The sequence below is a fragment of the Canis lupus genome, chromosome 17 (assembly GCF_003254725.2).
Source record: "Canis lupus dingo isolate Sandy chromosome 17, ASM325472v2, whole genome shotgun sequence".
NCBI lineage: Eukaryota > Metazoa > Chordata > Mammalia > Carnivora > Canidae > Canis > Canis lupus.
The window spans coordinates 60,361,792-60,466,562 of record NC_064259.1 but is presented as its reverse complement, the minus strand read 5'-3'; the positions used below and the strand labels follow the sequence as shown (position 1 = coordinate 60,466,562).

The 104,771-nt window shown below is 41.4% G+C and overlaps 2 protein-coding genes across 6 annotated transcripts; one reads left to right on the top strand and one right to left on the bottom strand.

The window, feature by feature from the left end:
- Nucleotides 1-35,311: 35,311 nt before the first annotated feature.
- On the top strand, nt 35,312-83,124 carry POGZ (pogo transposable element derived with ZNF domain). Of its 5 annotated transcripts, XM_035700956.2 has the most exons (20): nt 35,397-35,638; nt 37,943-38,053; nt 52,037-52,161; nt 53,143-53,301; nt 60,188-60,363; nt 61,326-61,434; nt 63,689-63,979; nt 64,060-64,278; nt 66,779-66,885; nt 67,773-68,110; nt 68,466-68,620; nt 74,299-74,399; nt 74,941-75,087; nt 77,487-77,621; nt 77,730-77,902; nt 78,059-78,199; nt 78,642-78,698; nt 78,897-79,009; nt 79,232-79,256; nt 79,391-83,124. In XM_035700956.2, exons 3-20 carry the CDS (start codon nt 52,038-52,040, stop codon nt 81,060-81,062), a joined length of 4,242 nt encoding a protein of 1,413 aa, XP_035556849.1. In that variant the 5' UTR covers nt 35,397-35,638; nt 37,943-38,053; nt 52,037; the 3' UTR covers nt 81,063-83,124. The 5 variants fall into 5 exon arrangements, with proteins under 5 accessions (XP_025308791.1, XP_025308793.1, XP_025308792.1 ...); XM_025453006.3 differs by lacking the exon at nt 37,943-38,053 and having other exon boundaries at nt 35,312-35,638; nt 64,087-64,278; XM_025453005.3 differs by lacking the exon at nt 37,943-38,053 and having other exon boundaries at nt 35,330-35,638.
- Nucleotides 83,125-84,133: 1,009 nt separating this feature from the next.
- PSMB4 (proteasome 20S subunit beta 4) lies at nt 84,134-86,532 on the bottom strand. Its single transcript, XM_025453009.3, has 7 exons — nt 86,354-86,532; nt 85,916-86,122; nt 85,488-85,634; nt 85,230-85,311; nt 84,749-84,865; nt 84,456-84,544; nt 84,134-84,254 (listed from the first exon to the last, which is right to left on the bottom strand). Exons 1-7 carry the CDS (start codon nt 86,491-86,493, stop codon nt 84,242-84,244), a joined length of 795 nt encoding a protein of 264 aa, XP_025308794.1. The 5' UTR covers nt 86,494-86,532; the 3' UTR covers nt 84,134-84,241.
- Nucleotides 86,533-104,771: the final 18,239 nt, after the last annotated feature.

Here is a 104,771-nt window from a genome sequence, read left to right as displayed (position 1 = left end):
CAGGAGGCAGATCTGTAATCAAGGTCAGGGCCCTGGTTGGGAAGACCTGGGACTCTGGTACATAGAATGAAGGTATCGATATAGAGGGGGAGGAGCAAGATGGCGGAAGAGTAGGGTCTCCAAATCACATAGAATGAAGGTATCTAAGTGGTGCCCCCCTACCCACCCAATTTGGGCTCTCACTCCTCTGGACCCTTAGAGCCTTAAGAAGGAGCCCGCATCTCCATGTTAAGATCAAGTGCTCCCTCCATGTGAAAAGACACTACAAGGGACCTCTCTCCTGCCAGAATCTGCCCTGACGTCTCCTGACTGCCAAGACCTTATTTAAGGTTAAGTTACAGCATAGTCCAGCATGCTGAACATGCTGGTCCCGATGAGGGAAGAAAGGGACTATACCCCTAGAACTGCATGTGCTGCCTAAGAACTTCTGTATTCATAAGAACTAGCCAGTATGTACTGGTATGATTTGAGGAGTGTCTATGGGGTTGGTGCTTAATCAAGAAGCTGAAATACAAGACTGGATAAGGGACAGTTTACTCACCGGGGGTCTGCACTCTTGGGAGAGAATTTAACTTCCTGGTAAGGATCTACCCCAGTGCATCCTGGAAACATAGAGGAACCTTTGCTGGGTGAAGTTAATCTGCCTGGATCACCATGGCATTTGGGAGAAGAAAGGATTACATAGCTCAAAGAAGTGGGCATGTGCTAGAATCAATTATAAGAGACCAGAAGCTCTACCAGAGAATGTTCTATGGAGCATCTAGAGGAACTCATTTACTAAGGCCATCAGGAATGTGCTGGTGACTGTTGGGGATTTACCCCAAAGATACAGATGCAATGAAACGCCGGGACACCTGCACCCCGATGTTTATAGCAGCAATGGCCACGATAGCCAAACTGTGGAAGGAGCCTCGGTGTCCATCGAAAGATGAATGGATAAAGAAGATGTGGTTTATGTATACAATGGAATATTACTCAGCCATTAGAAATGACAAATACCCACCATTTGCTTCAACATGGATGGAACTGGAGGGTATTATGCTGAGTGAAATAAGTCAATCAGAGAAGGACAAACATTATATGTTCTCATTCATTTGGGGAATATAAATAATAGTGAAGGGGAATATAAGGGAAGGGAGAAGAAGTGTGTGGGAAATATCAGAAAGGGAGACAGAAGATAAAGACTCCTAACTCTGGGAAATGAACTAGGGGTGATGTAAGGGGAGGAGGGTGGGGGGTGAGGGTGAATGGGTGACGGGCACTGAGGGGGGCACTTGACGGGATGAGCACTGGGTGTTATTCTGTATGTTGGCAAATTGAACACCAATAAAAAATAAATTTATTATTAAAAAAAATAAACATGGAAAAAAAAAAGGCATGTGCTGGTGAGGGCAGTACCAGCATCACTATGAAGTTCAGTGTGGCTTTCTTCTGCAAACCAGAGTTAATATGAGGAGATGTTGTCACAGGGATCCCTGGGTGGCGCAGCGGTTTGGCGCCTGCCTTTGGCCCAGGGCGCGATCCTGGAGACCCAGGATCGAATCCCACGTCGGGCTCCCGGTGCATGGAGCCTGCTTCTCCCTCTGCCTGTGTCTCTGCCTCTCTCTCTCTCTCTCTGTGTGACTGTCATAAATAAAAAAAAAAATTAAAAAAAAAAAAAAAAGGAGATGTTGTCACAGCTTGGCTCTTATACAGCAACAGAGATAAAGGAGTCCCAAAGCAATAGCAATAGAGACCAAGTGGCAGCACTTAAACTTAACTGCCAGAAGCCCAGGGTTACAATTATCCTAATGATTGGCAAGGTCATAGTGACAGCCCAGGGAGCCTGACACAGAGTTGTGGAGATGGTTAATAGAACATGGCATCCCAAGGGGCAAAATAGATGGGAAGTCAAGGTATGGGCATTACTGAATATATGTCATTGGAAGAAAGCAAAAAATAGATAATCGGGAACCTAAGGATGGAAGTCCCAGTAAAAAAAATCCTGATCTCATCTAGTTCCCCAACCGGAGTCCATTTTCAAACCCAAAATGCATTGGTTAAAGAGGTGGCTAGGTTTCCAAGACTGGGAATACCACGGTGAGTATATACTATTAGTAATTCTCCAGTCTTTCCAAAAAGAGATTTATGATGGTTTGCTCAGGTGACTATAAACAGAGGAGAGAACAGGTCAGGCATTTTGAGAACTGTTGGACTCTTGGACACATGATCTGGGTTGATTCTGATATCTGGAGACCCGAAGCATTGTCTCAGCCCCCTATTGGGTGGAGTTTATGAGGGCTGGGTAATAAGTAGAATTCTGACTAAAGTCCAGTTTACAATGGATTCAGCCCATCTAGTCAGAAATAGTCTGGACTGTTGTTGGAACATCCTACAGAAAATCTCTGTGATCTATTAATGACGTCATGCTGATCAGTCAGGAGCAGCAAGAGTAGCTTGCCTACTCTAAGCTTCAGTAACTTTATGTGGGGACACATATGCTCCAGAGTGTGAAAGATAATCCCTACAAAGATTCTGGGGCCTATGATGTCAAAACCAGAGAAGTTTTTAGGAGTCCAGTGTTTAAGAACATGCCAGGACATCCCCTCCGAAGTAAAAGACAAATTGCTACATCTTACATCTCTTATGACAAGGAATCTCAGCACTTAGGAGGCCTCTTCACATTGTGAAGGCAACACATTCTACTCTAGAAACACTGCTCTGGACCATGAACCAGGTTGACCCAAAAGATATCTACCTCTGGAGCAGGAAAGGAGTAGCCCCACTGTCTTACTCAGCTCATGCTACTATAACAAAATACTACCAACTGAGTGACTTATAAACAATAAGCATTTATTTCTCATAGTTCTAGAGATTGGGAGGTCCAGGATCATGAGGCCAGCAAGTTTGGTGTTTGGTAAGGACTTCCTGGCACATAAAAGGCTATCTTTTCACTGTGTTCTCACATGGCAGACGGAAGAGGGGATTTAACTTGGTCTTCTTGTTATAAGGTCATTAATCACAGTCTTGAAGGCTTTGCCCTCATGACCTAAATACCTCCCAAAGTCCCCACCGCCTAACACCATTACATTGGGCTTTAGAGTTCAGTCTATGAATTTTGGAGGGACACAAACATTTAGACCAAAGCATCCACTTACCATCACTCTCAGTGACCTCCTAGTGGACTTTGTGTTCCCTGTACCTGGAACCCTGGGCTCTGCAGGATTAGAATCTCTAGTCCACAAAGAGGTGTGCTCTTTCCACAAGGACCACATTAAATTACACACTACGGCTGCCACATTGGGCACTCTGGGCCTCTTATATATGTACAGGGAGCAGCAGGCAGAAACTTACTGTGGTGTCAGAGATAACTGACCCTGATCAGGGAAGAGATAGGATGGCTCTGACAAAGCTAGGAGCAGGATGAAGGTCCAGTAACTTAACGGCATCCCAGTAAAAAAGTGTTGTGGTGATCTATCTGGGCACCTCTTGATCCTCCCTTGTCTAGTTGTGACCATGAATGAAAAAGCACAGCAACCTTGACCTGCCAAGGGACCTCAGACATCTCCAGAATCAGGGCTTGAGCCACAGCACTGGGAATGCCACTGGGAACAGTAGAACCCATGGCTGCAGGCAAGGGAGGATGTACAGCAGTGAGGAAAGAAACAATGAGTACTGGTTGCAGCCCTGCGACTAATGGCAGCAACAAGGACAGTGGTTTATCCCATTAACTGCCCTGTGCTTTCCTCCTTAGGAAGAGAGGCCCACAGACACTTAGCCAATTTGTAGGGAGAAGTGAAGCCACAGGACACAGGGGTGGGCAGTAGGCCATGGAGGTGCCCAGTTGGATTCCCTTCAAGATAGTACTTTCTTTCTCTCTCTCTTTCAAAATAAATAAGTGAAATCTTAAAACAAAAAAGTGGAGGAGGCACGCCCAGGTGGCTCAGTCAGTTGAGCATCTAACTCTTGATTTCAGCTCAGGTCAAGATCTCAGTATTGTGGGATTGAGACCCATGTGGGGCTCTATGCTCAGTGGGGAGTCTGCTTGAAGATTCTGTCTCTCACTCTCCCCAACCACCCCCTCAACTGGCGAGCACACACATGCTCTCTTTCTCTCAAAATAAATAAATGAAATCTTTAAAAGAGAGAGAGAGAGAGAGAATAGCAAAGAACTTTTTGTTCAGCTGTCAGAAGTACAGCCATCTCCCCCCTTCCAGCTATAGCACCTTCAGGATTCACTATTACATTCAAGTTGAGAGCACCCTCTTTCCTAGCAACCCCAGCCAATGATGGAGCATGATTGGGCATTAGGATCTGTCCATTTCTGCTCAACATGGGACTCCTGTACTGGCAGTGTTTGCCCCAGGCCTCTGCCCTGGGCATGGTGACTGGAGGCTCTCCTTTGCCCCGTCCTGCATCCACCCTCTTTCACAGGTGTGACCCTTAATAAATTCCTTATATTCCTTTTTTAAAAAATATTTTATTTATTCATGAGAGACACAGGCAGAGGGAGAAGCAAGCTCCCTGCAGGGAGCCCAACATGGAACTCAATCCCACGACCCTGGGATCTCAACCTGAGCCAAAGATAGATGCTCAACCACTGAGCCACCCAGGTGCCCCAAACTCCTTAATTCCTAATTTTGTCTCAGCATCTCTTTTCCCAAAGGACCCAAACTAACACATCCAGGCAATAATGTTAAATAGAAAAATGAAAACTATGTATATATGTGTGTACAGATACACACACATTACAGTCACAAAGATTGATTGATTGATTGATTGGATTTAAGGTGGCAGCAGAGCAGAGGAAGAGGGAGAGAGAGAGAATCTTAAGCAGGCTCTATGCCCAGCTAAGAGCCCAATGCAGAGTTTGATCTCACAACCCTGAGATGATGACCTGAGCTAAAATCAAAAGTTAGGTGCTAGCCTACTGACCCACCTAGGCACCCCACAAAGATTTTTTAAATGTGTATTTATGTAGATGAAATCTGGAAGAAGACATAGAAAAGGTTTTATTTTAAGTAATCTCTACACCCAACATGGGGCTAGAAGTCACAACCCCCAGATCAAGAATCAAATGTGCCCCTCAACTGAACCAACCAAGTGCCCCAGTATTATTTTTATTATAGGCTGGAGTCCAGATATAAGGAAGTTGATCAATAAACATACATTTATGCATCAGATACTATGTATTAATTTCCTATGGCTGCTGTAACCAATTACTATAAATTTAGTGGCTTTAAACAATATAAATTTATCATCTTACAGTCCTGGAGATCAGGAATCCTAAAATCAAGTTGTTGGCAGGGCTGCATTCCTTCTAGAGGCTCTCAGAGAGAATCTATGCCCTTGTCTTTTCCAGCTTCTAGAAGCTGCTTGCATTCCTTAGCTCATGGCCCCTTCCTCCATCTTCTTTGTTTTTTAAGATATTATTTATTTACTCACAAAAGACAGAGAGAGAAGGAGGGAGGAAGAGAGAAAAGCAGGCTCCCTACAGAACGGGAGCTCTATACAGGATTTGATCCCTGGGATCACGACCTGAGCCAAAGGCAGACACTTAACCAGCTGAGCCACTCAGGCACCCCTTTGTCCATCTTCAAAGCCAGCAACGAAACATATTCAAGTCTCTCTCCCACTTTCTGACTGCTTCTTGTGTTGTCACATCTCCTTCACTGACAGTAATTCTCCTTCTTCCACCTTAGAAGAAAACTTGTGATTACATGGAGCCCCTTTGGACCAGAATACTTTCCCACCTTTGGGTCCCTATCCCTAACTTAATCACATCTGCAAAGTTGCTTATGCTATGTGAAGTAACATATTTAGGAGTTCCTAGGATAAGGATGTGGTCACCTTTGGGTGACATTCCTGCTCCTGTGTCGGGGGAGACAGAAACTAAACAGGTAAATTAGTTGATAAACAGATACTGAAATGTGCTATGAAGAACATTTTCAGGGCAGCCCCAGTGGCGCAGCGGTTTAGTGCCTGCCTTCAGCCCCGGGGTGTGATCCTGGAGACTCGGGATCGAGTCCCACATCAGGCTCCCTGCAGGGAGCCTGCTTCTCCCTCTGCCTGTGTCTCTGCTTCTCTCTCTCTGTCTCTCATGAATAAATAAAATCTTAAAGAAAAAAAAAAAGAACATTTTCAGAGGGCATCATGATGCTGACTAGGTATGATGAGTAGTTGGAGAAGTCTCTCTGAAGAGATGGCTGTCTAGCCAAAGCCTGAAGGATTAGATAGCAATTACTGGCACCTTTGCCTCCGTGGTCCCCCTGAAATCCTTTGGAGATTTTTAGTAAATTTGGGGCCTTTTAGAGACTCTTGGATGGCCCAATGGTTGAGCATCTGCTCTTGGCTCAGGACGTGATCCCAGGGGGTCCTGGGATCAGGCTCCCTGCAGGGAGCCTGCTTCTCCTTCTGCCTATGTCTCTGCTTCTCTCTGTGTGTCTCTCATGGATAAATAAAAAATCTTAAAATCTTTTTAAAATCTTAAAAAAAAAAATTGGGGGTCTGTTAGCTCAAGAAGTGAGTTGACTTTTACCCTCCCTACTGATGAATGCACTCTGTTAAGCAGACTAGTTCCAACTCACAAATATTGATTGTCACCTCTGCCTCAGGAATTCTAGTCTTCAACCTTTCTGAATCTCAAAGTCAAGACCAAGATCCAATCCTGCCTCTTTGGGATTAAGAACAACACCCAGCACTGTTTTCTGCATATTGTCTGGCATAAAAGCCCTAAGAGTGCAATGCAATGGCAGAGACCAATTGGTAATAATACATTTTTTTTATTTTTTAAAAAAAGATTTTATTTATTTGAGAGCTTGCGTGCATGCGCACACACAAGCAGGGGGAGGGGCAGAGGGAGAAGGAGAGAAGACTCCCTGCTGATTCCAGGATCCTGACCTAAGCCTAAGTCAGACACCTAACTGACTGAGCCACCCAGGCACTCCCAGTTTGGAGCAATTTAAATCCTTAGCCACTTAAATTTGATTCCTGTGGACATAATTTCCAAAACCTTTTTAGAAAAGTTTAAATTAGATGGGCCTCAGCAAGAGTGTCATTTATCACTGAGTCCTGGGGACAGGGAGACTGGGTCATTGATACATCCATTCAGTGAACTGTACTGGTATCTCTCAAGTTCTGTTCACCACAGGAGGACTAGGACATGAGACCCTGGGACCAGCAGAATGGCAGAGCAACTGACACCCCTAAGGAAAAAAAACATCTTTCTCTTTAGGTTGTAAAAGGGAGGGTTTTCTGTATATTGATGGGGACAAGGAGAGCATGATCTCAAGGAGAGAGTCAGCCAGCTAAGTAAGGAATTACAAAAAGAACACAACATTCTCACCCCAGCTAATGGAAGACTTTCTCCTCTTCAGTTCTTTACCCCCACCCACAACCCACAACCCCAGAAAGTGGTTGGTTTATCCTGGTGTGTGGCTCTGGGATTCCTACAATGACACTCTTTGTATAGATATATGGAAGTAAGCATGCACAAATTAAATACCCTAACTCTGTAATTATAAAAAAATTTTATATGAGATTTTGTTTTCCTTTTTCTAAATAGCTTTATTGGGGTATAATTGACATATAGTATACTGCATAAATGTAAATGTACAATTTGATAGTTTTGAGATATATAGGCAGGTATTTATTTATTTATTTATTTATTTATTTATTTATTTATTTTAAAGATTTTATTTATTTATTCATGAGAGACACAGAGAGAGGCACAGACACAGGCAGAGGGAGAAGCAGGCTCCATGCAGGGAGCCCCATGTGGGACTTGATCTTGGGTCTCCAGGATCACGCCTTGGTCCGAAGGCGGCACTAAACCGCTGAGCCACCCAGGCTGCCCTAGACAGGTATTTATATATATATACCTGCATCTATATCTGGTTTTTTTTTTTTTTGCATCTATATCTGTACCCATGAAATCCTTGCTACAATCAAGGTAATGAACATGTCCATCCACCAGAAATTGGAGGTGAGGAGATGGGGGTGAATATATTCTCCTTGTTTTTTGGGGGTTATTTTTAAAGATTTTATTTATTTGAGGGGGATCCTGGGTGGCTCAGCGGTTTAGCACCTGCCTTTGGCCCCAGGGCATGATCCTGGAGTCCTGCATCGGGCTCTTTGCTTCTCCCTCTGCCTGTGTCTCTGCCTCTCTCTCCCTCTGTGTCTCTCATGAATAAATAAATAAATAAAATCTTTTAAAAAAGGATTTTATTTATTTGAGAGAGAGAATGAACAGTGGGGAGGGGCAGAGGGAGAGAGAAAGAGAAGTAGACTCCCCGCTGAGCAGGGAGCCCAATGCAGGTCTCAATCCCACGACTCCCTCCCCGACAACCCCCCCCCCCCCCCCCCCCCCCCCGCCGGATCATGACCTAAGCCAAAGGCAGATGCTTAACTGACTGAGTCACCCAGGTGCCCCCCTCCCTGGGTTTTAATCTCTTGTTAACAGGTCACAAATTTGTACTCTGGGTAATGAGACAAGATGAATCATTCATTAAAAAACTTTTTCTACAAAAGTGGACAGAAAAAAAACAACTTCCCATTCACTTGGCAGGTGACCAGTGGTTCATTAACCAAAATCATGTCACTGCACTGTCAGTTTGCTTTCTTCATTGTGCACAGGACTCAGCAGGAATGCACAGGGCTGGGAAAAGAGCCCAGCTGGTGTCCTAGGCCAGCTCTTGGTTGCCCTGGATGGAAGCAGGGGAGATTTTTGCCCTCAGTTCCCTGACAAGCCTGCAATCCGTCCTCATTTGGTACCATGTCTGCCAGCCCAGGGCTTCAGGCATGAGTTCCTTATCTATCCCCAGCTCAATCTTCCCTGTGGTCTCAGAGGAAGAGATACATGTGTTCATTTATGCTTCGTTCTTAAGCCAGTGTCTCTTTCCAGTGTCCAGACTTAATAATTCCCATTCTCCCCTGTTCTTCAGCAATGTTTTTTGAAGACCCACCAGTTGTCAGGCACTGTTCCAGGCTCTTGGCAATATTGCAGAAGTCAAAACAGACAGAAATCCTTGCCTTTGTGAGCTTACATCCCAGTGAGGCAGGGAAACAACAAGGATCTAAGTAGAACCTGCCTTCCACCAATTTCCCTTTTCCCCTCTATTGTCTTCATTTATTCACTCTCGAAATACTTTCCTTCTGCCCTCAAAGATGGAGAGGAGAACCATTTACCCTTCTTTTTGCAACTTGTGGCTGCTGCCCTATCTCTTTCCTTTCTATTCGCCACTGCCTGCATCACTTTATACCCCATGGCTCCAAGTCCCCTTGTCCTCCCTCTACAGTTGAGCTCAGAAACTGAAGACTTCTTTTCAGAGCTCCTTCTACTGGATGTCTACTGGATGTTTACTGTCTGCTGAGAAAATTAAGGCCATTCCACCGTCTCCTTCCTCTGCTTCCTAGTCTTCCTTGCTCTCTCCTCCATGGGTGTCCACACCACTGCTCCAGTCCCTCCCCTGTCTCCATCACAAGCCCTCCGTCCCAGTCCCCTAATTGTGGACCAGGCTTTCTCCTCTGCTCTCCACTCTCCTCCCTCATCCTCATGCTTTCTACTGCCACCCTCAAAGGAAGCTCACTCTCCCATCTCCGCATCTCTGCTGTAAATGCTGACCTCTTGTCAGTGTGCAAAAGCTAACTTGCTTTAGGACTTCTGCACTTGTGCATCTCACAAGTCTTCGGACACGTACCAACCAGGGTCATTAACTTCTCCAGTCCACCACCTCCTCTTTTCTGCTTCCCTGTCTCTGTGTCTCCAGTATCTGAAGAAGAGACTCCTTGCTTAGAACCTTACTACAAACTAGCTACCAAGAAAACCAGCTAGCTACCCTGATTAAGGGGATAAAAACAAAACAAAACAAAACACACAAACGAATAAAGCAAACTTATGCGAATATGTGGGGGTGACCCCAACCTCTTGCAAAGAAGGCTAGAAACCAGCCTTTTACTTCAAAGGAAGACTTACCTTCAGTGTGTTGAAGTCAGAAGGCAAAGGAGGAATGAATGGGGTGCTGGACTGAATGTATGGGGAGGTGGGAATGGCTGAGAGCCTCAGGGTAAGGGGGTTGGAGGCAAGACGGAGAGCAGAGATCAGGATCTAGAGTCAGCTTTTTGCTAATTCTGTATCTTGGGCATAGCTGGCTCCAAGAGGGTTTTGCTCCCATTAGCCATGAATTGATGTGGGATGACAATGATAGAAAGCAGGAAACAACTGTCACAGCCAAGAGGAGCCTAAGTAGACATTATGAATAAATATTAAATGGTGTCCTGGAACTGAAACAGAATATGAGACTACACACTAAGGAAATCTGAGTAAAGCATGAGATTTAGTAATAATAATGTAGCACTGTTGGCTCACTGATGGTGATAAATGGACCATACTAATATAAGATGTTTAATAGTAGGGAAAACTGGGCGTAGAGTATATGAGAACACTTACTCTTATGTTTTTTTGTAACTTTTCTATAAATCTGAAACAATTCATATATTGTTTATTAAAAAATTAAAAGTAGGAGTGCCTGGCTGGCTCAGTCAGTAGAGCATGTGCTTCTTGATCTCAGGGTCATGAGTTCAAGCCCCACATTGGGGGTAGAGTTTATTTAAAATAATAATAATAATAAATAAAATAAAAACAGTAAACTAATAAATTCTTAGTTTTTAAAATATATTTTATTTATTTATTCATAAGAGACACAGAGAGAGAGGCAGAGGAAGAAGCAGAGAGAGAAGCAGGCTTCACACAGGAAGCTCGATGCAGGACCTGATCCCAGGACCCCAAGATCATGCCCTGGGTCAAAGCTAGGTACTCAACCACTGAGCCACCCAGGCATCCCTAAGTTCTTGATTTTGAAACTTTTTCTCCCTAAGCTTATAGGCTTATGGGTAGGCGAGGAACCTACCACTCAGAGGGTCCCACTGGAAGAGCCTGGGAAAGACACTATGTTACCTTGATGTCTTCCTCTCCCAGCTTCTCTACATCAAAACTGTCAACTAAAAATTTAAATATCTCTCATTGACAAGGTTCTCAACCTATGCGTCCATTTAGAGGTGAATGAATAAGAAAGATGTGGTATATGCCTGCAGTGGAATACTATGCAGCCACAAAAAGGGTTGAGATCTTGCCATTTGGGGTAACATGAAGGGACCTAGAGGGTATTATGCTGAGTGAAAGAAGTCAGACAGAGGGGAACCTGGCTGGCCCAGTCAGTGGAGCATGTGACTCTTGATCTTGGGGTTGTAAGTTTGAGCCCCACATTGGGTGTACAGATTACTTAAAAATAAAACTTTTAAAAAAATTTTTAAAAAAAGAAAGAACTCAGCTGGAAAAAGATGAATATCATGATTTCACTTATTTGTAGAATCTGAAAAACAAAACAAATGGTGGTACCTGGCTGGCCCAGTCAGTGGAACATGAGTTCGAGCCCCACACTGGGTATAGAGATTACTTAAAAATAAAATCTTAAAAGATAAAACCCAAGTGAACAAACAAAATAAAACATAAAGAAGTTCATAAATACAGAGAAAAACTGATGGTTGCCAGGAGAAATAGGTGAAGGGGATTAAGAAGTACCCCCCGAGGGGCACCTGAGTGACTCAGTCAGTTAAGCATCTGCCTTCAGCTCATGTCATGATCTCAGGGTCCTGGGATCAAGCCCCACATCAGGTTCTCTGCTCAGTGAGGAGTCTGCTTCTCCCCCAGCTCATGTTTATGCTCTCTCTAAAATAAATAAATAAAAGCTTTAAAAAAGTTCCCCCCAAAAGCTGCAAATAAAATCAAAAGACTCATAAGTCAGAGATAATATAGTTATAACTCATATAATAAGCAAAGGGCTAGTTAATATTGAAGGCAAACAACCTCTAGCATTAGAACAAAGGATAGCAACAGGCAATTTACAACAGAGTAAAGGAAAAACGACTAATACATAAACAGGTTCAACTTTACACATGATTACATAAATGCAAATTAAAACAACAATGAAAAATAAATAAATAAAACAACAACGATCAGATTGGCAAATGTTTTAAAGTTTGGAAATGTACAGAGTTGGCAAGCTGTGAGAAAATATAGTCCTCAAATATCCTTCCTAGGAGTGAAAATCAGTACAAACTTTTTGGAGAGCGACAAGGCAATAATGATCATTATTTGAAATACAAATATCCTTTGGCTTAGCAGCAATGCTACTGTGGATATAGTGTCTAACAGTAATGTCAAGATATGCTGAAGTGTTTGTGTTTATATATGTAGCTATACCTATGCAAACTGGATGCAGCTCTGTGTGACTGCACAGGTCATATGGCCATGAAGCCAGTCCTCTCTCTAAACACAGTTCACCCTCATTATTTGTGGGTTCTATATTTGTCAATTTGCTTACTTGCTAAAAGTTACTAGTAGCCCCCAATCAATACTCATAATCTTTTCATGGTCATCCATAAACATGTACAGAGCAGCAAACAATTTGAGTCACAGGACAGGTTAGTTCTCAGATGAGGTCCAACAAAGCAAGTGTCCTATTCTTGGCCTTTGCAGTGTCATGTTTTTCACTTTTTTTTTTTTTTTTTTTTTGGTTTTGTTGGTGATTTCACTGTTTAATGTGGCCCCCAACTGGGGCATCTTGATGGCTCAGTCGGTTAAGTATATGCCTTCAGCTCAGGTCATGATCCCAGAGTCCTGGGATGGAGCCCCTTGTGTGTTTGGCTTCCTGCTTATCAGGGAGTCTACTCCCTCTCCCTCTACCCCTCTCCTCATCCCCATCCCCGCTTGTCCTCTCTTTCTACTCTCTCTGTCTCTCTCTCAAATAAATAAATAAAATCTTTAAAAAAAATAAACATAAAATAGCCCCCAACTGTTATGCTGAAGGGCTATCTAGCATTCCCAAGCCCAAGAAAACTTCAGTGTGTCTTATAGAGCTTATATTAGATAAGCTCCCTTCAGGCATGAATCATAGTGCTCTTGGTCATGAGCTCAATGTTAATGAATCAATAATACATATTAGGGGATCCCTGGGTGGTGCAGCAGTTTGGCGACTGCCTTTGGCCCAGGGCGTGATCCTGGAGACCCTGGATCGAATCCCACGTCCGGGCTCCCGGTGCATGGAGCCTGCTTCTCCCTCTGCCTGTGTCTGTGCCCCTCTCTCTCTCTCTCTGTGTGACTATCATAAATAAATAAAAATTAAAAAAAAACATATTAAATAAGGTATCTTTTTTAAAAGAATTTTTATTTATTTATTTGACAGAGAAAGAGAGAGAGAGCATAAGCAGGGGGAGTGGCAGAGGGAGAGGGAGAAGCAGGCTCCCCACGGAGCAGGGATCCCCATGTGGGACTCCATTCCAGGACTCTGGGATCATGACGGGAGCCCACAGGACATGCTTAACTGACTGAGCATCCCTCTTGTTTTGTTTTTAAGTAGGTTCCACACCCAGCATGGAGCCCAACGCAGGGCTTGATCTCATGACCAAGATTAAGACCTTAGCTGAAATCAAAAGTCAGAAGCTGGGGCACCTGGGTGGCTCTGTGGTTGAGTGTCTGCCTTTGGCTCAAGTTGGGATCCTGAGATCCTGGGATCGAGTCCTGCATCAAGCTCCTTCTCCCTCTGCCTATGACTCTGCCTCTCTCTGCATGTCTCTCATGAATAAATACATACAATCTTAAAAAAAAAAAAAAAGTCAAAAGCTTAGCCAACTGAGCCACTCAGGCACCCAAATTCTGAATTCTCTTGGAGCTAAGCCACACAATGAGTGTTATTATATGTTATCTAGAAATCTCTAATTACATATGTTTATTTATTTAAAAAGCACTGAAGCACTTATTATATACCTGATTCTATTCTAATTACTTTTAAAAATTACCTCATTTAATCTTCATGATGATCTTATGAGGTAGGTAGCATTATCACTCCTATTTAAAGTATAGAAACTGAAACTTAGAGAAGTTAAATAAATTACCCAAGGTCACACAGTAAGTAGCAGAGCCAGCATTCACATCCAGACAGTCTGACTCTAGAGTCATGCTCTTAACCATATATAATATTGCCTGATGATTGCTCCAATGGATGTATTCCATCACAAGTTCCTTGAGGGAGGGGACTATGTTCCCATTTCTTCTCTTGAGAGGCCCTTATCATACTTAGGAAAGTCTTATCAACCTCCTAGAGTTTTCTGGACCTCATTTTTATGAGAGGCTGACACACCTAGCTCTGGGGATGGACTTGGGACTTAGAAATTAAGCTAAGTTTGGTTCCCTTGAACTTGCTAACAACCTTCCTTCTTCTCGAATACCCCAGTTTCCTACCACAGATGGGATAAGCTAAGCCCTCTGGGATAAGCCAAGCCCTCTGCTGACTTTAGCCCTCTGCTCCAGCTTCCTCCTCACTCCTTGCCAAAGCTCAGAGTGAGTCTTGTGGCCACAAGAGGGAGAGATGGATGTTGGTTCTTTTAGGAAGACTCGACGAGGAACACAAGTGCAAAAGGCTGAATTTAGTTAATCCATCTGGCCCTGAGATGAGGCCCAACAGGTAGGAAGAGCCTGGAATGTGAATGACCTTACGGGATTTTTATGACAAAAGTCTAACTCAAGTCTGTAAATGATGGGGAATCATGGAAGAGTAACATAGCAAAGTTCACTTTTTTTTTTTTTTTATTTCAAAGATTTTATTTATTCTTGAGAGACACAGAGGCAGAGACACAGGCAGAAGGAGAAGCAGGTTCCATGCAGGGAGCCCAATGTGGTACTCGATCCAGGGTCTCCAGGATCACACCCTGGGCTGAAGGCAGCAGTGCTAAACCACTGACCCACTCTGGCTGCCCTTAAATTTTATTTTAAGTACAGTCTACCCCACAACATGGAGCTCAAACTCACAAACCGAAAGTCAAGAGTCTCATGTTCTACCAACAGAGCCAGTCAGGTGCTTTAGTTTGGGGTTTTTAAAATTTGAGTGTGGCTGACACATAATGAATACTAAAGTATTCCTGTCGTTGCTCCTTATTCTGCAGGATATCATTCCAGCATAGAATTCCATTTGGGAAAAAGTTGAAGAGTTTCTCTTAGGCTCAAATATTAAATAGTAGAAAGATGCACCCTATGTATAGTATTTATTCAACAAATGTTTGTGGATTCTGAATCTGAATGCCCAAGCCTTTCAGGGTTGGTTGGTTTTTTTGTTTGTTTGTTTGTTTGTTTGTTTGTTTTTTGTTTGTTTTTCCTGTACAGAAACATCTTTTCTAGGATGAGATCCTCCCTCGTTTGTTTTGTGTTGGTGTCTACTATGGCTTGGCAGCAGGAAGTCTTTCTTGAATTATAACTTCTTTTCTTCCTTCTGTAATTACATGATTTCTTCTTGCTCTCACTGGAGATAGAAAAAGTGATGGCACCTGGCAGAGTTCTCTATATTGGAGACATAAATCCACTTTCTCAGAAGTAAAAGGAAGCAGCCCATACGCTTCGGTTGGCTGTTCCTCCAAACAAGGGATCTAGTCCTCCAAAGAAAGGGTGCAAAGTTGGGCAGTCCGGGTGGCTCAGCGGTTTAGCGCCACCTGCAGCCCAGGGCGTGATCCTAGAGACCTGGGGTCGAGTCCCACATAGGGTTGTCTGCATGGTCCCTGCTTTTCCCTCCGCCTGTGTCTCTGCCTCTCTCTCTCTGAATAAAAAAAAAAAAAAAAAAAAATCTATTAAAAAAAAAAAAGAAAGTGTGCAAAGTTAAGGAAACTACTGCAAGCTCTCAGTACCCTGAAGGTTTAATTAATTGGGGATTTCATTTATTTATTGACTTTTACAGACACTGAATTATTATTATTCTTTAAAGATTTTATTTATTTATTCATGAGAGAGAGGCAGAGACACAGGCAGAAGGAAAAGCAGGCAGCGAGCCCAATGTGGGACTCGATCCCAGGACTCCAGGATCATGCCCTGGGCTGAAGGCAGGGGCTAAACCACTGAGCCACCCAGGGATCCTCCCAACACTGCATAATTAATTTGCCTCACTGCTCTAAGGCCAAGAGTCAGCAGCAATCTACCTAAAAGAGGTATTGTTGGGGCACCTGGATAGTTCAGTCAGTTAAGTATCTGCCTTTGGCTCAGGTCCTGATACTGGGATCCTGGGATGGAGCCCCATGTTGGGCTCCCTGCTCAGCGGGAAGCCTGCTTCTCCCTCTTGCTCTGCCTGCAGCTCCCCCTGCTTGTGCTCTCTCTTTCTCTCTCTGAATAAAATAAATAAAACCTTAAAAAAAAAAAAAAGGTACTGTGGGGGCAAGTGCCTGGATTCTTCTGACTTGTTTCAAATCACTAGATGATCCTGTTTTAAGTAGCTACACTATTTTCTCTTCTACAAAATGTTAAAGGGGATTGTTTTCTTCCCAGAAGGAGAAGGTGATATGTATTTTTATTTCTTTTTAAGATTTTAATTATTTATTTATTTATTTATTTATTTATTTGAGAGAGAGAAAACGAGAACTCAAGTGGTGAGGAGAAGAGAGAGAGGGAAAGGGAGAAGCAGACTTCCTTCCAAGAAGGAAGCCAAGGTGGGGCTTAACATGGGGCTCTATCCCAGGACCCTGAGATCACAGCCTGAGCTGAAGGCAGACATTTAACCTACTGAGCCACCCAGGTGCCCCTAATATGTATTTTTCTAAAGAAGTCTCTAATCTACAAAAAGAACTGAAGACTATTTTGGGGGGAAAAAAAGCACTTGAATTTAATCCTGACCCAGGGTCAAGCTCTTCTGATTTTTAAGTGAAGAACTTGAACCACAGAAGTAAATAACATAGCACAAAATTTTAACCCCATTTAAATTTAAATTCTATTGGGATCCCTGGGTGGCGCAGCGGGTTAGCGCCTGCCTTTGGCCCAGGGCGCGATCCTGGAGACCCGGGATCGAATCCCACATCGGGCTCTCGGTGCATGGAGCCTGCTTCTCCCTCTGCCTGTGTCTCTGCCTCTCTCTCTCTCTCTCTCTCTCTCTCTGTGACTATCATAAATTAAAAAAAGAAAAAATTTAAATTCTATTTAAATTCTACTAAAGCAGGAGGAAGAGGGGTGGCTGGCTGGTTCAATCTGTAGAGCAGACGACTGTTGATCTCAGGGTGGAAATTAAGCACCATGTTGGGCATTGAGCCTACAGAAAGAAAGAGAGGAAGGGAGGATGGAAGGAAGAAGGAAAATAAAGAAGGGAGAAAAAATAGAAGGCAAGAAAGAAAAAAAAATCAGCTGATAAGAGACAGTTGGATGATAAAAAGAGGAAGAGGGGCTGGGGCTGAGAGGCAGATGGGAGAAGGAACCAGAGAGGGAAGAATGAGGCAGAATGAGTGAAAGGGAGAAGTAGGGAGAACTGAACTTAGTGAGCAGAACTTGTGTTCTAGGTGCTTTATGCCCATCATTTAACAGTCGTTCACCGGGCTTTCATGTATTTAAGGTTTTAAGCAGTGGAGTGACATGATCACATGCACATGTTTAAAAGGTCACCCTAGGGATGCCTGGGTGGCTCAGCAGTTGAGCATCTGCCTTCAGCTCAGGGCATGTTCCGGGGGTCCTGGGATTGAGTCCCACATCGGGCTTCCTGCATGGAGCCTGCTTCCCCCTTGCCTCTCTATGTCTCTCATGAATAAATAAATAAAATCTTTTTAAAAAAATGTTTTAAAAGGGCAGCCTGGGTGGTTCAGCAGTTTAGCGCCGCCTTCAGCCCAGGGCCTTATCCTGGAGAGCCAGGGTCAAGTCCCAGGTCAGGCTCCCTGCATGCAGCCTGCTTCTCCCTCTGCCTGTGTCTCTGCCTCTCTCTGTGTGTGTCTCTCATGAATAAATAAAATAAAATTTATTTAAAAATTTTTTTAAAAAATTAAAGGTCATTCTAGCCACAGAGAAGCACATGGGTGGATGCAGGTAGACAATTTTGGAGGCTGCTGTGCAAGTCTGGGAAAGAGAGATGCTGGCTTGGCTTAAGAACAGCTACAGGAAAAATGCAGAGCTGCACAGAGAATTATGAGATTCGGGATGAACTGAAGGGACTAAGCCCTTTGTATATGTTCACTGTACCTTATACTTGTCTTATCATAGCTTTTGCTACATTTCACTGAAATCACCTGTTTATTCATCTGTATTTCCCTCTAGACCTGGGGTGCCCCATATGGTAACCGCTGGTGATGTGTGGCTTTGAGTAGCTGAAACATGGCAAATATAATGTGAGATGTGCTCAAAGTGTAAAATACCAAATTAGAAAAACTGGATTCCAAAGAATTATTTAATTAATAATTTCTAAATAGGTCATGGGGTGTCAGTTCAAGCCTCACATTGGATGTAGAGATTACTAAAAAAAAATGTTTTTAATTTTATTTTTGTTTATTTATTTTTTTTTTAGAGAGAGGGGTGAAGATGGAGAGGGAGAGAGAGAATCCAAGCAGTTTCCATACCCAGCATGGGGCTGGATCTTATGACCCGAAGATCCTGACCTGAGTCCAATCAGGAGTCAAGGCTTGAGGTGCCTGGGTAGCTCAGTCAGTTGAGTGTCTGCCTTCGGCTCAGGTCATGATCCTGGGGTCTTGGAGTCAAGCCCCACATTGGTCTCCTGTTCAGCAGAGAGCCTGCTTCTCCCTCTCCCTCTGTTACTCCCCCTGCTTGTACACACACTCGCTCTCAAAAGAAAAAAAAAGAGATTCTAAGCTTAACTGAGCCACCTAAGTGCTCCCCAAATAATTAGTTATTAAAAAATAGTAATTTTGGGGTACCTGGGTGGCTCAGTTGGTTAAGCATCTGCCTTGGGCTCTAGTTAGGGTCCTGGGGTCCTGAGATGGAGCCCTGCATTGGGCTCCTTACTCAGTGGGGAGCCTGCTTCTCCCTCTCTCTCTGCCCTTCTCCCTGCTTGTGCTCTCTCTCTCAAATAAATATATTCTTTAAATAATAATAATAATTCCTGTATCAGTCACATACCAAAATGACATTTTAGACATATTTGGTGAAATAAATATAGTATTAAAATTAAATTTATTGGAATGCCTGGGTGGCTCATTGGCTAAGCATCTGCCTTTGGCTCAGCTTGTGATCCCAGGGTCCTGGGATCGAGTCCCTCACTGGGCTTCCTGTGGGGAGCCTGCTTCTCCCTCTGCCTATGTCTCTGCCTCGCTCTTTGTGCCTTTCATGAATAAATAAATAAATAAAATCTTTAAAAAATTAAATCATGGACCCCTGGGTGGCTCAGTGGTTGAGTCTCTGCCTTTGGCTCAGGCCGTGATCCCAGGATTCTGGGCTCGGGTCCCACGTCCAGCTCCCCACAGGGAGCCTGCTTCTCCTCTCTGCCTGTGTCTCTGCCTCTCTCTATCTGTCTCTCTCCCAATCCAGGGATTCCAGGATTACACCCTGAGCCAAAGGCAGAGGCTCAACCACTGAGCCACCCAGGCATCCCAATAAATAAAATCTTTTTAAAAAAATTATATTAATTTTATTGGTTTCTTTTAATTTTCTTAAAGTGGCTACTAGAAAATTTTAAATTACATAGGTGGTTCAAATTATATTCCTATTGAACAGCACTGTTTAGACTATAAGAACTGAGGCATCTCCAAAGTCTAGCACTTAATAAATATGTGTTGGATGAATATGTTATATTTAACCACAGCATATTCAATTTCTGAGTACAGGTATATATTAATGATGATGGCTTGCAGCTTCAATATTGGCTGACATTTTTGACAGTGCTGACTTCATTGTTGTCTGAAAAAGAATGTACTTTCTATACCAGCTGGGACCAAACACTGGTCAAAAATTTTAGAATATTCTGCAATTCATCTACTTGTCTCGAACATTCCAGGGATATTTGTCTCCTTGCAGACATAGTCTGCTTTCAGTTCAGTCACTCTGGAAACAGTGGCACAGATCTGGCTTGACCACTGAGGGCTAGCTCCGGGTGTGCATTCCAAAAGTTAACAACTAAAACATGAAACATAACACCTACTCATCAATATCTGTAAAGCTCTTCTGTAGTCCTGACTTCATTTCACCAAACAGTCTAGCACCTTGACTTTGGTTCTAATGAGCTCAGGTGCTTGAGCAGAAGAAAATGAGCATGGGGCCCAGGTGACTCCATTGTCATGGCCAGATGGAGCTGAGCACTAGCATGTCTCTGAACACATCAGCACTATCCTTATTTTATTCCCCTGCAGCTGGACATGAACTGTGCTCAGCTGTCATGTCACATCAATAGGAAAGAACAATTTTATAAGCCAGTAGGGGTCTGACATGTTTTATCTCTCAGAACCTTTTAAATTAATTCACTAAAGTCTTTCAACTAATTCAACAGCTCAGTAAATCTCTTCAAAAAGTTTCTACCACTTAACAGTCTGACAGCATTAAAGTAACTGGATCTCCACGTTCTGTTTTCACCTTTTCCAAATATACAAAAAACTGAATATGGCTAAGGGCAGAAACACAAAGAAAATCCAGTCAATTCCTTCATTAAATCATGTGACTTGCAGAGCTCCCAGCCATCACTCCGCTAATGAGTGATGTTATAATGGAAACCAGGGTCCACTAATCGATTTTGACATAACTTGAATAATACATAGCACACACACACACCCCACCCCACAATCTGTGTCAAGTGAGCTTAGCTTTTCCATATTTAAACAAATTTCTTAAGTTCCATCCTGACAAGAGGTTAGGTTCTGCTAGTTAATTAGGCCTGCTTATTTCTCCCTGAAAATTTGAAGTGCTCCACATTCCAAGGTTAAGAGACCCTGCATCTGGTAAAAGGATTGCAGGATGGATACCTTCATACCAAGCTTCAGTGATGAAATGAAGTCACTGTGCTAGAGGGCTCCCATCCTGGTATTTTTCCTTTGTATAGTATGGGACATGGCATGTTAATTCATTCAACCAGTACTTTTTTTTTTTTTTTAAGATTTCATTTATTCATGAGAGAGAGAGAGAGAGAGGCAGAGACATAGGCAGAGGGAGAAGCAGTCTCCATGCAGGGAGCCTGATGTGGGACTCGATCCTGGGACTCCAGGATCATGCCCTGAGCCGGAGGCAGGCACCCAACTGCAGAGCCACCCAGGCGACCCCAACCAATACTTATTACCACATGCAAAGCACTTTGGAGGATATCAAGATAAACAATATGAATAGCTGACATTTAATGAAGCCCTATTACATCTAGACCCTTTAAAATGCATAACACAAGGAGATTAACTCCATTTCACCGAAGAATAAAACAGAGCCCCTATGTTTTAGGAATTTACATTTCATAAAGATTTATTATATATAGCAAGGTATAGACCATATACATGTGAAATTCTAAATGCTATTTTTTTTTAAGATCTATTTATTTGAATGGGAGGGAGAGGGACAGATAGTGCCCTGAGTACAGGGAGGGGCCGGGGGAGAGGGAGAGAGAGAATCTCCTGCAGACTCCCTGCCTAGCATGGAGCCCTCACAGGACTTGATCTCATGATCCTTATCATGGATCATGGATCCTTAATCCATGATTAAGCAAAGCTTAATCAACTGAGCTACCCAAGCACGTATAAATGCTATTTTTTCTTTCTTTTTTAAGATTTTATTTATTTATTTATGAGAGACAGAGAGAGACACAGGCAGAGGGAGAAGCAGGCTCCACGCGGGGAGCCCGACGCGGGACTCGATCCGGGGACCCCAGCATCGCGCCCTGGGCCGAAGGCAGACGCTCAACCGCTGAGCCACCCAGGGATCCTCATCATTGCACCAAAATCTTATTCTAAGTGTCAGGTGAAGGCGGGATACAGCCTTGGAAAGCCTGACCTTGGGGGCTTTCCACGTGTGACTTACATCTACAGTCGTTTGAGGGAGAAAAAGGAAGTAGGAAACACTATTTTTTAATTTTTTAAAAATTTATTTATGATAGTCACACAGAGAGAGAGAGAGAGGCAGAGACACAGGCAGAGGGAGAAGCAGGCTCCATGCACCGGGAGCCCGACGTGGGATTCGATCCCGGGTCTCCAGGATCGCGCCCCGGGCCAAAGGCAGGCGCCAAACCGCTGCGCCACCCAGGGATCCCCCACTATTTTTTAAATCACGTTTTCCTCCAGGTCACTTCGTTTTCTGCACTCTCAACATGGCTCCCTTCTTGCAGGCTGAGGCCCGGAGAGGACGACGACGAACAGAAATGATCATTAAGAAGAGGCGGGTCTAGGCGACCCGGGACTACACCTTCCCCGCGGGAGGCGTGGGGGGGCCGAAAACGGGGCGGGGGCGGGGGGCGGAGACCTCGGCACCATCCCCCGTTCCCCGCCCGCCAGCGCCCCCTCCCGGGCGGCGGACGCTCAACAGAGGCTGCCCGGTCCGGGACTTCAGGCTTCCTCCTCCCCTCCGCGCCGGCTCCCCCGCCTCGTCCGCGGGCTCCGGCCCCGGCCCCGGCCCCGGCCCCGCCCCCGCCTGCGCGTCGCCCCGCCCCGCTGGCGGTCCAGGGCCTGCGGCTCCTGTCGGAGCAGCCCGCTCGCTCCCACGTCCGACGCCCTCTTTACCCCTGAAAAGTTTCTAGACGGTGGGGACTATTTTCTTCCGAGGTAACCTTCCACCAAGCTGCAGGAAAAAGTTCACCCGAGGCCGAGGAAGGGCCGGAGCGTCGGCTGCAGCGCGGGATCCCGGCTCCCGGGGGGGAGTTTCCCGCGCCTGGAAGTGAATCGAGTTGTGTGTCGGGTTAGCTGTTAGAGGTGCACGGTGGCGCTAAATACTGGACATGGAGACTTTCTTTTTTTTAAGTTAATATAAAAACATAAGATATTGGGATCCCTGGGTGGCGCAGCGGTTTGGCGCCTGCCTTTGGCCCAGGGCGCGATCCTGGAGACCCAGGATTGAATCCCACGTCGGGCTCCCGGTGCATGGAGCCTGCTTCTCCCTCTGCCTGTGTCTCTGCCTCTCTCTCTCTCTCTCACTGTGTGACTATCATAAATAAATTAAAAAAAAAAAAAAAAAAACAAACATAAGATACACTCCACTAGACAAATGTTTCTTGTCCTCGACCTTGCACTTCTGTTGATGCTCCTGTCTGTCCTGTAGGGAAAACGAGGTCCCCTGGGAATGACTTCTTCCATGCTAGAGACGAAATCCGAACCTGGAAGCTGTCCTTCGGGGCAGCTTGCTGAATTCTACCGCATCCTGGACAGTAAACACCCTACGGAAGTATTTAACGATTAGGAAACCCCGCTACACCTATATTTTTTCAACTGCGAGTGGCAAATCAGTTTGACAAGAAATGATGGAGGGAGAAAGCATGACAGGAGGGAGGGAGGAAGGGGAAAATCCAGTGGCAAATCAGTTTGACAAATTGAGGGAGGGAAGCAAAGACCCACAATTAAAATATAAGTATTAGGGGCAGCCCAGGTGGCCCAGCGGTTTAGCGCCGCCTTTGGCCCAGGGTGTGATCCTGGGGACCCCGGATCGTGTCCCACGTCAGGCTCCCTCTGCCTATGTCTCTGCCTCTCTCTGTCTGCCTGTGTCTCTCATGAATAAATAAACAAAATCTTTAAAAAAATAAAATAAAAGTATTACTCAGTAAGGATCGATATTCTTTCATGACAGCTGTATTGTGAGAGGATAACTATGTGTGTTTGCCTGTACCAGGTCGAAATGCAGAATAATTTCTTAGGGGCTTGATGTCAAAAAATGTTTGAAAACCTCTGCACTAGACAGTAGAATTATTTTAGGATGATGAGATTGAAAAGGTTTGAAAAGTCATCCAATTTAGCCTCCATACTTATTTCATTTCAAAGAACACAGGCTTTAATTATCTTTCTTGCTTATCATCTTCCCATCTCGGCATCTGCTATTAATGATTTGTGAATGATTTATTTCCTTAAAACTATTACTTCAGTAAAGAAAGCTGTAACTTAAAATATGAAGGCAATTCTGCCAAGCTACCCCCTTTCTACAGTGCCTCTTCTCTTCCGTGACCCAGGCTTACCACCACATTCCAAATGTGTCTGAAGACCCTGTCTCCAGGGCAGTCCTAGAAAGCTTGGGTTTCTGGGATATTATGTAATCAAATACTCCTTTTTTTTTTGGTTTATTTTAATTTATATTTATTTAAAATATATTTTTTCTTTTTTCCCCTTACTGATTATTTTTAAAGTTTTATATCCTGTATAGTTAATATGAAAGCCTGGAGTGGGGCACCTGCGTGCCTCAGTGGTTGAGTCTCTGTCTATGTCTCTGCCTCTCTCATGAATAAATTAATAAAATCTTAAAAAAAAAAAAAAGCCTGTAGTACTTGAATTTGACTTTGGTCCTTCTCAGTATAGGGAAAGATCTCTCTTGTGCTAACCAGGGGTGTGGTCTGTGACTGAATTTTCTCTTCACTACCCTGTTGCTTGGCATACACATGCTTTATTCATTCATCATTCATTCATGTCATATTCAGTTCAATATTTGTATCAGAAATCCCACAGGTACGTGTGGCTAAGGGTGCTGAAGTCAGGGAAATACTCCTCATAGTCAATAAAGGGGCACTGGTCCAGTAACAACAACAATAAAATTATTATAATAATAAACATTACTCATGGTTACATTAATAGCTGACATTGACTCAACACTTTGCTGTGCTAAGCATTTTACATGCATTAGGTCAGTGAATTCTCTTTAATCCTGTTTCACAGTTGAAGACACAAAGCTTAGACAAGGTTAAGTGAGGAGCTAGTTAGTGCTTGGCATGATTCCTCAACTACAGCCAGACTCTCCTTTCACTTCTTTTCACCAACTCCCAGAGTACTGGGCCTGAACATTTACCCCGGAAGACCTCCTGCCTAAAAGGCAGTTGTGACATCAATGAGATAGTTTATGTTCCTTAAAATCATGCCTTGTTAACCAGCATCTGATGTGCACCAGGCACACTCCACAGATCTTGCCTACCAGGCAGGAGGCAGTCACTCCAAACACGGGCTGAGGAAGAAGAGCTCCTGGGTAAAACATTCTCGAAGCTATACACAGATGTGCCTTGTGAGAGAGGAAGAGCAAACACTGGGAACTTACTTAACTGGTTCTATTTCCTCTATATGTTTATCATGGGTCAGGGATGCTATTCAGCTGATTGTTCAACATTTTGAGTATCACCCTTTGGCAATAAATCACAGAATTTGACCTGTCATGAGGCAATTGTCAGAGATCTATGAAGGAAGGAACAGGGGATGTGGAGAATTTTAGTACAATTAGAAAAGTAATATTTTAAAAATCAATGTGCTCTCCTTGTTCCTTTATGAATAAATGACTTTATCCTTAGTTGGCCCTTGGCATCCATCTGCTTGAGAAGATAAGGACTTGTTAGAGAAGGAAGTGGGGAGGATACTGAAAGATTCAGCTCTGACATTCAAAATAGAATTTTATAGCAAGACAAGTAATTTCTAGGCCAGGTTAGTGGCTTGAAAGAAGACTTCCTACTTCCTAAATTCCTTTCAAGATTAAAAAAAAAAAAAAAAAAAAGGTCTATTTGACTCCTTGAAGATACCAGCTTAACTCAGGAAGTTCTCCCAAAGGGTATGACTGCCAGGCTGTGATGTTTGCTGTTCAGGAGTAGATGGAGACAGACTGGAGGAAAGACAGGAAGCCTATGGTTGTTGGTCCTGCGGAATAATGGGATGAAAGAGTAGGAGAGAGAATAAGGGGGAAAGGAAAAACTGTCAGATGTCCCGATTTCTCCTTTCCAGACTTCTGTCTAGAGATCATGAGATGCATCATGTGATTGGTAGGAACAGCTGGGACTTGCTCCCATCTGAGCCCCTGAGAGGATGCTCTGCATCTTCCTCTGGTATAGCACATCAGGTAAAAGTGTACTCAGACCAAAGGCCCTGAGGTCTGGCTTTTCTGTGATGCTGTCAGTAAGAGCCATGGTATCTGGCTGAGGAACTGGTCGGAGGGATGATCTTAGCAAGCTAGAGCAAGGTGACACAATAGTGAAGCCTACAGAGTGAATCACCTGCCTCCACCAAGCAGGGCCACAGTTAATGGGCCTCAGAGACAGACTGTAGTTTGTAGAATCTGTACAGCCAGAGAGCTGAGGGGAGGCTGAGAGACAGCCATGAAGCCTGAGCAACCAAAGGGAGGCCAGATCACAAGTTATATCCGCATGGTCTGGAATCTTATCTTGCACTTGCAATTACCAGCAGGACAGGCAGTGGCCAGGTGAGGAAGGGATGGTGCCCCAAAGGCCACAACAAAGAACATTGCACTTAGGGGTCTCTTGGATTCTCTCCTTTGTCATACAATTACATAAGCTGTGCTTGCCCCCTAAACCATTTGGGGGAAAACTGGGGAAAAAAGAGAAGGTCTGAGAATACTGAGAAAACCAAGGGTTATTTTCCTAAAGAGAATGAGTGCTACCTAATGGGATTCCTTAATTTATTTGATAAGACTTAACTTTCTTTTTTGCTCTTCTTTAAGTTATTTTATTTTTCTTTTGGTTATTTTAATGAGATAATTGTAAAATATTTAATAACCACAAGAAATAAGAAGTAATATAAGGATCTTGGGATGCCTGGATAGCTCAGCGTTTGGGGCACTGCCTTCGGCTCAGGTCGTGATCCTGGGATCCGGGATCAGAGTCCCACATCGGCAAGGAGCCTGCTTGTCCCTCTGCCTGTGTCTCTGCCTTTCTCTCTCTCTCTCTCTCTCTCTCTCTCTGTCTCATGAATAAATAAATAAATCTTAAAAAAAAAAGAAATAATATAAGGATCTTATGTAATTACCACTCAGTGTAAAAAAGAAAACATTACTGGGGCGTCTGGGAGGCTTAGTCAGTTGAACATCTGACTCTTGGTTTCAGCTCAAGTCATATCTCAGCTCAGGGTCCGGAGATGGAGCCCTGTGCATGGCCCCCACACCCAATGTGAGTCTGCTTGAGAGATTTTCTGTCTCTCTCCTTCCTCATCTGCTCCTCCCCCTCCTCATGCTCTCTCTCTCTTTCTCTCCCTCTCTCTCAATAAATAAATAAAATCTTTTTAAAAAGGAAAACATTACTAATACAGTTGAAACTTCTACCACTCCAAAATGCCACTTTTATTAATTTGAACACAGAAAATTGCCAATGTTGGATTGCTTTTTTTTGCCTGCAAAAAAACCTCCAGAGATTTTGACTAATCAACCTAATATTTTATTTGACTATTATGGGTTTGATCAATACCTTGCTCATTCTGTTGTCCACTTGGACTGCCTTCTTCCTTTTCCTATTTTTTCGTATTCTACCCATGCTTCAAGACAAGATCTGAGCCCCACTCATTTCAAGAAGTTTTCTCTGAAGAATTGAGCCTGCAGAGAGCTTTCTTTTCTCTTTCCATATACTGTCTGTCTCACACAGTTAGCATTGTTTTATATATTCTATTCTGTAAATGTCTGGACCACACAAAATTGTACTTGGTAATATTGTTACTTTCTATGCTGTTTTGTTCATTAATATATGGAAGAAATAATAGGCTTTTACTAAGCATTTGGATGATTAAAGATAATAAACTACTGATTTCCTGGAAATTATTCCTTCTAGCAATTTTATAAAAGATACTTCTGCCCAAGACCCAAACTATTTTGAAGAGATACTTTAAGGTGAGAAATCTGGGAAAGAATCAGAATAGGAGACTGTTATCCATGAATGTAATCAAATTTTATCATGTCCCATCAAATACTTACATTATGATATAGGATATCTTAAGAACTAACAATAAAAGTCACTGCTTATGGAGTTATATAAGCCAAGTATCATCCTAGGCATCTTATATACCTCTAATATTAATAACCAGTAATATCTCTAATAATCCATGTATCTAATAACATATCTCTAATCTAACATGTCTCTAATAATAATAATAATGTCAAGTTCTATAAGTTAACCATATTGACTCCCATTCTTAGCCATAAAAGTGTTCTGGGGCAATTTCTTTTTTTTAAATCCAGTCTTATACCAGTGTATTATCAGTGTAATCAGGGTGTGCTGAATTAACACATTTATCCTGGAATCTCAGTGGCTTAGCACAATAAAGGTTTCTTGTCATTCTGGTGAAGTCCAGGGTATATTAGGCAACTCATGACTTCCTTCAGCTCTCCTCTCTGGGGTTACTCAGGGATCTAAGCTGCTTTCATCTTGTTCTACCATCTCACCAAATGGGAAGAGAGGAGCCACACCAACCTTTAAGTGCCCTGCACCAAGAGTAACCCATCACTTACACTTCTTTTCCCATGTGCCAGGACTCAACGTTGAGGCCCTACCTAATACAGCTGCAAGGGGAGCTAGGAAATGTAGAGAGCACATGAATATTCAATGAGCCACAGCCAATGAATCAGGTGAGGTAGGGCCAGGCATCCCAGGAGGGCCAGTGTATTTGTACACTTGGAGAACTGGGGATAACCTCCTCAGTTCTAGTGGTATTAAGTCAACTGGCTGAGGTAGCTAGACCATCTGGTCAGCTTCCAAGTCTTTGAGGTTCCTGGGCTTTCCCAGATATGAAGAATGTCTTGGGCAAAGATAAAGGAAAAACAAATAAAGACAATAATAATAATAAATGCTTAATAATGATAGTAATAACAAGCCCCTTGTCAGAGTGAGTAGAAGCACACATGTTCATATGATTACTGAGAAATATATCACTTCTCTGGAAAGACAGGGAGTGAAGGATCTTATCCAATGAACCCAGAGCCTGAGATTCTTTCTCTGGGGTTCATATAGAAGCACACAAATGGGTTTCAAGACTGAAAGTATTTCAAAATTTTACATACATGTACCAATGTGCATTTTTCCGAGGGAGATAATCCGTATCTCACATAGAGATTTTCAAAAGGTTCATGATGCAGAAAAGGTTAAGATCCATTTTCCTAGATTAGGAATAAGATCTCTGAATAGGGGACGCTTGAGTGGCTCAGTGGTTGAGTATCTGCCTTTGGCTCACGGTATGATCCCAGATCCTGGGATCAAGTCCTGCATTGGGCTCCTCCTCATCAGGAACCTGCTTCTCCCTCTGCCTATGTCTCTGCCTCTCTCTCTGTTTCTCATGAATAAATAAATAAAATCTCTAAAAAAAAAAAAATCTCTGAATAGGAGAAGCAGAGACCAGAGGCTCCCAGGAAGCAGAGTGCATAGGAAAGGAGAAACTCACATGATTCACAAGGACTTGCACACCAATGCATTTACACACAAATGTAAAAATGAGAACTATTTCCTGGATGAATGAAGGCTAAACCATTTTCCTCCTATAAAATTATTTTAAATTTGTGAATCTTGGCACTTTCACATTTTCAGGTCTTACTATCTTTGTCTCAGGCAATACAAAAGACATTAAAAATGAATCTCTGGCTGTCTTAGGAGACGGCCCTTACTACCTCTAACTCCTACTGTACATATTTGACAACAAGAAGAAACCCCAAGGATGTGATCACTTATCTACACCAGAAACATTTAATACTAGATTCTGGAGGCTATGTGAGTCTCTTCGTCTGTGAAACAATGATATTATTCCTCTTGTCTTTCAAAAGAATGAATCAAGTTGTTTAATGTCTGAGTCGTGTTCTGGAAATTATTCATGACTATAATAAAATACAAACACTGCTAAATTAGAAAAGAATGTATCCTAGAGAAAAAAGGAAATTTTAATTAAATTTTACTTTGCAATCTATTATAGTGAAAAAGCCACATAACGAATGTGTCTATAAAGCAATCCAATTAATTTTTCCATGAAGCTTTATGGAATCAATTTAATTATTTGATAATCATACCTGCTCAACTCCGTAGCAACAACCCAGATGAAACAAATGTAGCTTTGCTTCTGGGTGTCTCTTAAATAATATTAATTAAATTCAAAGTTTAACTAAATTATTACTTTCCATGAAATCATACAGCAACTCACAGAGAAGTCTTGACTGATGAAGTTGCTGCTCATACATTTCTCGCAAAATATATCTGGAAGACAGAGACCTTCAACTGCTTTTTACTGAAACTGATGAGCAACGTTCATCTTAGAAACCCAGTCTGAAAACTTCCTCCAGTTATTTCTCACCTTGTGAGGATTTTCTGAGCCACTAGGAAAACCCTCAGCTCCTCTAAACTTAAGGAAGTAGCAAATAATATTTTTATTTTTGTTTTTTAAAATAAGCTTTATTTATTTATTTTTAAAGATTGTATTATTTATTCATTAGCGACACACACAGAGAGAGGCAGAGACACAGGCATAGGGAGAAGCAGACTCCTCGCAGGATGCTCGATGTGAGACTTGATCCTGGGACTCCAGGATCATGCCCTGGGCTGAAGGCAGGTGCTCAACCCCTGAGCCACCCAGGCATCGCAGCAAAAATATTTTTAAATAAAACCTAGCAGCAGCCTCTGGGTTCCCCATTTTTTATTTGCCACCAGTCAAACATAGATCACTTGCCCTTTGTGTCATGATGATTTCCCCATCAAGTTACTCATTCTTATCCCATCAAGTTATGTTTATATTCCCACCCATACATGTGGACTTCTTTTGCCTCCCAGGTTCAGTACAATCAGCTGTTAATCTTTTGGGGCTGGGAGATGCTCGGATGATGAAAATTTCTCCATTGTTTTTCTAGCTCTTGTGTCTTCCTAAACGAGTAGCTTCTTTTGAGTTCCTGATTTGGACCACCCTGAGTGTATGTTGCAGAGAGGATGATATTCATTTTAAAGAAACCTGGCATTGTTCCCACGAAGCTGTTTTCTGTTGGGACTGACCTCATAATCTTCTCTACTCCCCACTCTGACAAGTACAGGTTAGCTTCACACTGAATCTGAGCATTGGTGATTGGGTCTAGATATTAGCAAAACAATGGCAGAGGGGCACCCATGGATCACTGCTTTTGAAGACATGTTGAAATCATTTGTTTCTCTGCCTTGACACTCTCCAAGCTACAGGTGGTTTCAATTTTCAACTCGTGGCAGAAACCATAAGCCAAGGAAGCAAATTAAGTGTTTCCATAAACTGTAGAAAAGAAGCAGTCTCTGGCTACCTAACTGTGAAATGCCCAACTTTGGACTTCCGTTAACTTTTGACCTTCTTTCTTAGAAACCCATAAGGAGAGGATTCAATTTTTCTAAGTTGGCTATCGAAGACTGGGGTAGTTTTAGCAGCAGTGTTAGGGTTCCTCAATATATCAAACTGGATTGGCTTTCAGACCCCTCCCTAATATGTTGTAGAGGCAAGTGCAAATGGAATTCTAAGGTTTCAATCCAGGTTATTTGCACTGCTGCTTTGGTTTCCCATCATTATCAAGATGGGTCAAATATAAGAGACCACAGCTATGGGTTCTATTCACTCTAGAAATGTGTGTGTTAGCTGAGGACAGCAAAATGTTCTAACACTGTCCAAATTAACATGGGCATTCCCTCTTTAGCATAGGGAATATATTTCTGGAAATGGGAGCACTAACTGTAGAATTCTTTCAGAGATTTGCTCTAGTGTTGCAAGGTGGTGGAGTTCTCTTCATACCCTTTAAAGTTATAAAATGTTTCTACTACTGATTTTTTTCTTTTTTGGGGATTTTATTTTATTTTTAAATATTTTATTTATTTATTCATGAGAGACACAGAGAGAGAGAGAGAGAGGCAGAGACACAGGCAGAAGGAGAAGCAGGCTCCATGCAGGGAGCCTGATGTGGGACTCAATCCCAGGTCTCCAGAATCATGCCCTGGGCTGAAGGCAGGCACTAAACAGCAGAACCACCCAGGGATCCCCGATTTTATTTATTTAAGAGAGAGAGCATGAACGGGGAGGAGAGGGAGAAGCAGACTCTCCGTGGAGCAGGGAGCCCAATGTGGAACTTGATCCCAGGACCCTGGAATCATGAAAGCAGACGTTTAACTGACCGAGCCACCCAGGCGCCCCTATACTATTGATTTCTTACAACAATTAGTCATTCAACAGTTGATCAGTATTCCTGGCTGTTGGCATAGTTAGGACTTCTTTAATGATGTCAAAGAGCTTACTCATTCTCTGATTGTTGATTCTTACCCTTGTTTCCTAAACTCTTTCCTCAAAGGAGCCTCCAGTACCCAAAAGACTTCCATTTTAACATTCAGCACAATGTTCTTCCTTTATTTCTTTGTGGCAGGCAGGGCACCATCACTCACACATTTTGTTAGCCATTATTAGCCAAAACTGTCTCCCAGCAGGACTCCTGGGTTGCTCAGACCTTTGATCAGCCGACTCTTGATTTCACCTCAGGTCATGATCTCAGGGTCCAGGGATCAAGCACGGAGTCAAGTGAGGCTCCATGCTCAGTGGAGTAGGGGGAGGCCCCACTGCAGGATTCTTCCCCACTGCCCTTTCTCCCTCAAATAAATAAATAAGTCTTAAAAAAAAAAAAACCCAAAACTATATTCCAGGGCACAAATGAAATTAGAGACATAGGTCACAGAGAACCAAACCGCACACTACAGAACTCACTCAGTTGAAGTTGTAGCTACACAGTTCCCACCCGGTCCAGGCCACCATCATCTCTCACCTGGATTATTGCAATAGGCTCCTAAATCATCTTCCTGCATATACTCCTTGCCCCTACAAGCTATTCTGTAAAAGCAGTCAGGGAATTCCTTTAAAGTTAGTCAGGTCATGTCACTCCTCAAAATCCTCCAATGATTTCATTTCACTAAGAGTAAAACCTGAAACTGGCTTCACTTTCCTCAGGTCTGCGTTCAAATGTCACCTTAATAATGAAGGCTTCTCCAACTACCCCGCATAAAATAACAACTTTCCCATCCACACCTCTGTACCACACTTCCAATTCCTTCTCTCCTGCCCTTTTCCCCACCCATAGCACCTATCCCATTATCACCTACAATATACTTACTTATATGAAGTGTGGTAGATTATATTTTCCGAGACGGCCACAAGATTCCCTATGCCACAGATGCTTCTTACAATGTGGTATTTCTACTATTCCTTTGAGAGATGTTTCCCACTGGCCTCAAATCGAGGGCAGCCTGTAAGTGTGGTGGAAATGATGCTTTGTGACCTTTGAGGCTAGGTCACAAAAACCATACAATCTCTGCCTGGTCCTCTTGAGGACTCAATCTTGGAATTCACCCACGATAATATAAGGAAGCTCAGGCTACATGGAGAGGCCAACAGCCAGCTGTTCTGGCCAACAGCCATCACCAACTTCCAGCTATTTGAAGAGGCTTTTGAGAAGATTTCAGCCCCAGCCACTGCATGAGACTTCAAGTGAAAACTGCTTAGTTTAGCCTAATCACCTCCCAGAACCATAAGAAATTATAATAAAATTGTTCTTTTTAAAAATTTAAACCTATTTTTTTTTTTAGATTTTATTTATTCATAAGACACACACACACACAGAGGCAGAGACATAGGCAGAGGGAGAAGCAGGCTTCATGCAGGGAGCCTGATGTAGGACTCGATCCCAGGACTCCAGGATCACGCCCTGAGCCAATGGTAGATGCTTAACCGCTGAGCCACCCAGGTGTCCCTATACTTTTTTTTTTGAAAAATGTTTTAAGAATTTATTTATTTATTCATAAGACACACACACACACACACACACACACACACACACACAGACATAGGCAGAGGAAGAAGCAGGCTCTATGCAGAGAGCCCGATGTGGGACTCGATCCCAGGACTTGATCCCGGTACTTCAGGATCAAGCCCTGGGCCGAAGGCAGGCGCTTAAACCACTGAGCTATCCAGGGATCCCCAACTGTTGTTGTTCTAGGCCACTAAGTTTTGGGGCCATTTGTTATCCAAGAATAGATATTGGAACAATTTGTTTATGTAGATATTTCATGTCTCTCCCCACTAGAGTACAAGTTTCATGAGTTCAGGAATTTTGCTTTCTTTTTTGTTGTACTCACCTAGTACACGACCTGAGGCACCTAGACCCGCACCTGCATATTGCAAAGTACTCAATAAAAATGTGTTAAAAAAGTGAATGGATGCATGATGCATTTTCAGTATGGTATGCTAATGGTTATTGGTCAACAGTGCATGGTACAGTCTGCTGGACTAGACCTCATTGGCAGAGAGCATAAGTTGGCACTTTCAGCATGGGAAAATACATTTCAACAAGAATATTTCAGAGGCAAATAACTTTATAATGAATTATAATTATAGTAGGAAAGTATAAAATAGGATTTGAGCTTCTTGTAGAATTTGTCTTCTGGTGATTGATTCCATAATCCCATCTTAGGCTTTTCTAGATCAGGTCTGGAAAGGCTTCAGAAGTATTTTTGGAAGGATTGGTGATTTTTTTTTCAATCCAAATAATAAAGTTCTTGCTAAAAATGACACTTTGAGATCATTCACATGTACTTAGTATGAAATGAGATGAAGTGGAATGAAAATGGACGGCATTGTGTACACACAGGTGCATGAGGGAGCAATTTGTAATGCCTAATTCCATCGCCTATTTTCAGTCTGGTGGTTGAATAAAGTGCACATATATAAAAAAAATGAATAAATATGGTTCTGATTCTCCCCAATCTTGCACAAAGTACTTTGATCTACATTGGCTTGGAGTAAATATTTGTGTATTGCTTAGAGAGCAACAACATACTCACATATCCAAGGAAAATTTTACAATATTATCATCTCTGAAAGTAAAAAAAGGACTAAATTTCTTAGATACCTGGAAAAGAGGTACTTCTTGTTCGGGGAAAAATTACAGGTGGCTGGTCTTGAATAGACTCCTTTCTTTGAGCCAATCCCCCTCAGCCTTGATCGGAGCAAAAAGCACAGATGTAGAATCTATGGTTTCTTAGAATTGAGGATTTGTGCCGAGTCTATTGACAAACGGCTTCAAAGCAGTTTCCATACATGAGTCACTTTGATAAGCAATATATGTGATTTATTTCCAGAATCCAGTAGGGTTCAGAGTAAAAATAGCTTTTAAAAGTTCTTCACTTAAGACTACTGCCACAAGGCTACTTGGCCAAATGCCTCCTGATGAAGAGTATGTGCCATTCTGCTGCCTTTGTTCCAAGGACAGTTGTTGGTGCCATTGGGTCTCACCACCTGGCCTGTGGCATGAGGTTCTCCTCTTGGTTAGGTACAAGACTTGAGTGGAAAGTGAGGAGGTGCCCAAAATTTCTTTGGAAAGTCCAGGCAAGTGAATTGGGCACTATTTTCCTTGGAAATTCCATTTTCCTCATCAAGATTTAGCTGTTGCTTCTGAAGCTAATTATTCTTATTTCATTTTTCTTAAATGTTTTTTATTTATTTATTTATTTATTTATTTATTTGCAGGTCCAGACAAACTTGACTGGAAAAGAAGCCCGGGCAGGGGTTAGGATGAGCCCATGACGTGTCCCACGCCGCAGCCAATTGCGAGGCCACGAGAGGGGGAGGGCGGAAGTGACGAGACGTATCCCTCCGCGGAGCGAGAGGGTCGGTGGGGGGAGTCGGCGTCTCTCTCCCCCGCGCCAGCTCCCGTACACGGAGCCGCATTCCTTGGCCCCCCCACCCCCTCCCTCGGGGCCCCCCCGCCCCCCTCGGGAAAAAAATCCACCCCAAGTCACTGGAACCCGAGGGAGGTTTCCTTTCCCCCGCGGGGAGACGCGCTCTCCACGGTTCCCTCTCAGCCGTCTCCCCAAGCCCCCGTCCCCTCCCCTGCTCCCACCCCCTTCTCCCGGCGCCGGGTGCGAGGTCCCTTTAAGGCGACGGCGCCTTCCTCGGGTCAGACTACCGGCGGCGACGACCACGGGAGGTGAGTAAGCGAGCGGGCGAGCCTTCTTTCTCCCCACCCCCTTCTCCCGGGGGTTCCGTTATCTTTTCGCTCGGCGAGGCGCTCGGAGGCGAGACAATGAGAGGGGGATGGGGCGGGGGCGCGGGGGGTGGGGGCAGGGGCCCGGTGGCGCGCGCCCCTGCTCCCCGCGAGTGCAGCGCGGCCCGGGCGGCGGCGGCGGGCATGGGGCGCGGCTCGCGAGCGCGTGCGCCCCCGGAGCCGCGGGAGCTCGGGAGCCGCGCGACGGTCTGGGCCGGGCGGACCCTGCCTGCCTGCCTGCCTGCCTGCCCGCCCCGCCCCCCCGCCCCCCGGCGTCCTCCGCGGCGCGCGCGCGCGCACTCGCGCCCCACGGCCCCGCACACACCGACGTCCACACGCACGCCGGGCGCGAGGCGTCTCGGAAGAGTGGGCGGGCGGCGGGCGGTGGCCCGCGGGGAGGGGGAGGGGGAGGGGGCGGGGGCGGGCGGCTGCGAGTCGGCGGGCGGGGGGCGAGGCCGCGCCGAGGTGACGTCCCGGGGGGAGCGCTCGCTTCTCCCGCCGCGCCCTCCCGCCTCCCTAGGACTGGGGCGCTGTTCGGGCGCGAGGAGGAAAATGAGGGGTCGCTGTGCCGCTCCCTTGTGTTACGTAATCGCCGCTCGGTCCACTAGTACCTCCCAAGCCGTAGTGCGCTGCAGTTAGTTTACCAAGTCTCCTCCCTTGGCCCTAAAATTTCTCTGCGTTGGCGCCGTGATTTGTAAAATGGAATGGGGCGGAAAACCTTTCTTTCGGCTGATTATATCCTGCCGCGGTGGGCGCCATGTTCCTCCCGGGGACTATTTTGTCTAGATTCTCAGCACCTCCTGGGGAGGACTGATGTCGTTGATCCACCTGCCTCCCCTCCTTTCTGCCACTGACCCTGTTTTCCTCTCCCGCCAGACGCGGGATTCCTCCACGCTGTTCCTAACTGTGGACATAGCTCAGCTCACTTGTCTTGGGTCTTCTTTAGCCCAGAAAAAGAGATGGGAAGAGGCTTGGAAGTCAGTTGGCCCCATCTCCTCTCTGAGATGCACACGGGAAGACAATTTTACCATCTCAGAACCACCACCTTGTTGCGGGTTGTAGCTCAGCCTTCTACATTCTAGACACCTCCCACTGCAGTTCAAAACCCTGCAGAAATGGAGTTTTACTTTCAAAGGAGTTTCCCCATCTAGTTGGAGGGGAAAGAGCGGGGCAGAGAGGGCTGCTCCTTGGTGAACAACATTGAATTTCCAGACCATGATGTGTTGTTCTTGGGACCGGGAGTTGGACTCTGAATTCGAACTCGTTCTCTAGATCTTTAAGTTCGGGATAGCTAAAAAGTACCTTGGAGGTTGCTGAAAGTGCTGTGTTAGGGGCTTCGTCCTCAAGTCTTTTCAGGTGGGAAGGGGAGGGTGTGTGTGGTGCTATCTTCTCTAAATTTTAACCGCCACATAAAGAACTGTTGATTTAGCGTAAAAGTGCTCAAAATACAATCTTAAAACAATTTCATGGCAAATTACATCCTTGATTTCCTTCCCCTTATACTACGGTTATGACACACCGGTCACGTTGGTGATGTATCTCAAACTAAAGGAACTAAGAAGATGAAGACTCTTGGGATGAACAGGATTTTGTTCGTTTCCACCCCAACCTTGAACCAGTGATATAATCTTGGAAAAGGTGACCCACTGACCTCTGGGGATCATTCAGAGCCTTCCAGGGGACCTGAGAGGTCATAACTATTTTCAAAGTAGAAAATACTAAGACACTATTTATCTTTCTTCCAGTGACATTTGCACTGATGGTCCAAAAAGCAAAGCTGAGTAAAACTGGTGGTCCGTTAGCACAAAGCAAGGCAGTTACACGAAACACCGTGTGAAAATGGCCTTGATGAAACAGTAGAAATGATTTTTGTTAAATCTCAACCCTTGGGTACATGGTTTTTTTAAGTTTTAAGAATCTTTGATCGAATAGGAAGGATGCATAAAGTACTTTGCTGACTAAGGAGGTACGGTCCTTCTCATAAGGAAAAGCGCTTGTGAGATTGAGTTATGAGCTGCTTGTTTCATGGAACAGCATTTTCACTTGCAAGAACTGACAAACTACAGTTTTTCACACTTTAAGGTTGCGCTTATATTTTCTTGACAACGAGGCGAGCATGTTATTTTGAGGAAACAATTGACAGTATTTGTTACCAATGATAAAAATTTGAGAGTGAAAATTAGAATTTGTCAAAAGTTGACATCTCAGGTTTAACAGTTTAAATATTTTCTATATTTATATTTGTAGTGAAATATGTCAACATTTGGAGGATGGGCATCGCAGTAAATCTATATTTTCCAAGCGACCAATGCTGATATTTCACAATCATCATAAGTAAATATCCTTTCAGAATGCAAGGTACACTAGTGGATTTTAATGTAATAAAATATGAAAAGTTCATTGATAGGGATTCAGATTCCAAGATGCAACTCTTCTTTAAGAAACTACCATTTGGGGACGCCTGGGTGGCTCAGTGGTTGAGCATCTGCCTTTGGCTCAGGGCATGATCCCAGTTTAAGGATCGAGTCCCACATCGAGATCCCTGTGAGGAGCTTGCTTCTCCCTCTATGTCTCTACCTCTCTCTGTGTCTCCCATGAATAAATAAAAAAACCTTAAAAAAAAAAAAAAAGAAACTACCATTTGTCGAGTTTTAGTATTGTGTCAATATACACAGCTGTCTGAAAAGGTTTTTGAATACTTTTCCTTTTTCCTGCTGTGAGGCCAGATAGTCTACAGCAACAGACTGAATGCATAAACACTATGAGAATCCAGCTGCTTTCTATTAAGCTAGACCTTAAATTTAGGCAAAAATGTTAAAAAAAAAAAAAAAGGTTACTCTTTTTGGGAAAAATAGTAATTTTTAATTGAAAGTGTTATTTATGTCAGCTTGATGCCTCATTGTTAATTGTATTGATAAATACTTTTTTTAAAAAATTTATTTATGATAGTCACACAGAGAGAGAGAGAGAGAGAGAGGCAGAGACACAGGCAGAGGGAGAAGCAGGCTCCATGCACCGGGAGCCCGACATGGGATTCGATCCCGGGTCTCCAGGATCGCACCCTGGGCCAAAGGCAGGCGCCAAACTGCTGCGCCACCCAGGGATCTCTTGATAAATACTTTTGTTTTAGTGTCTAATATGGTAAATATCAAAAGATGTAATCCATATAAATAAAAACTCTCTGAGTTCCTCAGTAATTTTAAGAATGTAAAGGGTTCTCAAGACCAAAAAATTTGGGAATGACTTGGTGTGTCCTATGCGTCTACTTTTGAGATCATCCTAATCTGCTTCCATTTAGGAACCTCTGAAGAATTTACAAAATGTTAGTTGAAGTTAATAATGGAAGAGGCAGTGGCTTGGGGAAGAATTCTAGAGAAAAAGGTTGATTTGAATCTTGGCTCTGGATTACAGTTCTTAACTAACTATAACCTTGGTCAAGTTACTGAATCTCGCTGAGTGAAGTAAGCCAGTCGGAGAAGGACAAACATTATATGTTCTCATTCATTTGGGGAATATAAATAATAGTGAAAGGGAATATAAGGGAAGGAAGAAATGTGTGGGAAATATCAGAAAGGGAGACAGAACGTAAAGACTGCTAACTCTGGGAAACGAACTAGGGGTGTTGGAAGGGGAGGAGGGCGGGGGGTGGGAGTGAATGGGTGACGGGCACTGGGGGTTATTCTGTATGTTAGTAAATTGAACACCAATAAAAAAAAAATTACTGAATCTCTTTAAACATCCTTTTAAATCTCATTTGTAAAATGTAGTACTTATTACATACAACTGTGAGAATTCATTAAGATGATGAGTGTAAATTATATAATAATGTCTGGCAGTATCACGGTAAAATAAAATACATTCCAGGTAATGTTTCAGTCTTTATTGTACGTATATGTCTTTTTGTTGAGGGTGAGGATTGCTGATTTAAATTACAAACCCTAGAGCTAATTCGTGCCTTTGTCATATCAGTATAATAAGATTTTGATTCTTAGGCATTCTGGTTTGTAATATTAAACCCATATCCACAGAAACCCATTTTTACATGTAAGTCAGGAGGAGAAAAGGGAAACATAGGCTAACATATTACTGGTATTCAGCAAAAAATGAAATCGATGGAATAGATTTAGAATTTAGGTAACATAACAACTGTTAGTAAAGAAAAGCTTTTCTTTGGAAAGAGAATCCTGAATATTTAACTGTTTAAAAATAGGGAACTTACTTTTTATTTTAATGGTTTTTAGTAAAGAGCACATAACTTGTATCCAGGTGCTTCTTGATAGATTTGCTCTCTGGTAACATGAAAATATTTTGCATTTGGGAGTATTAGATTATTAACACTATTTAAGAACAGGTTGTGAATATTATATGTAGATTTTACAACTGTTATATTCTGTAAGGGACAAAATAGGTCACGAAAAGACTGGGAAAATAAAAGCTTCTTACAGGTGGTTTTTTTTTTTTTTTTTTTTTTTAAGTCAAAATAGAATTAACTTGAAATCAAATGCCAGTGGTTTTGAGGATTGTTTATTTTTCATGTTGGAATAAGAGTGTATTCTTAAATGTTTTCTTTGTTTTCTAAAATACTTTTCATGTTCCAATTTTTTTTTAATCTTGATTTATGGGCGGGTTGTGTACTAGTGGATTAAAAATGTTAAATTCTGAATTCTTCATTCCTGGTATTTACTTTATGTCTATGAAAGGACCAAATTAAAGAAATTCAAAGCTTCAAGAGCTAAATCTGGAGAGTTTTGGTAGAAAACATGTTTTCTATTACTATTTGAAATGAGGATAGGTAAACATTTGCTGCCATTAAGTATCTCAAATGTAGACTGACAGGTGTATCTGCTGGATTCTTTCTGTTGCTTTTAAATAACAGGTTGTTTGTAAAGATTCTCTTTATATATTGCTTTTCAATATGTAGACTTTTACTGACTAGCTAGGACCTAAGTATAGACCACCATATTTGCCAGCACTTAAGATACAACTCACTTCTCTAGGAAGGTGTATCTGGCATACCAGTATTATGGATGGAAAGATGAATGCCAAAGACTTAAAAGGCTATGGGAATTCTGATAGACCTGTGTGAGTCGCAGTGTTGAGCAAAGCCTACCAAGTACACAAAAATTGTGTTGTCAGTATAATTACTACTATAAAATATAGAAACCAGATAGGTTACCAAGATGTCAAATAATGGATTGGATTAATGGAAGATGGCAAAGTTCATCTCCTCTTAGAGTACCTCCTTGAAATCCTATATAATCCATCTTATTAGACTCATGTCTTCTAACATTATTTAGTTATCATGTACATCTTAAGAAGTGTGTATATACAGTCTATATGAAAATTGCTCCTGGAAATAAGAACAAATTAACAGAAAATTCAATCAGTGAGGCTACCAGTTTTAGTAAGTGACAAAAAGATAATGGCAGAATATGGTAATGCAAATATCACAAGCAAAATATGAATAGGTAGGTTTTACCACTTTTTTCTCTTTTTAAAAATTTCAGCTTTATTAACGTATAACTGACAAATAAAATGTAAGATATTTAAAGCGTACATTATGGTGATTTCATGTACATTGTGAAAGGATTCCCTCCATGTAGTTAATGAACACATCACCTCACATTTAATTTTTTGTGTGAGAACATTTTAGTTCTACTTTGAGCAAATTTCAAGTATATGATAGTGTTATCAATCATTGTCACCATGTTTTACATTAGATCCTCAGACCTTATTCATCTGATCTTCTCAACTTTTGGGGCACCTGAGTGGCTCAGTGGTTGGACCTCTGCCTTTGGCTTGGTTTGTGATCCTGGATCCTGGGATGGAATCCCGCATCAGGCTTCCCACAGGGAGCCTGCTTCTCCCTCTGCCTATGTCTCTGCCTTTCTGTCTATGTCTCTCATGAATAAATGGATAAAATCTTAAAAGATAAGTAACTCTCTCAGAGTCTATTTGAAAAAAAGATCTTCTCAACTTTTTATTAAGAAAATTGCATGCTTGTAAAAGTGAAAGAACACAAGAAATACTGACAATGAACCCATTACCTAGACAAAACGTTTTTTAAGTGTACTAATGTCTATGAAGAAAGCATCAAAATACGCATATGTTTGCTGAATCACTTGAAAGTCAGTCATGATGCTTCCACTAAATATTTCATGCATTTGCTAAGAATAAATATGTTCTCCTATATAACTCTAATGTAACTGTTCTTTTTAAGAAAATTTAAAAAGTAATTCCTAGCTGGTGGTGGTGGGAATCAGTGAAATAAGTGAAGGGGATTGAGAGTACACTTAACCTTGAGCACTGAATAATGTATGAAATTGTTGAATTACTATGTTGTATACCTGAAACTGACAGGATATGTGAACTATCCTGGAATTGAAATTTAAAAAATAAAAAGATTTAAAATTTTAAATTATAAAAAGTAATTCCCAAGTGTCATCTGGTATCTAATCATATATTCACATGTCCAGGTTGTTCCCAAAATGTCATAGCTTTTATATGAACCAAAATCCAATAAAGGTTCACATGTTATATTTGTTACGTCTCTTCAGTTTCTTTTAATTTAGTTTGGTCTCTGTGTGTGTGTGTGTCTGTTACAGTTTTAAAGAATATGTTACTAGTTTTATAGAATGCTCTGCATTTTGCACTTGTCTGATTATTTCTTTATAGAATGTCCCACCTTCTGAATTTATCTTGTTATTTCCTTATAGTGCTACTTATTCCTTTTTTGCTGTTTCCTGCAAACTGCAAGTTAAGCTTGATTGGATTAAGGTTAAACATTATTATTAAGGCTTGTTTGTTGTTTACAAAAGAATATACCACACACCAGTTGATGACAGGCAGAGTTTGGATTATTGGCTAATATTTTTCTATTTAATTATTTGTTTATTAAAAGTTTATTTAATTGAGGGAAAGCTTGCAGGAGTGGAGGGGAGAGGGAGAGGGACAAACAGGATCCCTGCTGAGCAGGGAGCCTGATGTGAGGCTTGATTCCAAGACCCTGGGATCCTGAGCTTATCTGACTGAGCCACTCAGGTGCCACAACATCTTTCTGTTTAAACTTAAGTACTGTCATAACCTTTGTTTTTTGATATACCAGGCTACGTCTATAACTTAAAGTTCAAACATAACAAGACTGAGAAAACGCAGAAAAAGTTTTGCTTCGTATCATTTTGGTTCACTGCCCTCTGAGAAAATGATTTGGAAGTTGGACAGGCAAGAAGGGTTGACATACTTAGCAGAAGCAACACACAGAGGGATTGTGATGGGGTCAAAACCAGAAATTTTAGGGCACCTGGGCAGCTTGGTTGAACATCTGACTCTTGGTTTCAGCTCGGGTCATGATCTCAGTCCTGGGATCCAGTGCTACATGGGGCTCTGTGCTGGGCAGGGAGTCTGCTTGAGAATCTCTCTCTCCTCCTCCCCAAATAAATCTTAAAAAATTTTTTTTTTTTTTTAGAAATGGAGATTAAATTTAGAAATTGGGAAATTCTTTTCACCAAAATTATTCAGCAGTCAATACTAACAACATATGGTTACAAGCAATACTGATAATAACCATAATCTCAGAGAATTGACATCATGATGCTCCTGTTTTATGAAGAGAAATTAGATACTTGGGCGAAAAGAAGAATGGTACAGAAGTTAGGTAAATATGAAGATAAAATCAAGTTTCACAGGTAGATGATTATAAGGTGAAACAAACCAGATGCATATAGATCTTTATAAAAATGTTTTTACTTTGTAAAATGTAACTATCTGAACAATTCATTGGAAAATTGTTCTACTCATCTTTGTTTTTGAGAATATAAATATTTTATAAAGAAATGGCAGTTGCTTATGCATAGAATGTGAGTGATGGTTTTAAAATTTTTCCCCTTCAGAGCATGGATTCAGTTTGATCACATTCTCTCAATCTTGGCACTAGTGATGTTTTAGAACAGATAAATTCCTAGCTGACCTGTGCATTATAGGAGGCTTAAGAGCACTCCTGGCCACTACCCACTAGATAAATGTCAGTAGCACCCATCCCCAACCCCCACTCGTAGTTAGGGCTACCAAAACTGTCTCTAGACATTTCCAAATGTCTTCTAAGGGGCAGATTCCCATTTTTGAGTATCACTGGGTTGGATAAAATCCACTAGCATGTGTGAAGATTCCTTAATATAATGTCCTCTGATTTGGTTTCCCTTTATGTAACCTGTGTACAGCTGTTGAACCCAAATGTCTTCTGCAGATAGGCTGCACAGCTTGGGCTGTGCCTGGTATGTGTTGGAGAATAGTGGGATATGATGAAATATTTTAGCTCTGTTGGAAATTTTATTGAAGGGAGAAATGATCTCTTCATTTATAAGTCAAAGTAGGCCTTTTGCTTTAATCACCCTCCCCCAACTCTCCAGTTTTTTATTTTTATTTTTATTTTATTATTTATTTATTATTTATTAGCTCTATAAGCTTATATGGTATGGATAGTTTTTGTTAGGAATAGTTGAGAGATTGCTATTTGCTATCTGTGAGTGATCTATGTTTATCTTAACATTCAAGAAAAGAGGATCTTTCAAAAACAGTTATTTAAAGGGGTTAAGCTAAATGCATCCTCTTTGTTAACCTTTGTCCTTAAAATTTTTAATAGTCATTTTTAAAATTTTTATTTATTTATTTGAGAGAGAGGGAGTGATTAAGAAAGAGGGCACAAGCAGGGGGAGGGGCAGAGAGAGACGCAGGAGCAGACTCCTTGCCCAGCAGGGAGCCTGTGTGGGGCTCTATCCCAGGACCCTGGGATCATGACCAGAGCCAAAGGCAGATGTTTAACCAACTGAGCCACCGAGGCCCCCCCCCTTAAAATTTTTTTTTTTTTCATTAAAGATTTTATTTATTTGAAAGAGAGATGAGCAGGAGAGGTAGAGGCAGAGAGAGAGAGAATCCCAGGCAGACTCCACATGGAGCGCAGAGCCAGATTTAGGGCCCAATCTCATGAGATCACAATCTAGTTGAAACCAAGATACTGTTAAGCATTCGTGCCACCCAGGTGCCCCATCCTTAGAATTTTTTAACTACAGTTGATCCTTGAACAGTGTGTGGGGGAATGTTAGGAATATCAACAACCTGACACCCCCCCCCCCAGTTAAAAATCTCCATATAACTTTTGACTTTCCAAAAACGTAACTGCTAATAGTGAGAATTGGGAGAGATTACTTTTTACTGTGATACACAATTTACTGGGGAGACAAACTGCTCAAGAGGTGTTTTAAGGGAGCACTGGGATACTCTTGATCTCCCTGCAATAGCAATAGGAAGTGGCTACAAAATTATTGCAGTAGTACAGTATATACTACAGTTAATTTTAAGCAGTTGTTTAATACTGCATCTTTGTTTACATTCCCTCAACTGCAAATGGCACCATATATAGTCGCTAAGTGTGTAAATTTTGATAAATTTGACCTTTTATAATAGGTTTGTGTATATTTTATGGTAGTAAATGGTAAAATAAACTAATATCAACATATATTTTATGTATTCATGATAGAGCTAACTTTTTCTTATTTTTTCAAAATTTCTAGGCTCTATAGTTCTTCAAGTTTTTTTAAAATTGTCACGAATCCAGTATATTTATTGAAAAAAAAATCTGTACAAGTGGACTTGCACAGTTCAAACTTACGTTATTCAAGGATCAACTGTATATGTAAATTCTGCCAATCGGGAAAATGACCCAGGCTGCTTCTTAGGGGAAAGGAAAGGAATTTGGGATAGGGGAATAGTGGAAGTAATAGGAAAGTTTTTGCTCAATAGCATAAGTTACAAGAATGAGAAATCTTAAGAATTTCAGGACAAAGTAGAATTTTTTTTTTTAAGATTTATTTATTCATGAGAGACACAGAGAGAAAAGAGGCAGAGACAGGCAGAGGGAGAAGCAGGCTCTCCTCACAGGGAGACTGATGCGGGGCTCGATCCTGGATCTGGCGATCCTGCCCTGAGCCAAAGGCAGACACTCAACTGCTGAGCCACCCAGGCGTCCCGAGAAAGTAGAATTTTAAGTTTCTAAGACAAATATATATTTTTAAGATTTTATTTATTCATTCATGAGAAACAGAGGCAGAGACATAGGCAGAGGGAGAAGCAGGCTCCCCAGGAGGAGCCCAATGTGGGACTCAACCCCAGGACCCCAAGGTCACGACCTGAGCCAAAGGCAGACACTCAACCACTGAGCAACCCAGGTGCCCTAAGACAAATATTCTTTGTAGATGTGGAATTTTTCTTCCATGTATCATAGGAGTGACATTGAGGATATCTGGCTAATAATCATTTGATTGATAAGGAGATAGTTTTATATTTAAAATGAGCAGAAAGGTCCCTAGCATCTAGACTGGTTTTGGAATACCATTCCCCACCAAAAGGAATCAGACTCTTTAGAGAAATGGATGATTCTAGGTCTGGGGCAGGAAATGTATGAGAAGAGCCTAGAACATCTTGTCTATCATAGCAAGGATTTTATCAGATACTACTAAAGGTTGTGTCAGAAGGACTTGGGAGCTAACTGAAGAAGTTACACTGGCAAAATAGGACACTTTTGAGTATAAGTAAAAATAACTGCAGTTGTTCAAAACACATAAATTATATTACATAAGGGTGCCTGGGTGGTTCAGTTGGTAAAGCATCCAGCTCTTGATTTTGGCTCAAGTCATGATATGAGGGTTTTGAGATTGAGCCCTGCTTAAGATTCTCTCTCCCCTCCCCCTCTGCCCCTCCTTTCTCCTCTCTCAAAAAAGAAAATATGATATCATAATGATAGTTTAACAAGTTTATTGGTCACTTTGAAATGCTATGAATTCTTTTGAAAAAGGGAAAGAAGCTAATGAGATAGAAGGAATCAAGATAGAAGGAATACCCACCACTGGGTAATCAAATAATAAGATATGTTTTGGATTATTGTTTTTTAAATTTTTAAAAAAGTAATCTCTGCGTCCAGCATGGGGCTTGAACTCAGGACCTCAAACCAAGGGTTGCATGCTCCACTGATTGAGCCAGCCAGGCACCCTTGCTTTTTGTTTTGTTTTTAATTCAGTTTAAAGATTTATTTTATTTTTAGAGAGTGTTATGGCGGGGGGGCGGGGCGCAGATGACAGAAGGAGATATATGATAGAGAATCTTAAGCTGACTCCCTGCTGAGTACAGACCTGGGGCTGGATCCCACGACCCTGTGATTATGACCTGAGCTGAAATCGAGAGTCAGACACAACCCACTGAGTGACCCAGGCACCCCTGCTTTTTGTTTCACTTCATAAGTGAAGAAGGAATGATTTAAAATGACTAGATTCAGGGGCACCTGGGTGGGTCAGTTGGTTAAGCATCTGCCTTCAGCTCAGGTCATGATCCCGGGAGTCCTGGGTTCCAGCTCCGCATCAGGCTCTCTACTCTGTGGAGAACCTGCTTCTCCCTCCACCTGCCACTCTTCCTCTTTGGGCATGTGCATGCACGCTCTCTCTTGCTCTATCAGATAAATAAAACCTTTCTTTTTTTTAAAGAATGACTAGATCCAACATTGAGCGTTGCCTCTTTTTTTTTTTTTTATTTTTTTTTATTTTTTTTTTTATTTTTTATTTTTTTTTTTTTTTGAGCGTTGCCTCTTGGTGGAAGAAAACCCCATCTTTGTGAGTAGTTTTTGGGGAAAAAAGTTCAACCTGTATTTAATCATGCCAGTAGATCCAACTGTCAGTTTCAGGATATCCAGGAGACAGAGGCATTATAGTAAATGCTATGGATATGTGGTCAACAATATCTAGGTTGTAGAAACTACAAGAGGTGAGCTGGTTCTTCAATAAATAAATTGCAGGAGAGGGGAAAAAAGATGAAGACCTATAAATTAAAGGAGACTTAAGAAACATCAAATAATCATAATATATGATTTGGATTGTGAATTAGGATTGTTTGAATTAAACAAACTTAAGTGTGGTTTTTGAGAGAATTTGAATTCAATATTGATATTAAGGGACTACCAGTTTTTAGGCATTTAATGTTATTTTTGGTTTTGTTATATAATCTTTCAGGTCTTTATCTTTTATTTTATTTATTTATTTATTTATTTTTTTTTTTTTAAAGATTTTATTTATTTATTCATGATAGTCACAGAGAGAGAGAGAGAGAGAGAGAGGCAGAGACACAGGCAGAGGGAGAAGCGGGCTCCATGCACCGGGAGCCCGACGTGGGATTCGATCCCGGGTCTCCAGGATCGCGCCCTAGGCCAAAGGCAGGCGCCAAACTGCTGCGCCACCCAGGGATCCCAGGTCTTTATCTTTTAGAGCTACATACCAAAACATTTATGAATATAATAGGGATTAGCTTCAAAATAATATGAAGGAGAGGGAGCATAGATAAAACAAGAACAATTTTGGATTGAATATTTTTGAAGCTGGGTGATGGATACATCTCTACTTTTGTATTTAAGTAGAATTTATATCATTTTTAAAATAGAAAAGAATCATGACAGTCTTGATTCAAAGATTCATACTTGTAATATGATGAAAGTTTGCGCCTTTACTTCGTTATAGTATGATTTCCCAAATTTGCTGTCCATCCCAAGTTTTCCTCTTGAATGTGGCACTGTGTTCACTGCGTGCTGGCCTTTATTTTCTGAAATTTACATTTTTACCTGGTAGTTATTTAGAAGAAATGAAAATGCCCCTAAATTGAGTAAGAATTGAATTCCAACTTGTTTGGTAAGTCTGACTGAATACACCTTAACAGCAAAATAGTAGAGAAGATATGGGAAAACATCCAGGTTTTGTTTTTTGTTTTTTTCTCTTTGTGAGAAGTTAAGTTAAAGGTTTGGTATGGAAAGAGGTTAAACATTAGTAGAATGATAGTTTAGGGAGATCCATATATTGTAGTACTGCATATTTAGTAATTCCTATCTTTGATAAAAAATAGTTGAAAGGTGGCTATATGCCATAGATCACTTGAAAGACCACAGAAAATGATGGTGTTTCTTTGTGAGCATCTTGGTAGATAGATTAAATATAGCATTTCATCATATTAATGAAGATTTCTTTTTCATAACTGGGAAACTGCAAGAAGGGTGCTAAATTTGCATTTTTCAAGTTTGTGAAGTATTTAATTTAGGTTGGTATCTATTGTGGTATGTCCCATCTTTTCAACATAGTTTTTTTTTTATTTTATTTTTTTTATCCTAAACTATAGATGCTAAAATGAATGATCACGCTCAGAGATAAGAATTTAGGTCAGAATTGAAGACTATTTGAAAAACTTGTTTTCAGTGAGATGCTGGATATAAGTAGGTGAAGTATGCTGTTAGCACCATTTTGAATCTTTTAATTTACATTGTTTGTCTTGCCACAGCATATACCTGGGGAGTTCTTTTTCTCTCTCACTTGATAAAAAGTAGTTAGGCCACAAACATTTTCCTTAGCCATCTTCTCAGATCTACCCTTGCCACTCTGTTTCTTAGAATATCTTTTTAAATAGGATTTAGCATAGTTTAACTTTGTGATCAAGTGGAAGAAACTGATTATTCTTTTTTTTTTTAAGATTTTATTTATTTATTCATGAGAGACACACACACACACACACACACAGGCAGAGACACAAGCAGAGGGAGAAGCAGGCTCCACGCAAGGAGCCCGACGTGGGACTCGATCCCAGGTCTCCAGGATCACATCCCGGGCTGCAGGCGGCACTAAACCGCTGCGCCACCAGGGCTGCCCTCTTTTTTTTTTTTTTTTTTTTTTTAAGATTTTATTGATTTATTTATTACATACACAGAGTGAGAGGCAGAGACATAGGCAGAGGGAGAAGAAGGCTTCCCACAAGAAGCCCGATGCGGGACTTGATTCCAGATCCTGGGATCAGGACCTGAGCCAAAGGCAGATGCTCAATGGCAGAGCCATCCGGGCTTCCTGAAGCTTTGATTGTTCTTATTACAATTCATTGCTTCACAAAATAAAATGTTCACTCAGTCTCTTAAAATATTATATGGAAATAGTTGAGGTAAAAGACCAGCCGTTTGGATATGCTATTAAAATATCCACAGGCATGACATTGAAAACCACAATTTGCATTCAGATAGCTCTACTTAATCTGAAGGAAAGTTCTCCACAGATTGTGCAGCATATATATATGGGGAGTTTGCTTGCAGCTGGTCAGAGTTGAAAGAAGGTGCTTGAGAACCATCTGTAGAAGTTAACATCCACAGTTCTATTCCTTCTGCTGGGTGTTTAATATTTATGCATTAGTTATCTGTTGGCTATGGGCTCTGAGAAAGTTACGCAGCAAAGAACTGGTATAAAACCAAATAGTTAAAAAAAAAAAAAGTTGTTGGGGCCCCTAGGTGGCTCAGTTGGTTAAGTGGTTAAGCACCTGCTTTCTGCTCAGGTCATGATCCCAGAGTCCCTGGACAGGACCCTATGGGGCTCCCTGCTCAACGGGGAGCCTGCTTCTCCCTCGCCTTCTGCCCCTTCCCTGTCCCCTGCTCGTGTGTGTGTGTGTGTGTGTGTGTGTGTGTGTGTGTATGGGCTCGTTCGCTTTCTCAAAAAAAATCTGAAAAAAGAAAGTGTGTATTATATGTTGGCAAATTGAATTTAAAATATTACCTTATTCAGTGAAACTAGACTGAAAATACACATGTTTGTGTTGTGCAGTCTTTGCTCAAGGAATGCCTGTGATATGGATTTGGCTTTTTAATTCAGTTTCTGGCTAGCATGATCTTACATATAGAAGTTAAGTCTGAAACTAAAAAATTTAAGTTGATACCTTACATGTTTTTTTTCCTTCTTCATATCTTCTCCCCTTTGTGATTTTGGTCTGGGAAGACAGAAATAATTAAAATAGAATATTAGAAACCAGTTAAAATCAAGTTAGGCAATTTACCTATTGAAACTGGGCACTTGGCTATAGCTAACTCACCCAGGGCATTGACCAGATAGTTTAAATTTTCAAGGGAACAACGCCATCTGTTGGGCATCTTCAGAACAAATCCTGTCAAGTTGGATCCAGCTACTTATACTTAGACTCTTTAGTTTTAGGTTGGTGGTTTTGTTTTTGGCTTAGGAGTTTGGTAAAAAAAAAAAAAGTTCTGAGATACTAAGGGCACTGTGAGAAACTTTGCATTAAAGGCTTTGTTTGAACATTGAGCAGGATGCCTGGGTGGCTCAGTGGTTGAGCTTCTTCCTTTACTGCAGAGCGTGATCCGGGGATCTGGGATTGGTCCTGCATTGGGCTCCATTCAGGGAGCCTGCTTCTCCCCCTGCCTATGTCTCTGCCTCTGCCTCTCCCTTTCCCTCTCTCTCTCTCTCATGAATAAATAAATAATTATATGAACATTGAGCAGTAATGCTTCTACAATTCCAAGACAAAGAAATTGACCTTTAGGAACACCTGAGTGGCTCAGTGGTTGAATGTCTGCCTTTGGCTCAGGGCGTGTTACCAGTCCCAGGATTGAGTCCCACATTGGGCTCCTTGGGAGGAGCCTGCTTCTCCCTCTGCCTGTGTCTCTGCCTCTTTGTGTGTCTCTGATGAATTAAAAAAAAAACAAACAAAACAAAACAAGAAAGAAATTGACCTTTAGTCTACTAGTACTGGAGGGACAGAATAGCAAGCAATATCTCTTTGTGTTGCAAAGCTGTGGGCTTTATATTTATAAGAAGCAAATAGTTTAGGCAAGTGCTTTCAAATTAAAGGCTGACTCCAAAATCATGGTGAGGTAAAAGTTTACAATTTAGAGGGGAAAAGAACTACCACCCACTTTCTGAATTCAGGCAATCCAGAATTTGATTGCAGCATTACCTTTTCAAAAGAGCAGCTAACAAGCTTAAGTTTATAAACTGTGACTAGACTGTGACCCTTCCTTCCTTCCTTCCTTCCTTCCTTCCTTCCTTCCTTCCTTCCTTCCTTCCTTCCTTCCTTCCTTCCTTCCTTCCTTCTTAAAGATTTTCTTTCTAAGTCATCTCTATACCCAGAACGGGACTCAAACTTACAACCCCTGAGATCAGGAACCCCAAAACATACATTTTAATTGAAGACCCTGCTCTTGCATGATCTGCCTCACCCTAATCACAGCCCTAGGTGTTACAGATTGAACTTTTATACTCCTACTAATTATGGAATAATTTGCTGTGGGCTTTTTCATAATAGTTTTTTTTTTTTCCAAGAATAAAAATAATTTTGGATCCTTCTAAATGTTGGGAAGGGGAGGTTAGGGGAAATGGTAGAGGGAGTACAAGGGATGGGTTAACTGATAAATTCAAGAATATGATTCCATTTTTTGTATAAAATATTTCTCTTATTCTGAGGTCAGTATCTTAATTTTGTCTTTTTTCCTTATAGCATGGCGGACACCGACCTCTTTATGGAATGTGAGGAGGAGGAGCTGGAGCCATGGCAGAAAATCAGTGATGTCATTGAGGATTCTGTCGTTGAAGATTATAATTCAGTGGATAAAACTACTACAGGTAACAAAAACTCTTGATCTTAGATTATTACTTAAATTTGGTTCAATTGAATGGCGTTTTTGTTAAAGTGTGAGGTGTGGGAAGGACTTTAAGAATCCAGGGATGCCTCATTGTGGCACTGGTGCTTTTTTTTTTTCCAGTGCTCTAGTCTGTAAAAATGCCTACATGAAGCTAGAAACACTATAGTTAATTCATTTAAAACCTTGAGAGTTGAATTGAATTAACCAATGCTTATCAAATATTTAGCAATCCTCTTACCAAATAAGGAATGAATGAAAATGCAAAGTAGTGGTGTGTATCAGTGTTTATTTATGTACCCAGTCAAAAACAGGATCCCATAGTAATTTTTTTCTTCTTTGTTTGTTTTACTTGACCTTGATTTCCTTTGTTAGTGAGCAGAATTTGCTTTGTGTCTGCCTTCATGGAAAGTTTACAAACTTAGGCTTGTTAGCTGCTCTTTCAAAAAGGTGATGTTGCAAGGTCAAATTCTAGATTGTCCTGAATTCAGAAAGTTGGGTGTTAGTTCTTTCCCCCCCTAAATTGTATCCGTTGCTCTCATTTTTATCTTCCCTGCCTTGAGACCTGAAGATGGCATTGGTTTAGGCTGAAACAGGACACAGTTTCAGGATCTTGTGGACATCTTACTATGTATGCATGGTTATGAATACCAATAGTGGTGATAATAAACCTCTGAGTCCTAGAGGTTTGCTTGTGTTTTATAAGCAAAACCTTAAAATACTGGTTCAGTGAGCTTGTGATCTAAATTAACCAGGCAATGTGAGATGAAGGAGTTATTGTGTCTAATTGGTGGAGTGAGGGACAAGTAGGAGGAGAAATCAGATGCACAGTTGTATTTGCAAAGAAAGCAGGAAACTTTTTGGTTATAGAGACCCCCACAACAAGATGAAAAGGGATTAGAACAGTATCCTTTAGTGTCATCTGTCCCTGTCTCCGAGTGACTGTGCCTCCCCTTCCCCACAGTTTCTGTGAGCCAGCAGCCAGTCTCGGCTCCAGTGCCCATCGCTGCCCATGCTTCTGTTGCTGGGCACCTCTCTACATCCACCACCGTTAGTAGCAGCGGGGCACAGAACAGCGACAGTACAAAGAAGACTCTTGTCACACTAATTGCCAACAACAATGGTAAGTGGGATTATCTGGGAAACTCTTCCTGGGCCAGAGGGTGAGAGAATTAAAGAGGTCTTAGGAACAGGTGTACTGGTTTAGTTTTAGGTGCTGATGTGGTTCTACTAGTTGGAGTGAATTTAGTAATGATTCTGTGATATAGAAGTGGTTCAGGAGCGGTGCTGTTCCTTCTGAGTCAGTGCTGAATTGATTCTGGTGTTTCAAGTCCCAGGGTAGCAGTAGGAGAGACAATGTAAACCCCAAATTCCTAACTATTAAAGAGATCTGGGGTTTTGTTTGTTTGATTGTTATTTTTTTTAAAGTAGAAGAGCCCTATTAGTTTGCTAAGAATTCTCCCAGGGCAGCTTTGTTCTGAATTTTTTCTGGCAGATTCATTTGGTTATTGGTTCCTGGGTATGGAAAATAGGATAGGGTTGTTGTCTATTTGAAGGAAATGGTGAAAGAGTAGTGTTTTTAGTGTATTTATTGACCAGAGAAGCTATACAGTATTGGTTTCTATTTATTGGCAAGTTCGGTCTGAGATTCATCACTGGAATAAGCACTTTGTAGAATCATTGCATTGCTGCAAAGGACTTTTAATTATTTTTTAAAAATAAAATAGCTTTATTAATGAGAATAATGTGTATTATAGAAAAAGTAAACTAATAAAAAGGAAGGAAAAAATTTAATTGTAATCTTGCTACCTGGAGATAACTATTGGTAACTTTTATTTTGTATATATATGTACTTTGATATACTTCTGCATGCTATAAATAATGATATACTTTTTTACAAAAATGGATCATACAGACTCTATACTACTCTGTCTCCTTTTTCCCCTTAATATGTAATGAATAGGGATCCCTGGGTGGCGCAGCGGTTTGGCGCCTGCCTTTGGCCCAGGGCGCGATCCTGGAGACCCGGGATCGAATCCCACATCGGGCTCCCGGTGCATGGAGCCTGCTTCTCCCTCTGCCTGTGTCTCTGCCTCTCTCTCTCTCTGTGACTATCATGAATAAATAAATAAAATCTTTAAAAAAAAAAAAAAATATGTAATGAATATGTTCTCAGTTTAACAAATGTATGTCTGTAACATTGTTGATGAATAACTGCACAGTTGACCCTTCAACAGCATGAGGGTCAGGGGTGCTAACTAGCTGCACATTTGAAAATCTACATATGACTTGACTCCCCAGAAACTTAACTACAGATAGACTTCTGTTGATAACAGTTGATTAGCGCATATTTTAGATGTAATGTGTATTATACTGTATTCTTACAATAAAGTCAGCTATAGAAAAATATTATTTAGAAAATCATGAAAAGTGAAATAACACAGTACTGTACTATGTTTATTGAAAAAAGATCCATGTACAGGTGGACCTGTGCAGTTAAAACCTGAGTTGTTCAGGGTCAACTGTATTTCTTGTTGTTTGGTTAACTGTTATTAACAATAGGTATAAAGGCTGCTTTATATCTATGCTGCTACTTTAAAGATCTGTTGTGAGCATTTCTGTATCTTTTGTCACATACTTAGTTCTAAGAATATATTTATAAATTTTAAATTGCTGGATCAAAGGTCATCACAGTTTTTAGGATTTTGATATTTTTCCTGGGTTGACAATCTAGAAATATTACATCAGTTTATATTTCTATTAGAAGTGCATATGGTGGTCTTATTTTTGGCTGTAACCGTTTACTCCTCTATTGTTAGATATTTCTTATAGTCCCTATTTTTTGTGATTACAGTGTTTGGTGAACATGCTCAGGCATTACATCTGTGCCCACTGTGTAAGCATATCTTCAATAGAAAATGAGATTGTTTAGGTCAGACATTTAAAATTGGATAGACAGTGTCAAATTGTCTTAATAGATTGTTCTGAGTAAATGCCCACCAATAGCTGTTTCCCCATATTGCTACTGACCTCACGTACTATTGAACTTAAATCTAATTTCTGTAGGTATTATTTCAGTTTTTGGTTACTGACAATAATGATTTTTATCACATGAAACATCCTTAGATTTTTTTTTTAAACTTATAAATAGGGGCCCATATATATATATAAAGATGAGGAACCACTATCCAGAGGATTCTCTCATTTTACAGATGTGGAAACCAAGTCTTAGAGTCTAAATAATGTGCTTAAGGTCAAATAGTTGGTAAGTGACTAAACTGGATTTGAATTGTCTAGATTTCAAAGTTTATATCCTTTGTGCTGTATTATAATGCTTTCTTATATATATATATATTTTAAGATTGTATTTATTTGAGAGAGATAGAGAACATGAGCAAGGGGAGGGGCAAAGGAAGAGGAGAGAGGGACAAGCAGACTCCCTGCTAAAGTGAGGAGCCTGATGCCTGATATGGGGAATGATCCAAGGACCCAGAGACCATGACCTGAGGTGAAGTCAGGCACTTCACGGACTGAGCCACCCAGGAACCCCTGTGTATTTCTTTTAAAAGAATCTGTCAGAGTGCTGTTAGCAACCATATAGCTAAATTTTTCTTTGATCCTGGGATATTCCAAGACATGCTGACATGACCTAGTCTTCTTGGTTCCTTGAATGGACCCTTGATTTCTGAGCCCACCTAGAGCTGTATACAAAGTTTTAAAAAATACACATATATAAATTGATTTTATTTATGTCAGATACTTCTAGTATTCAAAATGTTAACCCATGCTAATGGAAAAAAAAATGAGTATAGACTGATAATGGCAGTTACATGTGTCATGTGTATCCTTCCAAAAAATTTTTATGCATAGATAAGCATGCATTAATAGATCCAATTTGTCAAGCCACCTCCCTTTTTGCACAAAACAGACAATTCTATAACATTTTTTTATCTTATATTCTTGAAATACCAATATAGGTTTAAGGATGAGACTTCAGAATAAATTTTTTTTTTTTGTAAATTTTTATTTATTTATGATAGAGAGAGAGAGAGAGAGAGAGAGAGGCAGAGACACAGGGAGAGGGAGAAACAGGCTCCATGCACCGGGAGCCCGACGTGGGATTCAATCCCGGGTCTCCAGGATCGCGCCCTGGGCCAAAGGCAGGCGCTAAACCGCTGCGCCACCCAGGGATCCCGAGACTTCAGAATAGAGTGAATTTAAAATGTTTCATCTGGGGACACCTGGGTGGCTCAGATGGTGATCCCGGACTTCCAGGATCAAGTCCCACATCGGGCTCCCTGCATGGAGCCTGCTTCTCCCTCTGCCTGTGTCTCTGCCTCTTGCTCTCAGTGTCTCTCATGAATAAATAAATAAATCTTTAAAAAAAATAAAAATAAAAAAATTAATAAAATGTTTCATCTTCAGGGCATATGGGTGGTACAGTCAGTTAAGTGGCCAACTCTTGGTATCAGTTCACATCATGATCTCAGTCCTGGGTTTGAGCATCAGACTCCGTGTTCAGCAGGGAGTCTGCTTCAGGATTCTCTCCCTCTCTAAAATAAATAAATTAATTATAAAAAAAATAACAAAAAGACCATCTAGTTTCTTAAATAGGCAAAAGATCTACAGAGACATTTCTCCAAAGAGAATAAATGGCCTGTAAGCACATGAAAAGATTCTAAACATCATTAATCATTAAGGAAATGAACATCATAAGCACAATGAGGTACTACTTCATACCCACTAGGATGGCTGTAGTCAAAAAGATGGACAAATAATAAGTGCTGATGAGAATGTGGAGAAATTGGGACTCTCATATATTGCTGGTGAGAATGTAAAAATGGTGTGGCTACTTTAGAAAATAGTTTGACAGTTTCTCAAAACATAGTTATCATGATGCAGCAGTTCTCCTAGCTATATACTTAAAACATGGAAACTGTTCACACAAAATGTCCTGCTCAAATGTTCATAGCATTATTCATTATAGCCCCAAAATGGAAATCTATAATATAACCTAAGCTATTGAATGGATAAACAAAAGGTGATACTGCATGATGGAATATTATTAGCCCATAAAAAGGAAGGAAATACTGATAATATGATATAATATTAATAACCTTGAAAACATAGTGTTGGGTAGCCTGGGTGGCTCAGCGGTTTAGCGCCGCCTTCAGCCCAGGGCATGATCCTGGAGACCCAGGATCAAGTCCCACGTCGGGCTCCCTGCATGGAGCCTGTTTCTCCCTCTGCCTCTCTCTCTCATTCTCTCTCTCTGTGTGTCTCTCATGAAGAAATAAATAAAAATTAAAAAAAGAAAAGAAAAAAAGAAAACATAGTGTTAAAAGTCAGGCACAAAGGCAACATATAGTATGACTCCACTTATATAAAATGTCCAAAATAGGCAAATCTCTAGTGACAGAAAATAGATTTTTGGTTGCCAGGGCTAGGGGAGAAGAGAATGGGGAATAACTGCTACTTGGTGTAAGATTTCTTCTTGGGAATGATGGACATGTTCTGGAATTAAATAGAACTGATAGTTGCACAAACCTTGTGACTATATTAAAAACCTCCAAATTGTATACCTTAGATGAGTAATGTGTATGGTATGCAGATGATACCTCAGTAAAGCTCTTTTTTAAAGAAAGTGTTAGGAATAAAATTTTGGAATGCTTTTACAATTCTTTTTGTTGTTCTTCAGTATCTACTAGCATTTAGAAATTACTTATATAGTTCTGACTGATGATACATTTGGTTTGATTATTATGTAGTAAAACAAACTACTGCTTAATTCTGAGCTATGAATGAATTTAATGTTATAGACTTCTTACTCGATAAGTTATGTTTTTCAACTCCTGTTCAGCTCATTTTGACTCCATTTAGCCCTCTTATCTCTGGGTTTTAAGGCTATGTGAGTAAACCTGGCAGAGTAAAAGAATACATCAAGACCTTCAGATTTGTAAAACAGAACATATTGTGAGAGAAACTGCTGAATCTCTTCCCCTTATTTAATTGGGAACCATTAATGGGGAGCCACGGTTTATGGCTGTGGTACCTAGTTTATTTGAGTGCACTCTTTGAGTCTGGGACTGGTTGGTTAATTCTTTTATAGGCTTTTAAGCCTAAGGATTTTGATAGCCTCTTTCATCCCCTGGAAAGAGAACTTTGTAAAACCCATGAATTGTCAGAATTTCTTTAAGGAAAGATTTAATAAGAATGTAGAAATCATTTAAAATAATTTATTAGAGGGACGCCTGGATGGCTCAGCAGTTGAGCTCTGCCTACGGCTCAGGGCGTGATCCTGGAGTTCAGGGATTGAGCCCCACATCAGGCTTCCTGAGGGGAGCCTGCTTCTCCCTTTCCCTTTGCCTGGTGTCTCTGCCTCTCTCTGTGTCTCTCATGAAATAAGTAAATAAAAATTTTTTAAAATTTTTATTAGAATTATTAGAATTCATTGGGGTTATTAAAAGATTCATAGAATGTGGGTGGGTGGTACAGAAAAAAAACAAAATTGGCCATAGTTAATAATTGTTGAAGCTGGATGATGGGTATGTGGGGTTTCATTATGGTGTGCTATTTTTATGTGTATTTGAACTTCTCCATAATAGAACATTTAACATAGTAAATTGCCAGTATAATTAGCATAGATTGAATTTGGAATTTTTTATCTGTCAGCTGGTCAGCTGGCCTCTTAACTGAGGTCTAGTCCACTGATGGGCACTCAATTTCTATAAAAAAGTGGGACAAACCATTGTTGGCTCATTAATAGCCACCTATATACCGACTCTAGTGGTCTAGCTTTGTAGCTAACTGCAGTGACTCCATCTGTCAAAGTAGGACATACAGTTCATAGGAACCCATCCCATTCTGGCTATTGGAAGTAAAAAGTTGAGGCAGTATCTTACTTGAATCTCTGATTTAAGTATATTGACGCTCAAGTTTTCTGTCTAGTCTTAGAGTATTCTCTGTAGATTAGGAAACTTGGTATTTTTAACTTTTTTAGCCAAATGTAAATAGACTTTAAAACATTTATAAAATTACTTTTCTCGGGATCCCTGGGTGGCGCAGCGGTTTGGCGCCTGCCTTTGGCCCAGGGCGCGATCCTGGAGACCCGGGATCGAATCCCACATCGGGCTTCCGGTGCATGGAGCCTGCTTCTCCCTCTGCCTATGTCTCTGCCTCTCTCTCTCTCTCTCTCTCTGTGACTATCATAAGTAAATTAAAAATAAATAAATAAATAAAATAAAATTACTTTTCTCACAATGAAAAGAACCTAAAATGGTTCAACAATAGCCGATTTATTAATATTTATATATGAATGAGCCATTGTCTTCTGAAGTCATACCATTTTTTACTGGATATTGGTTAGTTTTTGACCAAGTCTTTTCTTTATCAGTTCTGATATCAAAAAGGAGAAAAGATAGCCTGTGAATCTCCATGTTACCATACCTATAAAAAGCAGCAGTTTAGAGAATCTGTTGGATTTCTGAGCTTTGCCTCACTAGGCAGAGGTACCATTCTTTAGATTCTGTGTACTTGCTGAATTAATGTTTGTCATTGAATATGCCTCTTTTGAAAAGATTAAAGTGGATTAGCTAACAGATTACATTCTGACAAAATAAGTTTTATCTAGTTAAAATGTGGAAAAAGAAATGTTACTTTTTTTTGCTAATTTGGCGTGGAAAGATTATGTCAAACCATATATTAATATTGTCAGAGTCAAAATGGTAGTTCTATAAAAACCTTACTACATTAAGACATCGCTAATTAAGATTAATATATGGGGGAGATGTTAGTGAACCTCCCCTATCTACAGTTTTTCTGTTAGTTGTCAATTTGGGTGAAGCTTAAATTTTTGGTGAGTTTGGTGACGATAAAGCTGAGGTGAGTGTGACAGTCTTGGATATTTTTATATCTGAGACACCATTTCTTATCTGAAACCATAACGTTTCTTATAAAATGGGGGTTTGTTTTCTCTTAATTTTTTTTTCTTTCTTCCTTTTACCCTTCAGCCGGCAATTCTTTGGTCCAACAAGGTGGACAGCCGCTCATCCTAACCCAGAATCCAACCCCAGGTTTGGGCACAATGGTTACTCAACCAGTGTTGAGGCCTGTCCAGGTCATGCAGAATGCCAATCATGTGACTAGTTCTCCTGTGGCATCACAACCAATATTCATCACTACACAGGTGAGTAGGACTCTGAATTCTGGGGTTGGGTAGGGAAGGAGAGAAATACTGTGAACTTTTGGAGGCTCTAACTTAGAGTCATTAGCATCATTAGAAATGGTTCTAAGTCCTGTCTTTTGACCTGGCTTTCTTATTTGCTGTATATAATTTGATACCAACTTTTATAGAAAGCCCAACATAACACAGCTGGGTAATTTCCTCTTCCTGTCTTTAAAGGGCTATTAAGTAATTTGAGATCTGGACAGAAATTAGTGGGAAAGCTTAAATTAGGAAGCCTTAACATTTGGCCATTAACACTTTCTGCCCTTTGCTTGGGCTGTTTTTCTTAAAATGGGATGATTTAGTTGACTCTTGAAATCTGTGTGTGAAATTGGTAAAGTGTGGGGAGAACTTTGGAAGAGGAGGAGGAAGATGACTTATTTGACATGTAAAGTGAATGGAAGTTGAAAGCCTAATGCCGAATATGGAACATAAAGGCAAGTGCTTCTCAGCCTGTGGCTTCCTGAGTTATAAAACTCTTCTCCTAAAAATTTGCCAGAGGTTTATGGCCTTTGAAGTGGACTTTGGGAACAATTTCTTAACAATTGTTTTGTGTCGAATCATTCCAGTGAATACTCTTAGTGTCCACCACCACCCCCCCCCCCCCGCCCCGCCTTCTATGCTTTTATCTGTTTGGGGCCAGTTTGTGGATGAGGTATTTTTTAAGCTGAGGTTCTTTTAAGATGGAGTAGGTTTACATTTTTGTTCATATGTACTAAAGCTTATTCTTCAGTTTTGATATTTTGTCACTCAAAAGTTTGCCGAAATTCTTAGAGCTTTTAAATGACTGAGATGGAGAAATCTATCTCTAAAAAAAGAACCACTAGGTAAGAGTGTGAGTTTTTTTGGATGTAGTTCTAATTGCAATCTCTGCTAGTGTTAACTGACCTCCATGTTAAAGATCATTTTGCTTTTTAATGCAGGGATTTCCTGTAAGAAATGTCCGGCCTGTACAAAATGCAATGAATCAGGTTGGGATTGTGCTGAACGTACAACAAGGCCAAACGGTTAGACCAATAACACTAGTCCCAGGTAAGGAAAAATGTCTACCATTCAAAATAAACTGGCATCTAGAAGATTTGTTTTTCATGTCTCAAAATATTCTTGGCCATTTAAAAAGTGTGTTTAAGAAAAATCTAAAAATGTAAAAATCATATTGATTTAAGCCCAATTTATTTATTTATTTATTTTTTTAAATTTTTATTTATTTATGATAGTCACAGAGAGAGAAATAGAGAGAGGCAGAGACATAGGCAGAGGGAGAAGCAGGCTCCATGCACAGGGGGCCCGATGTGGGATTCGATCCCGGGTCTCCAGGATCGCGCCCTGGGCCAAAGGCAGGCGCCAAACCGCTGTGCCACCCAGGGATCCCTTTAAGCCCAATTTAAAAAAAAAACTGTTTCTAACCTTTGGCCAGGGTGGTGGTTTTATTTATTTTTAACTTTTTACCACCCTTCAAACAGGGTTTATATAGTCATTTTTCTGCTTCTGGTGTTTTTTTTTTTTTTTTTTTTTTTTTTTTTTTAATTTTTTTATTTATTTATGATAGTCACAGAGAGAGAAAGAGAGAGAGGCAGAGACACAGGCAGAGGGAGAAGCAGGCTCCATGCACCGGAAGCCCGATGTGGATTCGATCCCGGGTCTCCAGGATCGCGCCCTGGGCCAAAGGCAGGCACCAAACCGCTGCGCCACCCAGGGATCCCATGCTTCTGGTGTTTTAGTCCACTATTAAGTTTGTTATCCTGAAGGAATATTAATGCAAACTCCCAAATTCCTTATTTCTTATGTCTGCTCACTTACACTGTGGGATTATAAAATTTATTTTGCTTTATTTATTTATTTATTTTAAAGATTTTATTTATTCATTCATGAGAGAGAGAGAGAGGCAGAGGGAGAAGCAGGCTCCATGCAGGGAGCCTGATGTGGGACTTGATCCCAGGACTCTAGGATCCAGCCCTGGACAAAGGCAGGGGCTAAACCGCTGAGCTACCCGATGGCTCAAAAATACAAAAAATGTATTTTTCTTTAATTTTACAGCATAGATTTTGGATATAAATTAAAAGACTTACCCTTTGATGATAAATTTGCCAATGATTAGTTTTTTTTTTTTTTTTTAAGATTTTATTTATTTATTCATGATAGTCACAGAGAGAGAGAGAGAGAGAGGCAGAGACACAGGCAGAGGGAGAAGCGGGCTCCATGCAGGGAGCCCGATGTGGGATTCGATCCCGGGTCTCCAGGATCGCGCCCTGGGCCAAAGGCAGGCGCCAAACCGCTGCGCCACCCAGGGATCCCTGTTTTTTTTTTTTAAGAAACTAAATTGAAAATTATTTTTTTAAATCTTTTTTTTTTATGATTTTTTTTTAATTTTTATTTATTTATGATAGTCACAGAGAGAGAGAGAGAGAGAGAGAGAGAGAGAGGCAGAGACACAGGCAGAGGGAGAAGCAGGCTCCATGCACCGGGAGCCCGACGTGGGATTCGATCCTGGGTCTTCAGGATCACGCCCTGGGCCAAAGGCAGGCTCCAAACCGCTGCGCCACCCAGGGATCCCTGTTTTTTTAAATCTTGTAATTTTCTCCCCACAGTTCTTTACTTAGTATCTGTAAGTTTACTACAATTCAGGCCAAAAAATATCTTAATTTAGTTATTCTAAGGGTACCTCCATAAACTTATCTTCCTAAATTGCTGTTGTTCTTAGAGCCCACACAATGTTTTTGACCTTCAGTCTCATGGACTTACCTAGTTCTGATATTTCTATATTTGTCAGTGAAATTGTCTACAACTGAGCCAGGAGATTCACCTCTGGGACATCCTGGTAGAATGGCATAGACAGTCTTCTGTTTGAGTTCATCTTAAAAGGATGGAAGACTACTTTAGTATCCTAAGAAAAGAAATGCTGCTTTTTTTTTAGTACCACATCTGCCCTTTGGCCTCCTATTCTGTACTCATTCATGCCCTTCCAGTATTGAGGTCAAGCTACTCCTGATTGTATTCTTGGGATCGAAAAGGCAGTATGGTAAGGTGTTTGGGGAGGAGTTGATAGGAATCTTCTTTCTTCAGTTTAATAGGGCTCATTCCTTAGGATAAGTGCTTTTATCAATTCGGATATATGTTGTCTTAGATATCAGAGTCTGTGCTATTCTCGTTAACTTCTGATGGCCACCAAACACTTTGGGGAACTAATCTTTTCTTATTGCAGTATTTTCAGTAAAGACAGGTAGAATGTATTAGAGGTGAGCTCACTGACCAAGCTTTGGTACTTTTCTTTGTTTCTCTTCTGAAGCCCCAGGTACCCAGTTCGTTAAGCCGACAGTTGGAGTCCCACAGGTGTTCTCTCAGATGACCCCAGTGAGGCCAGGCTCCACCATGCCTGTGCGGCCCACCACTAACACCTTCACCACCGTCATCCCAGCTACTCTGACCATTCGAAGCACTGTCCCGCAGTCCCAGTCCCAGCAGACCAAGTCCACACCCAGCACCTCCACTACTCCCACTGCCACACAGCCGACCTCACTGGGGCAGCTGGCTGCTCCGCCTCCCAGCCAGTCCAGCCAGACCCCCAACCCCAAGCTAGGTGAGCACTGGGAAGTGGAGACGGCAGTGCTGGGTGGGGCAGTGGGTGGAGGACAGATAATTATCACTCGGCCAACATAGCTCCCTCTTTCCCCTCTCCACCTGCAGTGAGCATTGCCAGCTTTGTCACTGTGAAGCGACCTGGGGTTACAGGTGAAAATAGCAATGAAGTAGCCAAACTGGTGAATACCCTTAATACCATCCCTTCCCTGGGCCAGAGTCCTGGGCCAGTGGTGGTTTCCAACAACAGCTCTGCCCACGGCTCCCAGAGAACCAGCGGACCTGAGTCTTCAATGAAAGGTACAGTAATCTAAAAGAGCATCCAGCCATTTAGAAACACTGACAAAGTACTTGTTATATCAGAACTTTATACTTGGAAATAGAGACTTAAAAAATATAGTTGCCACAGTCTGTTCTCACAAGAAAGTTTAGTGTAGAAAAGGGGATAGCCACTGTGAAAAGTGTAATAATTCTGTTTCTTGTGCTGTGGAGTTGAGTGAAATGGACCAGTTGATCAGAGATGTGTGGGATACTTAAAAAAAAAAAAGTTTCATGGAGGAGGTGGATTTTTGCACAAGGTTTTAAAGTTGGATTTGGTAGAAGGGTTTTCAGGTGTAGACAGGATATGAGCATAAGGGTTTACAATGGCCTAGAGCAGAGGTCAGCAAACATTTTCTTTAAAGGACCAGATGGTATTTTAGGCTTTATGCACTAAATATGGTCTCTGCCACAACTACGCAGCTCTGCCATGGTGATGCAAAAGCAGCCACAGACAGTATACAAACAAATGAGCATGATCACTAAAGCTGTTTACGGACTCTTTTTTTTTTTTTTTTTTACGGACTCTTAATTTTATGTAATTTTCATGTGTCAGAATATCTTCTTTTGCTTTCATTTCAACTATTTTAAAATGTGAAAACATTTAACAAAGGATATTGGAAAAGTAGACATCCACATCCAATGAAGTTGAACCCAAACCATCTGTAAAAATTAACTCAGTGAACCAAAGACCTAAACATAAGAGCTAAAACTATAAAAGAAGAAAACATAGGGAGAAAGCTTCATGACATTGGATTTGGCAATGATTTCTTATATCTGACACCAAAAGCATGGGCAACAAAAGAAAAATATGATAGTAGATGTAATAATAATAGATAAGTGAGACCACAACAGATTTTTATTTTTTTATTTATTTATTTATTTATTTATTTATTTATTTATTTAATTTATTTATGATAGTCACAGAGAGAGGGAGAGAAAGACAGGCAGAGGGAGAAGCAGGCTCCATGCCGGGAGCCCGATGTGGGATTCAATCCCGGGTCTCCAGGATCGTGCCCTGGGCCAAAGGCAGGCACCAAACCGCTGCGCCACCCAGGGATCCCTATTTTTATTTATTTTTCAAAAAAGATTTTATTTATTTATTCATGAGAGACAGAGAGAGAGGCGAAGGGAGAAGCAGGCTCCATGCAGTGAGCCCAGTGTGGGACTGATCCTGGGACTCCGGGATCACACCCTGAGCCGTAGGCAGGTGCCCAACCACTGAGCCACTCAGGCGTCCCTACATCAGATTTTAAACTTATACAGTATCAATCAGACGACACTAGGAACAGAGTGAAAAAGCAACTCAGCAAATGGGAGAAAATATTTGCAAATATTTTTACATCTGGAATATATGCACAGCTCAACAAAAAAGCAAACAACTCCATTAAAAACTAGGCAAAGGAGTTTTTTTTCCAAACTTTTTTCCAAAGAGGTTATGCAAATGGCTGTTAAGCACATGAAAAGATGCTTACCATCTTACCATCACTAATGATTAGAGAAGTGCAAATCAAAACCACGTTGAGGTACCACTTCACACCCATTAGGATGGTTCTTACCCAAAAAACAAAATAGCAAGTGTTGGTGAGGATGTATAGATATTGGAACTCTTGTGTGTTGCTGGTGGAAATGTAAATTGGTATTATGGTCTCTCAAAAAGTGAAATATAAAATTACCATCTGACTCAGGAATTCCACTTCTGGAGTATGGCCCAAAAGAACTGAAAGCAGGTACTCAAGTAGATATTCGTACACCCATGTTCATAGCAGCAGTATTCACCATAGCCAAAAGGTGGAAGCAGTCCAAGTGAGTGTCAACTGATGAGTAAATGAACAAAATATGATTCATATATTAGTAGCTTATTGTTCAAGAAAGGAAATTCTGAGACATGCTGCTACATTCATGAACTTTGAGAACATTCTGCTAGGTATTGAACTAAGCCAGTCACAGGAGGACAAATACTGTGTTGACACTTATATGCGGTACTTAAAGGAATCAAATTTACAGAAATGGAAAGTAGAATGGGGGTTGCCAGGACTAAGAGGAGGAGGGAATGGGGGAATTGTTTAATGGGTACAGAGTTTCAGTTTTATAAGATAAAAAGAGTTCTGGAGAATGCTTGTACAATAATGCAAATGTACCTAACTGTACATATGAAAATAGTTAAGAGGTAAATTTTATGTATGTGTTCCTGCAATTAAACAAAAAGTTGTATAATGACCAAAAGGTAAAATCCATTCCTAGCTCATGGGCCAAACCAAAGTTGGCATCTGGCTAGATTTTGTCTATGAGCTGTGATTTGCTGACCCCTGTCCTAGAGTTAGAAGAATGGTAAAAAGAGTGGTCCTCATAGTGATCACTCATACTTGCGTATCAACCTTAATATGCCTTTCAGGGAGTGTTTAACTTGTCTTCAAAGGGCCAGTAATCTGTTTCCAGTATCGTCTCATTAGTCTTATCAGTGCTTCTTAACTTCTTTCAGTGACGTCTTCCATCCCAGTGTTTGACCTCCAGGATGGTGGACGGAAAATATGTCCTCGGTGTAATGCTCAGTTCCGTGTTACTGAAGCTTTGAGAGGTCACATGTGTGTAAGTGATAGCAGTTGTGATGGGGATCCAGCTTCAGTGGCTACTACTTGTATATCTCCTGTAGAATTAGGAGGTTGTGAAGGAGGGGCTCTAAAATGACTTAGAAGCTTCTTAAAGGGTTATGCTCTCTTTTGGCCTGTTTTAGAAGAGTTTCATACTTTGGAATGTAGAAAGATACATTTAGAGACTCTCAAGTAGATTGGAACATATGTGACCTTAATTCCTTGGTTGTGGTTGATTTTAAAACTACACAGGACAGGTTTGCTAGATAATCAGAACTCAAGTGAAGGTAACCTCTGTTTATTTTCTTTTTCCTTTTTTTTAAGATTTTATTTATTTGAGAGGGTAAGATAGGGCACGAGTAGGGTAGGGGCAGAGGGAGAGAGAGACAAGTAGACTCCTCGCTGAGTGGGGAGTCCAACATGGGGCTTGATCCTAGGACCCTGAAATCATGACCTGAGTGGAAGTCAGATGCTTAACTGACTGAGCCACCTAGGTACTCCTCAATTTATTTTCTATTTATTGTGTCATTGTGTGAATCAAGAGTCATTAACCATTTCCCATTTCTAGCCTTTTCATTTTTTATTAGTTCAGACGCAAAAGTTGGGATTTCTTCCTGCCAGGGAGTTCAGAGGCAAGTTATGCTAGTTAAGTGGTTGAAGGATCTAAGGCAGGAGGAAGAAATATAAGGTATGGGATTTGGAGTGGCATATGGCTATAAATATATATCCATAGAAAAAGCCAGAATTCTGGAAACACTATAGAAAACCAAAGGGTGAAACCTGGATGAGAATACATAGGACCAAACCATACCTGAGAGATGTTCATGAGGTTGGGGAGTTGGTACATCCCAGCCCCCAGATAACCAGAATGATCTTCCTTTATAGTACTGTTGCCCAGAAATGGTGGAATACCAGAAGAAAGGAAAGTCTCTGGATTCAGAACCCAGTATCCCATCAGCTGCAAAGCCCCCATCCCCTGAGAAAACAGTTCCTGTTGCTTCCACACCGTCTTCTACACCTATTCCTGCTCTGTCACCACCTACCAAAGTACCAGAGCCAAATGAAAATGTGGGTGATGCTGTCCAGACCAAACTCATCATGCTAGTAGATGACTTCTACTATGGACGGGATGGTGGCAAAGTGGCCCAACTCACAAACTTCCCTAAGGTTGCCACATCTTTCCGATGCCCACATTGTACCAAAAGGCTAAAAAACAACATTCGGTAAGTGTTGAAGAGCCTTAGAGGTTACCCTAGACAAGAGAAAACTAAAAATTTTTTATATGTTTTTCTATTTGGGCAGTAGTCCTGTTTATCTAGTCTAGCTAAGGATTATCATTAAATCAATAAGTAGTACTATAGAAGGAGGAAGTATTGTGGTTAATAAGAAGAGATAACTTTGGGGGGAGTAAGGGAAAGTAGTATATCCCTTCATAGAACTCCTACTTTTAAGAAACCCTTTTCTGAGCTCAGAAAAGGACTGTCCCAAACAAGGGGGTGGGACACACAATGTATGTTCTGGGATTCTAGGGCTACTGGTTTTTTTGATTCTGTACTTTCTCCTTGTGCTGTACTACAGATTCATGAACCATATGAAGCACCATGTAGAACTCGATCAGCAGAACGGTGAGGTAGATGGTCATACTATCTGCCAACACTGTTATCGCCAGTTTTCCACGCCCTTCCAGCTCCAGTGCCACTTGGAAAATGTTCATAGTCCTTATGAATCAACGAGTAAGTTTGGGAACTTAAACTCTAGGGGTTTACTTTGCTCTTCGTTCATTGAATGGCATGGGGAGGAGCCCATCCATCATTTATATATGGGTATCAGTATAGAGGAAGCTCTTTGTACATTTTTTTTTTAAGATCTTATTTATTTATTCATGAGAGACACAGAGAGGCAGAGACACAGGCAGAGGGAGAAGCAGGCTCCCCATGGGAAGCCCGATGCAGGACTCGATCCCAGGACCTTGGGATCACGACCTGAGCCAAAGGCAAACGCTCAACCACTGAGCCACCCAGGCACCCCTCTTTGCACATTTCTGGTCAATTCTTTAGTTCACTCACCCTTTATTCTTATAAGTTAGACTTCTCTTCAAGCCTGAATTGAATTCAGGGCTAGAATTGTTAGGAACTTTGGTTCAGGACCACTGTAACGTGTTGTAATGTATATAGTGTAATATAATGGATTCCTTAACCAAGATCCATCTATATTTGGACCTCTGCTTTAGTTAGTATCCTGATAGGTTTTACATAGGACAAAAGATGACAGTATAAACATCATAAAGTACTTTACCATTAAGATAGTGCTTTCAGGGATGCCTGGGTGGCTCAGTGGTTGAGCGTCTGCCTTCGGCCCAGGGTATGATCCTGGAGTCCTGGGATCGAGTCCCACATCAGGCTCCCTGCATGGAGCCTGCTATTCTCTCTGTGTCTCTCATGAATAAATAAATAAAATCTTTAAAAAAAAAAAAAAAAGTGCTTTCACTGAACTGTAAACTGAGATATGGAGTGTTACCTTGACTGTACATCTAACAGCTGAGGAAATGTAGGCTGAACACAGGCTCACAAAAATTAAATCATTTACTTCAGAGCATATAACGGTAGTGAGGTGCCATTGTGAGGATTTAAGCCTGGTCTTCCTAGAATATCTCTTGTGTTCTTCAGGGGATTTCTGGTGTTGTTTTAGAGACAAAAATTACATAAGTATAAGCCTATGCATTGTATAATACCAATGATAGGTGAAATAGTTTAAAGAAGAGAAAAGATCTTTGAGGCTAGGTTTCCCCAAAAGTCGTAAACTTTTAGAGTCTTTAAATACAAGAAGGATTTAGACAGATGAAAGTAATAAGAAAAGCTTTTTAGGTGATGGGAAGCTGCATTTTAAAAACTTTGACTAAAAATGAATTAAACAGTAAGGATATCCATTATATCATTTAAATGAGACTACTTGAGGTGGAGTAAACTTCAACCCCAAAACTTGAGTGTTCTGCTGCAATTCTCTTGTCTCTGGCTTGTAGTGAGGTGGCTGTGTTAATCTTGGGCCTTACATTCAGGCATTAAATAGTGCAGACAAGGAATAGACCTCATCTTCCCATGTCTTTTCCTGAATTTGTTTCAGGAAAGCAGAATTGCTTTCCCTTTATATTTCCTTGGCCTTGGTCATATTGGCAAGGACAATGGAACTGCCATTCGTGGCTTAGGCTAATGTTGGTCAATAGAAATATAATGTAAGTAAGCTACATATGCAATTTTTATTTTTTAATAGCCATTTTTAAAAAGTTAAAGAAATTAATTTTTTTAACTTTTTTTTTTACAACCTCCTTTTTTTTCTTTTAACTTTATTTAATTTGGGGTTTGGGGGGTTATTTTGTTTTTAAGTAAGCTCTATACCCAGTGTGGGGCTTGAACTCAAAATTCTGCAATCAAGAGTCACATGCTTTACCGACTGAGCCAGCCAGGCCCCTGTGAAATTAATTTTAATAGTGTATTTAATTTAACTCAGTAAACCCAAAATATCATTTCAGCACGTAATCAAGATTTATTTATTTATTTATTTTATTTATTGTAATCAAGATTTAAAAATTGATGAGATGGTACAACTTTGGACTACTAATTTGGCAATAGAAGAGAATAGATACTGGAATCAACCACTATGCAGTTAATGGCAGAGTACCCAACTTGGTCTTTGTTAGGGCCCCAAAGTCTTCACTGTCAGTGATGAAGAGTCTACACCTCCCAGTGAATACATCTCATTTTTTTTAAAACTTTTTTTTTTTTTAACTTTTATTTATTTATGATAGTCACACAGAGAGAGAGAGAGAGAGGCGGAGACATAGGCAGAGGGAGAAGCAGGCTCCATGCACCGGGAGCCCGATATGGGATTCGATCCCGGGTCTCCAGGATCGCGCCCTGGGCCAAAGGCAGGCGCTAAACCGCTGCGCCACCCAGGGATCCCTACATCTCATTTTTTACGCAGAATCTGGTGCGTAGGCTTTTGTTAATTCCATTTAAATACGGACTGTACATAGAAAAGATAAGTTTTTCCATATGAGGGAAAAAAACCTAATCAGAACCTAATCAATCTTTTTCTCTTCACTTAACCACTCTGTTATGTCTGACTTTTAATTTTTGAGTATCATGACTTTTAAAATTTATATTGATCAAAAACCTGAGAAAATGCTAACTCAAAGGTAAATAACTTTTCTATACTTTAGTATGTATCAGTTTTATTCTTAGATTTTTGTATAAGTCCTCTTTCCTGCACCCATGGCAGATCCTTCATGAAAGTAGCTTGTTTTTTAATGTTAATATTTTGGACCCGTTACTTTCCTTTTAATTTTGAAGGGAAAAAAAAGTTTCCTTTTATTTTCTGAAGTGTTTTAAAATTAGACATAATGACATTTTACCCTCAAATGATTATGTATCTCTTAAAAATCAAGACCTTTATCTGTATACATCCATAGTATCTTTGTCAAGACCTAATAGCAGCAATCATAAATCCTTAATATCATCCAATACCTAGTCCATTTTCAAATTTCCTGAAACATCAATGGATCATTACACTTGATTACAGTAATAGTGTACTCTTAATAGCATTATGTTTTTCTTCACACTTGTTTAAGGGCAGTAGGCTGAAGAAGGGGTAGATTTGAGGGAAGGATTCTTACCCATGGTCAGATGTCAGGGGAGGATCCTGTGTGGAAAATGACTCATCAAAGGGGCGAACTAATTGCTTGGTAAAGTCTTGGAATATATGGAGTGATGAGGTTGGCTGAGCCTTAGAAAGGTGTATATTTTCTTCCTTTCTTCTTTTCTTTTCTTTCTTTTCTATTTTCTTTCTTTTTTTTTTTTTTTTTTTAATTTTTTTATATTTATTTATGATAGTTACAGAGAGAGAGAGGCAGAGACACAGGCAGAGGGAGAAGCAGGCTCCATGCACCGGGAGCCTGATGTGGGATTCGATCCTGGGTCTCCAGGATCGCGCCCTGGGCCAAAGGCAGGCGCCAAACCGCTGCGCCACCCAGGGATCCCTCTATTTTCTTTCTTTCTCTTTCTCTCTCTTTTTTCTTTCTTTCTTTCTTTCTTTCTTTCTTTCTTTCTTTCTTTCTTTCTTTCATTTCTTTCAGATTTATTTTAGAGAGGGTGCAAGCATGAGCAGGGGGAGAGGCAGAGGGAGATGAGACAAGCGGACTCCCCACTGAATGGGACACCTGACTCAGAGCTCAATTCTTGGAGCTGAGATGAAATCAGGAGTTGGACGCTTAACTGACTGAGCCAGTCAGGTGCCCCTATCCTTTCTTTGATAATTTGGAGAACAGAAAGCAGAAGCGGTAGTAGTTCACTCCTATTCTCAAAGTAAGACTGTGTTAGGTGTTAAAGACATGAGGGTAATCGTGCTAGGAAGGACCATGTTATGGTGGCCACTTTGCAAAATCGGTTAATCCCATCTCTTGAATTTTTTTCCACACCAGCTGCAGTGTGGAATTAGAATAGATGGGGATAGTTACTAGATACGTTTTAAATCCACTGATGGCTTAGGTTTCTAGCTCACTGGTTTTCTTGGTATGAGATAATATATATAAATCTTAGCATGGTGTTTATGTGTTAGAAGTTACTTTAATAAGTGTTGTCATTATTGATGTTGTATGACAGCTGTACCAAGAGAGCTGATATATAGGTTGTAGGAAGAGCTTCAGGGTTGAATGAGATTGGCCAGGAAGAACTCAGAATAAGAAAGTTTAGGACAGAAGGTTGGAAAGCACCTATATTTAAAAGATGTTCTAGAAAAAGAAGAAAACAATAAATGACAAACAAATTGAATTAAGAGGCAAAGGGGCAGAAGAAGAAAATATTGTCATTTAGTTGACACTATTTCCCAAACATGTCATGTACTTCCACACCTCTGTGCCTTTGTTACTGTTCTCTTGGTCCCTCTGTCTGAGAAACTCCTATTCTTTCAACATTTAGCTTATATATCTTATAGCTTCTGTTCATTCTTTGAGACAAAATTTTTTATTTACTTGTATCTTTGTAGCATCTAATGAATCTCTGGCCAGTGCTTCTAAATGGGTTCCCATAACCCTTTGAGATAAACACAGAACTTGTGAAACTTCTTCCCAGAAAATAAAGATTTTATTCTTTTGCAAATAATTTCAGGGGATACTGAGGTTCCCTGAGGCATCGAACATGGACCCCAGATCAAGAATCCCTGGTTTTTGTTTAACACTTTAAAGGATCATTTCAACTTTACTCTTGTGGGGAAACGGGTTGGACATGGTCCAGTAAATGCTCAAAGCTTTAAATTTACAATTTCCATACTTGCAAAAACCTGAAAATAATCCCAGTGACAGAAAAACAATTACTGTGCCTGTTTATTTATTTTTTTACTGTGCCTGTTTAATTCAAAATATATTTAGCAATTCAAATTTTTATTACTCAGAATTACAGCTTTTATAAGCTTGACAAAATGACCAGTTTCAAAGTTTAATTACCTCAACAACTCATAACAAGGCAAGAACTTCTGTCACCATTGTCAGTCCTTTGAGGACAAATTCTTGTACTCATTTAGTAGATGTTTGTGGAATTATTCATAGAAGATCATTATTTATCCTTGAGCAGAGGAATGAAGCAGTGTAGTAATTTAAAATAATTCACTTGGCAATCGTATGTAAAGCATAGACACTGTTTATTTATTGTAGAGACATGAGGTATTATTGGAAGCCAGCTGATTAGTAGTAGGAAATCATGTGGGCTTTTACTAAGTTTTTGTCTGTGAGAATGGCAAAATGACCATTGCTAGATACATTATGAAATAATAGTGACAGAACACAGGGGTGTAGACTCGGAGATAGTGCCTGAGTGCAGGAGGGGGTGGGGAAGTGAGAAGGGAAACAATGGAATCAGGAGGAGGCTAAATTAAGTTAGAGTTGGTGGTAGAATATCCAATTAAAATGTCTTGTAAAAAAAAAAAAAAAAAAAAAAAATGTCTTGTAGACGGTTCAAACCTGAAATGGAGCTTTAGTAAGAAGGCTGAGCTCAAGGCGTAAGGTTTGCTGTTAGCAGCAATACAGATGTTAAGACAGATCCATTTTATTTTATTTCTTTATATATTTTTTAAAGATTTTATTTATTCATGAGACACAGAAGGGGGGAGAAGCAGTCTCCCTGCAGGGAGCCCGATGTGGGACTCAATCCCAGGACCCCGGGACCACGCCCTAAGCCAAAGGCAGACGCTCAACCACTGAGCCACCCAGGTGCCCCAAGACAGATCCATTTTAAAGAAAGAAGAGACTTAATGATGTACTGACTATTGAAAGTAAAAATAGAGAAGTCAGGGAAAATCAAGATTGAGTCAGCAGGACTTTGGTCTTATTTTCAGTTGGATTTATTGATTATTTTTCTTCTTACAGCCAAGTGCAAGATCTGTGAGTGGGCGTTTGAGAGTGAGCCACTATTTCTCCAGCATATGAAGGATACTCATAAGCCTGGAGAGATGCCTTATGTCTGCCAGGTATTGCCTTTTTCTCTAGGGAGCTTCAGCCATTTTGCTCTTAGGCTGAATACAGAAAATCCACTAATGCACATTGCTGAATACCTACTGTATACTCTCACTCAATTTTAGGAATACTGCAGAGATCCAGAAGAAATAATAGACATAGGGTCCATTCTCAGGATTTTCTATGCCAGAGAAAACCATTAAAGGAACATGTGCATGTACCCAGCCAGGGAACCTAGTCAGAGAACATACACATGTACTACAGGAGTGTGTCTCCTGAACTGCCCTCTAGAGATGGACAAAGAAAGCTTTGCTCCTCTTAGTCACAAAGTGGATTGTTCTCAGACTTTCTTGACCTTCCGCCATTTTAATCTTAACCCACAGCTGAATGTATCACAAACAGCCCTTCATTACAGAGTCAGAATAATAATTTGATTTCTATACATTTAGGAAAACTTATTTTTTTCCTCTTATTTTGACATTTTCTGTTACTGCCTCTTTTTTTTAAGGCCTTAGTTGTTCACTCTTAGCTTATTTTCCCTCTTATGTGACTCAGGTTTGTCAGTATCGCTCCTCACTCTACTCTGAGGTAGATGTCCATTTTCGGATGATCCATGAGGATACTCGGCATCTGCTCTGCCCTTATTGCCTGAAGGTCTTCAAAAATGGCAATGCATTCCAGCAGCATTACATGAGGCACCAGGTACCAGGCACCAAGCAATTCCCATATTCTCATTTTTTTTAATTTAGTGGATGCTGGGGCCAGGGCTGAGCTAGTCAGATAATTTTGGTAGGAAGATACAGTAAGTGTATTTGCAAAAATTTCCCAAATTTCAGTTACGTGCCGTGCACTAAGCTAGGTGCCAGGAATTTAGTGTTAATACAAGACAAATGGTAAAGTAGAACGTGGAGAGTATTGTGTTAGGGGAAGTATAAGATATAGAAAAGCATGTACCTATTTTGGGAGCCACCTGAAGTATGAGGAAGTGAAGTGGAGTGGAAGAACAGTGTCCTCCAAGCACAGAATGAAAGTATGGAGGTTCAAAGAATTAAAGGAAGTTCAGTGTGTTTGGAGTGTGGGGTATAGGAGGAGGTTGGAAGTTAGGAAATAGGTGGTGGAGAATCTTGCAAGGCATGAAAAGGGAGGTCATTCGGGAAGCATTAAAGGGAATTTTTTTAAGTTCTTGAGTGATAGGTTCAAATTTGTTTAAGTTATGAGTACTCTGGCTGCACTAGGAGAATGAATTGAAAGGAGAGATTAAGACCAGAGTTAGGGGGACACGCCAAAGGCTCTTTTGGTTTAGGTGAGGGACAGTAGTAGCTATTGGCTTTGAAATGAAGAAGATAGAGTTGAGAGATATTGAGAAAGTAAGTGGTATTTATGATTTAGTGAAGGATTCAGTGAAGGTAGTGAGGAAGGAATTAGGAATAGTGCTTAAAATTCTGTTCTGGGAAAAAATGAATGGTAAGACTATGTACTGATAGAAACACTGTAGAAGCTAAGGTTGACAGCGGAAGTAGGGATTATGCGTTTGGATATTCTGAGTTAGCAATGTCTGTGGACAGCAGCTGTAGTTGTCTACTAAACAAATAGTTGGATATATAGGTCTGAAACCTAGGAGAAAAGCCTGGGTTGTGGAATACATACTTAGGAATCATTATTAAATGAATCAAGTGATTTTAAACATAGAAGTTGCCATGTTCCCTCACCCCCAATTGAGAATAAGATGAACCTCTGAAGACTCTCTCTACAAAGCCATAGTAGACCTAGGAGGAAAAGCAGAAGAGACTTGATGTCAAGGAAGCTGAGGGGAGGAAAGTTTTGAAGAAAAGGGTGTGATCAGAATGTTGCAGGAAGATGTCAGCAACATAGAAACTTAGAGGCCAGCCTTTAGCAGCATTGATGGAACCATGTGGTTGGTTAGCAGAGTGAGTGTCAGATTTCAGCAGGATGAATGAAGAGGTGAGAAAATGGGGACAACTTATTTTTAAAAGTTTCAGAAGGGGAAGACTGAGGATAGCAGATCCAGAGGAAGAGGTATCAGAGAATTTGTTGTTGCTTTTGTGTTTTGTTTTTAAAGTGGAATAAATAGAGTCTTGTTTTAAATTCCTTCAAGAAAGGAGCCACTAGAGGTGGAGAGTGAAGGTACTTAGGGAAGGCACAAAATGGAGAACCAGCTGGGTACACCTGTGTTTGATACTTGCCCATGTCTGCACTCTCATATGTGAGCTCCCTCTTTGGGCTCACACACTCATTTGCACAGAGGTGACTGCCTATAATCCCCCACATGTGTATTTCCAAAGAGCAGCATGGAAATTGTCCCTTGTACTCAGGTAATGGGGCCTTGATATCCTGGGAAGAAAACCATAGGCCTGGTTCCTGTTTCTGAAGGACTTCAGTAGTAGGCAGTCGGAATCTTCAGATGTGTCTCACAAGGACAAGTGCATATCTACATATATATTGATGTGTTAAATGGAAAGATAGCAAGGGATAGAAAAATACCGTCATTCGTGTTGAGAAAAAAAAGAAAGGGCAAACAAGGAGGTGGTGATTTGAGATGTGTCTGTGTGTGTGTGTTATATGGTTATGCGCATAGATTGTCCATGAAAAAATACCCAAGAAACTGGTAACAAGTTGTTTCTGTGCAAAGGGATGGAGGGTTGGAATTGAAGGCAAACTTAAAACATGAAGGAGTATGGAATAAAAAGTATGATTTTTTAAAAATCACATAATACATTTTACTGTGTTCAAAAAAAAAATAAGAGAAAAGAATCTCCAGAAGTAGGTAGCACTGTCTGCATTGTAAAGACAAAGTAGGGCTAAATAAAGTTGAAGCCACTAATCCACATTGTTAAACCAAGTCAGGAAGAGATGGTTGGAGGACCTAGTCATTCTGGCTGAGTCTGCCTTTCTTTGGGACCATGGGAGGTGATGATTCTCAATGGTAGGTTTTGGTGTCGTGTTGTGTATTTTTTTCTTCCTTGTTCAGTTATCCATAGAAAGGTGGGGAAGAGTGATTGTTAGCATTAATCTACCATCTCATCAGGGACAAAAATACATTGGGAACCTTTAAGGGATTCTCTTTCTTTTTCCCTCCTCAGAAGAGGAATGTTTATCACTGCAACAAATGCCGGCTGCAGTTTCTCTTTGCCAAGGACAAAATTGAACACAAGCTTCAGCACCACAAAACCTTCCGTAAACCCAAGCAGCTGGAAGGTTTGAAACCAGGCACTAAGGTGAAGGGCTTGTCAACATTTCTTTCATAAATCCAAGAGGGGAGGAATATCAGTACTCTGAGATTTACAATGGGTAGTGTCTAAATTGTTCCTTCCCTTGGCTCGCAGGTGACAATCCGGGCTTCCCGAGGGCAGCCACGAACTGTTCCTGTTTCCTCCAATGATGCATCTCCCAGCACCTTGCAGGAGGCAGCACCACTGACCTCCTCAACAGACCCCCTGCCTGTCTTCCTTTATCCCCCTGTCCGGCGCAACATTCAGAAGAGAGCTGTTAGGAAAATGTCAGTGCCACCTTTTGGAGGTTGGGGGCTGGGTGGACACAACTGTTCCTATAGCCAGTGTAATCTAGTAGCCTTTAGCAGGATCTGTTGTCTGAAGCCCCCACAATTTGAACACTCCCAGGGCAATAACAAGAATTTTTTGTTGTTTCTTGACAGGAGTGTCATGGGCCGGCAGACGTGTCTGGAGTGCAGCTTTGAAATCCCAGATTTCCCTAATCATTTCCCTACCTATGTTCACTGCTCTCTGTGTCGCTATAGCACCTGCTGCTCTCGAGCCTATGCCAACCACATGATCAAGTAAGTCATGGTTAAACCAGTGATCCTGTCTGAGAGTACAGATTCTCCAGAACTCATTTCATTCCCTCCTTCAACTCTTAAGAGCTGTTTGTCCATCTCTTCTAGCCGGGTAAGAGTCAAACCCGTGTTCATTTGGCTCTGATGGCCTGTGTTCTAATTTTGTAGGACCTTGCTACTTAGAGTGTGGCCTAAAGACCAGCTTAGAACTTCAGCCTCTGCTCTCCACCCCCAGGCTACTCAGGCTGAATGTGTCTTAATGACTCTCCTGGTGATTCATATGCATACTAAAAGGGAATATTAATATGATAGGAAAAGTGATTTGAGTTGAGGTGAGGATGGATTGAAGAGCCATCTCTTTTGTTGGGATATTGTCAAAGACTGGTGATCTCATTTAATGATCAGAACCCCCTGACTCATGCTACTTTTTCTTTGTCTTTCTCAGCAATCATGTTCCACGCAAGAGCCCTAAGTATTTGGCTTTGTTTAAAAATTCTGTGAGGTAAGGAAAAATTTACTGATGGTCTCTTGATTTTTTTAATGTTCTTATATTAAATCCTTTTAATTAACTTTCAGGGGATATGTGAATTAATTAGAGAGGAGAAAGGACAGTCTTTTTTCTTAAGTTGTTAAGCTTCAGATCTTATCCCTCTTGTGACTGTTGTATTTGTTTTATATACTCTTGGATTCTTTTTCTTAGTGGAATCAAGCTGGCTTGCACTTCATGTACCTTTGTTACCTCTGTGGGAGATGCCATGGCCAAGCATCTGGTATTCAACCCCTCTCACAGATCCAGCAGCATCCTACCACGAGGTAAGTAGTAGAGATGGGAGTTAGTGGGACAAGAGAAAAAAATAAGGATACAAGTCTTACCATAGGAGTCAGGAGCATCTCTGCCTGCGCTAGTTCCTTCACTGTTGAGATAGACATCACTACATTGGAAGGGATTAACCATTCCAACTGGACATTTATATAGGACTGGGGGGCTTGTTTCTTCTCTGAGTTAACATTTCTTTATTGTCTCATTTCCCATAGGATTCACTTGGATGTCTCACTCAAGGTAACAAACTTACTTCATGGTTTAATTTCTATTTTCAATGTGTTTCATCCTTTTTATTACTATCACTGCTACTATTAGTATTTCATTTCCCTAGTTTAACTGAGCTTTCTTTTCCTCTTTGCTAAATCCTTTAGACATGGCCATACTCGTGACCGAGTACATGACCGGAGCTTGAAGAATATATATCCTCCTTCTGCCTTCTCCTCTAATAAAACTGCCACTGTGAAATCTGGGGGGGCCACCTCAGCTGAGCCTGAAGAGCTTCCGACTCCTATGACCCAAGCACTCCCGTCACCAGCGTCAACCGCAACCCCGCCACCAACCCCAACCCACTCCCAGCCTTTAGCCCTTCTGCCCTTGGCTGCAGAGGGGGCTGAATGTCTGAATGTTGATGACCAGGATGAAGGGAGCCCAGTCATCCAGGAGCCTGAGCAGGCAACAGGGGGCGGTAATGGCAGTGGGGTTGGCAAGAAGGAGCAGCTGTCTGTGAAGAAGCTTCGTGTGGTACTGTTTGCCCTGTGCTGCAATACAGAACAGGCCGCCGAACACTTCCGAAATCCCCAACGACGGATCCGGCGTTGGCTTCGGCGCTTCCAGGCCTCCCAGGGGGAGAATCTGGAGGGCAAATATCTGAGCTTAGAAGCAGAAGAGAAGCTGGCTGAGTGGGTGCTAACTCAGCGAGAGCAGCAGCTACCTGTGAATGAGGAGACCTTGTTCCAGAAGGCCACCAAAATAGGACGTTCTTTGGAGGGGGGGTTTAAAATCTCATATGAGTGGGCTGTGCGTTTCATGCTCCGGCACCACCTGACTCCCCATGCCCGGCGAGCTGTGGCCCATACCCTACCGAAGGATGTGGCAGAGAATGCAGGACTCTTCATTGAATTCGTACAACGACAGATTCACAACCAGGACTTACCCTTGTCCATGATTGTGGCCATTGATGAGATCTCCTTGTTCCTAGATACAGAGGTGCTGAGCAGTGATGACCGGAAGGAGAATGCCCTGCAGACAGTGGGCACAGGGGAACCTTGGTGTGATGTGGTGCTGGCCATTCTGGCAGACGGCGCTGTCCTCCCCACCCTGGTTTTCTACCGAGGACAAATGGATCAACCTGCTAATGTGCCAGACTCGATATTGCTAGAGGCAAAGGAGAGTGGCTACAGTGATGATGAGATCATGGAGCTGTGGTCAGCTCGGGTGTGGCAGAAGCACACTGCTTGCCAGCGTAGCAAAGGCATGCTTGTGATGGACTGTCACCGCACTCACTTGTCGGAAGAGGTGCTGGCTATGCTTAGTGCCTCTAGCACCTTGCCCGCAGTGGTCCCAGCAGGCTGTAGCTCCAAAATCCAGCCGTTAGATGTATGCATCAAACGAACTGTCAAGAACTTCCTACACAAAAAGTGGAAGGAGCAGGCCCGGGAAATGGCAGATACTGCATGCGATTCCGATGTCCTGCTTCAACTGGTGCTGGTCTGGCTGGCTGAGGTGCTGGGCGTCATTGGGGACTGTCCAGAGCTGGTACAGCGGTCCTTCCTCGTGGCTAGCGTTCTGCCTGGCCCTGATGGCAACATTAACTCGCCTACAAGAAATGCTGACATGCAGGAGGAGCTCATTGCATCCCTAGAGGAGCAACTGAAGCTGAGTGGGGAACAGTCTGAGGAACCCTCAGCTTCCACTCCCCGACCCAGGTCATCTCCTGAAGAGACAATTGAGCCTGAAAGCCTTCATCAGCTCTTTGAGGGCGAAAGCGAGACCGAGTCTTTTTATGGCTTTGAAGAAGCCGACCTAGATCTGATGGAAATTTGAGTGTTGGGGTCATGAGTGGGTGCAGAGTGGGGGTGGGAAAGTGTGAAGGGGGGGGTAGAGGAATTTAGGGAAAAGGGGTTATGCCAGGTGGGGTATTTCGTTTATATTTTTTAATTTTATGCCACCACTCCCCACCCCACCCCCCATGTTGACTTCTGTTTCCCTGTGGATTTGTGGATTATTAGGAATACCAGTAGTGATCCCATCTGAGCCAAGGAGCTGGCCCATTGGTCGTTCACTTCTGCTAAAAACAGGTTTTAGTGACTTTTTTTTTTTTTTTTTTTTAATTTAAATCACTGTTTGGTATTTTTCTGACAAAATCAAGAAAAAGAAAAAAAATTCTTTGTGGGCGAATGTTAATTTTTTTGTTTCCCCTTTTACCTCAATTGTATCATAGTACATCTGGGTTTTTCTCTTTGTTTTACTGTGTGGCAGTGTCTTTGGGCATGTTATTCAACCATTGTCAATGTGAGAACATTTCTGAAGATGGGAAAGACAAAAAAATATGTAGCTCACAAACTGGTTTATTATATATATGGATAAAACTTTTTTCATTGTGGTCTTAACACTTTTATATAAAAACGAAAATGGAAAAAAATCCCACTGAACTCTCTCTTCCTTCTCCTTTCTTTCCTTCCCTCTCCAGAGATGTTGGTTTCTACAGCAACTCTTAGAGATATAAAATTGTGGCTTTAAAAAAATGCATGAAACCACCTCTCATCCAGAATGATGAATTAGATTTGTTTTTCCTCACCACCCTCCCTCCAACAAAAACATGACAAAATGAGTATTCTTTGCACTTGGGATCTTTGGCCCCTTTTCCCATGCTCACACCATTACTCTGGACAAAGGATCATACATGTGTCATTAGCAAGCAAGAGGTACTGAGGTGATCACACAGTGTTAGGGTGGAAGCCAGTGTATGGGTCTTCATCATGTTAAGTGGACAGCATGCCTGTTCAAGAGATCACATGTCCTACATCCAGGAGCTAATTGTGCAAGAAGTTAAGTGTTGAACTTTAAAAATAAGACCACTTGTTGAAATCCTGCTTACTCTGTGGCTTTCCTTATTCCTCTTAATGCTTAGAGAAGAATGTGACCTGAAGAAGAAACACACAGGGGTGTGCACAAAGAAAGACATGAATCTTTATTTTTCACTGCCAGCTTCAAGGAAAGAAAATGTTTCTACAATTTGCATGAGGGATTTTTTTTTAACTGTATGTACTCACAGTTATAAACTGAAATGTACTGTATCATACAGAGAAAAGGAACAAAAACCCAAGGCCAGCTTTCCCACAGCTACACCTTCCATCCCAAGGCTTTCAGCAACATGTCCCTCCTGGGAGCCAAGGAGGCAGCCTGCACAGGCTTGTAAATGGTTCATCTTTAAAATGTATATAAGTGGGACATTTAATAAAATGAGGGGAAATGGATTTATAAACAATGTGGTTTTTTTTTTTTCTAGGTAATCCTATTTTAGTAGGCTTTCACAGACTGGGACATGCTCAAGATGTGATGGGCCTGGTGGTACAGGTGTGACACTTGTTACGCCTGTTTCTCCTCACCTCCATTTTTTGGTTTTTTAACTCCCAGCACACTATAATATAGTGAACTGGAGTGATCCTGCCCATAAACAGCTTGGCCAGCTTCGTGAACCCATGGCATCTGAAAAGTGAACTGAGGATCTATCTTCTCTTGGGCTTCTCTTCCCCAGCTTTTTGCCTGATGCCATTTTGACATTAAAATGGACTTCGAAGTCAACCCTTTGCCTTTGAGAAAGTTCAAGAACTATGGTCAACTATCTACAATGACCTAACCTTCTCTTTGGTAGTCTCCACAGCAGCCCCAGCCTCAGCAGAGCTGGGTTCCTGGCCTCTGCATACTGTGACTTTCTTGATGGGTAGTTTTTTTAAGACTATATAACACCAACAGTGGATCAGCTGGGTTTTGGCCAGGAAGTTACATTTGTGGATTCTGCCTGCATGGCTTAGTAGTAGAAGGAAATTTTTTTTGTTTTGTTTTTTTTATAATTCAGTTTAATCAATAAAGTATTTATTGACTACTTTCTGTGTTGAGACTGAGTATGTGGAAGACAAATAGAAAACTAAGTTTCCTTTGACTTCCTAGTTTGTTATAACATGGGATGATAAAATGCAGGGATATTTCAGTCTCCCCCTCCACTCTCTCACCTCATTGAACTTCTGCAAGTTTGAGTTTGCTACCTATGCTAGTTTCTCAAAGCATTCGAGAGAGGATATGCATCAGAATCACCTAGGGTGTTCATTTATTTATTTAAAAGATTTATTCAGGAGACACAGAGAGGCAGAGACCTAGGTAGAGGGAGAAGTAGGCTCCCTGCGAGGAGCTCGATATGGGACCAGATCCCAGGACCCAGGGATCACAACCTGAGCCGGAGGCAGACGCTCAACCAGTGAGCCACCCAAGTGCCCTGGGTGTTCATTTTTTAAATTCAGGTTTAACACCATTTTGGGAGAATTTGGCTAACACTCCAAATGATTTGATTTATGGCTAAAAGGACTTTTAAATGAACACATAATACTTTAAAGAGGTCTTCTGATAGATTTGGACAATAAACATTTAAATTAAATGAAATTACTTTGTATTTCCTCTATTGAAGGTGAGGAGGTAACATGGGTGAGGTATTAAAGCTGTCAGGCCAGTCCTGCTTGGGAATAACTTTACCCAGAGCAGCTTTACTAGATGCTACATTTCTCTCTTTGAAATGGTGTTTTAACTAAAATATTTGCAGCCAACATACCAGAAAATCAGTAAGAATCTAGCACATGGGTGGCAATGTTTAAGAAAAACGTTAAGTACTTTTGTTATCCCACAAAGATTAGGCCTGGCATCTATACAAAGCTGTTATTTTAGTATAGGCCCAAATGAAGATGGTAGTGGATCCTCCTGTACTGTCATTCAGAGAATCCTGTATTTGCTCGAAGAATCGAGAGCCAAAGCAGGGTTATCTGACCAGGGAGGGAGATGGCACATGGCAGTACTTCACACCTGCACTCTTGGTATGACCTAGTCAGACAATAAAACCACTCAGCAAGCATTTCAAAGAATTTATTTTACAGTAGAAAAGTAGACCTTTGAGCCAGCCAAGTTCAAAGTTAGAAGAAGGGCACAACTTCAATTCTGGATAATGCATCTGAATTTCATTCAAAACCACTAAAAAGAAAGAGCATTTAAAAACTGTGAAGCAGAGGGGGAGGAATTAATTCCCAAAAGCAACTCTATCCTCCAACCAAAACCCTCTCCGTCCAAAGAATCCTTTTAAGACCTCCAGAAAAATGCAGCTTAGTGCAAGCCAAGGGGCCTCCCAACTGTTCTACCACTTATTTTTCCTTCTGTAACTTTAATTTCAGTCACCTGATCATGTGAGCAATCTCCCAGTTGGTCTCTGCAGAGAGTGGTCCCTCTATTTCAACACCTTTTTCGGTGACTGTGGCAATTTGAAACTGAAAGAAAGCAGAACTCCCAATGAACATGCCCACCCCACATAAAGTCCCTGAGGCCTGCTCAAAGGTCAAGGAGAGGATCTTCCCCTAATCTGAAAATAGGAAATTCTGCAATCTGTTCTTCAAAAGCAAAGACCCAGGTACTGAAACTGGACAGCTCGCTAGTTAAGAGTCCTATCCTCTATTATTCATGTCCTTCCTCACCCGGTTATAGGAGCGGGCATCTCGATAATAAAGCACTCGCATGCAGCGTTCCACTAGCTCTCGGGCCTCAGTCTGGCTCAGGACTGGCTGCTTCTCCAGAACTTCTCGCAGCAGAGGCTAGGGAAATGGGAAGAACACGGGAGATTACCAGGGGTTGAATACCCATCTGTCCCAAATTCACAAAGTAAAAAGCAGCATAAAATGACATTCTGCCTACTGCCTCACCAGAATGAATTCTGCTTACTTGTGCTAACACCAACCTGAAGGGTAAATTGTAGGGCATTTCTCTCTGCACATGTCTACTGAATCTGACACACCACTTTATCAACAGAATGTAAGTGCCAACACATACAGCTTTCAGACTACAAAGAAAACTATCTGCCAGCAGGAGGGATCTTAGTCTATCCTCACATTGGAATTTTAAGAGAAGAACCAAGGAGACGAGCCCCCACTGCCTCCCCCACACCTCTCCCGCACGTACCTGAGCCAAGTATGCACCATAACCAGTGGCCAGCGAAGGGGCTTCATAAGCTACACCAAGCATGTCCACATAACCGAGGAAGCTAACAGGACACAACAGGTCAAAGAACTAATTTCATCTTAGGTTTTCTTGGGTATCTTAGCAGAAGGATGGGGCCATGGGGTCTGAGAAGTGACATTCTCTTAGGGAGAAGAGACAAGACACTACATAGACACTAGAGGTTAGATAGTCGGGGAAATTAAGTTATTTCAAGTCAACCTCTCTCCATCAGCGTAGCCTCCAATGACCATGGTGTTCCACAGGGGGTTCATCTTGGAGCGACGGCTGTACATGGCTCTGGTCAGCCATGAATGAATAGCTCTAGGGCTATAGCTGTGTCCATCTCCCAACAGCTCCTCATCAATCCTTAAAAGGAGTAAGTCATGAGAAAAAAGGAGAGAACGGAAGTCGGGAATTCCATCCACCCTCACCCCAAAGAAGTTACCACAATCTTCCTCATTTTACACTGCCTAACGCCAAAAACTATGTGCTGCACACACTATCATCTTCCACCCTCAGCAATTCTCCTGTCCTCCGCTACAGCCTCAAATTCCCCCACCCCAGAACTTCTACGGGGATATTTAAAAACAATACAGTGAATTCCTCTCCCCACTTGGGATCTACTCCCTAATCTCCAGATAACTTACACCATCTGGCCGAGAACTTGCTTCAAATACTGGAAATCTGCATAGTCTCCGGAAGCACCCAGCATGGTGCTGTCGTTGACTCGCATAATGCGAGAGATGTTGCGGAAACGAGCCAAGGAGCCATAGGAGCCCAGCATGTCTGCTGCAATCACCACTCCACCCTCGAATTTGACACCCAAGACCGAGGTCCCGGTCACCATGGGGTTCCTAGACAGAGGGAGGGAGATGAGGGGAGTCACGGGAGAAGGGCCTGAGCCCTCTTCCGCGCAGTGGTTCCGCGTCTGATTTTCCATCTCCCCTTCCATTCTCCGGGACTCCGCGCCGTGGTCCCCGCCGTTCGCGGGCCTTGGGGCGCCTTCCCCGGCTGCCTCCGAACCGTCCGGCACGACCAGGCCTCAGCGTCCCGCCTCCTGCGCAGCTCGGACGCCAAGAACTTACTGCGTGCGCGTAACCGGACCCCCGTAAGGAGAAAACGCCGGCTCCACGGAGGCGACGGAACTAGGCGGGATGTGGTAAAACTGCCCCGGGGCGGGACCACCGGCCCAAACTCTGGACCGCGACTCCAGAAAGGCTTCCATCTTAGTCACGGTGGCTGAAGAAATGACGGCGCTTGCGCCAACGGAAGCGGAAGTGAGCCTTGGGGTCCACAACTTCTTCCGGCCAGCTGTTCCCAGCAGCCATGTTGATGAGGTTACGGCTGTCGGTGGGATCCTCGAAGTCCGCCGCAGCCGCAGAGCCCCAGACAGCTGGAATTGCCTGACGTCGCGGCATACCGCCTCGTCGCATCGGAGCCTGAACTAGATCAGAGTGCTCTGAACGCACAAATTCAATGAAGGGGAGATTGGTTGGGAGGTAGGTATGGCGAGACACTGAGGAGGCAGAAATTCTCGTGTTCTGCTTTGGATCTTGGTCAAAAGCCCCCACCCACCCCCACCCAAGAAACTAGCAGTCAGCTGTGATCTCTTACGTCTGTACTCCCCAAAACAGCCTTGTAAAAGGTATTATCCGACCCATTTTATAAGTAAGTCTTGTGGCGTAGTGACTTGCCTGGCCACACAGCAAGTAAAGGTAGATCTGAGTCCTCAAGCGCAGAATAAGAAAAGGATTCATCCAGGTGTGCATACCCTGGGGGAGCACTCACTCTATGGGATTGGACAGATGTCTGAAAGTTTCCGTACAGTCAAATGCTTTTGCCCCCGCCCCCCCCCAAGCAGCGGAAAAACTCCATGGACCATGGGCTTGAAACGAAATTCCAGGAGTCCCTTCCCAGTGTGGTTCTGTATCCGGAGGTGGAAGCAGTGTCTACAGTCAGACTGGTGAATCCGAAACCACTACTTTGCCACGTCTCCCCGCACAACTTGAATTCAAATTTTTTACTCAGTGGGAAACCAAATCAAATTTTGTTTTTAAAATTCCTTAAGTGGGGCTCAGTCTGTTGAGTCTGGGACTCTAGATTTTGGCTCATCTCACCGTGCTGAGACCCAGTCCCGCTTGGGCTCTGAGCTCTCTTCTCAGGGGGAGTCTGCTGCTCTCCCTCCCTCTACCCTTCCCCCTGCTTGTGATCTCTCTCTCTCTTTCTTTCAAATAAATAAATCCTTAAAAATGAAATAAAATTCTGAGTTAATTTGAACCAAAGCAATGCATGAAGGTTTAATTATGTAAAAAAAATATTTTACTAGGTCATGAAACCCTGGAAAAAGGAAGGTTCAAGATCTTGTGTTAGAGGCACCCAACTGACACCCTTTGTATCACCTTTTTTTTTTTTTTTAAGATTTTATTTATGATAGAGAGAGAGAGAGAGGCAGAGTCACAGGCAGAGGGCGAGGCAGGCTCCATGCCTGGAGCCCCACGCGGGACGCGGGACTCGATCCCGGGACTACAGGATCGTGCCCTGGGCCAAAGGCAGGTACTAAACCGCTGAGCCACCCAGGGATCCCCCTGTATCACCTTTTGATCTTGACAAATATACTTTCCTCTCTAATAAATAGCCACCTCCTCTCCCCAAACCCATTATTCCAGGTGACTCTTGGGCCACTCAGTTTTACTTGGACAAATAGTAGGCACTTAATGGGATGGTGGTTTACTGGGATTCCTTGAAAACTACATGAAATACCTTATCATTTGTAGCTGCCAGAGCCCTCATAATTTGATCAGATCAATTAATCAGCAATTAACTGACTATGTCCCTGTTTAGAAGTGACCACCTGGCTTGCTGGTTCTTGGTCTCACTCATTTGTAGGTCCCCGGAATAAGGATCTTGTAGGGCCTGTACCAGTTCCAGAAGTCAGGCAGGTCTAAATGAAGAAAAAATGAAAGGACCTAAAATCATCCAGCCTGAGTGAAGAATGGCTCTGAAACCAACAATTGATGATGCAATACTCAACAACAGGTGGCCAGCATGTCTTCTGCTTTGAGGTATAAATAAGGCATAAATTAAACTGAAACAAGTGAAATTAGGAAATTTCCTTCTTCTCTTTTTAAAGCAGTCTGGTATAATTTTGGGGGGAGGGAATCCTTTAAGAGAGGGAGGAAGAGGAGAAGAGAGAGGGAGAAAATTTTAAGCAAGTTCCATGCCCAGCATGGAGCCAAGACACGGGACTTGATCTCACAACCCTGAGATCATGACCCAAGGCTAAATCAAGAATCAGGTGTTCCCCTTTGGAAAATCTTTTTTATTTTATTATTTTTTTAAAGATTTTATTTATTTATTCATGAGAGACACAGAGAGAGAGGCAGGGACACAAGCAGAGGGAGAAGCAGGCTCCATGCAGGGAGCCTGCGCTAGGACTCAATCCTGGGACTCCAGGATCATGCCCTGGGTGGAAGGTGGCGCTAAACCACTGGACCACCTGGGCTGCCCAGAAAATCTTTTTTAAATGTGCCTAATTTTCTATGGTTGGCTGTTACTTTGAATTTAATTAACATTGTGCTCCCACCAAAGTTAAAGTTGTTGTTTTTTTAAAGATTTTACTTATTTATTCATGAGAGACACACACACAGAGAGGCAGAGACACAGGCTGAGGAAGAAGCAGGCTCCATGCAGGAAGACCGATGTGGGACTTGATCTCAGGAATCCAGGATCATGCCCTGAGCCGAAGGCAGATGCTCAACCGCTGAGCCACCCAGGCATCCCCAAAGTTAAAGTTTTTAGGTCAGCAATCCCCAGGATGGTTTTGAAACATGTCGGGATATCCTTGGGTATAGGGGATATCCTGAAATTCTCATAAAAGAAATAAAACTAGACTAAATTGGAAAATAATAACCACCATCACCCCACCAACATTTTCATTACTTTTTAGGACAATGGAATTTGAACCTTCAAATCCAAGAGTTAAGGATCATTTCCTGACCTGTTCAGGGCCTGGCCCCAGGGAGTATAACAGAAAGAAGAGAAAGAAAGCATATCCAGCTTGTCTGTGGCTGCAGTACTCTGTGAGTCTTCTCTGAGGATTTTTGTGATTTTCCATCTTCAATAGTTCATTTCTACAGTGTCTCTCTTACAGCATGTGTTACATTTGTCCAAAGACTCTCTTCCACCAAACTAAAAGTCTCACAAAGGCAATAACTGAGATTGTCCTTCAACAAGTGTCCTCTGATGCACAGAAATTTTTAATTTTGATGTAGCCCTATTTATCAATTTCATCTTTTGTTGCCCATACTTTTGATGTCATATCCAGGAAATATTACCAAATACAATGTCATGGGCAGCCCCGGTGGCGCAGCGGTTTAGCGCCGCCTGCAGCCCAGAGCATGATCCTGGAGACCTGGGAGTCCCACGTAGGGCTCTCTGCATGGTGCCTGCTTCTCCCTCTGCCTGTGTCTCTGCCTCTCTCTCTAGCTGTGTCTCTATGAATAAATAAATAAAATCTTAAAAAAAAAATACAATGTCATGAAGCTTTCTACTGTTTTTTTTTTTTAATATTTTTCTTAAAATGTTTATTTATTTATTTTAGGAGATGGAGAGAGAGACAGCAGGGAAAGGGGAACAAGGAGAGGGAGAGAATTTCAAGCAGACTCCCTGCTGAGTACGGAGCCTGACACAGGACTCCATCCCACAACCCTGAGATCATAACCTGAGCCGAAATCAAGAGTTGGATGCTTAACTGACTGAGCCACCCAAGTGCCCATAGTTTTAATTCATATTGAGATTTCTTATCTATTTTTTAAAGATTTTATTTTTATATTATTTTTATTTTTTTTTTAAGATTTTATTTATTTATTCATGAGAGACATAGAGACATAGAGAGGCAGAGACACAGACAGAGGGAGAAGTAGACTCCATGCAGGGAGTCTGATGGGCAACTCGATCCCAGGACTCCAGGATCATGCCCTGGGCTGAAGGGAGGCACTCAACTGCTGAGCCACCCAGGTGTCCCTAAAGAGTTTATTTTTAATAATCTCTACAACTAATGTGGGGCTCAAACTCACACCCCCCAAAATCAAGAGTCACATGCTCAATCAGCTGAGCCAGCCTAGTGCCCCAATAGATCTTTTATTCATTTTGAGTTAAATTTTGCATATGGTATAATGTAAGGGTCCCACTTCATTCTTTTGCATGTGGATATCCAGTTTTCCCAACGTCATTTGTTGGAAAGACTGTCTTTTCCTCAGTCATGGCCTTGATACTTCATGGAATTCACTGATCGTATGTGTGAGGGTTTATCAGTGGGTTCTCTGCTGTATCCCATTAGTCTATATGTCTGTCTTTATGACAATACCACACTGTTTCGTTTACTGTAGATTTATAGTAAGATTTGAAATCAGGAAGTGTAAGACTCCCAACTTTATTCTTTCTAAAATGTTTTGATAAAAGTATATTTTTGAAATTTTTATTGTGTTGGTATTTTTTTCTTTCATATAGAAATCTAGGTTAATTGATTTTTGTGGGCTTTTTGTAATTTTAAAGATGTTATTTCATGGGACCTCTGGGTGGCTCAGTGGTTAAGCATCTGCCACTGGCTCAGGGCATGATCCTGGAGTCCCAGGATCGAGTCCCACATTGGGCTCCCTGCACGGACCCTGCTTCTCCCTCTGCCTGTTTCTGCGTCTCTCTCTCTCTTTTTCTGTCTCTCATGAATAAATAAATAAAATCTTAAAAAAAAAAGATGTTATTTCATTGTCACCTGACTTCTATTGTTTGTGTTAGAAAGTCACCTGTATGTCATACTGTTGTTTCTTTGAAGATAATGTATTTTTTTTTTTTCCTTCTGGCTCATTTTAAGATGTTCAGAAGTGTCTTTGATTTCATCAGTTTTAGGAGGATATACCTAGGCATGTTTTTTTTCTAATTTTTTTTAATATTGTATTTATTTATTTAGTTGAGAAAGAGAGAGCATGAGAGACAGTGAGCAGAAGCATCAGGAAAGGGAAGTGGGAAAGGGAGAATCAGACTTCCCACTGAGCTGGGAGTCCAGTGCGGGGTTTGATCCCAGGACCCTAAGATCATGACCTGAGCTGAAGGCAGATGCTCAACAGATTGAGCCACTCAGGCACCCCTCAGGCATGACTTATTTGTATCCTTCCTGGGTGTGCTGAGCTTGAATCTGTGGGTTGACATCTTTCATTAGTTTTTGAAAATTTTAAGCCATTATCTCTTTGAATATTGCTTTTGCCCAACATTCTCTTTTCTCTCCTTAGATTCCAAATATGGTATATACTTAAGCATGTCCTCGTGCTTCATAATTTTTGTTTTCCATTCTTTTTGATATTTGCACTTCAGCTTGGGTATTTTCTATTGATCTGTCTTCCAATTCTCTAATCCTTTTTTTTTTTTTTTTATGATAGTCACAGAGAGAGAGAGAGACAGGCAGAGACATAGGCAGAGGGAGAAGCAGGCTCCATGCACCAGGAGCCCGACGTGGGATTCGATCCCGGGTCTCCAGGATCGCGCCCTGGGCCAAAGGCAGGCACTAAACCACTGCGCCACCCAGGGATCCCTCAACTCTCTAATCCTATGTTCTACTGTGTCCTGTGTGCTGTTAAACTCTTACATTGAATTCTTCATTTCAGACTTTGTCTTTTTATTCAGTTCTAAAACGTCCTTCTATGGGCAGCCTGGGTGGGTCAGTGGTTTAGCGCTGCCTTCAGCTCAGGATCAAGTCCCACATTGGGCTCCCTGCATGGAGCCTGCTTCTCCCTCTGCCTGTGTCTTTGCCTCTCTCTCTCTCTCTCTCTCTCTCTCTCATGAATAAATAAATAAAATATTTTAAAAAAATAAAATGTCCTTCTGACTTTTTTATAGATGCCAATTCTCTACATTCTCCATATTTTCATCTATATGTCCATCATTTTCACTTTTTTCTTAACATGTTAATCATACTTATTTTTACAAGATTCCTATGTGCTGACTCTAATATCTGGATCATCTGTGGGTTTTCTTCTGTTATCTTTTTCATTTCATTTTGTAATTTTCTTTTCTCTATGCAAATAGAATATTTTTTTATTGTCTCTCAGAAATTATGAATAATTCTAGAGGCTCCACAGCATGTTCTTTTCTACCAGAGAAAGTTCTCCCTTTTTCCCTTCAGGCAGTTAGAGTGAAGGGCTGATCACCTTAATCCAGTCAGGGATTAGGCTGTGTCAGGGTTGGGTTGCTGTTTCAGTCTGGTTTGCTTATATTATTCAGGCATGTTCTTCACAATCTTTGCATTGAAAACTGGACAGGTATGCATCTACTTAGTCCTGAAATACTGAAGAAGGTTGAGCTATTTCTCCAGGCTTCTGCTCCATGCAGCTCAGAATCTGGCAGATATCTTGAGGAGGAGACCAGTTGAGGTTCTTGTCCTTCCTCTGCCTCAGCAGGTCTTTGTTTTCTAACCAATGATACTAGACTGGGAGGTTTAGTCTGCCTTTTTATTTTTTTTATTTTTTTTAAAGATTTATTTTATTTTATGTACTCATAGAGACACAGAAAGAGAGAGGCAGAGACACAGGCAGAGGGAGAAGCAGGCTCCATGCAGGGAGCCCGATGTGGGACTCGATCCCAGGTCTCCAGGATCACACCCTGGGCTGCAGGCGGCGCCAAACCGCTGTGCCACCGGGGCTGCCCAGTCTGCCTTTTTAGTAGCTTGTAGTCAGGCTCTCTAGCCTCCTGTACATTCCAAGAGTTCAGCAGATGTTCCATGAATAAACCTGCCACCTAAGTTTTCAGCTTGTCACTCCAGCTTTGAACGACCACCAAATACTGATGATTTATCTTCCACAAGTAGAGGCATTCTGCTTGGTTAAGCTTTAGCCTCAAATTTTACTTCACCTAGCCCTCATTCCTTCCATAGACCTTTGGTGCTTTTTATTGCAGCTGCGTCCCCCTTTGCCTTTCTCTTATAAGGACACTTATAATTGCATTTAGGACCCACCCAGATAATCCATTATAATCTCTTCATTTAAAAATCTTTCATTTGGGACACCTGAGTGGCTCAGCTGTTGAGCATCTGCCTTTGGTTCAGAGCATGGTCCTGGAGTCCTGGGATCAAGTCCCACATTGGGCTTCCTGCATGGAGCCTGCTTTTTCCCTCAGCCTGTGTCTCTGCTTTTCTCTGTGTGTGTGTCTCTCATGAATAAATAAATAAATAATCTTAAAAAAAAAGATCCTTCATTTAATGACATTTGCAAACACCCCTTTTCCAAATAAGGTAACACTTACAGGTTGCAGGGATTAGGGTGTACATTTATCTTTATTTTCTTTTCTTTAAATTCAATTAGCTAACATATAGTACATAATTAGCTTCAGATGTAGTGTTCAATAATTCACTGGTTGTTTATAACACCCAGTGTTGGGGAACCTGAGTGGCTCAGTGATTGAGCGTCTGCCTTTGGCTCAGATTGTCATCCAGGGTTCTGGGATCGAGTCCCACATCAGGCTCCCTGCAGGGAGCCTGCTTCTTCCTCTGCCTGTGTCTCTGCCTCTCTGTGTCTCACATACATACATACATACATAAACTCTTTTAAAAAAATAACTATTTTTATTTATCAGTATTTATCATGTCACGTGCCCTCCTTAATGCCCATCACCCAATTACCCTATCCCCCACCCACATCCCCACCAGAACCCTCAGTTTGTTTCCTAGAGTTAAGAGTCTCGCATGGTTTTTCTCCTCATTCAGTTTCCCCTCCTTTCCCCTATGAACCTCTGTGCTGTTTCTTATATTCCACATATGAGTGAAGCCATATAATTGTCTTCTCTGGTTGATGTGTTTCACTCAGCATAATACCCTCTAATTCTATTCACATCAATGTAAATGGTGGGTATTGATCTCTTCTGATAGCTGAGTAATATTCCATTGTATATATACCACATCTTCATGTGTTCATCTGTTGATGGACATCTGGGCTCTTTCCACAGTTTGGCTATTGTGGACATTGCTGCTATAAACATTGGGGTGCAAGTGCCCCTTCAGATCACTACATTTTTATCTTTGGGGTAAATACCCAGTAGTGCAGTTGCTGGGTTAGCTCTATTTTCAACTTTTTGAGGAAACTCCATATTGTTTTCCAGACTTGCAGCACCAGTTTGCATTCCCACCAACGGTGTAAAAGGATTCCCCTTTCTCCAAACCCTCAGTTCCGTTTGCTGTTTCCTGTCTTGTGAATTTTAGCCATTCTGACTGGTGAGAGGTGTATCTCATTGTGTTTGTTTTTTTTTCTCCGCATTGTGGTTTTGATTTGTATTGATGCCAGATGGTGTGGAGCATTTTTTGCGTCTCTTGGCTATTTGTATATCTTCTTTGGAGAAATGTCTGTTCATGTGTTGGCCCATTTCTTGATTGAATTGTTTGTTTTTTGAGTATTGAGTTTGGTAAGTTCTTTATAGATCTTGGATACTAGCCCTTTATCTGAAATGTCATTTGCAAGTATCCTCTCCCATTCTGTAGGCTGTCTTTTGGTTTTGTCAACTGTTTCTTTTGCTGTGCAGAAGATTTTTTCTTGATGAAGTCCCAGGGGTTCATTTTTGCCTTTGTTTCCCTTGCCTTTGGAGACAAGTCTAGCAGAAGTTGCTGCAGCTGAGGCCAAAGAAGTTGTTGTCTGTGTTCTCCTCTAGGATTATGATGGATTCCTGTCTCACATTTAGGTCTTTCTTCTATTTTGAGTTTATCTTTGTGTATGGTGTAAGAAAATGGTCCAGTTTGATTCTTCTACATGTGGCTGTCCAAATTTCCTAGCACAATTTATTGAAGAGATTGTCCTTTTTCCATTGAATATTCTTTCCTGCTTTGTTGAAGATTAGTTGGCCATAGAGTTGAGGGTCTGTTTCTGGGTTCTCTACTCTGTTGCACTGATCTATGTGTCTGTTTTTGTGCCAGTACCATACTGTCTTGATGATCACAGCTTTGTAATAGAGCTTGAAGTCTGGCATTGTGATGCCCCCGGCTCTGGTTTTCTTTTTCAATATTCCTTTGACTATTTTGGGTCTTTTCTGGTTCCATACAAATTTTAGGAGAAATATTGGGGGTATTTTGATAGGGATTACATTGAAAGTGTAGATTGCTCTGGGTAGCATAGACATTTTAACAATATTTATTCTTCCAATCCATGAGCATGGACTGTTTTTCCATTTCTTTGTATCTTCCTCAATTTCTTTCACAAGTGTTCTGGAATTTTTAGAGTACAGATCTTATACCTCTTTAATTAGGTTTATTTCTAGATCTTATGTTTTTTGATGCTACTGTAAATGGGATCGATTCCTTAATTTCTTTTTCTTCTGTCTTGTCATTAATGTATAGAAATGCAACAGATTTCTGTGCATTGATTTTATATCCTGTCACATTGCTAAATTGCTCTATGAATTCTAGCAGTTTTGGGGTGGAGTCTTTTGGGTTTTCCACATAAATATCATGTCATCTGTGAGAAGTGAGAGTTTGATTTCTTTGCAATTTGAATGCCTTTTATTTCTTTTTGTTGTGTGATTGCTGAGGCTAGGACTTCTAGTACTATGTTGAACAACAGTGATGAGAGTGGACATCCCTGTCGTGTTCCTGACCTTAGGGGAAGAGCTCTCAGTTTTTCCCCATTGAGAATGATATTCACTGTGGGCTTTTTGTATATGGCTTTTATGATACTGAGGTATGTTCCCTCCATCCCTACACTGTGGAGAGTTCTAATCAAGAAAGGATGCTGTGAAATATGAAATGCTTTTTCTGCATCAATTCAGAGGATTATAATGGTTCTTGTCCTTTCTTTTATTAATGTGATATATCACATTGATTGATTTGTAAATGTTGATCTACTCTTGCAGCCCAGAAATAAATCCAACTTGGTCATGGTGAATAATCCTTTTAATGTACTGTTAGATCTTATTAGCTAGTATCTTGGTGAGAATTTTGGCATCCATGTTCATCAGGGACATTGGTCTGTAATTCTCCTTTTTGATGGGGTCATTGTGTGCTTTGGGGATCAAGGTAATGCTGGCCTCATAGAACGAGTTTGGAAGTTTCCCTTCCTTTCCTATTTTTTGAAACAGCTTCAGAGGAATAGGTACTAGTTCATTAAATGTTTTGTAGAATTCTCCTGGGAAGCCATCTGGCCCTGGACTCTTGTTTGTTGGGAGATTTTTGATTACTGCTTCAATTTCCTTGCTGGTTATGGGTCTGTTCAGGTTTTCTGTTTCTTTCTGTTTCAGTTTTCGTAGTTTCCAGGAATGCATCCATTTTCTTCCAGATTGCCTAATTTGTTGATATATAGTTGCTCACAATATGTTTGTAAAATTGTTTGTATTTCCTTGGTATTGGTCATGATCTCTCCTTTTTCATTCATGATTTTATTAATTTGGGACCTTTCTCTTTTGTTTTTGATAAGTCTGGCTAGGGGTTTATCAAGCTTACTAATTCTTTCAAAGAACCAGCTTTTAGTTTCATTGATCTATTCTATTGTTCTTTAGGTTTCTAGTTCATTGATTTCTTCTCTAATCTTTGTTATTTCTCTGTTCTTGCTTGGTTTAGGCTTTATTTGATGTTCTTTTTCCATGTCCTTTAGGTGTAAGGTTAGTTTGTGTATTTGAGACTTCTATCTCTTTTTTTTTGAAAGACTTGTATTGCTATGTGCTTCCTTCTTAGGACCACTTCTGCTGTATCACACAGGTTTTTTTTTTAATTTTTATTTATTTATGATAGTCACACACACAGAGAGAGAGAGAGGGAGAGAGGCAGAGACATAGCAGAGGGAGAAACAGGCTCCATGCACCGGGAGCCCGACATGGGATTCGATCCCAGATCTCTAGGATCACGCCCTGGGCCAAAGGCAGGTGCCAAACCGCTGCGCCACCCAAGGATCCCTCACACAGGTTTTCAACAGTTGTGTTTTCATTTTCATTTGTTTCCATTAATTTAAAAAAAAATTCTTCTTTAATTTCTTGGTTGACTCTTTCATTCTTTAGTAGGATGCTCTTTCACCTACAAGTGTTTGATTTCCTTCCAAATCTCCTCTTGTGATTGAGTTCAAATTTCAAATTGTGGTCTGAATAATTTCAATCTTTGATACTGGTTGAGACCTGATTTGTGACCCAGTATGTGATCTATTCTCTCTCTCTCTCTCGTTTTTGTTATGTGATCTATTCTTGAGAATGTTCCATGTGCACTTGAGAAGAATGTGTATTCTGTTACTTTAGGATGGAATACTCTGTATATCTCTGCAAAGTACTTTTGGTGCATTGTGTCATTCAAAGCCCAAATTTCCTTGTTGATCTTCTGCTTAGATGATCTGTCCATTGCTGTGAGTGGGGTGTTGAAGTACCCTACTATTATTGTATTCTTATCAATATGTTTCTTTAATTTTGTTATTAATTTGATTTATATAATTGGCTGCTTGCAAGTTAGGAGCATAAATATTTATAATTGTTAGATCTTCTTGTTGGATAGACACTTTAAGTATGATACAGTGTTCCTCTTCATCCCATACTACAGTCTTTGGTTTAAAATCTAATTGGTCTGATATGATGATTGCTATCTCAGCTTTCTTTTGATGTCCATTGGCATGATAAATGGTTCTCCACCCCCTCACTTTCAATCTGGAGGTGTCTTTAGGTCTAAAATGAGTCTCTTGTAGATAGCATTTGGTTAGGTCTTGTTTTTTGTTGTTGTTGTTGTTTTGTTTTTTTTTAATCCAATCTGATACCCTGTGTCTTTTGATTGGAGTATTTAGGCCATTTACTTTGAAAGATAAGAATTTAGTGCTGTTGTATTATCTATAAGGTCTCTGTTTCTGTAGATTGTCTCTGTTTCTGGTCTCTGTTACTTTTAGGCTCTCTCTTTGCTTAAAGGATCTTCTTTAATATTTCTTGCAGGACTGATTTAATGATCACAAATTCTTTTAGTTTCTGTTTATCTTGGAAGCTCTTTATCTCTTCTTCCATTCTGAATGACACCCTTGCTGGATAAAATATTCTTGGCTGCATGTTTTTCTCATTTAGCACCCTGAATATATCATGCCAGCCCTTTCTGGCCTGCCAGGTCTCGTGGATAGGTCTTTTGCCAGTCTAACATTCCTACACCTGTAGATTAAGAATCTCTTGTCTTGAGCTGCTTTTATTTTATTTTTTAAGATTTTATTTATTTATTCATGAGAATACACAGAGAGGAGAGAGGCAGAGACACAGGCAGAGGGAGAAGCAGGCTTCATGCAGGGAGCCTGACGTGGGACTCGATCCAGGGTCTCCAGGATCACACGCTGGGCTGCAGGCGGCGCTAAACCGCTGAGCCACCGGGGCTGCCCTTGAGCTGCTTTTAGAATTTTCTTTATCTCTGAAATTTGCAAGCTTCACTCTTATACGTCAGGATGTTGATCTATTTTTACTGACTTGGGGGGGGTTCTCTCTACCTCTTGGACTTGAATGCCTGTTTCCTTCCCCAGATTAGGGAAATTCTCAGCTATGATTTGGTCAAAGATACCTTCTCTCCCTCTCTCTCCCTCTCTCTCTCTCCCTCTCTCTCTCTCTCTCTCTCTTTATTCTTCCTTGAGGACCCCAATCATTCTAATAGTGCTTTGCTTTATGGTAGCACTGATTTCTCAAAGCCTCCCCTCATGGTCCATTAGTTGTTTTTCTATGTTTTCCTCCGCTTCCTTCCTTTCCATCATCTTATCTTCTGTGTCACTTATTCTCTCTTCTGCCTTATTCACTCTGGCTGTTAGAGCATCCGTTCTAGACTGCCTCTCAGTTAAAGCATTTTTAATTTTGGCCTGATTAGATTTTATTTCTGCACAAAAAGATTCTCTGGTATCTTTAATGCCCAGCTAGTAACTTCATGGTGTTTGTTTGTTTGTTTGTTTTTCCATTTGTCTTTTTTTGGTTTGTTTTTATGGTGTTTTTTTTTTCCATTTGTCTTTTTTTTCCAGCTAGTAACTTCATAATCATAACCCTGAATTCCAGCTCAGACCTTTTATTTATATCCATATTAATTAGATCTATGGTACTACCTCTGTTTTTTTCTTTTGTTGTGATTTCCTCCTTCTAGTCATTTTGCCCAAAAAAGACTGGATGAATGAGAGAACAAAATAAAAAATATCAACCATGATACAAGAGAAATACACAGTAGACAATCCAAAGAGTTCAGAAACCAAAAAAAAGAAGAAAAAGAGAAAAGAAAAAGGGGTGGAAGGGAGAGAATATAATCTCCAAGTGAACAAAACAGGGTGATCCACTTGGTCCTGGGTCTGTTTTGGTCTGTTTGTTAGAATATACTAAATCTGGGACGCCTGGGTGGCTCAGTGGTTGAGCATCTGCCTTTGGTTCAGGGCGTGATCCCAGAGTCCCAGGATAGAGTCCTGTATCTGGCTTCCTGCATGGAGCCTACTTTTCTTTCTGTCTGTGTCTCTGCCTCTCTCTCTGTGTCTCTCATGAATAAATAAATAAAATCTTTAAAAAAAAAAAAAAAGAATACACCAAAATCCTAAAATTGTAAAGAAAGCAAAAAATATATATTTATATATATATACACCGATTTTATTTGTATCAAGATAAAATTGAATACACTGATAGGAAGCCAGAAATGAAGAATTATATCTATAAAATGTAAATGTAAAAATGAGAGTTAAAAATAGACTTAAAAACAAAGAGTTGAGGGGATCCCTGGGTGGCGCAGCGGTTTGGCGCCTGCCTTTGGCCCAGGGCGCGATCCTGGAGACCTGGGATCGAATCCCACATCGGGCTCCCGGTGCATGGAGCCTGCTTCTCCCTCTGCCTGTGTCTCTGCGCCTCTCTCTCTCTCTGTGACTATCATAAATAAATAAATAAAAATTAAAAAAAAAATTATAAAAAAAAAACAAAGAGTTGATAAAATAAGAAACTAGTTGAAAAGGAAAAGAAAAAAGAAAAGGAAAATTTTAAACTGAAAGATAAAAGAATCATGAGAAAAAAACCTTGAATTCTATGTGCTATTTTCTCCTTGTACAGCAGTTTTGCAGTTCTGTGGGTGGAGTCTACTTAAAAAAAAAAACAGCTGCTGAGTTTCTTTTTTTCTTTTTTTTTTTTAGCTGCTGAGTTTCAAACTGAATTAAAATGGCTTAAAGATAATTCCCTACACTGACAATAGAAAATAAAGCTCTTCAAATAGAAAAATTTAGTTGTTGGAGGAGCATTCATATTTCACACGGTGATTAGAATTAGTTTGCAGAAGATTTTGTTAATTACAGGTGAATAATTTTCCCCAAGCATAGTTGGAATATCCCAGTCCTGTCAACACTCTGACTCCCTCCCCCCACCCCAGTTCATCTCAAATTGTTGTCTAGGGTACCTGGCTGGCTCAGTTGGTTAGAGCATGCAACTCTTGATCCCAAGGTCATGAGTTCAAGCCCCCTGTTGGATGTAGAGCCAAATGTAAATAAATAAATAAATAAATAAAGTAAGTAAGTAAGTAAGTAAGTCATTAAAAAAAAATGTTTTCTAACCTTTCCCTTAATCCCTCTCATCTTGAGCTAATGAGAACTGCTTTCTCTTGTGGAGGAGATGAAGCAATCTTCTATTTTGAATTACTGAGTCGATAGATTTCCTCTTCTATCCCTTTCTTTTCCTAACAGTTTGTTGAAGACCTCAGGTGTTTGACTGTGTACCCTCCCTTCAGCCTGCAGTCTAGATTTTGCTGATTGTATATTAATAGTGTAGTTCCTCCTGCTGCATTTCCTGCATGTTGGCAGCTCAGTCCAGAGGTCTGATCAGACTCAGGTTTGATGTCTTTGGGGAGACCATAGGTGCTAGTGTGTTCTTTCATTGAAGGCCCATTGTGCCTGATTGTCTCTCTTTATTGTGATGTTAGCAGTTGCTTCTGTTCAGTAAATTCTCTTGGTGTTGCAAAACAATAATATTCTAAATCTGTGATTCATTTTCATTCCTTAGCTTGAATATTTCCATAAAGAGATACTTCCCCTCATCTATTTTTCGGTTACTCAGTGTTAAGCATATATAAGAGAGGCAGGATAAGGGGTGCCTGGTTGGCTCAGTTGGTAGAGCACATGACTCCTAATATCAGGGTCGTGAATTCAAGCCCCACACTGGGTGAGTTCAAGCCCCACATTGAGTTCAAAACAAAAGAGTTTGTTTTTGGTTTTGTTTTGTTTTTTTGTTTTTTTTTTATGATAGTCACAGAGAGAGAGAGAGAGAGAGAGGCAGAGGGAGAAGCAGGCTCCATGCACCGGGAGCCCGACGTGGGATTCGATCCTGGGTCTCCAGGATCGCGCCCTGGGCCAAAGGCAGGCGCCAAACCGCTGCGCCACCCAGGGTTCCCCAAAAGAGGTTTTTTAAAAGAAGAAAGGAAGAAAGGATACATGCTTGATTCTTTCTCTTTAATGACTTTTAGGATGATTTTGCCCCATCATTATCTAAATGTGACATTTTTTGTATTTTTTTGTATTCTTTTACAAGATGTATTTATTTGAGAGGGGGAGGGGCAAAGAGAGAAGGAGAGTACCTCAAGCAGATTCCCCACTGACCCTGGCTTGATCTCACCACCCTGAGGTCATGCCCTGGGCTGAAATCAAGAGTCAAACGCTCAACCAACTGAGCCATCCAGCCACCCCTGAACTCATGGATTTAAACATTATTCATTTTGATGCTCAGATTATTCCAGATTTGGCCCATGAGAATCCTCCCAAGCCAACTCCTTAGTCCTTTTAACATATCCTCATAATTATTTGAGCACATCCTTTCTGGCACAGTAGGATGTTCCAGGTTCATCTTACAGTTTCTCTGCACCAGCCCTGGAATCAGTCATTTCTCTGAGGAGGCTTGATTTCTTTTGGTGGAGGCTGTATTTAGGAACCAAGATTTGGTCCCTAGATGAGCTCATTACTATGGAGATGTTGCTGTTCACAAAACTCCTCAGTGGAGTGAGCTGTGCACATACACTTAACATCAGCATTTATTCCTCTACTTATCTATACGTATTAAAAACTATAAGTTGGGACACCTGGGTGGCTCAGTGGTTGAGCATCTGTCTTCGGCTCAGGGCGTGATCCCAGGGCCTGGGGATCGAGTCCCACATCCGTCTTCCTGTGAGAAGCCTGCTTCTCCATCTGCCTATGTCTCTGCCTGCCTCTCTCTGTGTGTCTCTCATGAATGAATGAATGAATGAATAAATCTTTGTAAACTACAAGTTTACACCAAAATCTCCAATTCCAGTCCAACATCACTAGGTATATTCTATTTTTCTCTCTTTCTGTATTTATAACTCCCTTTTCTGAAAGTGAGAAACCTGGCTTCCATTAGCTTCACTATATGATTTTTAAAAATCAGTTCTCTTATGTGTGACCAGTCTCCTGTCACTGCCACCATCTCCATTCGTGCACAGCATCCTTCTCCTCCTCCTGCCCAGAATTTAGTACTCCTCGATGTGCTACTGCTGCACTGTCCCACCCTGTGCCAATGCACTCCTCAGCCTGCATTAGCTCCCACAACCTATATCAGACCATCCCCTCATGATGATATTCTCTTTAGCCTATGGTGGCTCCAATGGCCCACCTCAGGTCACTGCCACTGCCACCTCTCTGCTTAGATATCTTCCTCACATCTCATGCTGGGCTACAGTGCATCCATCTCTGCCTCACACAGATGCCTACCTTGCTTGGCTCCACCTAATGGCTTTTGGACCAAATTGTTTACAAAAGGAAGGGATTTGGGAAGAGGGGGGAAAATATATATATATAGTGATGTAGGGTTTGTAATTTTTTTTTTGAAGATTTCTTTATTTTAGAAAGAAAGCAAGAGAGCATGCAAGCCAAGGAAGGAACAGAGGAAGAGGGAGAAAGAGTCCTCAAGCAGAGCAAGAGTCCACACTGAGCAAGGAGCCAACTCTTAAAAAAGAGTAAAGATCTTATTTATGTATTTAAGAGAGCGCAAGTGGGGTGAGGAGGGGCAGAGGGAGAGGGAGAAGCAGGTTCCCTGTAGAGCCGGGACCCCAAAGTGGGGGCTCCGTCCCAGGACCCTGGGATCACAACCCCAGCTGAAGGCAGATGCCTAACCAACTAAGCCACCCAGTCGCCCCATACCTATGTCATTCTGAGTCAATGTTCTTTTATATGTAGTGTGTTGTTTCAATATGTAGGGTTTTTAAAATATTTCTTCTCTTGATTTACAGCTTTTAGTATTTATTTTCTTCCCCTGCTCTGATTTTCTTCTTTAGGTCTATGATCTGTGTGTTAGAGCTCCTTATCTTCTTTACCTATCTTTAGCATTTGTCACTGTCTCTTGAGTCCTTAGTATCTTTTCGTTTATTTTCAACCTAAAATTTTTTTGGCATCCTATTTCTCTTCAGACATCATCTGTTGTATTTATTCAGTCTTATATTCTTCCTAGCCTTCATCTCTGAGATTTTTTTCTTTTATTTCCAATTCTTTCCTGAGTTTAATCACCTCATAGTTTCATTTCTTCAAATTCTGGCTTATGTTGTCCTTTTATTTCTTGTTATCATTTCCTCAGTATCTTTCAGCTCATTTTGAAATAGTGAATGAGTTTATCTGTTTGTGAGCATGTCTGTCTGGCATACTTTCCTTTCCTGTAGGGATGTTATTCTCCCTATTCTCTTTTTTCTTGAAATAACTCTGTGTGGGTTTTGCCTTGGAGCCTTTTCTGTTGCTCATTTCTTTCGGAAACATTGATTTTCTTGAACTTTTAGGAGTCTCAGTTCAGGACAGCTTTTCTAACTGCATCAAGCTCCCTCTGCTGTTGTTTTTGTGGAATGCTTCAAAAACCGTGGCGGCATGCTAAGATTTCCTAGCTTGGTTCCTCTTCACTTTTATCTAGATCTTCTCCTTCTTTGCCTCTATTATCCCTGTTCTGATTGATTTTTTCTCTGCTTCCAGCTGTTTTTCCTCAAAGTGTAGCACTGCCCTAGAAGGGAGTTTTGCTGATCAGTTGGAGAGTTCCTGAAATCTAGTCTACTTCAGCCCCTTGAGACCTGGGACCTTGCCTTCTCCACCATTGGGTTGGGCATAGCCCTTCTCTGTTTCAACTCCTGTTTTCAAATTAGCCTGTTGTGTTTTCCATTTAATGCTTGCTGGCTCTTTTGGGATCGTCTGTTCTCAGGTGTGTCTGATGCCCTGTTGTTTTCCTCTGCTCCCTCCCACACAAATAAGTAACACCTCGCAGGTCTTTGAGCCAGCGGTGGTTATGAGACAGGGGAACTGAAGGTGATGCAGACAGGCTGAGTCCAAGGACCCACAGAAGAGGTACCACAGAACCAGCCAGGAGGATCCTTGGCTTCATGCAGAACGGAAATCAAACATGAACCAGCAGGAAGTGGAAGCAGTTTATAAAATATATATATATAATAGAGATACAGACAGAGCACCCAGAAGACTCAGAAAAAAAAAAAAAGAGAAGGGTTATCATCTTATTTGGGGTCTGAAATTTATATTGGCTATTGTAGTTTGGTGTATG

Excerpts from the sequence above, each read along its gene's own strand:
- PSMB4 (XM_025453009.3), bottom strand. The coding sequence starts at position 86,493 with ATGGAAGCCTTTCTGGAGTCGCGGTCCAGAGTTTGGGCCGGTGGTCCC. Across the intron at positions 85,312-85,487 it reads GGCTACGCTGATGGAGAGAG|CTTCCTCGGTTATGTGGACA; the intron begins GTTGACTTGAAA and ends GTGTCCTGTTAG. Across the intron at positions 84,545-84,748 it reads ATGCCCGCTCCTATAACCGG|TTTCAAATTGCCACAGTCAC; the intron begins GTGAGGAAGGAC and ends GCTTTCTTTCAG.
- POGZ (XM_025453005.3), top strand. The coding sequence starts at position 52,038 with ATGGCGGACACCGACCTCTTTATGGAATGTGAGGAGGAGGAGCTGGAG. Across the intron at positions 53,302-60,187 it reads ACTAATTGCCAACAACAATG|CCGGCAATTCTTTGGTCCAA; the intron begins GTAAGTGGGATT and ends TTTACCCTTCAG. Across the intron at positions 75,088-77,486 it reads AGCATTACATGAGGCACCAG|AAGAGGAATGTTTATCACTG; the intron begins GTACCAGGCACC and ends TTCCCTCCTCAG.